The sequence below is a fragment of the Molossus molossus genome, unplaced genomic scaffold (assembly GCF_014108415.1).
Source record: "Molossus molossus isolate mMolMol1 unplaced genomic scaffold, mMolMol1.p scaffold_m16_p_9, whole genome shotgun sequence".
Classification (NCBI taxonomy): Eukaryota; Metazoa; Chordata; class Mammalia; order Chiroptera; family Molossidae; genus Molossus; species Molossus molossus.
Genome location: NW_023425403.1, coordinates 87,537,827 through 87,682,005, shown reverse-complemented (window position 1 = coordinate 87,682,005; position 144,179 = coordinate 87,537,827). Strand labels below are relative to the sequence as shown.

Below are 144,179 nucleotides of genomic sequence, written 5' to 3'. Positions count from 1 at the left end.
TCATTTCACCATATATATCAAATCATCACATTGTACACCTTAAATGTCTACAATTTTTATTACAAATGAATTACAAAATAAATTTTAAATATTCTCAGAGCTCTGCCTCTGTCTCCACCTGGTGGACAGGTGCTGTCCAAAAGGCTGGAAGACGTCTGCCAGGTTAGAACCCCAGTGGGACAAAAGCATTGTCTGATGGGGTAGCAGAAATGTCCTGGGAAGACTCTGCTTGGGTCACCTACTCATTCCTAACTCCTGGGCCACGTGGCCTCCTCTGTGGCCGCAAGGACCCGGCTCAGGTTGTGAAATATATTCTCCAGAAGAGAGAAGCGTTCAGTTCCTTAGAAGGATGGAAACAGGGCTGAACAGGCAAAAACACCAAATGCCTCCTACACGTCCCTGAGCCAGCTTGGAGCCAAAACTGCAGAAAATTGCTGCAAACTGAGATGTCCAATGCACCCGGGGCTCAGTCTTCTAAATCTTACACAGTTCTAAGCAAAGGTCAAGAGAGCTCTGAGGCCATGTGCTAGAAACACAGATCATCACAATGTGGCACTCGAGTTTTGTTTTGTTTTCCTGTAGCTGGATGAGGCACTTCCAGCTTGGTGAAGTTAAATACAAGTAGCCGTAGACTTTGCTGCAATCATCAAAATATTTCTATGACTCACAAGATAAATGAGAAAAATACACAGAAGAGTCAGAGTTACAATGAAGTTAGATTGTAATCACATCCTTGAGTTCTGACAACCACTGACAAAGTTTCCTGCTGAGAGCACATTACTGACTTATTTTCTCCACAGAGGGTACTTGATTAGCCTAAAGCAGATTATCTCCTCTCTGGATTATCTGAGATCAGCTTTTCACACGGGTTGGTACCCCGTCAGCGATCAGAGCAGCTCCTGTCTCTACCACTGAGTCCGTCACTGAAGATAAACACTGACCTACTGGCCTAGGAACCCAAATTTGAGACCATCCAATCATCTGATGAGCCGCAAATCAGCTTATGGGCTATTACTCTTTTTTAAGCACTGACATTGAAGGCTGTTAAGTGGATGAGTCTGCTTTTGTTCAATAGGAGGATCAGTGCGGTCTAGTAATAAGGATACTTGAACACCCTGCTGGGTCCGCCAGGAAGAAGGGATTTCTAAGGTAGGCTTTGTAGTCAGAGACGAAAGGCCTCAGACAACCAGTGTTGTATGTAAAGCCCACTCAACAGGCAGGACTTCCCCTGACTCCGTGTAACTTGACTGTTCTTACCCTCAAGCCTCCCCGTCCCCCACAGGCCCAAGTCTCAGGAGCACCTGCCCTGTGCCAAGCTGGGGAGCTCACACACACACTGGAAGAGGCACTTGTAGGCCAGATGCCTCTGTGAGTTCAAGCTCTGCGCTCTCCAACTCTTCTCCTGGGAAACATTCCCTGTACATGTTTAAAATAAAATCACACGAAAATATCAGATCAATATTGCCATGGAAGAGAAATGGCCACTAGTAAACAAGCCAAAGCCATGGGCTTCTTGGTCTCCAGGCCAAGAGGGCAGAGATAGCCACAGTTTGATTTCTCTGGAGTAATGGGAAATAGAACCTGCCAAGCATGGCAAGAACCTGCACCAGGATCACTGCCTGAAGCCTCGGGTGGTGCTGATCGCCTTCATTTATAACAAGAGGCAGGAAAGCTGTAGCCATTGGCATGTTTACAGAAGCCAGGAACTTGTACTGCTGGGAGGAAGCAGGCTCAGCCTGGGAGCCCCATTCTGAATGAAGCTGCCCCCCATTTGGTGGCTGCTTGTGTGTATCCCCAGTACATGGTGGGAGGAACCCAGCCAGAAATATTCAACCTAGTTCTAGAGCAGAGTTCCTGGGAGCCAGGTGAATGCAATGTCTAAACCACTAAATAGGAAAGAGAATAACCCACAGCTATGGGGAGTGGCAAGCCACTCAACACGAGCGTGCAAACCTAACATTTATTCATGTTTTCATTGAATTTATGGCGGTGATATTGGTTAATAAAATTATATAGGTTTCAGGTGTACAGTTTTACAATATATCATCTGTCTATTGTATTGTGTTTACCGCCCCAAGTCAAGTCTCCTTCCATCACTGTTTATCCCCCCTTTACCTTCTTCTACCTCTTCCCACCCTCTCCTTTGGCAATAACCATACTGTTGTCTATGTCCATGAGTCTTATTTTTTTCTTTGCTTTAATCCCTTCACCCTTCTTTTAGATTCCACATATAAGTGAAATCATATGGTACTTGTCTTTCTCTGGCTGGCTTATTTCACTTAGCACAATACTCTAGGTCCACCCATACTGTTGCAAAAGGTAAGATTTCCTTCTTTTTGATGGCTGAATAGTATTTCATTGTGTGAATGTACCACAACTTTTTTTATCCACTCATCTGCTGGTGGGCACTCAGGCTGCCTCCAAATCTTGGCTATTGTAAATGACATTATCTGGGCAAGATATTCAACTAAACAAACTAAAAAACTAAAAAATTTTTGCACAGCAAAGGAAACCATCAAACTAAAAAATTTTTGCACAGCAAAGGAAACCATCAACAAACTAAAAAATTTTTGCACAGCAAAGGAAACCATCAACAAAATGAAAAGACAACCCATTGAATGGGAGAACATATTCTCCAATACATCTGATAAGGGTTTACTATCCAAAATTTATATGGAACTTATAAAAATCAGCAATAAAACATACAAACAATTCAATTAAGAAATGGGCAAAGACACTTCTCCAAACAGGACATACAGATAGACAATAGACATATGAAAAGATGCTCAATGTCACTAACCATCAGAGAAATGCAAATTAAAACCACAATGAGATATCATCTCATACCTGCCAGAATAGCTTCGTACCATCAATAAATCAACAAACAACAAGTATTGGTGAGGATGTAGAGAAAAGAGAACCCTAGTGCATGGTTGGTGGGAATGCAGACTGGTGCAGCCACTGTGATAAACAATATGAAGTTTCCAAAAAAAAAAATGGAACTGCCATTTGACCCAGCAATTCCACTTCTGGGAATATATTCAAAGAAACCTGAAATGCTAATTTGAAAGAATATATGCAAACCTAATTTTGAAATGAAATCTGACATAAGAAAGTCATACAACAATCTCAAAAACCAGAAAAATGTATTCCCTCAAAAATGTCAATACCTGAGCAGTCTCAAAAATCTTTTAAGATAAGTATGCTTAAAACCCTCAAAGAGATGAAGTAATTACATGCATGAGAAACAAAGATAAATAAATCAAAGAAGCAGGTATGAATGAAGAGTACATGGTTCTGAAAAATAACCTAGTACGAATCTTGGAAATTAAAAATACCAATACTGAAATTAAAAGCTCATAAGCTGGGTAAACACTGAACATAATTAATGGGAGAATTAGAAATCGGAAAACAGTATGAGGAACTCACTTAGAATCAGACCAGGAGAAAAGAAGAAAGACATGAGAAGGAAGATGAGAGACATGGAGGACAGATTATAAGCTGCAACAAAAGACTTGCAGCAACTAATTCCAAAATGAAACAGTAGAGAGATTGGTGGAGAAAAAAATATAAAGGAACTGATGTGTCCAGTGTTGAAGAAAAACAAAATTACAGAGTTATAGTGAGCACAGATTATTAAATTTTAGATAGATAGATAGATAGATAGATAGATAGATAGATAGATAGATACAAACAACTAGGCACACTGTGCTGAAATTGGAAAACAGAAAAAATCTTAAATCAACCAGAGAGAAAAGATAATTAAGACACAAAGGGATAGCAATCAGACCAACAGCAGACTTCCCTTCATAAATATCAAAAACTGGAAGATGAATGATGTTCAAAGTCTGAGGGAAAGTAACTGTCCATTATAAATTACTTACGTCATTGAACTACCATTCAGAGGCAGTAACATAAATGACCTAAGTGTCCAACAATAGATGAACAGTAAAGGGGGGACATCTGTAATACTTTCAACAAGAAAAATATAGATGAACAGATAAAGAAAATGTGGTTTATACATATATAAACAATGAAACACAATCATCCCTCTGAATCCAAGCAGGATTGGTTTCAGGACCAAATGCAGATACCAAAATTCACAGAAGCTCAAGACTTATATAAAATATCATAGAACAATGCATAGAGTCAGCCCTCCATATCCAAGGATTCCCAACCTTGGATCAAAAATACTGTTTGTAAAACCCACAGATATGAAGGGGTGACTGTATTATTCAGCCATAAAAAAGAAATGAAATCTTGCCATTGTCAACAACATGGATGGACTTTGAGGGCATTATACTAAGTGAAATAAGTCAGAGAGAGAAAGACAAATACCATATGATCTTACTTATATATGGGACCTAAAAATAAAACAAATTCAAAGAACAGATTAGTGGCTTCCAGAGTTAGGGGGAAGTGCTTTCAAAGATATAAACCTCCACTTATAAATAACTCCTGGGGGGTGTAATGTACAGCATGGTGCCTATAGTTAATGAATGATACTGTACTGCATATTTGAAAGTTGCTAAGAGAATAGATCTTAAAAGTCCTCAACACAAGAAAAAAAATGTTTTTATAACTATATAAGGTGTTGGATGTTAACTAGACTTATTGTGGTAAACATTTCACAATATATACAAATATCAAAGTATTATGTTGTACACCTGAAACTAATATAATATTATATTTCAATTATACCTAATTTTAAAAAATCTTAATAAAATTTTTAAAAGTAAAAAAAGAGGTGACAGGTAAACTCTAAGAACTTTTTGCATCTATTGATACTAAAAAAGAGAAATGCTACCTAGTTCCACAAGAAATAAAAGACGCACAGAGAAGTAGAAAGCTTTACAAGATGGTGAGCAAAGAAGCTGATACATTTGATGTTGTTAATTTCACTATTCACTCTTGAAAAAAAAACATTGTATTTGAAATTCTAGATGACAAAAATACGGAAGCTAGAAGAAGGAGCATACAGTAGGATTAAAGCATGCCAAGGTCCTTGCGTTATCTAGGAGGAGGACAGAGATGTTAGATGATTTTAGATGTTGTTAGAATGTACATGTATATTAAAAGTTTATGGATGACTTACCAAAAAATTAAATAAATAGTTTTCAAAACAATGCAGAGAAAGGGGAAGTTGGGAAGAATTAAAAATATATATTTTTAGATGTTAATGATAAGTCCAAGTATGACAATAATCACAATAGATATCAAATTATTAAAATCATGTGTTAAGAGACAATCAGGTTGAAATTTTTTAAGCTCTTGTACTTTAGAAAATGCATTTTCTGGACAAAAAGTGTGGAGAGCGTAAAAGCCATGGCAGGGCATCGGGCAGAGAGCCATCGCTCCTTCAGAGAGCTGGTGAGGCTAAGCGAAGACAGCCCTGGAAGGGGCTGCAGCGAGGAGCGAGCACCAAGGCATGCACAACGGAGACCTGATGGGCACGCTGATCCCTTACAGCGCTTCAAAACTTGTGGGTCGTGACCCCTGGGGGGGGTCGAATGACCCTTTCACAGGGGTCGCCTAAGACCATCGGTAATATTTGTTTTTTTCCCCATGGTCCTAGGAACCCAGACACCGCTCCTCTATCCGTCCCAGGCGGGTCCGCCCACATGCAGATACGCCCACAGACAACACGAGGAACTGTATTCAAGGGTCCCGCACTAGGAAGGTTGAGAACCACTGCCCTAGAGCAAGCTGAGTTAGAAGGACCTCCTGAGGAAGATGAGCAGAGTTTATGCTGGGCATCATCTACAAATTGCTGCTGATTAGAAGGGAAGATGCTGGTCAAATTGCCTAAAGGAATGGGAGTAGGTAAACATCGAATCCTTCGCAACACCAACTCTTGAAGGGCCCACAGAGGAAGAGCATCCGACAAAGGAGCCCAAGACAGAGAAGATCAATTTTGTCACATACCCATTAAAAAAAGACTTTGGAAGGAGGTGGTCATCAACATCAGATATTTCCCGAGGCCAAGTAAAGCAAGAACCAAGAAGCACACGTTGAATTTGATGCAATGGCAGTCACTGGGGAGCTTTGGCCTCATTAACTTGCTGGGTATTGGTTGAAATACCAGACTGAATACAAACACAGATCCCTCCCTGCAGATCCACCCACAGGGTCTCGCAGGTGACCTGGGTGCTGACCTGTTTAATGCCCATAATAAAATGCCACCATTTCCATCCAGTAGCTGGAATTTTCCTTGGCTTCTCTCAAGGCTTCTTCAAAATCCAGGAGTTTCTCAATACCCAACTTTCATCAACTTCAAAACAGCTGGTTCAGAGGAGAGAGCTTCGAATTCCATCCTCTGACTTCTCTGCCCTTTTTCAGGATTTTCTCACTTCTCTTTGCAGGAAGAGATGATTCCTCCTTTGTTTTGGAGGTTGGAAGGAATCAGCCAATCCTGCTTTTACATTCAGAGTAACAAATATTAACATACAGTTTCTATGAGCCAGGCACTGAGATCGGGCAACTCACACATTTAATTTACTCCTTACCCGCTACTGGGGAGGAAGTGCTGTCATCCTACTTTGCAGAAGAAATTCTGCAGTGGAAGTTTACAAATGCTGACTCTTCTCAGCTGAGGGTGCACGGGAACACTCATTCCTGGGTTAAAGAAGTCCTACTGCAGGACTTTAAACCTAAATAGCATCCTGTGGATCCGATATGATACGGCAAATTAGAATTATGATTACTTTTTTAAAGTTTGGGGTATAGCATGTGGAGTGGACCTGCTCAAGGACGTGGACTTGGGAAAGGAAGCACCTCAGTCAGCTCAGGTTGCTGGAACAAAGTGCCATAGAGCAGGAGCTTTAAAAAGAACATTTATTTTCACAGTTCTGGAGACTGGACATTTACAATTAGGGTGCCAGCCGAGTGAGGTTAGTGAGGACCCACTGCCTGCCTTGTGAACACCTTCTCTTTGTGCCCTCACATGGCCAAGAGCGAGCTCTGGTCTCTTCGTCCCTTTGGACACCAAATGCCATCACGGGGGCTCCACCGCATGACCTCATGCAAATCAAATTACTCTCAAAGACCAGCCCCCTCCATCCCCCCTCCAAATACCAACAGCTGGGGATTTGGGCCTCAACAAAGGAATTTTGGAGGAAACACAAACATTCGGCCCTGATATAGCAGGAGGGGGAAAGTAAGAAGGAAAGAAAGAGGGGGGAGAAAGAGCAAGAAATTGTGGGAGCAGCAGGGAAGACTCCACCACTCAGGACTTGGGCCAGAAATGCACAACTGCCACAGGGAGGTCACCCCCAGACCCAAGCTGCCTCCCGGTCGGGAGGAGACAGCTCGCACGCGGCTGCAGTAGAGCCTTTGCTACAGCCCTGCCTCGGCCCTCCAACGGCCCTGAAATACTGGGACTTAAAACCCAAACGGCAACTTGCCTGGCACTCTGCCATTTGAACTAGAATCTCTGTATCTGGGGGGAAGCAATGCATTCACTGATGCTGTTCTCGTTAAAATGCTGTTTGAGAAAATAACGGTCTGCTCTTTAAGATGCCCCAACTGAAATGTCCTTTTCCAAAGAAGAGAATGAAGTAGAAAGGCCCGTCCATCATTCCTCTCTCCTTGGCCACCTAACACATTAATTTTCAGTAGGCTCTCGAGCTGCATGAACTGAATTTTCCCTCCCACCCGCCTACGTTCTGCTGACACAGGTACTCGGGGACCAGGGCTTTGAGGGTGTTTCTGCACCCTCCCTCCCAGCAGCTCCTTCCTCAACACCATTTGAATAGTCTCCATTTCCTCGTCTGTAGTTGGGCAAAAGTCATTTTCAGTCTGGTCATTTATGGTTTTCTTAACTTTGTGATTAAGTTATCAGCAATAGCATTTAAATATTCTCTATTTTATTGTCTATTTTATTTTTATGAACTTGAGCAAAAGCCATTTTCATATTGGTCACTTATGGTTTCCTTAACTTTGTGATTAAGGCAGAAAAATTCTGTTTGAAACTGCATCTAATTTAAGGCTTCGAGATCCAACTACGTATTACCACTTGCCTGTGGTCCCAAATGATTTCAGAGTTTCTACTTGCCTTGAGGCTCCCAGAATCAGCACATGTGACCTCCAGCCGCCCCACTCAGCAGCAGCTGGAGGAAGCTGGTGAAGGGCTTTTTCCACCTAAGGCCACAATTTCTGAAACCACTTCCTCTCCTCACTTTCCTTGACCTTTCTTCAACATTAGGCTTTATTAACCACATCGATCGTGAAACCCTCTGTGTGTGTGTGTGTGTGTGTGTGTGTGTGTGTGTGTGTTGAGAGCAAAGATGTTGGCATCAACAAACCTGAATATGAATCACAGTCTGACACTTTTTAACTGCGAGACACTGAGGAAGTTGCTTAAAAACTCTGAGCCTGTTTCCACATCTATAAAAGAGAAATTATAATCCCTATTTCATAAAACGTGCCATGAAGACTAAATTGGCTGCATGTAAAGTGTCCACAGTCTCCATGAGTTGACAATAGACTGATCCTCCTCACTTCTCCTTCTGTCTCCTTTGCTGGCTCCTGAAAATGAATGTGGCCCAAGCTGCTTGTCTTTAGCTGCCTGCTCATCTCTCTCTACTTTTGCATGTCTCCCCCCAACCCCATGCATACACACACACACACACACACACACACACACACACACCCCTCACCTGGGAGTCAGCAGACTAGCCCAGCAGGTTTACCCTCATGAAACGACCCTCGGAGAAATGGCTTCACCTCTAGGTCTCAGTTTCCAAATTTGTAAAATGAGATGCTGAGTTGGTGAATAAGGCAAGATTCCCCTATCAACCCTTCCTAATTGAGTAAAGTAATTGTCCCTGTCTCTTTCCCATTTCTTCCCTTGTTCTCAACAGAACTTGAATAACTTACCAGATGACAATAGTCTGGATTAGAAAATGCTTGTATAAGAGTCTGTCTCGGGTCTATCACCTAAAACAGCTATGGCTTTGGAGATGTAGGGCAACTTTGATACTTCAGATAGGAATGGTTTTGAGAAATTTCTTCAGAAATGTATTGCAGCTTAGTAAATGGCATAAAATTCATGAGGATCTTGAGATGTTTCCTCCCTTATTAAGCTGAGGTACCCATGTGAAGTCATTTCCATGAGACAGTAAGTTTGTGAAGCCATTCTGGAGAGCAGTTTGGCACTACTTAACAAACTGACTATTTAATTACACTCTACTGTCTAACAGTTCCATCTGGACACAGGGGTATGAAGGGACCTGTTATGAGAATGGTGACCACATAGATAAAAGGAGTGATGTACAACCCTGGAATACTATGTAATAAGTAAAAGCTAAGAGTTACATGTACATGAATAGATCTTAAAAACAGTACTGAATTTCTGAAAAAGAATAAACAGAATGCTATATTCAGTACAATACCATTTATATAAGCAACAATACATACCCACATAATTGGCCACCATTAGAAAATGCAAGGGAATCAAATCATTGGTTTTGAAGAGTGGTAAATAAAAAGAAAGAATCAAGCATTTATTTTGACTTTCCTTAATGAATTATGTTATGGGTAAGTAATACACCAGGGGAAGTTTCATGATACAGAAGTGTTCCAGACAATAAACAAGGAAGGGATGCTAGAATTAGAATACTACCATTTTGTAGCACCTAATTGTGGTTGACTCTAAGAAAGCCTCCAGTTGACCCTAGTGTCTATGCCCTGGGTGATCTCCTCCCCTTGAGTGTGTGTGGGACATGTGACTTGCGTCTAACCAATGGAATCCAGTAGAGGCGATGGGCCTTCTCCATGATTACATTACATAAGATTGGACTTCCATCTTGCCAGCAGATTCTCTGTTGACTGTCTCTGTCTTGCTGACATTGATGAAGTAAGCTGCTATATGGAGTGGTCCAGAAGACAAGGAACTAAGTGTAGCCTCCTCCAACAGCCAGAGACCCCCCTGTTAGACAGCCCAAGGGGCCTGAATCCTGCCAACAGCCACATAAGCTTGGAAGCAGATTCTTCCCCAGTCAAGCCTCAAATGGCACCCTTGCCCTGGCCAATGCCTTGTCTGTAGATTTCTGAAAGAACCTGAAGCTGAAGCTAATTGGTGCCTGGATTTCTGACTGTGAAATAATGTTTCTGCTTCAAGCCACTAAGTTAGTGGCAATCGTGTTGCACACCAACAGATAACTAATACAGACATGCCTTGTTTCATTGCACTTCACCTTATTGCCCTTCACTGATGTTACATTTTCTACAAATGGAAGGCAAGACACTCCACCAGTAAAAGACACTCCACCAGTAAAAAGATTACAACTCACTTTACTGCAACACTCGCTTTATTGTGGTGGTCTGGAACCAAACTGGCAATATCTCCAATATATACCTGGACACTAATAAATTGACCATATCTTAGGCTTTGGTCATCAATGGCTGCTAACATCACACACACACACACACACACACACACACACGGCAAATACTATGTGCACCCTGTTGGGAGAATACAAGACAAACCATAAAACAGTCTTGTCAAAAAAAACTAAACATGAATCTGAACAAGTCCTTAGATTCAGCTAACAACTCAGGAACTACAGAAGCCGGAGTAATTTGTTAAACCGTACCACAAAGAGGCAATCAGCAAAATCACGCAGTGGTAAATGCTATGGGACAAACAACCTGTGTTCCTCAACAAATTACTGGCGAGGGGAAAAAACAACAGATTCAGTGGGAAAACTATTGATTACAAAAGACTTTTAAAAAATCAGCCACTCATGTATGGGCCTTACTTAAATCCTGATTCATATAAACAAACTGTGAAAAGAAATAACATTTATGAGAACTAGAAATTTGAGCACTAACTATTCAATGATATTGAGGAAATATTGTTGTTTTAAAGCTATTGATAAGGATATTATGGTTATATTATCTTATAGAGATACACATGGAAATATCTATGGATGAAATAATCCAATGTCTAAAAGGAAGGAAGGGGTGGGCTGTGCCTGGCGTAGAACTGGCCATGGCTGGTGGTAGTTGAGGCTGGATAGTGGGTACAGGAAGTTCATTTTACTCTTCCATCTCTTTTTGGGTATGTTCAAAATTCCCCATAATGAAAAGTTTTTTTTTTAATTAGTTACAGATAAGAAAACAACAAGCATTTTGTAAGAATGCTTACAAACAAAAAAATACAAATATCAGAGTGGTTGTATATGGAGAAGGAAACAAGATTGGAGACTAGGGATAAAAAGAAATGAGTAAAGCAATCTCTTGGGTGAATATCCAAGGAAATTAGGATTTTGAAAAGATATCTGTACCCCCCATGTTCATTACAGCATTATTCACAAAAGCCAAGACATGGAAACAGCCTAAGTTTTAACTGATAGAAGAATGGATAAAGAAGATTTGGCATACACAATAGAATATTATTCAGCCATTAAAGAAGAAGGAATTCCTATAATTTGTGACAATATGGATGAAACATGAGGGCATTTTGCTAAGTGAAATAAGTCAGACAGAGAAAGACAAGTACTGTACATTTTTGTATATATGGAGAATCTAAGAAAGCCAGACTTATTGAAACAGAGCATATTGGTGATTACCAGGGGCTGGGGCTGGGGAAATGAGGCGCTATTGTCAAAGAGTACAAACTTTCAGTTATAAAATGAGTGAGCCCTAGGGATCTAATGTATCACACGGTGACTATGGTTAACAATGTTGTCTGGCAAGCTTGAAAGTTAGTAAGAGAGTAAATCTTAAATCTTCTCACCACATACACAAAAAAGTAACTATGAGAGGTGACGGATGTGTTAACTAACCTAATTGTGGTAATCACTGCACAACATATACATATATCAAATCATCACGCTTTATACCTTAAATATATACCATGTCATGTGTCAGTTACAGCTCAATGAAAATGGGGCGGGGCGGAGTGAGTGAGCAGTGAGCAGGTGCAACCAGTGAGGGCCTTTCGAGAACCAATGATGAGGCGATTATAAACGGGAGGGTACGACTGACGCACTTCTCTACTTATTGAGGTCCAAAAGGGAAACAGTTTCCCCTGTGCTTTTCCTGTCGGAAGTCTCCGACCCTGCTGCTTTGGGGACTGACTGGAGGACCCATATTTCTGGGATCTGTCCGGGCTCCCGCACGCCTTCCCGCGCAGGCCAGGCCCGCAGGCGCCAGTGGGTCCGCCCTGGTCTCCCGCCCCGTCCTCCCCGTCTCCCCGCAGTCTCCTGGGCCCCGGCCCCGCCTGCACGGCCCTCACCAAACACACCGCACCTCTGCTCTGCTCAAAATCTGACGATGGCTAGTGACCTACCAGATCCTGGGAAAGTTCTCTACCCGATATTCAAGGCCTTCAACAGTCAGCAGCAACTCCTTTCCCTACTTCACCCCCACCCCTTGTTGGGACCTCCATCCCACCTCCCCGTCCCGTCCGGGTCTCCTTTCTCAGCTGGGCCATCCGAGCCAAGCCCTCTCTCCCTCCGGCTTCGCCTCTGAGCCTCTCTTCAGCAGGGACGAAAGTCGCCCTTAGCTGTGCCCCAAAGGCGGGGCCTCCGGTCTGCCCGGATCACCTCAATGTCTGTCCTGGGTAGTGGTCTCTGGCCCTGCGGGTTCCGGGAACTGTGGCCAGGCTTGGAAACCAGCTGCAGAACCTGGAGGGGCCGCCCTGGGACTGCGGCATCGATTCCTCCTCTGGGCCTTGCTCATTCTCCTGAGTCAGAAAGGGTGACCTGAGCTGGGACTGCCCCGCTCTGGACTAGCGCAGCCATCTCACCCTGGTTCCTCTCTCCGAGGTGGGAAGACGGCAGCTTTGCAAAGACTCTGAGCCCCAGCAGCTGGCTGCCCGGCGACCAGCGAATCCCCACAAGGAACAGCGTGGTTTCAGATGACAGGGATTTAGGGGAAACCCTAAATCAGCACTACAGCGAAAATCGTGAATCGTTCATTTCCCCTGAAAATTCTTTAAACTGTCCCTAGAACGCTGCCTAGAAGGAAAGGCTATGCGGATACAATCCTGTGTCCATTCTGCCCGTTCTCTGTCGGTTGGTGCTTGTCTGTGGCCTTCGAGTAATTCTCCACTGGCTTCCTCCAGGGTACCGAGCCCTCTGCCGCCAGCCTCAGCCAGGCCTCCCGAGCGAAGTGCTCCCTTCTCAGTCGTGGCTGGACCACCATCTAAAATCCTTTACAAAACTGATGGAAGGAGAAGCTGGGGTGGGGTGAGGGGGTCAGACACAAAGGGAGCCTCTGGGTTCTCATGAGGTTCTACTTCTTGACCTGGGCGATGGTTGCAGTGGTGTGTTAATTCTGTCATTATTCATCTTGCTGAATAATTGTGATGGGTACACTTTTCTATATGCATAGTGTACTTCAAGTTTTGTGTTTGTTATTGTTTTAGTTTATTTTTAAAATACACATTCTTTCCTTTACTTTTCAGCAAGTCTTGCCTGTTTCAGCTTGATGCCCGTGACCTAGGTCACGTTCAGCAGGTCACACTGAGCTCCCCTCCCGCCTTCTTTTTCGGTTTGTTCTTGTTGTTGTTGTTTTTTTTTTTTACCCAGTAGTTGGATTCTAGACAATTAATCGATGAAAAAGTGTGTCTATTATAAAGTAATTATATCACTGACTTGCTATGACTTCTGGCAAAATATGTTTAACACATCCCTCCGCATCTGGGCTTTTTTTGTTTTTGTTTTCTCGGTGAAGGGTGGGTAATAATAGTTCTTAACCACATACTACTCACAGGGCTGAGAGAAGACGATAAAATGGCTGGTATGTGACCTGCTTACAAGAGTGCCTGACACATAGTCAGCACTCAATGTATCTTAAGTTTCGGGGGGGAGGGGGTGTGTGTGTTTTATTTAATTTGTCATTTCCCTAAGCATGATTTTCCCAGGAACCGCATCAGCAGGAAGATTCCACACAAGATTCATGACTCTGGATCCCTTGAACCAAGACCATCAGATAGGACTTTGCAAACTCTTCTAACACTCTTCTCCCAGCCAAACCCTTGGAGTCCTCCAGGCCCTGCTCCCATCCACTCCTTTAGGGAGGTTTCCCTGAACACTCCAGCCCCTGGGCTCTGTCCTTCCTCTGAATGCTCACTGAACCGCTGGGAGCCAAAGCTCGGTGACTCACACCAGCTGTTCGGTCTTCATGAAGCCCTGGGGCAGCAGCGGCTTCACGTGCAACCGCATGAACCAAGGATCTGTGTCCGCAGGACCCAGGTCTGCAGTGAAAGATGGAAATCAGCAGTTTGCCTCTGGTCCCAGGCTTCTTTCTTGAACCTTTTCCCTTCCTCCTCAGCCTCCTACTTCTCCTTTCTGGATGGAGGAGGTCTTCACCAAGGGGCATGTTCCTGCCTTCACCATCTCCCTCAGCCAGACCAGCAAGATTCTGTAACCAGCCATCCATACTCGCTGATCGTCTGTTTATACCTTTAAGAGTTTATTCACACCTTCAGGGTACCATAGCTGGGTATTTAAATTAGAAGCTATTGCTATTTGTATTTAAATTTATATTTGAGGAGGTCATTTAACTCTACTTGTAGAATGGTAGGTTTCTTCCCTCTAAGAAATTTCCCACATCAATAGACAGATGATGAATTATTTAGAATAATATCCTAAAAGTGGTCTATTCCATTGGTGGACATTCTGATCTAAACAGAATTATTGTGTTGAGCATTTACTATGTGATATTCCTGTGACACTTCATATGCATTAACTAATTTAATCTTCAATCAATGAGATGATTGTTATTCCAATTTTACAGATGAGAAAATTGAGGAATTACTTGCAATGACCAAGACAGTTACAGACGGTATGTGACTCAATAGAAGAAAACTCAGAGCTATCTGGTCCCTAAACTACCCTGTTTTGAAGTGACTTGTGAGTAGGACAAAGTAAGACTTCTCTTTTCCAACACAAGATATCTTGTCTCCCACCTTTCCCTCGGAAGCTTCCTGGGGTGCTGGACCTGGAGAACTCTGTGTCCCTTGACTTTTCCTACAGCCTGGGAAGCACTAGCACAAGGTCCAAACTTCTCAAATCCACCTCTGACCATTCTCCAAATGTGTTGTGCCCTTTCATTCATTGATTTATTTAATAACCATTTATTGAAAACCTATTATATGTCAGATGTCAGTTCTAAGGACTTAGTGGTTAGCAAGGTAGATGCAACCCTTGACCTCATGCGGCCCATAGTCTGGTTTTTTCATGACTCCACGCTATTATCTCTCTATTCATAATTCCTTGCCCTTTCTCCCCACCCCTTCCCCAGCCAGACCAACTCCTATTGATCCACAAGACCCAGCCCACACGCTTACCTCCTCTTCCACCTCCCCCAACTCCCTGGGGATGACATCCAAAAAAATTAGCAACCAGTTTAGCAATCACAATGGAAGTCATCTGTGAACCACCAGTCTACCATATGTCCACACTGAATCTCTGCACTGCCACAATCCTGATCAGAGTTAGTCCCCCTGCCCCTGACGGTTCCCAGAACCTGGCCCCATAAGTATTAATGCACCTTTATCTCTTCCTGCAAGGGGTCTCCTGCCATGTCGGCCACCAACCCTCCCCACTGCACTCACTCCCTCAAATACACACAAATGTGCCTGTGAGCTTCCAAAAGGCAATAGTGTTTTTTTGTGTTTTTTTTTTTTATCCAGTAGATTAACACAACCCAGGTACATTCGGGAGCTCAATAAATATATATCTACATAATGCCTTGAAAACCATTCCTTTGCTTCTTTATTTCTACCTCTAGTTATTTAGTTATAACAAAAAGAGTACTATTTCAGGCTGAATTGTGTCCCCTCCCAAATTCATATGTTGAAGTCCTAACCCTCAGTACATCAGGATGTGTCTGTATTGGAGATGTAGTCTATAAAGAAGTCATTACATTAAAATAAGGTCATTTGGGTGGGACAGAGAGAACCATCGGAAGACGCAGGTCACAGAGGAAGACCTCAAAAGAAATCAACTTTGCTAACACTTTGATCTTGGACTTCTGACCTCCAGAACTGTGAGAAAATACCTTTCTGTTGTTAAAGCCACTCAGTCTGCGGTGCTTGTTACAGCAGCCCCAGCAGACTAATATAAGTACCAACCTTCCTTGCAAGTGAACACCACAACTTTTCACTGCATCTGTACTATTTCTGAGTACATTGGAAACTTCTTGATGTTAGTAAATATGACTTTTATTTCTTAGAATTGCTCATAAAGCATAACACTATTTTTATACGTGATAGATGCTCAATAAACATTTAGAAACCGTTTCCTATTTCCATTCAGTACTACAGACTGCATGAGACCCCTTCCTTGTTCTTATGTATTCCAGGGCTTCTCAATCTGTCAAATTGACCTATAGGAAGAATAGTCTCCACAACAGAACAGGGCCAAAAAGAGGCTAAAAATGTCAGACAGTGGTTTCTGCTGAGTCAGAAGCCCAGGCCTCTGTGCCCAAGATTTCACCTCCTGGTCACTGGTCACTAGCTAGGATCAACATAGGCAAGGAGTTATTTCTATATCCAGTAGGATTGACTATTTTAAATGAATTTGCGGTTCCAGGCCATTTCTTAGTGGACAAATCCCCACATCACAAAAACCACCAGGGAAATTACCACTAATTAGCATGCTTGTTAACGACCCTAGGAAAGAAGGCAGCAGCTGAAGGGCCCCAGAACTGTGGTCTCGGCTCCGAAGCTGGCCTGGCACACTGGGGCCAAGGCCGGGAGTGAGCAGACAGCAAGGTCTCTTCCGAAACCACCCCCTTCTTGGAGAACCATCTCAGGGGCTCAGAACTGTCCTCTGCACCAGTCAGCTAGAGCCGAAACCTCTCATGGGTGTAAAAATAAAATTACAGTGGGAAAGGTCATGGGGTCAGTCTTATTTACTAAGATCCGAAGGAATTGTGAGCCATGCTTGGTAGGCAAAAGCTGTAATCCAGTCTGCTGGTTTCATCTGAGATCATATCACATGGACAGGGAGGGCAGAGGCTGAAAATAAGGCACCTGGAAGCAGGCTGAAGGGCCTCTCATGCCAAAAACAAGGAATTTAGATGATTTCTGAACTTAACAAACTTCCCATATTAAAAAAGTATCTTCTCTAATATTTCTGAGAAAGCACGGATGGTATTTAAGCCCTGGCCGGTTTGGGTCAGCGGTTAGAACGTCGGCCTGTGGTCCAGAGAGACCCAGGTTTGGTTCCCACCGGGGGCATGTACCTCGGTTGCAGTTTGTCCCCGGCCCTGGTTGGATTGTGTGGGTGGCAGCCACTCGATGTGTCCCTTTCACGCCGATGTCTTCTCTCTCTCTCTCTCTCTCTCTCTCTCTCTCTCTCTCTTCCTCTCTCTCCCTCCCATTCTATCTGAACAAAAAATGAAAAAATGTCCTCGGGTGAGGATAGGAAAAAAAAAAAAAAAAAAGACACCATGACTTAAAGCAACACATTTATTTAACTAACTAGAACTTGAGACAATAAAGCGCTGCGCAGAGAGAAGGTGAGGATGAAGTTCTGTGCCAGCCTCGCCAGAAGCCCTTCTTTGATGCAAAGCCCAGTGGCAGACAGAGCAACACTTTTTATTTCCACATTCTGAGTGACTCACTGTGGTATTTACCATCCCAGAGGCACCGAGAGCACCAGTGAGCCAGAAACGTACCCGCACTCGGACATAAAAGGAAGTCTGCGTCGTCTTCTCACTGTGGTCTGTCACACCTGTTCCCATCCCCTCAGCTCTACCCGTGGTGACACAGGCAAAACTCCTTCCACTCTGACTAAATGGCATCCACACATTGAGTGAACAGACACAGGCCACAGACTAAATTTGTCGGCGGGGGTTTCATAAGGGTCACCACAGCTTCCCTGTTTCCTTTCAAAGACGCAGCATGATGCACAGGTTCTGCTTGTGAGCTGCAGCTCAGGGACCTGGCCCATCAGGGGAGGGGTCGTGTACTTAGAGAAGGGTAGGTGGGCCGCCATCAGTGCGCAGCGCACTCCCCTTGCTCACACTGGCACAGCTCGCACTGTCCTCTGTGCCAGCTTCCGTGGCACCTAAAATGTTCCATGCAAATCTCATTCTTCCCATATTTCCCTGTTGTCCTACTTATTTTAAAAAACAAGTCAATAATGATCATTTTACTTAGCGCTTACAATCACTTTACTCTTTTTGTAATATATTTTTACTGATTTTTTAGAGAGGGGGGAGGGAGAGAGAGAGAAACATTGATCGGCTGCCTCCTGCACGCCCCCTTCTGGGGATCGAGCCCGCAACCCAGCCATGTGTCCTGACTGGGAATAGAACCAGGACCTCTCAGTCCATGGGAGGACGCTCAATCCACTGAGCCACACCAGCCCAGCTGCTTTATTACTTTTATACTAGGTTATAATAGCCATCGCATGGTCATTTTAATTTCATTTAACAAACAAGAGAAAAAATAAAATGAAAACTGGTACAGATGCTGGGGACACACAATAAGCTAAAGGCACCTGTAATGTGAAGTTGAGCTTTCTTCATCGCCTTGGGAAAGCATTACAGAAGTCATTCCCCGTTCCTCCTTTTCACGTGGACTATGTCCACAAGCCCTTCGTCCAGTGGGAAACAGTGAGTGTGGAAACGTCAGAACCGGCGGCCGAACTAGGCACAGCCCAGCCCGCGGCTCAGCCCCGCCACGGTGCCTGCAGCAGACCCGAAGCGCACGCCCCTCGCACCCAGGGCAGGGGTGTGGGCAGGGCTGATTTACTCCCCAAGGTCCTCCAGGAACCCAGGCTCTTCTCTTCGTCTCTCTATTGTTTTTTCCTAAGGTCTAATTTTCACAGCGTCAACTTCACTTTTTTGGCTTCCGCCTTGTGGCCGCACGACTCCCCCGATGTTGTTCGCGTCCGCTGCGTCCCCTCCCCACCCCACCCCACGGGAGGGCGGGAAGAGAACACCTGGCAACCAGCTTCTTTTCAAAGGGCAGCTCACATCCCACGGACAAGAATTCAATCCCATACCTACCTTCAAGGGGCCGAGGGAAGGGGGTCGGTGTGTCCAGTTAGATTGTGGAGGATTCTATTCCTGAAAGGATAAAGCGGGGAATGAATCCAGTTGGGAATTATACCACAACATCAAACTCTAAGAAACTTAAGAACTGGGTTACTTTCCAATATCTTTTTAAAAATGAGAATATAGTACTAGAATACAATCTGCAAATGATCAACAAAGTAAAGGTTTCATGCAACAGCGTCCGCCTCTGGCACCCTTGTTTGATGTTTTTTGTCCATCCTTTAACTTCCATTTTTTCCCAAAGATCTGAATCAATCAAAAGCATAAAATGTTGTCAAACACAAGAGACTCTTGCCACATAGTGTCTTTGTTATTTTCCTTTAGTAAAATCTGAAATTTACTTTCAGTGACCCTGACCATCATAAAAGGGAGAAATCTGTGGCGCAAGGATTTCCACCCAAAGCCGCTCTGTCACGCGTGGCAACGGTGTACAGCTCAGAGTTACCTGGCGACCACAAGAAAAATATCCTGTGCTGTTTTCTGAATCATATATTTCCTATGCTGTAGGCTACGACTCTGATCTGATCTTATTTTCCCATGACAACCATGAAAAGGCAAGAATAATGAAGTTCTGTAGGACACCTATGTTCCGCTGGGTAGTAGTTGCCTTTGCTGAAAGCATGACTAATTGGCACAGAAAAGCTCTGATTGAGTGAAAGAAAATAAAAGATGCCATCAGTGTGTTAATGGAGAGCTTTTTATGGTGCACTTACAAAAAATATATATACAATGATGTTAATTTCCAATTATCAAAACAGCAGGTGATGCAAGGTTATACCTGTTATTTTAAAAATGTCAACGCCTAAAAGCAGCTTTGCTATATATCGTCATGATGTGTTGACAGTAGATGGCTTAGCAGAAGTGGATGTCCTTCCAGCCTCAACAGTAATAATAACAGCAAGGATAATATCAGTAATAACAGCAAGTATAATTTCTTTCTATCTGCTATTTATGGGCCTCTATGCTACTTACTTTTTGTATAATCTTTCTTATAATTTCTGCAACAATGTTGCAAGGTAAATATAATGGGCATTCTCACTTTAGACTCAGAATAACTGCCTCAACTCACCTGGCGGTTGTGGTGGTAGAACGGACCAACACGGAGATCTCCTCTGAGGCAGACCATGTGCTCAGCACAGTGAAGCTGGATTCAAGCCCGCGGCATCCTTGCATAGTGCCTCATGAAAGGAGACCTCTGCTCACAAGGACAGAAGCCAGATTTGTCACAAGCCACAGGCTTCATCATGCTGTTTGCAGCCACTCAGCTTGCCTCAGAAAGCTAGTGGGGATGTGGTATTCTAAAATAAATCTGAACTAGCCTTGGCCAGTTTGGCTCAGCAGTTAGAGTGTCAGCCCTCGAACCAAAGGGTCACAGGTTCAATTCCTGGTCAAGGGTACATACCTGGGTTGCAGGTTTCATCCCCAGCCTTGTTGGGGTGGTACGGGAGGCAACCAACCAATGTGTCTCTCTTGCATTGATGTTTCTCTCTCTCTCCCCAACCCTCCCTTCCAAAATACTAATAATAATAATAATAATAATAATAATAAATCTGAACTATGAAGTACCGTACCTTCTCCACATGGTCGCAATGGATGATGACTATAGCTGCACGGATACTGGAATGAAATTTGTGGTAGCAACAGTTGTGCTTTAATTCAAGTCCCCCAAATTTGTCTGAGGTAGATAAATCTAATGTTGATCAGAATAATATGCTCCACATGCTCAAATACTTGAAAGCGAAAAAAACATTTAAAGGAAGCAAATATAAACCAAGTGCCATGATCCATGTCATTTTTTCATCTTTTCCAGTTCTTAGCATGATACCTTTCTACTGTTAGTGCTCGAGAATGCTCAATAAGCCCTGGCCAGGTGGCTCAGTTGGTTGAAGTGTCATCCCAAAAGGTTGCAGGTTTGATTCCCTGTCAGGGCACATACATGGATTTTGGGTTCAATCCCCAGTCAGAGTGCATCTGGCTACGGGAAGGCAGCCGACTGATGTTTCTCACATCGATGTTTCTCTCGCCCTTCCTCTCTCTCTAAAAATCAGTAGAAACATATCCTCATGTGAGGATTAAAAAAAAAAAAAAAGAATGTTCAGTAAATAGTTGTGATTGGTTTTTAAGGGGGAAAACTGAATTGGCTAAGCAGGTTACTTAAGGGTCTTTCTCTGCTTCCTGGATTTTAAACAATTGGATTTATGACTAGTATATTTGATGAAGAGATTTGGTGGGCTGATTAAAGAACTGAGATGGTAGTACCTAGAAAGGTTAAATGGCAGACTTTTCTCTTGGGATTTTCTTCCATTAAGTAGACAGAAATAATAACCCTCTTGCACACAACTGGGGGGTTTGGGGGTATTAAATTTAATGGGGTGACCTTGGTTAATAAAAGTATATAGGTTTCAAGTGAACACTTTTATATCTGTATATCAGTTAAGGGTAAAGGGGGTCAAACACATGGTGATGGAAGATTTGACTTTGGTTGGTAGGCAGTTGTTTTTATTCAAGAGCCTGCGCTCACTTATTTAAAATGTAAACTGTCTGTAAACCATGTTTTAATACGTTTTAGAAAGTCATGACACATGACTAGGGGAAGATGTAAAGATAGTCACAGATTATGCTTACTGTTAATTACTTTGGCTGTGAGTAAATTTAAAATGAACTTGCAAAGTTTCATCACAGTCATTATTGCTATCAGCAGTAGTTGTTGTATTTACTTGTTGTACATACTGTTGTACAACAGTAGTTGTTGTATTCTACCACTCTCTGACTTGTTCTAAAAACAAAAAAATGTTTTTAACCCAGGGAAGTCTTTAGTTGTTGAGATGGCTGTTACAATTTTGTCTCCCTCCTACAGATGCTCACAATAACAAGAGTTAATCAAATGATAGTGCTCTCTGAGTATCTTACCCCAAATGTTTATGCTTCAGCTCACACTGATCAGACTGTGTCTCCCAGCCCCACAGGAGGTTCTGGAGGGTAGGTCTGATGTTGTAAGACTTTGTTCTGAGCCCACCCTACACGGCCCCAGTGAATTCCCACAGAGCTTTCTAAAAAAAACAATCACCTTAATTTGTAACTTTCTTGAAGGGAAGGATTTTTTGTAACTTTTTTCTGCAGTGACTGTTAAACTTCCTCAGGTTGAATGTTTGAGCAATAACTTTGATAAAAAGAAACAAAAACCAACATGAACATGTCATTGATGAGCAAACTGGGGATGACTTGCAGCGATGAATACCAACAAGACAATAGATGTCTTCATTTTCAGTGACACAGTCTTCCAAGAACACAGCTACTGAACTGTTGAGCTGCGCCTGTTCGCTCAGGGCCCGTCGTCGCTACCAAGGCAACGGCCACAGAAACACAGCCTGTAAAGCAGTCCGCGTTGACTCTGTTCCTGCTTACCAAACAATCAGCCCTGCACTCACTTAGGCACTGGGAAAAATACAAAAAAGCAGCGATCCCTGGCCAGGTGGTTCAGTTGATTGGAGCATCATCCTGTGCACCGAAAATGTACAGGTTCAATTCCCGGTCAGGGCACATGCCCAGGTTGTGGGCCCGATCCCCAGTGGGGGGCATACAGGAGGCGGCCAATCAATGTTCTCTCTCATAGATGTTTCTAGCTCTCTCTCCCTCTCCCTTCTTCTCCCTCTAAAATCAATAAAAATAATAATAATAAATCCCTTGCAAATTAATTTAAATAACATGTTCATATGAAAAGTAACTATATTTCTCAAACAAAACAATCAGTGAGAAAAGTGACATTGTTTCATTTTTTTGCCTATTTATTTTAATCCTCAGTTTTTATTGATTTTTAGACAAAGAAGTGGGAGAGAGAAAGAACATTGATGTCAGAGAGAAACGTCAATAGTTGCCTCTCATACATGCCCCAGCTGGGGATCAAACTTGCAACCTAGGTATGTTCCCAGACTAGGAATCAAATCCACAAACTTTTGGTGTACAGGGCAATGCTCCAACCAACTGAGCCACCTGGGCAGGGCTCTGCCTATCTTCTTAAAAGTGAAGAGTTACATAATCAAATCCACTTTTCTATTCAATCTTTACAATGTGTGCTATTGGTTGAAGTAAATGAAGAAAAATTGGTCTCACACAGATATGTAACTGAAAAAGGAGTTTGTTTTTTTAATCCTCACCTGAGGATATTTTTCCATTTATCTTCAGGTAGATTTGGAGGGAGGAAGAGAGAGAGAGAAACATCGATGTGAGAGAGACACATCAATTGGTTGCCTCCCACACAACCCTGACCAGGGCTGGGACCAAACTGCAACCAAGGCTCTTTCCCCTGACCAGAATCAAAACCACGACTCATTGGTCCATGGGCCAACGCTCTAACCACTGAGCCAAACCAGCCAGGGTGAAAGGAGAAATATTTTAATATTCATTTTAGAACGTAGTGGCTACCCCTCTCCCCAACAGAAGACAGTTTCTTTCTTTCTTTTTCTTTTTTTATTTATTTTTTCCTTTATAAAGAGAAGAAATAAGAGGGAGAGAGAGATAGAAACATTAATGAGAGAGAACATCAATTGGCTGCCTCCTGCGTGCCCCCCACTGAGGATCAGGCCCACAACCTGGGCATGTGTCCTGACCAGGAATCAAACCAGTGACCTCTTGGTGTATGGGTCAACACTCAACCACTGAGCCACACCAGCTGGACTACATTGTGGCTATTCTTTAATATGACATCAAACATCAACAAATGATACTTTCTTAATGGTTAGCTTCCATAAAGAATCTAAAACCATTACATTAAAATCCATTAGTCTTGCCCTGGCCAGTTTGGCTCAGCGGTTAGAGTGTCAGCCCTTGGACCAATGAGTCGCAGGTTCAGTTCCGTTCAGGGGCATGTACCTCAGTTGCAGTTTGTCCCCAGCCCTGGTCGGGGTCGTGTGGAAGGCAACCAGTCGATGTGTCCCTCTCATATAAATGTTTCTGTCCCTCTCCCTTTCTCTATCTCTTTCTCCCTCCCACTCAATCTGAAGATAAATAGAAAAATATCCTCAGGTGAGGATTAAATAAATAAATAAAATAAAATCCATTAGTCTTTCTCACAATTCAAATTTTGTAACATTATGCATTGGTCTTTTGGAAAATACAAGTAGATCTTTGAAATGTTGGCACTTCTTTTATATCAAAATATTGCATTTGTTTATATCATTAATGATCTTATTCTAAAAGTCTTTGAGTATTGCACAGCTGTCAAATTCATAGTGCAGATGCAAATTTTACAAAATTCTAATTTTCACTTAAAAGCTCGAATTTTATCATTGGCCATAAATACTATGTGCTGTTTTCCTTGAAGTGTCAGACTCAAGTTTCTCATGTTGAGAAAAATGTCTGCCTAATACACAAGCTGTTGATCATTCTTTCAGATAAACATGGTATTCCGTGGAAAATGCAGCTAGTTGGTTAAGCTTTGTCCAGAGCACGGAGAGGTTGCTGGTTCAATTCCCTGTCAGAGCACATGCCTGGGTTTCTGGTTTGAAGACCAGCAGGGTGCGTGCAGGAGGCAGCCAACTGATGTTTCTCTCTCTCTCTAAAATCAATAATAATATTTTTTTAATAAAAAGCAACTAGTTGACCTTGCAACCCAGACAATTGTAGAAGTGGTTTTCCTCAAGAGGCAGCATTTATTCATCTAAAGTGTATCAGGACTCACCATAAAAACTGCTGAGTTAGGAGGACCTACCACACCCCGCCTAGTTTCAGGATTTAGGGTGTTAGTGTTTCTCGACTTAATTTGCTGCATCGCTGACTATTAGTTCAAGTATAATGTGACATATTTAATAATTCCTGATTATGTAGACATGGTTTTGTATCATTAAAATCACAGAAATGTCTTTTGCAACTGGCCACAGCACCTATTGTTAGGTGCCAAAAAGATAAAAATCCCACGAGCAATTTTCTTTTGTCCTTAAAGGCAAAAGCATTTTGTGACCTTCTGTCTCTAAGCTACTCCTGATGGGCGGCTAGCAAGATGAGTTAGCCTTTCCGGAGGTCCTGCGGAGGCAATCAAAAGGGAGGAACAGGGTTAAATGTCACCAACCTCATTTAATAAGATCCAAAAGGTCCAGAGCCCAGTAGTTCAGAGCTTCTTTTCAGAACCTTTTATCAAGAGTGCTTGTGAGCTTGCCACAGTCTAATTTAAAATCCAGCGTGTTAGGAAGTGAATCGGAGATTTATAGCAAGGAGTGCGAGAAGGAGATTCTGACTAGGTTTTTAGCCTGTTACCTTTTCCCTTATATTGCAAAATGCACCCAATTTAATAAGTGTTTTTGGACATTTTATATAGAAAAGAAAGTACATTCTATTGTCAAATATTTTATTGCATAGGAACAAAAGAGCTTAATCGTTCTAATTATAAAGACAAAAATGTGACAGGAAAAATATACACGAAGAGGCTTCTAAGACAGGTTGTGAGGGGCCCAGAGCGCGCAGGAGAGGGACCCGCGTGTCCCTGTCTGCGTCTTCATGCGCCTCGGTTCATATCCAGAAGAGCAGCATTTGGTCAGAAGCCAGCGATTCACAGGAAAAGATTTTATTTTTAGGACATTTTTGGGTTTACAGAAAAATGGAGCAGATAATACAGAGTTCCCTATACTCCCCCCGCCCCACGCGCAGCGTCCCCGTCACAGACATCTTGCCTGAGTGTGGCGCGTTTGCTCCCCTCTGGCGCGCACCCAGAGCCAGCCCGCTGGGCCGGGGGGAGCGCAGGGGTGCTGGGCCAAGCAAGGCCAAAGTGGGACCAGCACCTCCGCTGTGTACTCACCCCCTCCGACCAAAGATGGCCTTCGGAGCACGATAGCTGCTGATTCATTGCCAATTCCTAAATCTCGGGCAAATTTCTCTTGTGGTCACTCTTAACCTAGGGCAACAAGGAAGAGAATTTGGGGAAATACAATTCCTGATTAGCTACCTTGACACAATACAAAACATCATCATTTGCTTCTAAAAATAAAAAAAATAAATTTCCTTCTCGATACATAGGATTTATATGGGGAAAATGATAAAATATAGAACATGGCAAGAAAGAGTATGAGTAGTAAATATGAGAGATATTCATGGATAAAAAGAATCAATGTTATGTAGATATCAGACTCCTAAATTAATCTGTAAATTTGGTTCAATCCAAATCAAAATTACAGTCAATCAAGAATGTTTCTAGAAGATTGCTGGCAAAAAAAAAAAAAAAACATGAAAAATATCCAATGTGAAAAATAATAAAAATTGGAGATGGGGTTAGCAATTAGAAGCTTATTCCATCAGACGTGTAAAAATACATAACAATAGTCACTTTTGCAGGAATGAGGCAATAGAATAACTACATAGAAGCGATAAACAATTTCATAGTAAGTTTAAACATGTATAAAAAATAAAAATCACTTTTAAAATCAATAGGAACTTATGATATATCTAAGAAAATTATTGAAAAACTAGATAAATATTGGGAGTGAAGAAAGAAATATATCAAGAATCCTACCTCTTCCCTCATGGGAAAATAAATTCCAGACGTCTCAAAGATTTGAAAAATAAAATTATACAAATTATCATAAAATGATTTGGTGGAATATTTCTATAGCTGTGGGAATAAAAGTAAAAATATCTCACACATACACACACACACAGAAATAAAAAATTTGATAATTTAAATATATACATATGCATGTATGCATAACCAATGGGCATAGACAATAATGCTGGGGTGGGGAGAAGGGAGTGGGGAGGAGAGTGTCTAGGGGGAAAAAGGAGAAACATCTGTAACAAAAACAAATTAATAAAAATTGGAAAAATATATATATATATATACATTTGAAACTTCTATTTTAAACACATACTGTAAAAAGGGGTTGAAAAAATATTACCTTAGATAAATATATTTACATTACATACAAAAAACAATAAGAAATTTATAGCCTTCATTAGGTTGTGGAGAACAGACACTCGTATATCACTGATGGAACTATAAATTTATATAAGTATCAAAACATAAACTTATATGATATGTATTAAAACATAAAATGACCCAATAAACTAACTTCTAAGAAATTCACCTAAAGTAATTATCACCCAGGTGGAAAGGTATATATACCGAAAGATGCCTATTATAGCATTGTTTATTACAGTTTAATGCAATACTGTATAACCATTAACAATAATGACAAAGACCTTTATCTTTTGACAGAAGTTGGTCTAAGATATACTGTTGAGTATTCCTACTTGCACACCCCAAAATGGTGATTCCTGTTGGCCATGAATCGGTGCCAAGACCATGGGTTAACAGTAAGAGCTAACGATGGTCTCCAAGCTACTGAAAAAGAAGTGGTCCTGGAGGGGGACTATTGTGGGGCCTAAAGAAATCCCTTGTTTGAAAACCATCCCAAATTTAAAAAATTATTTTAGATTATACATAATTAATGAAAATGTAATTAATTCAGAAAGGGAGAAAAGAAACTGACATTCAAATCTTGACAAATTGATAAACATCTTCCCAGATACCTTTCTATGCATTTGTATATAACTTTATATAAATGAGATTATACAATTTGCACATAGAGAAAGTAGCCATAAACACTTTATTATTAGCCAGAAAGGAACTGTGACGTATTTATGGCGACTTCCTCCATGGCTTAATAAAGGATTTATTTTCTTTTCAAACTCCTCCTGTGTTCCTCTTATGTGTTAATGTGTGGGGTTCCCCATATCTCAAAAGGGTCTTTTAATCTGTTCTTTCACCTCTTATTCTAGGAAGTTAACCTCTGTGATTTCTTTGTTTATAGTTTCTCTTTTTGGGACTCTTGCCAGATGAATGGTGGCATGTCTATCTTCTGTGTCTTTCACTTTGGCTCTTCTTTTAAATGTTCTGTCCCTGATCCTTTCCTGCATCCTTCCAGAAGAGACCCTCAGTCTGATACTCTAACACACAAGTTTAGCCTCAGCTCTATTCTTCCCAGTGTGTATCCCTTCTCTGTGGTATTTATCTCAACTATGAAACTTTTCAGACATGTTTCTGCTTTGTTCTTCTTTACTTCTCAATCTTATCAGGCAGTACTAATAGTGTCCCTTATCTCTCTGGGTACATTTAATCACGGGTGACATTTTGGGATGGCTAATGTCGTCTGACTGCTGTCTTTAAGGCATTTATTGTGACTCAGGAGTTCATTTCCCTGAGGGTGTTTCACCTTTTTGGGGGGAACTGTATTTTGGGGAAGAGCCAAAAGCACTGGTTTGTGTCACTGTGGATGATTATAGGGGGGGATGATTTTCAAATGAGCAGTCCCAGGCACACAGCAGCATTGCTAATTGGTCCCGTTCCATTTCCTCACCAGACAACTACTCCAGCTAGAATTTTTATTTAAATCCTAAGGAGGCACAAAACTGGAAAGACAGAGTCTCCTCTGCCCAGTGCCTGGAAGGAAAGAGGGGCTGGAAGCCAGCAGGTCAGTCTGCACTTGTTTCCCGACTCCGTAGTCCAGCAGAGCTATTGTACTACCCTGAGGTCACCCAGAACATGGTACCAGGCATACTATTTTAAAGTTTCCTGTCGCTGCGATAACAAAATTGCCACAAACTTCAACAACAGAAACCATTATCTTATAGTGCTAGAAGTCAGAAATCCAAAATCAGTTTCACCAGGCTAAGGCCAACGTTTCAGCAGGGCTGGTTCCTTCTGGGGGTTTCATAGGAGAAACCATTTTCTGCTTCCAGTGACCACCTGTATTCCTTGGCTAGTGGTCCCTTCCTCCGTCTTCAGCATCACTCTGTCCTCACTGCCATGGTCACATCACCTTCTCCTCTGGCTCCTCCTGGGTCCCTCTTATAAGGGCTCCTGTGATTATATCAGGCTCCCAGATAATCTGGGATAATCTCCTCACATCAGCAAAGGTCCTTTTGCCATACAAGGTAGTATTTACAGGTTCCCAGGATTAGGGCATGGACATAATTAGGAGCCATTATGCTGCCACCACAACCACCCGGGCTTATGTAGGCTGAGGAAAATAAAATAATATCACCCAAGCATTTTTTAAACACCTACCATGGATAAAAACATGGCAGCAAGCAGGACCAGAGTGAGGGTGAGTGTGTGAGAGTGTGAGAGAGAGTGTGAGTGAATGTGAGTGTGAACGACCAACCTTGAGCAGTGCAGAAACACGAGGCAGAAGGTTCCTGTGCTGTGGACAGACAGCAGCCAGCTACTGCAGTAAGCAGCACATCAGCTAACTTTCCCCTGCATGGCCGGGAGGCCTCGCCATTTTGGAAGATCCCAGGTCTTCCCTGGGAGGAGGAAACAGAAAGCAGCTAGGGCCAAGCGACCTGAGTCCACCATAGCGCCTTGTACCATCGGTCCAGTGGACTCAGCTGTGTCAACACAATCAGCGCACAGTAGCAATGCTAACGAGGTGCCTGCTACAGTAGTTGAAATCAGCCAGAAGCTGGAACCCCACCCCCAAGAGCAGGGCTAGGGCCACTGAGACCTGCCCCTGACAACTGCAGCAGCAGAGTTGGAGTGAAGCCCCTTCCCCCAGCAGCACCAAAGTCCCAGGTGTAGAACATCCTCAGCCCCCAACAGCAATAAAGGAGTGGGACCTGAGAGCACCCCCTGGCAACAGCAGCAGCAGTAGCAGTGCAAACCAGGAGCTGACACTCACCCTCAGCAGCAACTGATCAGGAGCTGAGCCCCACCAGGCAGCAGGGTACCCCAACAGCACACCAGTGGGACACATGCACCCCATCAGAGTACCAGAGGGACCCACAAACCCCAGCAGCGTACCAGAGAAACCCACAAAACCCATCAGGTGCCAATGGAACCCATGCACCCCAACAGCATACTAGCAGAACCCCATGAACCCCAGAAACATACCAGCAGGACCCACACATCCCAGCAGTGCACCAGCCAGACCCACGCACCCCAGGCAGCAGTACATATTGGCAGCTGAGACCCATCCCCAGCAGCATCACCATAAGCTGATCAGGAGCAGTGCCTCAGCCCAAGCAGCAGCAAGTCTCAGGGAGCTGAGACCTGCAACACAGACCAATACCAGCCACTAGGTGTCAATCATTCAGGACCCACAGCAGGCAAGAGGTGCCATACACCAAAACAGGCTGGGAGGTACAGCAGCTTAGTTGATACACACCGACCTGCCTACACACTCCAACATCCCTCACCAGGCTTAGAACTACCAGATTGCTAAAATGGTGAGACAAAGAAACCATCTCATCTCTCAAAGAGAGAGAGAAAGAGAGAGAGAGAGAAACACCCAAATGGAAAAAAAAAGAGAGGAATCACCAGAAAAGGAACTACAGGAACTAAAAGAAAGCAACTTGTCAGATAAAGAATTCAAAATAATTTTGTGAGAACTACAAGCAACTTAATAAGAATTATGAAAAGCTCACTGGGAACTACTTCAGCTTTTAAAAAAAGGTAGAAGCTATCCATAAAAATCAAGAGGAAATAAAGAATGACATAGCTGTTGTTAAAAAGACCTTAGAAGGGTTTAATGGTCGATTAGAAGAAGCTGAAGAGCGAATTAGTGACTTAGAAGACAAGGTAGAAAAAAACACCTAAATAGAGCAGCAAATAGGGAAAAAAATTAAAAAGCAGGAGGAGAGTTTAAGGGAGCTGTGGGACAATATAAAACATAACAACATTCACATCATAGGTGTACCAGATGGAGAAGAATCACAGAAAGGAATAGAGAACATGTTTGAAGAAATAATGACAGAAAACTTCCCTAAACTGGTGAAGGGAAAAGTCACACAAGTCCAGGAAATACAGAGAGTCCCAAGCAAGATGAACCCCAAGAGATACACAGATAGACACATCATCATAAAAATGGCAAACATTAAAGACAAAGAAAGAATCTTAAAGGAAGCAAGAGAGAGACAGAAAGTTACCTACAAGGGAGCTCCCATCAGACTGACAGCTGATTTCTCAATAGAAGCACTACAGGCCAGAAGGGAGTGACATGAAGTGTACAAAGTAATGCAAGGCAAGGGTCCGAATCCAAGACTACTCTATCCAGCAAGGCTATATTTCAAAATTGAAGGAGAAATAAAGATTTTCACAGATTTAAAAAAAAAAAAAAAAAAAGGCTAAAGGAATTTACCACCACCAAACCAGCACTGCAAGAAATGCTGAAGGGACTGTTGGAAGAAGAAGAAGAAACAGAGGGGGGGGGAGGGGAACACAGGCATAAAATAAAAATAGTAACTAATAACTATATGTTGATAATAACCTTAAATATAAATGGCTGAAATGCTCCAATCAAAAGACAGAGAGTAGCTGATTGCATAAGAAAATACAACCCATATATATGCTGTCTATAATAGACCCACCTCACAACAAAAGACTCACACAGGATGAAAGTGAAGGGATGGAAAAAAAATTTCCAAGCAAATGGAAATGAAAAAAAAAACTGGTGTAGCAATACTCATATCTGACAAGATAGACTTCAAAATGAGGGCCATAATAAGAGACAAAGAAGGTCACTACATAATATTAAAAGGATCAATCCAACAAAAGGACATAACCCTGGTAAACATATATGCACCAAGTATGGGAGCACCAATGTGTATTTAAAACTTCTGGAAGACTTCAAAGGAGAGATCAATAGCAGTATGATCATAGTGGGTGACTTTAACACCCCACTGACACCACTGGATAGATCTTCCAGGCAAAAACATAACAAGGACATAGAGTCCTTAAATGGTGACCTAGATCAGTTGGACTTAATTGATATTTACAGAACATTTCACCCCAAAGCTGCAGAACATACATTCTTCTCAAGTGCACATGGATCATTCTCAGAGATAGACCATATGTTAGGACACAAAATAAGTCTCTACAAATTCAAAAAGATTGAAATCATATTAAGCATCTTCGCAGATCACAGTGGCATGAAACTAGAACTCAATTACAACAAAAACATTCAAACACTTGTAGGATAAATAGCATGTTATTAAACAATGAATGGGTTACCAGTGAGATCAAGGAAGAAATTAAAAACTTCCTAGGAACCAATGAAAATGTACAAAAAATCTACGGGACACAGCAAAAGCAGTCCTGAGAGGGAAGTTCATAGCACTACAGTCCTAACTCAAAAAAACATGAAAAATTCCTAATTGACTATGTAACCTCACAACTTGAAGAACTAGAAAGCAGACAAAAAGAAAAACCCAGAACAAGTAGAAGAGAATAAATAGCATAGGTCAGAGCAAATATAATAAAATAGAGACTAAAAAACAAACAAAAAATCAAAAGATCAATGAAACAAAAAGCTGGTTCTTTGAAAAGATAAACAAGATCGATGGACCTTTAGCCAGACTCACCAAGAAACAAAAAGAGAGGACACAAATAAACAAAATCAGAAACAAATGAGGAGAAGTAACAACTGACATCACAGAAATACAAAAGATCATCGAAACATACTATGAACAATTATATGCCAACAAATTAGAACAATCTAGGAGAAATAGACAAATTTCTAGAAACACACCATCTCCCAAGACTGAACCAGGAAGAGACAGAAAACTTGAACAGACTAATAACAACAAAGGAAATTGAAGATGTAATTAAGAAACTCTCAGCAAACAAAAGCCAGGCCCAGATGGCTTCACAGGAGAGTTTTACCAAACATTCCAAGAAGATCTAATACCCATTCTCCTCAAACTTTTCCAGAAAATCCAAGAAGACAGGAGACTTCCAAACTCATTTTTATGAGTCCAGCATAATCCTAATTCCAAAACCAGATAAAGACAGTACAAAGAAAGAAAACTGCAGGCCAACATCTCTGATGAACATAGATGCCAAAATCCTTAACAAATTATTAGCAAATTGGATCCAGCAATACATCAAAAAAATTATTCACCATGACCAAGTGGGATTCATCCTAGGGATGCAAGGATGGTATAATAATTGCAAATCAATAAATGTGATAAACCACATAAACAAAATGAAAGATTAAAACCATATGATCATATCAATAGATGCTGAAAAAGCATTTGAAAATATCCAGCACCCATTTCTGATAAAAACGCTCAGCAATGTGGGAATAGAGGGATCATATCTCAACATAATAAAGACCATATATGAAAAACCTACAACTAACATCATACTCAATGGGCAAAAAATAAAAGCATTTCCCTTAAGAAGGGAACAAGACAGGGATGTCCACTTTCACCACTCTTATTTAACATAGTACTGGAAGTCTTAGCCATAGCAATTAAGACATGAAGAAAAAATAAAAAGGATCCAAATGGGAAAGGAGGAAGTGAAACTGTCATTATTTGCAGATGACATTACACTGTACATAGAAAACCCTAAAGACTCCGTCAAAAACCTACTAGACTTAATAAATGAATTTGGCAAAGTTGCAGTATACAAAATTAACGTCAAAAAATCAACAGCATTCTTATGCACCAACAATGAACTCACAGAAAGAGAAACTAATAAAATAATCCCATTTACCACTTCACAGAAAACTACAGGTCATTGAAAAACGAAATAATAGAAGATATAAAAAAAAAATGGAAGCATATACCATGTTCATGGATTGGAAGAATTAACATCATTAAAATGTTCATCTTACCCTAAGCTATCTATAGATTCAATGCAATTCCCATCAAAATACTAACAATATACTTCAAAGAACTAGAACAAATATTCCAGAAGTTTATATAGAACCAAAAAAGGCCCCAAATAGCCACAGAAATCTTGAAAAAGAAGATCAAAGTAGGAGGGATCACTCTGTATAGAGTGTTGTTGGGTGTAGGAGGGAGAGCACAAGCAGAGTTAGTAAATATAAATGAGCTCTGTGGTATGGCTCAGTGGATTCCCATGGACTGAGAGGTCCTGGTTTGATTCCTGGTCAGGGCATAAACCCAGGCTGCAGGCTGGATCCCCAGTAGAGGGTGTGCAGATACCAGGTTATACTACAAAGCCACTGTAATCAAAACAGCCTGGTACTGGCACAAGAACAGGCACATAGATCAATGGAACAGAACAGAGAACCCAGAAATTGATCCAAGACAATATGCTCAATTGATATCTGACAAGGGTGGCAAGAGCATACAATGGAGTCAAGACAGCCTCTTCAATAAATGGTGTTGGGAAAATTGAACAGCTATATGCAAAAAAAGAAAACTAGACTATCAACTTACACCATACACAAGAATAAACTCAAAATGGATAAAAGACTTAAATGTGACTCATGAATCCATAAAAATCCTAGAAGAAAATGCAGGCAACAAAATTTTAGACATCATGCACAACAGAATTTTCACTGATACAATGCCTAAGGCAAGAGAAACAAAGGGAAAAAAATGAGCACGTGATTACATCAAACTCAAAAGCTTCTGTACAGCAAAAGAAAAAAACATCAAAATGGAAAGGGAACCCACTCTATGAGAAAGCATAATTGCTAATGATACATCAGATAAGAGGCTAATTTCCAAAATATATAGAAGTACTCATACAACTCAACAAAAGGAAGACAAAGAACCCGATTAAAAAATGGGCAGAGGCAGGCCCAGATGGCTTCATGGGGGAGTTTTAGCGAACATTCAAAAAAGAACTAACATCCATTCTCCTCAAACTATTTCAAAAAATTCAAGAAGAAGGAAGACTTCCAAACACGTTTAATGAAGCCAACATAATTCTAATTCCAAAACCAGAAAAAGACACTATGAAGAAAGAAAACTACAGGCCAATATCCCTGATGAACATAGACGCCAAAATCCTGAACAAAATATTAGCAAATCGGATCCAGAAATACATCAAAAAAAGTATTCACCGTGACCAAGTGGGATTCATTCCAGGGATGCAAAGCTGCTACAATATTCGCAAATCAATAAACGTGATACATCACATAAACAAAATGAAGAATAAAAACCACATGATCATATCAATAGATGCTGAAAAAGCATTCGACAAAATCCAGCATCCATTTCTGATAAAAACGCTCAGCAGTGTAGGAATAGAGGGATCATATCTCGACATAATAAAGGCCATATATGAAAGACCTACAGTCAACATCTTACTCAATGGACAGAAACTAAAAACATTTCCATTAAGAACAGGAACAAGACAGCGATGTGCACTTTCGCCACTCTTATTTAACATTGTACTGGAAGTCTTAGCCACAGCAATCAGACATGAAGAAAAAATAAAAGGGATCCAAATTGGAAAGGAGGAAGTGGAACTGTCATTATTTGCAGGTGACATGATACTATACATAGAAAACCCTAAAGACTCCATCAAAAATCTACTAGACTTAATAAATGAATTTGGCACAGTAGCAGGATACAAAATTAACGTCAAGAAATCGACGGCATTCTTGTACACCAATGATGAACTCACAGAAAGAGAAACTGAAAAACAATCCCATTTACCATCGCGCCAAAAAAATTACGATACCTAGGAATAAACTTAACCAAAGAAGTAAAGGACCTATTTGCAGAAAACTACAGGTCATTGAAAAAAGAAATAGAGGAAGATATAAAAAAAGTGGAAGCACATACCCTGTTCATGGATTGGAAGAATTAACATCATTAAAATGTCCATACTATCCAAAGCAATCTATAGATTCAATGCAATCCCCATCAAAATACCAACGACATATTTCATCGAACTAGAACAAATACTTCAAAAGTTCATATGGAACCAAAAAAGACCCCGAATAGCCACAGCAATCTTGAAAAAGAAGATCAAAGTAGGTGGGATCACAATACCAGATATCAGGTTATACTACAAAGCGACTGTAACCAAAACAGCCTGGTACTGGCACAAGAACAGGCATCTAGACCAGTGGAACAGAACTGAAAACCCAGAAATGGACCCAAGGCAATACGCTCAATTAATATTTGACAAAGGTGGCAAGAGCAGTGAGTAAAGACAGCCTCTTTAATAAATGGTGTTGGGAAAATTGGACAGCTACATGCAAAAAAAATGAAACTAGACCATCAACTTACACCATACACAAAAATAAACTCAAAATGGATAAAAGACTTAAATGTGACCCGTGAATCCATAAAAACTCTAGAAGAAAATGTAGGCAACAAAATTTCGGATATCATACGGAGCAGAATTTTCACTGATACATCACCTAAGGCAACAGAAATAAAGGAGAAAATGAACACATGGGACTACATTAAACTAAAAAGCTTCTGCACAGCAAAGGAAACAATCATCAAAATGGAAAGGCAACCCACTGTATGGGAGAACATCATTGCCAATGATGTATCAGATAAGGGGTTAATTTCCAATATATATAGAGTGCTCATACAACTCAACAAAAGGAAGACAAAGAACCCAATTAAAAAATGGGCAGAGGAGCTGAATAGACACCTCTCCAAACAGGACATACAAATGGCCAAGAGACATATGAAGAAATGCTCAACATCACTAATCATCAGAGAGATGCAAATTAAAACAACAATGAGGGATCAGCTCACACCTGTCAAAATGGCCGCCATCAACAACTCATCAAACAACAAGTGTTGGCGAGGGTGTGGAGAAAAGGGGACTCTAATACACTGCTGGTGGGAATGCAGACTGGTGAAGCCGCTATGGAAAACAATATGGTGCTACCTCAAAAAATTAAAAATTGAACTTCCATTTGACCCAGTGATCCCAATGCTGGGAATATACCCTAAGAAGCCTGAAACACCAATCAGGAAGAATATATGTACCCCCATGTTCATAGCAGCACTATTTACAATAGCTAAGATCTGGAAACAGCCCAAGTGTCCACCAGTAGACGAATGGATAAAAAAGTGTGGTACATATACACAATGGAGTACTATGCAGCTGTAAGAAAGAAAGATCTCTCATCCTTTGAGACGACATGGAGGGACCTGGAAAGTATTATCCTAAGTGAAAGAAGCCAAGCAGAAAAAGACAAATACCACATGACCTCACTTATATACGGAATATAATGAACATAACAGTCTGAGGAATACAGTAGACCCAGAAACATGGAAGTAGGGCACAGACTGACATCCCTCAGAAGAGGAGGTGGGGGGGGGGTGGGAAGAGATAAACCACAGAACTTATATGCATGTATGCATGACCAATGGACATGGACAACTAAGCCGGGGACGGGGCGGAGGTGGGGTGGGGTGGGGTGGGGGGTGTCAATGGGGTAAAAAGGTAAAATATCTGTAACAAAATATAAATAAAAAAATTCATTAAAAAAAAAAAATGGGCAGAGGACCTAAAGAGACACCTCTCCAAACAGGACATGCAAATGGCCCAGAGACATATGACGAAATGCTCAAGGTCACTAATCATCAGAGAGATGCAAATTAAAAGAACAATGAGATATCACCTCACACCTGTCAGAATGGCTGTTATCAACAAATTATCAAACAACAAGAGTTGGCAAAGGTGTGGAGAAAAGGGGACTCTAGTACACTGCTGGTGGGAATGCAGACTGGTGCAGCCACTATGGAAAACAATATGGTGTTACCTCAAAAATTTAAAAATTGAACTTCCATTTGACCCAGTGATCCCACTTCTAGGACTATACCCTAAGAACCCTGAAACACCAATCAGAAAGAATATATGTACACCTATGTTTGTAGCAGCACTATTTACAATAGCTAAGATCTGGGAACAGCCCAACTGTCTATCAGTAGACGAGTGGATAAAAAAGCTGTACACAATGGAATACTATGCAACTCTAAGAAAGAAAAATCTCTTATCCTTTGAGATGACATGGAGGGACCTGGAAAGTGTTATCTTAAGTGAAACAAGCCAAGCAGAGAAAGACAAATATCACATGATCTCACTTGTTTCTGGAATATAATAAATGAAACAAACTGATCAACAAAATAGACCCAGAGTCATGGAAGTAGGATACAGGCTGACAATCCTCAGAAGAGGGGATGGGGGAGAGGAAAGAGATAAACCACAGAACTTATATGCATGTATGCATAACCAGTGGACATAGACAACAAAGCTGGGGATGGGGTGTGGGGGGAGGGATGGGGAGAAGGGTGTCAATGGGGGAAAAGGAGAAGCATCTGTAACAAAAATAAATTAATAAAAAATAAATAAATGAACACCTGCCATGTATAGAGTCTTGTTGGGGATAGGAGGGAGAGCACAAGCAGAGTTAGTAAATATAAATGAGCCCTGTGGTATGGCTCAGGGGATTGAGCTTCGTCCCATGGACTGAGAGGTCCTGGTTTGATTCCTGGTCAGGGCATAAGCCCAGGTTGCAGGCTAGATCCCCAGTAGGGGTTGTGCAGGAGGCAGCCCGTAGATGTATCTAGCTCACATTGATGTTTGTATCTCTCTCTCCCTTCCTCTCTAAAAAATTAATTAAAAAAAAAAAAACCATTAAAAATAAATAAATAAATATAAATGAGATTATATCTCAAATGTACACTGCAGATGGAGTGTGGAAGACAGATGTGTAGGCTAATAGCATGTGGGTTGTATATGAAATGCACCAGCTTCAAGTTTAAAATGGTCATATTTCAACTCTGCCCTGGTGGCATGGCTGAGCCAGAGGGACCCGCGGGTTCTGAACACTGGCATTCCCCTCGACCCGAGGAGGGACCGGCACTCTACACTGTCCGCCTTCCCTGCGGGCATGTTCTGCCCAGCCCTCGGGGTTCAGAATGGGGACGTGGTGTGAAGATGCATGAAGCCCAGCTGCTGTCCGTAGAAGGAGTCCAGTCTAGTGGGAGAGCCAGGCGCCCAGCCAGTGGTGGAGAACAGCGAGGTGCTGGGGCAGGGGCTCCCGAGAGCAGACCCTGCTGGGGCAGGGGCTCCCAGGGAGAGCGCCACGCTTCCCGCGGAGGAAGGAGGTGGCGCGGCCCGGCTGGGAGAGTCGCAGCCGCACGGAGGCGCGAAGGAGACCACAGCCCTGGAGCCCTGGAGCCCTGGGCCGCGCGGTGCGCGCGCTGCAGCTGCAGCATCAGAGCCCGCCCCGGGCTCCCCTCCCACCTTTCTTCTCCTCTCCTTTCTTCTCCCCCACTCCCCAGGGGCGGGGAAGGAGGAAGGCGATGCCACAGGTATCACAGTGCTGTCCCCTCCACTCAGGTCCTTCCATTACAGCCAACAGCCGAGGGCCCGGCAGGAGGAAGGGGGAAGCCAGCGGCATTGCGGTCGCAGCCCTCAAAGGGCCTCCTGGCCATTGTTCATGTCCGGAAGCCTTTATCTCGAAGCCCTGCAGCACCTGCCTTCAAAGGCCTAGAGCCTGGCAGACGCTGCCCCGCCCCTGGCAGTCGCCTGAGCGTTCTCGGGTCCCGGGGGGGTGGGGGGTGGGGGGGCTCAGGTCCCCGCGCAGGTCTGGGCGGCTACAGAGTGTGCTGTCCTGGAAACACACCCGACTCCGCCCGGGTCCTGGAGGGTGACAGAGGGCTCCTGAGCCACAGCTTTGCTGAAACAGGACAGAATCTGAAACAAGGACTCTCCCAGCTGACTTCGGCAGAGGCCTTTTTTGCACCCGCACTGTTTTAAGGAGGGACTGAAAAAGCACCACCTCCTTTCACCTTCCTCCACAGTATTTATTTCCACTGTCACAGAAGACAACACATTGAAACCGCCAGCGCGTGGAAAATGAACAATGACAATAGTATGATACAAATGAGACCAGATCTCTTAGACCACATGTGTGTACTTCATAAACACTGAATCAGGAAATCCACAGAGACCAAACTGACGTCACGGTTCCTTTCTGGCTAATAATGACTCCTTAACTACACAGGAGTAAACAGCATCCAGTGTCTGGTGCTAAGCCCCTGTGCGCACACCCTGGCCCAGAGGGCACTGGGAGAATGACCACGTGGACTGGTAGATGGGTGGTTGACCTTTTGCAGGAGGTGGAGGGCGGAGCAAGCATCTGCTGTACTGCTCCCCCGACCCCACCCCACATTATGGGCAGTATTCACTGCACCGTACGTGCTGATGCTGAACGGCTGCCCCTGACCTGTGCAAGCATCGGGACGTGAGCTGACCAGGGCCGGGGTTCACCCGGATTGCCATAACGCGGTCAGGTCAGGGAGAGACAGCACGCTGGCCACGATTCAAGCACAGTCCAGAAGCACAGCCCCAGATGGGGGCTCTGGCGGATTTCCCACTGCCAACCGACGGCAGGCGCTCAGAAAACCACCATCACGGAGTTGTCATCGTCACTTCACTCACGATTCCCATGGCTTGTGTGAATGGGTTATATTGGCTCCATGAGTAACACAGAATGCACTGCCATGGTTTTTATCCCAGATGTGGAATTAAATCGTCCTACTCTTTCAATTATCTATTTCCTATGGTTAAAAACAAGATGTTGGTTGTATCTCATAGAAGTCTGGGGCATTCAAGGAGTCTAATTCTTAAGCATTCTATCCATATGCATTTGTCACAGCCGAGGAAATACCTGGACCAGGTGTGAAAATTTATAAGAACACTGATGCTCTTTTGAAGCATATTTTGCAAATTATAAGAGAAAAAAATTCAATGATTTTTAGTCTGTGGCCTTATAGTAAGTTGAAAAAGAACTAAAATAAATTCTTCAATTACCTTGAATGTCTTAATGTACTTAACACAATACATACAAAGTAAATATTGCTACCATTTATTCATCCATTCATTTATTCAAAAATAGTTTTGAGCACTTAATATGAGCCAGGTATTGTTCTAGTCACTCAAGTTACTCAAGAAAGACCCAAAAATATCTTGCCTTGTAAGTCTTATATTTTAATACTTTCCAAGTCATCACCAGCAGGAGAGAGATGAAGGACAATAAAAACACTGGGATCACAGACCCTGTGTCTTCTTTGGCAAAACAACTCTCCCTAGTAAATGGTGGTGGAAGGAGGGCAGTGGACTGACACTTCGCAGGGAGGCATTGATTTCCTGGGGCCTGGATTTATGACAGTCATTTGCAAGGCTGTTGTAAAATAGGTTATTGCTTCTATTGCCTTATCTTTCAAGAATCTCTGAATAATTTTTCTCCACACAGTATAAATATAAATTTTTAAAAATCTTATTTCCAATAATGCACAGTGGCTTTTCTAGTTGTATGAATAAAACTCAGTTGTCAAGTGAAAGATCGCTAACTCACAATACTTAGGAGAAAGGGGGAATTTATTGCTCACGGGATTGGGGTGACGTAGAGGCCTGCTACCCTAGCGCGTCAGGTCCCAGAAGATGCCACACTGTCTTTAGGGACACTAGCCCTTTTTCTCAGTCTCTCAGTTCCGCCCTCCTCCCTTATTGGCTTTATTTCTGCAAGCCCATTCCACATGGTGGCAAAGGTGGCCTCCTACAACCCCAGGTCTTTGTGATCCTTTACCCTTGTGATCTCAGGGATCAAAATGGTCTTAGGGACACCAGGGACCCCAAAATGTGATCTACTAATTTTCTCTCTGTACCTGCCCCTACAAATCTCAGCTCTGTTTCTCTCTGTTGGTCAACTTTATTCTCCCTGCTCTCATGCTCTCCCCGAGGCAAAGGAAGAGGGGAGTGTGGGGTCACAGATAGTTCCACTTGTGCATAATTCCAGCTCAGCAGCTCTGGAGAAAAAGAGTTTGCCATCTCCATGTTCCCTTAAAATCACTGGAGAGGCCCCTACTTGCTTTGGCTGGGGTACCAGCCCATCAGGCCAGTTATCATGGCCTTGGTTGGGGATCATGACCGGCCAGGCCTGGATCATGCGCACATTACTGCAGCTGGGGGAGTTAGCTACAGGTGGCAGCCCCATCAAATTCAATGCATTCAAATGAATTCTTCTCCCTCACCCCCATGGATGTGCACTGCTTTTAGGAAAATGACCCCGACCTCTTAGTTCCATCTCGGTTGCACTGGCCCAGGTGCACTGAGGCCACCTATCTCTCTGACCACCACACTGGAGGCACCACGCTGGGTCCCTGGCCTGGCCTTCCTTTTACTCTGAGGAGCTCAAAACATTTGCTTAAATAAGAAGGCCTTGTCTCAGTTTACTATTGCTGCTGTAACCAGTTACCAATGAACTTAGTGCCTCAAAACAACGGACTTGTTGTCCTACAGTTCTGGAGGCCCAGAGTCCAGAATGGCTTCACTGGGCAGAAAGCAAGGTATAGCAGGGCCACTGTCCCTCAGGAAGCTCTAAAGGAGAATCTGTTCCTTTGCCTTTTCCAGTTTCCACGGCTGCACGGCTTGTGCGTGGCTCCTTCCTCCATCTGCAAAGCCAGATGGTGGCATTTCGAAATCTCTCTCTGCTTCTGTTACCACGTTGCCTGCTGCCTTCTATGTCAAATCTCCTCTGCCTCACTCTGGTTATTACATCTAAGACTCGTCCAGATAATCCAGGATAATCTCCCCATTTCAGAATCCTTAATCATATCTGCAAAACCCTGATACCATATAAGGTAACATCCACAAGTTTTGGGGATTTGGACCTGTATTATCTCGGGGAGCCATTATTCAGCCAACCACAGAGGGGGTAGAGAGAGATGAGCATTCCAAACCAGGGTAACAGCCTACGTTAGCACCCAGCTGTGGAAAGAGGAAGGCCAAGTTCTAAGAACTGCAAGACCAGTGAGGACAAAGTGAAGAAAGAGAGGAACAAAGAAGGAGGTAAGGTTAGAGCAGTGGGCGAGCCCATTGGAGACTGTGCCTTGAGAAGAATCTCGGTCCCTTTCCTAAGGGCAATGCAAATCTATTGGGCGTAAGTGAGATACATTTATGTTTTTTGTTTGTTTGTTTTGTTGTATCCTCACCTAAGAACATTTTTTTTGCATTTGTCTTCAGATAGGGAGGGAGGGAGAGAGGAAGAAAGAGAGAGAGAGAGAAACATCAATGTGAGTGAGACACATCGACTGGCTGCCACCCACAAAACCCAAACCGGGGCCAGGGACAAACTGCAACCGAGGTACGTGCCCCTAGCAGGAACCGAACCCAGGTTCTCTGATCCATGGGCTGACGCTCTAACTGCTGAGCCAAACTGGTCAGGGCATTTATGTTTTTTATTTTTTTAATGATCACTCTGTCTCTATTGTGGAAAAGGGACTGGAAGAGTAGGAAAAAGTTAGGATGCACACACAGCAGTCTTGGTGACAGATGGTGGTGGCTTGGACTGTGGATGGGCAGTGGAAATGGAGAGAATGAGACATACATGAGAACTAATTAGTGGAAACACTGATGGGAATTGATAACGAACTCCATCCAGAAGCGTAAAGAAAAGGGCTGTCCAGAGGATGAGTCCTGGTCCCTGGCTTACATAAATGATTGCATTCAAAAGAACTGAAAGAGTCCTGTCTGGCTGGCTCAGTTGATTGGAACACGGTCCTATACACCAAAAGGCTGTGGGTTTGATTCCTGGTCAGGGCACATACTAAGTTGCAGGATTGATCTCGGTCAGTGCAAGTATGGGAGGCAACCCATCGATGTTTCTCTCTCTCTCTCTCTCTCATCAATAAAAACATATCCTCAGGTGAAGATTTAAAAAAAAAAAAAAAACTGGAAGAAAACCAGGAGGGGCATTAGGAGGAAGAAGCACAGCATGAGTTTAGTGTGGCTCTGGAGGTGTCTAGTAGTCATACTGGCTTGAAGCTCAAGGACATGAACTTAGAAACATCAGTGTCGATGAAGTACCAATGAAGCCCTTGTCTTGGATGCACTGGACGAAAGTGGGAATGAAAAGAGGCGAGGGTCTAGAACCAAGCCCTAAGAAATACCAACACATAATGGCTGGGTAGAAACGGAAAAATCTTCGAAAGAAACTGAAAAGGAATAGCCACAAAGAGAGGGCTGTGTGACAAAGCCAAGGGAAGAGTGTATTTCAGGGAGGAAGTGGTCAACATGGTCAAACAGTGGTGAGAGATTAAATCGAATGAGGACTGAAAACTACCCATTGGATGTGAACATAGCATCCGTGATATTTTTATAACCTCTCAGCATCACCAATAACATACATACACACAGCACCTTGCACATAGTATGCATTCACTAAAGACCGGTGTGTCAACAAAATTCACGCATAGTAGGAGGCATAATACAGTAGAAAGAGACTTGAATCCCAGATCACCCACTTGTTAACTGTAGCATTTTGAACAACGCATCCCCGAGTCTTGACTTCCTCACCAGTAAAATGGAAATGGAAATGGTGGCTTTAATATGGGGTCAAGAAATGATGATTATTAATATTAATAGCTTCTTATTCTTCAAGGTGTTTTCTTCTGCATCACCTTATTTGAGCCTTAGCACAACTCAGTGATTTTGGCAAACTATAGGTTAGGCAAGATGTCCAGGGGCCTAGAGCTGGTCAGTTTGCAAACCAGCATCTCTTGACTGCCAGACTAGTGTTCTGATAAGAAAAAACATTTTCAAGATCTGCGAGTTATTGCTTTTTACCCCTACAGATGGATGGCTTTTCAACAGTCATTCCTGGGTAGCTGATGTGATAAATTCTGAGTGTGGGACCGGAGATATAAAGATTAGTGAGATGCAGTTCCTGCCCTCCAGGGGCTCATGGTTCCATACAGGAGACAGATAAATATAAGTAGATAAATATAATATCACATGATAAACTCTCCAGTGGGGAGCCTTTCAGGGCAAGGCACTGGGAGAACAAGTGGGAGGACGAAGGACTCTGGAACAGGGGGAGGAAGAAGAGAGCGCTGGTGAACCTTGGTAAGTGAGAACAAGGCTCAGAATCACATACTGACATCAGCTATGATTTCCTTTTTCTTTCATTAAAATCATTGAATTTCTGCACTAGAAAAAACCTTTTAAAAGTATCACTTCTTATACCAAAGACAGTGGAACTGAAGACCAGAAAGGTTAGGTAACAGTCCAAGATCAGGAGTTGGAAAAAAATCCAGGAGTCCCAATGCCCAGTCCAAAGTTCTTTCAGCTCAGCTTTGTCTCAGTCAGGAATGTGGTCATCTAGCACTGGGCTCTGCTGGGTGCCCAGATAGGCTGGCCAACCCATTCAGGCAAGAATGGACCGCGCTAATCTGAAAGGCTTCGATACCCATGTAGGAGACTTGAGTCACAAGGGTCAAAGCCTAGAGGCATTGCTGGGCATTTGCTAGAAGGTTGTAAGAAATATATTATCAGGTCTGTGAGAAACAAACAGTGGTTTCCTTCCTTGAGTGGCTAACATAGCGGGTAATAAAGGGTAAAGTGGGTCAAATCTATGATGATGGAATAAGATTTGACTTTGGGTGGTAAACACACAATGCAATATACATATAATGTATCAGAAACGTATACTTGAAAACTATTAATGTAATAATATTAATATATAATTTTATTAACCAATATAACCCCAATTCATTGAATCGATACATTTTTTTAAAAGCTGAAATCATAGACACAGAAAGTAGAACGGCAATTGCCAGGGACTCGGTGGTTGGGGTAAATATCATGTTTGTCAAGGAGTACAAACTTCCAATTAGCAGGTGAATCAGTTCATTATAATGAATAATATTGTGATTCTAACTAACAATGCTGTATTATACATACAAAAGTCACTGAGAATACATTTTAAATGTTTTATCATAAAAAAAAAAAAAAAAACAAGGAAAACCAGCAGGGTAGGAGAGGCCTAACAGAACTTTCCTTAACATGAGATAAACAGACTGGGAATAAGGAGAAATGGCTACTCATTCTGTAGAGATCAAAGTAGGAAAAATTTCAACAAAATCTCCCTGCTAAAAAAAAAAATTTCAGGCCAGCCGGTGAGGCTCAGTGGATTGAGAGTCGTCCCATGGACTGAGAGGTCACACAGTTCAATTCCTGGTCAGGGCACGTGCCTGGGTTTTGGGTTTGATCCCGAGTGGGGGGTGTGCAGGAGGCAGCCGATCAATGTTTCTCTCTCACATTGATGTTTCTCTCTCTCTTCCTTCCTCTCTCTAAAAAATCAGTAAAAATATATTACAAAAAGAGTGTTTTCCTCTCACATCGATGTTTCTCTCTCTCTCTAAAAAACAATTTAAAAAACAAAAAAAGTAATTGAAACATCGATGAGAGAGATTCCAAAATGGCGGCAGAGTGAACAGAAGCTACGCAGACCGTCTCCCAGAACCAAACTGGAATTACAACTATAACACAAACTGACGGGAAAAACCAACAGAAAAGCAGCTTGGAGGACCATACAACGAGGGACACTGACTCCATCCCGGTAGGCTTGCGAAGGCACGAGACGGGGGCTGGGAGCCAACGGTCGGCAGCTCGGCAGCGGCCTCAGCTGGGAGCAGTGCCCTCGGGTTACACTCCCAGGCGGCTCCACAGCGCAGCCCGGACAGAGGCTGAAATAGCCACAGCCACTCACCTTGGGCTCTGGCAGAGGGAGGGAGGACGGGACTGGAACTGTGTGGGGACACTCGGGATTTGTAGGGCACTCAGAGTTTTGCTGAGTTGCAGCCACACAGGACGGTGGCCATATTGCTCCTTCCCGGGCTCTGGGGAGAGGCAGCACCCCTCCCTCGGAGATCCAACCCCACCCTGTGGGCCATTGAAGTGCTAATTGAGGCGCATTAACAACCAGCATCTGCCCCACCCTCGGGAAATCCCCTTATGCTCAGCACTTGAGGGAGTTTTTCAATCAACTGACAACTTAAAACTCTTCAAGTAACCTGGACTGCCAGACTCCAGGCAAAAAGCTAGAGGATAACAATACCTTTCCTGGGCTAGCAACTTTAACCAGGAAAATAAGACTTGACAGTGGTGTTTAATGTGGGTCCTCCTTCGCTCATCTAAACCCAGGAGAGGGAGCCACAAACAGCAGAACACCAACACCCACAGGGAAAACTTGACAGGCTCCAAAGGCGACTGTGATAGCCAATATGGTGAAACACAGAAACAGAAGCCAAATGAAAGAACAAGAGACCTCCACCAAAGATGAGATCAATGTGGAGCAGTTAGGCAAGTTAACAAAGCCAGAATTCAGGGCCATGATCCTGAGGAAGCTCAACAGCATGGGTAAGTACATAGAGATGCTGAAAATAAACCAACTGGAAATTAAAAACCACCAAGAAGAGATAAAAAATGACATATCTGAAATGAAAAACACATTGGAAGGTCTAAACAGCAGAGTAGAGGAAGCTGAGGACTGGATCAGGGAATTAGAAGACAGGGTAGAAAAAAATCAACCAATCACAAAAAAAAAAAAAAAGGAAAAAGCAATTAAAAAACAGGAAGACAGATTAAGAGAACTGTGGGACAACTGGAAACGTAATAATATTCAAATCATAAGAGTCCCCGAAGAAGAAGAAAATGAGCAAGGGTTAGAGAATATACTCAAAGAAATAGTGAGAGAAAACTTCCCTAATTTGGTGAAAAAAGAAGGCATTCAAGTTCAAGAGGAACAGAGAGCCCCAAGTAGGAAGAACCCAAACAGGCCCACACCAAGACACATAGTAATCAAAGTGCCAAAAATTAAAGACAAAGAGAGAATCCTAAAAGCAGCAAGAGAGAAGCAACAGGTTACCTACAAAGGAACCCCCATAAGGCTACCAGCTGACTTCTCACAAGAAACCCTACAGGCCAGAAGGGAATGGCATGAAGTAATCAAGGTCATGAAAAACAAGAATCTGAATCCAAGACTACTCTACCCAGCAAGGCTATCATTCAAAAGAGAACGTTAAATAAAGAGCTTCCCAGACAAAAAAAAAAAAAAGTCTAAGGGAATACATTAGCACCAAACGAGTACTGCAAGAAATGTTAAAAGGACTACTGTAATTAGTAGAAGAAATAGGAAGAAAAATATAACCACACTAAACAAAAATGGCAATAAACAAGTGCATATCAATTACCACCTTAAATTTAAGTGGACTGAATGCTCCGATAAAAAGACACAGAGTAGCAGATTGGATAAGAGAGCATGATTCATCTATATGTTGTTTACAAGAGCCCCACCTCACAACAAGGGACTCACATAGGTTGAAGGTGAAGGGATGGAAAAAATTTTCCAAGCAAATGGAAAGCAAAAAAAAGCTGGGGTAGCACTACTCATATCTGATAAAATAGGTTTCAAAATGAAGGCCATAACTAGAGACAATGAAGGCCACTACATAATATTGAAAGAACCTATCCAACAGGAAGATATAACCTTGATAAACATATATGCACCCAATATAGGAGCACCAAAAGATATTAAAAATTTTCTGGAGGACTTCCAAGGACAAATCAACAGCAATAAAATCATAGCAAGGGACTTCAACACCCGTGGACAGCACTGAATAGATTCTCCAGACAAAAAATTAGCAAGGAAACAGAGACTCTAAATGAAGCACTAGACCAAATGGACTTAATAGATATATACACAGAATTATACCCCAAAACTACAGAATACACATTCTTCTCAAGAGCACATGGGACATTCTCAAAGATAGACCACATGATAGGACACAAACTAAATCTCTACAAGTTCAAGAAGATTGGAATCATATCAAGCATCTTCTAAGATCACAATGGCATGAAACTAGAAATCAATTGCAACAAGAACATGCAAAGACATTTGAAAACATGGAGGCTAAATAGCATGTTATTAAACAATGAATGTGTTACGATGAAGATCAAGGAAGAAATTTAAAAATCCTGGAAACCAATGAAAATGAACATACAACAACACAAAATTTATGAGATGCAGCAAAAGCAGTTCTGAGAGGGACGTTCATAGCACTACAGGCCTATCTCAAGAAACAAGAAAAATTTCTAATTGACTGTCTAAACTCACAACTTAAACAATTAGAAAGCAAAAACAAACAAACAAACAAAAAAATCAAGAGCAAGTAGAAGGAAGGAAATAGTAAAGATTAGAGCAGAAATAAATGACATAGAGGCAAAAAAAACAAAAAAAAAAAACAAAAAACAATTCAAAGGATTAATGAAACAAAGAGCTGGTTTTTCAAAAAGATAAACAAGATTGATGGACCCTTAGCTAGACTCACCATGAAACAAAGAGAGAGAACCGAAATACACAAAATCAGAAATGAAAGAGGAGAAGTAACAACCGACACCACAGAAATACAAAAGATCGTTAACAGCTACTATGAACAACTATATGGCAACAAATTCGACAATCTCAGCGAAATGGACCAATTTCTAGAAACACACAGTCTCCCAAAACTGGACCTGGAAGAGATAGAAAACTTGAACAGACCAATAACAGCTAAGAAAATTGAAGAGGTAATCAAGACTGTTCCAGCAAACAAAAGCCCAGGCTGAGATGGCTCCACAGGGGAGTTTTACCGAACATTCAAAAAAGAACTAACACCCATTCTCCTCAAACTATTTCAAAAAATTCAAGAAGAAGAAAGACTTCCAAACTTATTTCATAAGGCCAGCATAATTCTAGTTCCAAAACCAGAGAAAGACACTACAAAGAAAGAAAACTACAGGCCAGTATCTCTGATGAACATAGACGCCAAAGTCCTGAACAAAATACTAGCAAATCGGATCCAGCAATACATCAAGAAAATTATTAACCATGACCAAGTGGGATTCATCCCAGGGATGCAAGGCTGGTACAATATTCACAAATCAATAAATGTGATACACCACATGAACAAAATGAAGAATAAAAACCACATGATCATATCAATAGACGCTGAAAAAGCTTTCGACAAAATCCAGCATCCATTTCTGATAAAAACACTCAGCAATGTGGGAATAGAGGGATCATATCTCGACATAATAAAGGCCATATATGAAAGACCTACAGCCAACATCATACTCAATGGACAGAAACTAAAAACATTTCCATTAAGAACAGGAACAAGACAGGGATGTGCACTTTCGCCACTCTTATTTAACATTGTACTGGAAGTCTTAGCCACAGCAATCAGACATGAAGAAAAAATAAAAGGGATCCAAATTGGAAAGGAGGAAGTAAAACTGTCATTATTTGCAGGTGACATAATACTATACATAGAAAACCCTAAAGACTCCATCAAAAATCTATTAGACTTAATAAATGAATTTGGCAAAGTAGCAGGATACAAAATTAACGTCAAGAAATCGACGGCATTCTTGTACATCAATGATGAACTCACAGAAAGAGAAACTGAAAAAACAATCCCATTTACCATCGCTCCAAAAAACTTACGATACCTAGGAATAAACTTAACCAAAGAACTAAAGGACCTATTTGCAGAAAACTATAGGTCATTGAAAAAAGAAATAGAGGAAGATATAAAAAAGTGGAAGCACATACCCTGTTCATGGATTGGAAGAATTAACATAATTAAAATGTCCATACTACCCAAAGCAATCTATAGATTCAATGCAATCCCCATCAAAATACCAACGACATATTTCATCGAACTAGAACAAATACTTCAAAAGTTCATATGGAACCAAAAAAGACCCCGAATAGCCACAGCAATCTTGAAAAAGAAGAACAAAGTAGGTGGGATCACAATACCAGATATCAGGTTATACTACAAAGCGACTGTAACCAAAACAGCCTGGTACTGGCACAAGAACAGGCATCTAGACCAGTGGAACAGAACTGAAAACCCAGAAATGGACCCAAGGCAATACGCTCAATTAATATTTGACAAAGGTGGCAAAAGCATACAGTGGAGTAAAGACAGCCTCTTTAATAAATGGTGTTGGGAAAATTGGACAGCTACATGCAAAAAAATGAAACTAGACCATCAACTTACACCATACACAAAAACAAACTCAAAATGGATAAAAGACTTAAATGTGACCCGTGAATCCATAAAAATTCTAGAAGAAAATGTAGGCAACAAAATTGCGGACATCATACGGAGCAGAATTTTCACTGATACATCACCTAAGGCAACAGAAATAAAGGAGAAAATGAACACATGGGACTACATCAAACTAAAAAGCTTCTGCACAGCAAAAGAAACAATCATCAAAATGGAAAGGCAACCCACTGTATGGGAGAACATCATTGCCAATGATGTATCAGACAAGGGGTTAATTTCTAATATATATAGAGTGCTCATACAACTCCACAAAAGGAAGACAAAGAACCCAATTAAAAAATGGGCAGAGGAGCTGAATAGACACCTCTCCAAACAGGACATACAAATCGCCAAGAGACATATGAAGAAATGCTCAACATCACTAATCATCAGAGAGATGCAAATTAAAACAACAATGAGGTATCACCTCACACCTGTCAGAATGGCCGCCATCAACAAATCATCAAACAACAAGTGTTGGCGAGGGTATGGAGAAAAGGGGACTCTAATACACTGCTGGTGGGAATGCAGACTGGTGAAGCCGCTATGGAAAACAATATGGTGCTACCTCAAAAAATTAAAAATTGAACTTCCATTTGACCCAGTGATCCCACTGCTGGGAGTATACCCTAAGAAGCCTGAAACACCAATCAGGAAGAATATATGTACTCCCATGTTCATAGCAGCACTATTTACAATAGCTAAGATCTGCAAACAGCCCAAGTGTCCACCAGTAGACGAATGGATAAAAAAGCTGTGGTACATATACACAATGGAGTACTATGCAGCGGTAAGAAAGAAAGATCTCTTATCCTTTGAGACGACATGGAGGGACCTGGAAAGTATTATCCTAAGTGAAAGAAGCCAAGCAGAGAAAGACAAATACCACATGATCTCACTTATATACGGAATATAATGAACATAACAGTCTGAGGAATACAGTAGACCCAGACACATGGAAGTAGGGCACAGACTGACATCCCTCAGAAGAGGGGATAGGGGGTGGGGGGGTGGGAAGAGATAAACCACAGAACTTATATGCATGTATGCATGACCAATGGACATGGACAACTAAGCCGGGGAAAGGGTGGAGGGGGGGTGGGGTGGGGGTGCCAATGGGGTAAAAAGGTAAAATATCTGTAACAAAAAAATAATAAAAATTAAAAAAAATTAAAAAAAATTTTAAAAAAATTAAAAAAAGAAAGGAACAAGGTCTAGATGTCCACTTTCGCCACTCTTATTTAACATAGTACTGGAAGTCTTAGCCACAGCAATCAGACAGGAAGAAAAAATAAAAGGGATCCAAATTGGAAAGGAGGAAGTGAAACAGTCATTATTTGCAGATGACATGATATTATACATAAAAAACTCTAAAGACTCCACCAAAAGTTTACTAGACTTAATAAATGAATTTGGCAAAGTAGCAGGAAACAAAATTAACGTCAAGAAATCGACAGTATTTGTGTACACCAATGATGAACTCACAGAAAGAGAAACTGAAAAAACAATCCCATTTACCATCGCTCCAAAAAACTTACGATACCTAGGAATAAACTTAACCAAAGACGTAAAGGACCTATTTGCAGAAAACTACAGGACATTGAAAAAAGAAATAGAGGAAGATATAAAAAAGTGGAAGCACATACCTTGTTCATGGATTGGAAGAATTAACATCATTAAAATGTCCTTACTACCCAAAGCAATCTATAGATTCAATGCAATCCCCATCAAAATACCAATGATATATTTCACAGAACAAGAACAAATACTTCAAAAGTTCATATGGAACCAAAAAAGACCCCGAATAGCCACAGCAATTTTGAAAAAGAAGGACAAAGTAGGTGGATTCACAGTACCAGATATCAGGTTATACTACAAAGCCACTGTAATCAAAACAGCCTGGTACTGGCACAAGAACAGGCATCTAGACCAGTGGAACAGAACTGAAAACCCAGAAATGGACCCAAGGCAATACGCTCAATTAATATTTGACAAAGGTGGCAAGAGCATACAGTGGAGTAAAGACAGCCTCTCTAATAAATAGGGTTGGGAAAATTGGACAGTTACATGCAAAAAAATGAAACTACACCATCAACTTACACCATACACAAAAATAAACTCAAAATGGAAAAAAAGACTTAAATGTGACCTGTGAATCCATAAAAATTCTAGAAGAAAATGTGGACATCAAAATTTCGGACATCATACGCAGCAGAATTTTCACTGATACATCACCCAAGGCAACAGAAATAAAGGAGAAAATGAACACATGGGACTACATCAAACTAAAAAGCTTCTGCACAGCAAAAGAAACAATCATCAAAATGGAAAGGTAACCCACTGTATGGGAGAACATCATTGCCAATGATGTATCAGACAAGGGGTTAATTTCCAATATATAGAGAGTGCTCATACAACTCAACAAAAGGAAGACAAAGAACCCAATTAAAAATGGGCAGAGGAGCTGAATAGACACCTCTCCATACCGGACATACAAATGGCCAAAAGGCATATGAAGAAATGCTCAACATCACTAATCATCAGAGAGATGCAAATTAAAACAAGAATGAGGGATCACCTCACACCTGTCAGAATGGCCGCCATCAGCAAATCATCAAACAACAATTGTTGGCGAGGGTGTGGAGAAAAGGGGACTCTAGTGCACTGCTGGTGGGAATGCAGACTGGTGCAGCCACTATGGAAAACACTATGGTGTTACTTCAAAAATTTAAAAATTAAACTTCCATTTGACCCAGTGATCCCGCTTCTAAGAATGTACCCTAAGAAGCCTGAAATGCCAATCAGGAAGAATATATGTACCCCCATGTCCATAGCAGCACTATTTACAATAGCTAAGATCTGGAAACAGCCCCAGTGTCTATCAGTAAACGAATGGATAAAAAAGCAGTGGTACATATACACAATGGAGTACTATGCAGCGGTAAGAAAGAAAGATCTCTTATCTTTTGAGACGACATGGAAGGACCTGGAAAGTAGTATCCTAAATGAAATAAGCCAAGCAGAAAAAGACAAATACCACATGACCTCACTTATATACGGAATATAATGAACATAACAGTCTGAGGAATATGGTAGACCCAGAAACATGGAAGTAGGGCACAGACTGACATCCCTCAGAAGAGGGGGTGGGGGGTGAGAAGAGATAAACCACAGAACTTGTATGCATGTATGCATAACCAATGGACATGGACAACAAAGCCGGGGATGGGGGGGTGATGGGGAGGAGGGTCTCATTGGGGTAAAACGGAGAAACATCTGTAACAAAAAAATAAAATAAAAATTAAAAAAATAAAATAAAATAAAAATAAAAATAATTTTAAAAAGCAACTCATACCAATATTGAATCATTAAAAAAAAAAAAGATTTAATTCAAGACCCAAAATTTCAGAAATATTCAATAACATAAATTCCTAAAATGAGGTATTGAAATGAAGTATTAACCTTCCAGATCCATTTAAGAAATGTCAGAGGGTTAGGAATAATATCTGACTCTGAAAAAACAAAAATCCATTTCAAGTAAAATAAAAAAATGTTGCCAAGTAAAGCCCTTGGAAGTTAAATAAAAAGTTAGGTGGATCATTAAGGTCAAACACCACACACCATTTGTTTGTGAACGGACACTTGTAACAAAACTTGATGATACTTAAGAAGTTAGTTTCCCTGAAGTTAAACATAAGTCATTTGCTTAGTAAACCCTAACTTTATAGATGATAAAAAAGCATTATGTCTATCTGCCCTTTTCTAAACTGCAAATTCCAAGCAGGATTCAAATAAATTAATTTGGAAAGTCCCTTGAATTCTTTGGAATGGAGTTAGACCTATAGGTCATTTTTCTGAGTCTTGCCATGGCCACTACCAATATTTTATAGTGACACTTCCTTAAACAACTTGAACAAGGAGCAAGTAGTATAATCATAGTTAACCAACTCATAAACAGAGCTCTCTCTGAAGATAACATTTAAAAAAGTTAACAGTATACATTTGAGAAGACTAAACATAGTAAGGCCATTTCTCCAGCATTGTTGAGCAGTGAGTTTGTCTATTAAAGTGCACTTTTCAGATAGCAGCTGATTTCCCCTTTAAATGCCAACACTTCAAAAATTACCTTGATGAAGATGATGTCAACATGTACTACACACTGCTTCACCAGCTCATCTATTATGACTTTACCAAGCCTTTTTCCTTCACTGAGTCAAAATGCCCAAAGATTAACGTTTGCTGGATAGCGGTGGGACAGTTTGTGCGCAGAGCTGACTGGTGTTGCTGGGGTTTCAGCAGACCCAGAGGCTATGCCTCCATCTGTCCTTGTCTCCTTCTCCACTGGCCCCCTTTCCTACCTCTGTCCGCATGCCTTCCCCAGCAGTCTTTTTCCCTCTTTTAATTTGATACTATAAAAAATAAGTCGTCTTACTTCTCGTTTTCCATGATGAAACAGCATGTGCCCTTTCCAAAGAACTTGAAAAATATATATTTTTAAAATTTAAACGAATGGAATATTTTAAAATATGTACCTAATCGGACACAAATGTTTTTTCCTTGTCCTCTTTTTAAACTCATAGTTTTGTTTTAAAATCTATTAAGACAGCAACAGATTCACTAGTAATAAATAAAAATGTGTAATCTTTTTTGAGCTGGATGTAGATGAATTTGTTCAAAAGAAACATTTTAAGGGTAATAATATTTCATCAGAACGATTTTCTTCACTAAAAAAATTCTCCTTGTATCTCACATGGGCAACCTCTAGTCTTTCTAGACCACTTGAAGCTGAATACAGCACTTCACATCACCCCCCAAAGTAAATCCCCTCCCAATGCATGCGTGGAAAATGTAGACTGCACTGTAGTGTATGGAAAGACAGGGAAGAGTTCACTTTATGTGCTCATAGCCATCAAAATGAAAATGTATTAAAGTGATCATTGGAATATTGTTTGTAACACAAAGACTGGAGATAATATTACTATTCCATTTATAAGGGTTTATATATATATGAAATAAAATATTATGTTATCATTTAAAAGAACTCTGTAGGTCTGTGTTGCAGATATAAAATGATCATTAAGATATGTTACAATGTGAAAATATAAAGTGCCAATGATACCTCCATGTCTTTAAGTTTCTATGCATACATGCACACACACACACATTTCAAACTCAGAGGAGGGAGGCACACACACACACACACACATATATGCTCTAGAATCTCAAACTGATTCTGGAAGGATACTCGAGAAAGTAACTGTGCCGGCCTCAGGCTGGGAGGCCCTGGAAGGCGCAGGTGGGGGTGTCATGTACTCTTCACCCTCCTGTACTAATCCAAGGCTGTGGTTGTGGCTGTTGCTTCACCATATGTATGTAGTCCTCTTTTTGTTTTTTCAACACCAATATGAATAATTCATTTCATTTTTAAAGGCATAATAAGAGCAAAAACCTACTGTCTACTCTGTACCAGGACGGAAAGTTTTTACATGTATAATTTTATTTAATCCTCACAATAACCCTGAAATGTACATACCGTCATTATCTTCATTCTAAGATGAAGAAACAGGAGAGCTAATAATTTGCTCATCATCACCCCTGTGGGAAGCAGCAGAGCTGAGGTGGACTGGCCTCCAGGCCTGCATTCTCAAACCCCAAAACAGACAGACAACAAGCACAAGCAAAAATAAAAGGCATAAAGCCACTGATAAAGTCAAACAGACAAACAAATAAAATAAATGATTGGACTTTGGAAGAGTTTCCACATAGGAACAAGGATCCTGGTGCATATTTTCCCTGGTGCATGTCTTCTAAAAGCACAAAGCTGGACGTAACAGTGTAGCGGTGACAGCTGTCTTCCTCCTGTAGAGAATGAGGCTGAATGTTTTTAATTATATATAAAGTACTTTTTAGTATTGTTACAACTGGAGTAACTGGAAAAACACTCTTCTACTATGGAAGCCCTCAAGAGTATCACTCCTACGTCCCTTCTCATTGCTTTTTCCCCTCTCCACAGTGCCAGACTAGTTATATGAGGGTCCCTGAGGACAAGCCCCAAGGTGTCCCACCCTGTGCTCTGCTGTGCCTGAAGCACTCTTTCCACTGGATATTCCTGCCAGGCACAGTCCTAGACATCCTTCAAGGCCATGACCAAACTCCATCTCTCACAGGAAAACTCCGGTCATCCACACCAAACCCCACCGCGCCCTCCATTCCTAGACCTGCAAACACAGGTACCTAAGGCAAAGGAAGGGTAGATTATGAAAATGTGTACCCACCAGCCTCCTCTCCCTTGCAACACAGGTCTCAGGAGGGCAAGAAAACAAATCTCTCCATTATTTTTACCACCTCCCTCTCACTCTCTGACACAATATTTGAATAACTGTGCAATGAAGGTTTGCAAAAATGGAGTACAGGCAATGTCAGTCATCAAGAAAACCTGGGGCAGATGGAAACACAGGAAGTCCGAGCAGTCACCACTGGGCTGTGGAATGTTAGTCATCTTTGCTCTGCTCCAAAGTGAGAGGTGATGGTGTCCCTTAGATGAGAAGCATAAAGATGCTACCAAAGAAAGCACAGGTTTTAAAAGAGACGGAGATGGTGGGCACATGCATCATGCCCAAGGGGGACCCATGTAATGCTGGCTCCAACACGAGGTGGGCCTGGGAACCCTCAAGGCTACTGGAGAATTGCTAATGGCATAAAAAGCTTCTGTTCACCCTCACCCTCCCAACCTCACCCCTGGTTTGCGCTGTGTGTGTTCAGGGTGGAAAGCATACCAACTTGGATATTAGCAAGCGGACTTTGTTGTTGTTGTTGTGTTGTCTTAGGGGTGCCTGGCTCTGAAGAACATTAGGGCTCCAGAGCTAGCAGGGCTTGCCCACGCCCGGACAGAGGAGAAGCTATCCTCGCTGCAAGAGGAAGCAAAATCCTGAAGGACAGGGATGGAAGGGGAAAGTGGGCGAAAGGCCAAGAGGAAAGGGGACTTCTCAGAGCCTGTGCAAGGTCGGCTGCCCTTGTCCAAAGGAAACCTGAGAGGGAGGCCCCCCCAAATGCCCAGACCACCTTCTGCCTCTGGGTGTGCCCGTAATTGGCCATGAAGAAGAAGGGACCCTTCTGATGGTGGACCAAGGCAACCCTTGGCAACTATTGCAGGGGTGGACTCAAGGTCTCAGCATTTTAATACATAAAAAACCAGGCTTCGCTGAAGACTAGAATTCACCTTATCAGCTGAGCAGCATTCTAGATGCTCTCTGGGAGTTTGGGAAGAAGAAATGGGTAAGGGGTTACCGCAGAATGCAACTGAGACCTCCTGGAGGAAGGGAATGAAGGGAGGTGACAGCAAGGTCAGTGCTCAGTGGCTGGAAGCCCAGAGGAACATCCTTGGGGAACAGACAGGAAAGTACCTCCTCGGTGGGGGGCAGGCCTGGAGAGGAACTGGCAAGGGGAAGTGCAGCGCAGCCTGAGGCGGAGGCAGGGTCCAGGAGGAACAGTCCTGGAGGCAGAGCCTGGGCCAGAATCCTGGGTCACCATCTCAACAGCAACACCCGAGCTCCGCCTAGCGCTTCGTTCACATGCACAAAGGGACAAGAAGAGCTTTCTTCCCCACTGGAGTCTGCATTCACTCTAGCCCTCTTGCATTCAGTGGCTTGGTTTATTTATTGAGCTTCTCCAGTCAAATTATCATTGTACACCTTTAGGACGTTTATGAGTTTGAAGGAGAAAAAATATCTTCCACATCAGTTTCCTCAACTATAAAATGCATGTAGTTACTGTGAAAATTAAACTATGGGAAGGGATTTTTATCAACTAGACAGCATGCAACAAGATTAAGCTACTCTATTGCTGTTGTTAACATTACTTTTATCATCATTATTACAGACCTTGGGTGGAAACTCAAAACGGTGACTCTGGCATAAACAATCACATGCATTTTTGAAATTGCTGTCCAGGGTTGGAGTTTTGGGAGTTGTTGGCAAACACTTGCATTAGATTATTTCAGATGTGGTTCTTTTCCCTCTTTACTTAGGAATGAAATGACAAATTCCTCCCAGGTGGTCAAAAGAGAATTAAAAGTACACCCCGTGTACACTCTTGCCTCAAATGGGAGAAAGAAAAACAGCAACCAGCAATTCCATTTCAAATGAATCTCTTCCATAAACTCAAGCCCAGCAACAGATGGGAAGAATCCCTGTGAGACAAAACACAATCCACCCAGTCCCCAATAAAAATAATCAATAACAATGAAAGCACAAAACCACAGTGCTTCCTGAATGCAATCAAGTGTGCCGAGGACGTACCCGGAGGGCAGCCTGTGCCTGCCAGGGGCCGGAGGACAGCCTCTGCCGGCACTGTGGCCTGCCGGGGGACAGACAGCCTCTGCCGGCACTGTGGCCTGCCGGGGGACAGACAGCCTCTGCCGGCACTGTGACCTGCCAGGGGCTGAGTACCTGAGGCCTTTCTCACAAGCTCTGCAGCACTGAGGGAGGAGAGGCTGTGTTGAGCAGAGGGAGGATGGGGACAACAGATGTGACACGAGGTGGAGTAGGAAGAACTATCAAAACGGGTAAAGTGAGGGTATACAGAGTAATAACTGACAAGTGATTCCTAGCCACAAGACCAGACACTCAGCGGTTTAAAATGCAGCCACGTGGACTTCCGGTCAAGATGGCGGGCAGGTAAACGCGGTATCGCGTCCTCCCACAACCACATCAAAGTTACAACTAAACTACAGAACAACCATCATTCAAAACCGCCTGAAATCAAGCTGGATGGAAGTCCTACAACTACGGAATTAAAGCAGCAGCCACATCCAGACTGGTAGGAGGGGCGGAGGCGCAAGGGGCGGTGACAGTGCAACAGGCTGGTCCCACACCCACGTGTGGCGGATAAAAATCAGGAGGCTCCCGCGGCTGGGAAGGTCCTTCCTGAGGACTGAGGGGTCCCCGTCCCACACCAGGTGCCCCGCTCAGGGTTCCAGTGCCAGGAAGAGAATCCCCATAACTTCTGGCTGAAAAACCAGCGGGAACTGAGGCTCAGGGAGGCTGAAGCGGCTGGAGCCCCAGGCAGCTCCTTAAAGGGCCGGCACATGGACCTATCGGACTCTCTCCCTCTGAGCTTGGAGGGGAGGCAGCTCGAGGGGCACCAGAGTCATACAGGGAAGAACTGAGCTGTTTGGCACTGGGGCGAGGGCTGGAGAGGGGGCTTTCTCCGGGACAAATGTGCTGTCAGAGGCCTTTGTTCCTTTGGTGAGCCCTTCCCGGGGGCGACAGACAGAAGCCATATCTGGGACTCCAGCAACCTGGCTCACACTGGTAGCCCCGCCCTGGTGACACCCTGAGGCCCCGCCCCACCCAACTTTCAAGCCCACCCAAGCTGTTGCCACTTGCTTAACCATAGGATTGGCCTGTCTTGGATCCTGCTTCAGGTTTTTCCTAAATTTTTTCAAACGAGCAGCATCTGGTCTCAGTGAGCCCCATAACTCTCATTAAGTAATACACAGAAACAAAGACAGGGAGGCAGCCAAAATGAGGAGACAAAGAAACAGGTCCCAAATGAAAGAACAGAACAAAACCCCAATAAAAGAACTAAGCGAAATGGAGATAAGCAACTTAACAGATACTGAGCTCAAAATACTGCTTATAAGGATGCTCAATGAACTTAGTGAGAACCTCAGTGAACTTAGGGAGGGCCTCAAGAGCATAAAATATGACCAGTTAGAAATCATGGAGGCATTAACTGAAATAAAGAATAATTTACACAGCTTCAATAATAGAGTACGTAAATCCAAGGAGCAAACCATCGATTTGGAATATAAGGAAGCAAAAAATGCCCAATCAGAACAGCAAAAAGAAAAAAGAATCCAAAAAAATGTGGATAGTGTAAGGAGCCTCTGGGACAACTTCAAGCGTGCCAACATTCGCATCTTGGGGGTGCCAGAAGGAGAAGAGAGAGAACAAGAATTCGAAAACCTGTTTGAAACAATCATGGCAGAAAACTTCCCTAACTTGGTGAAGGAAACAGACATACAAGTCCAGGAAGCACAGAGAGTACCAAACAAGATGAACCCCAAGAGGCCCACACCAAGACACATCATCATCAAAATGCAAAAGGTTCAAGACAAAGAGAGAATATTAAAAGCAGCAAGAGAAAGGCAGCTAGTTACCTACAAGGGAGTTCCCATAAGGCTGTCAGCTGATTTCTCAAAAGAAACTTTGCAGGCCAGAAGGGAGTGGCAAGAAATATTCAGAGGGATGAAAAGCAAGAACCTACAACCAAGATTACTCTATCCTGCAAAGCTGTCATTTAGAATCAATGGACATATAAAAACTTTCCCAGACAAGAAAAAGTTAAAGGAGTTCATCACCACCAAATTGTTATATGAATTGATGAAGGGTCTTTTGAAAGAAAAAGATAAACTATATGAACAAGCAAAATGGCAATGAATACATATCTGTCAACAATGGAATCTACAAACAAAATGAACAGGTAGAACAGAAACATTCTCATAGATACAGAGAACATTTTGTTGGTTGCCAGTTGGGAGGGGCGTTGGGGGAATGGGTGAAAAAGGTGAAGGGATTAAGAAGCACAAATTCATTGCTAGACTGACAAACCTCAAAGGAAAAGGGGTTGGGGGGGGGTGGGAAGAAATAAACCAAAGAACTTATATGCATAACCAATGGACACAGACAATAGTGTGGGAAAAGGTGGGAGGTGGGTGGGAGTGGGGAGGAGGGTGTCAATCGGGGGAAAATGTGGAACATCTGTAATACATTTTACATCCAACAATAAAGATTTTAAAAATAAATAAATAAATAAATAAAAAGCAGCCACGTGAAAGGGTGCAGGTGATTTGTTGTTCTTGCTAATTAGAAACACTACATTCTCACAAGGTAAACAGATGCTCAGCCAAAGCAGAGGCACCAAGCAAATGTGGAGACCCAGGGAGAGCCCAGAAACACAGGAGCCAGGTCCCTTCAAGCCGGTGGCTCTTCGTGGTGGCTGCCCCGTCATCCTGCCTGGGGAGCATTCAACAAGGAGCTGAGATGGGCATGGCCATCCCCCCGTGGATTCCATGTGTTCACACAGCAGCAAAGGGCCCTCTGTCTAACCCGGTTATAACAGGTAGTGGTGCCCGGCCACTGTGGCTCAGGGCACTTAGCGTTGTCCGATGGACTTCGAGATCCCAGTCCAATTCCTGGTCAGGGCACATGCCCGGGTTGCGGGTTCAATCTGATCGATGTTGATCTCTCATCAATGTTTCTATCTCTCATTCCGTCTCTGTTTCTAAGATCAATAAAAACATATCTTTTTTTTTTTTTCTTTTTTAAACAGGTAGATGGCCCAGCCGGTGTGGCCCAGTGGTTGAGCATCGACCCATGCACCAAGAGGTCGCTGGTTCAATTCCGGATCAAGGCACATGCCCAGGTTTTGGACCCAATATCCAGTGGGGGGAGCAGGGGGTAACCAATCAATGTTCTCTCTCATCGACACTTCCATCTCTCTCTCCCTCTCCCTTCCTCTCTCCATAAAAAAAATGGGAGGGGATTCCAAAATAGTGGCAGAGTGAATGGAAGCTACACAGACCGTTTCCCAGGACCAAACTGGAATTACAACTATAACACAAACAAATCGACGGGTAAAAGCAACAGAAAAGCAGCTTGCAAGGATCATATAATCAGGGACATTGACTTGATCCTGGTAGGATTGCGGAGGCCCAAGAGGGGTCTGGAAACCCATAGACAGCAGTGGCCTTAGCTATGAGTAGCGCCCTCGGGTTGAACTCCCAAGCGGCTCCACAGTGCAGAGCCGGGACAGATGCTAAAATAGCCACAGCCAGTCACCTTGGGCTCTAGCAAAGGGAGGGTGGACTAGACTGGAACTGAGTGGGGACACTCGGGATTTGAAGGGTGCTCAGATCTTTTGCTGAGTTCCAGCCACGAAGGACTGTGGTCATCTTACTCCTTCCCAGAGCTCTGGGGAAAGGCAGCGGCCCCTCCCTCAAAGATTCAACCCCACCTGATGGCCATTGAAATGCAAATTGAGGCCCATTAACAACCAGCATCTGCCCCACCCTCGGGAAATCCCCTTATGCTGAGCACCTGTGGGAGTTTTTCATTCAACTGAGAAGCCAAAGCTCCTCAGGTAACCACTACTGATAGACTCCAGGCAAAAAGGTAGAGGATATCTGTATTATCCCAGGGCTAGCAACTCTAACCAGGAAAGTAAGACTTGACAGTAGTGTTTAACGAGGGTCCTCCCTCGCTCATCCAAACCCAGAAGAAGGAGCCACAAACAGCAGAACACCAAAACCCACAGGGAAAACTTGACAGGCTCCAAAGCCCACTATGATAGCCAAAATGGTGAAACACAGAAACAGAAGCCAAATGAAAGAACAAGAGACCTCTACCAAAGACGAGATAAATATGGTGCAGTTAGGCAAGTTAACAGAGCTAGAATTCAGAGCCATGATCTTGAGGAAGCACAAAAGCATCAGTAAGGACATAGAAATGCTAAAAATAAACCAACTGGAAATTAAAAACCACCAAGAAGAGATAAAAAATGACATATCTGAAATGAAAAACACATTGGAAGGTCTAAACAGCAGAGTAGAGGAAGCTGAGGACTGGATCAGGGAATTAGAAGACAGGGTAGAAAAAAATCAACCAATCACAAAAAAAAAAAAAAAAAAAAAAAAGGAAAAAGCAATTAAAAAACAGGAAGACAGATTAAGAGAACTGTGGGACAACTGGAAACGTAATAATATTCAAATCATAGACGTCCCCGAAGAAGAAGAAAATGAGCAAGGGTTAGAGAATATATTCAAAGAAATAGTGAGAGAAAACTTCCCTAATTTGGTGAAAAAAGAAGGCATTCAAGTTCAAGAGGCACAGAGAGCCCCAAGTAGGAAGAACCCAAACAGGCCCACACCAAGACACATAGTAATCAAAGTGCCAAAAATTAAAGACAAGGAGAGAATTCTAAAAGCAGCAAGAGAGAAGCAACAGGTTACCTACAAAGGAACCCCCATAAGGCTACCAGCTGAATTCTCACAAGAAACCCTACATGCCAGAAGAGAATGGCATGAAGTAATCAAGGTCATGAAAAACAAGAATCTGAATCCAAGACTACTCTACCCAGCAAGGCTACCATTAAAATAGAACATCAAATAAAGAGCTTCCCAGACAAAAAAAAAAAAAAAGTCTAAGGGAATACATTAGCACCAAACCAGTACTGCAAGAAATGTTAAAAGGACTACTGTAATTAGTAGAAGAAATAGGAAGAAAAATATAACCACACTAAACAAAAATGGCAATAAACAAGTGCATATCAATTATCACCTTAAATGTAAGTGGATTGAATGCTCTGATAAAATGACACAGAGTAGCTGATTAGATAAGAACGCATGACTCATCTATATGTTGTTTACAAGAGAGCCACCTCACAACAAAAGACTCACATAGGTTGAAAGTAAGGGATGGAAAAAAATCTTCCAAGCAAACGAAAAGGAAAAAAAAAAAAAGCTGGGGTAGCAATACTCATATCTGATGAAATAGATTTCAAAATGAAGGCCATAACTAGAGACAAAGAAGGCCACTACATAATATTGAAAGGATCTATCCAACAGGAAGATATAACCTTGATAAACATATATGCACCCAATATAGGAACACCAAAATATATTAAAAATCTTCTGGAGGACTTCAAAAAAGAAATCAACAGCAATACATTCATAGCAGAGGACTTCAACACCGCATTGACACCACTGGAGAGATCCTCTAGACAAAAATTAGCAAGGAAACAGAGACTCTAAATGAAGCACTAGACCAAATGGATTTAATAGATATCTACAGAGAATTATACCACAAAATTACAGACTTCACATTCTTCTCAAGTGCACATAGGACATTCTCAAAGATAGACCACATGATAGGACACAAACTAAATCTCTACAAGTTCAAGAAGATTGAAATCATATCAAGCATCTTCTCAGATCACAATGGCATGAAACTAGAAATCAATTGCAACAAAAACATACAAACACATTTGAACACATGGAGGCTAAATAGCATGTTATTAAACAATGAATGGGTTACCGAGGAGATCAAGGAAGAAATTAAAAACCTCCTGGAAACCAATGAAAAAGAACATACAACAACACAAAATCTATGAGATGAAGCAAAAGCATTTCTGAGAGGGAAGTTCATAGCACTACAGGCCTACCTCAAGAAGCAAGAAAAATTTCTAATTGACAGTCTAACCTCACAACTTAAAGAATTAGAAAGCAAACAAAAAGAAAACCCCAGAGCAAGTAGAAAAAAGGAAATAGTAAAGATCACAGCAGAAATAAATGACATAGAGACCAAAAAAACAATTCAAAGGATCAATGAAATAAAGAGCTGATTTTTCAAAAAGATAAAAAAGATTGAGGGACCCTTAGCTAGACTCACCATGAAACAAAGAGAGAGAACCCAAATACACAAAATCAGAAATGAAAGAGAAGTAACAACTGACACCACACAAATACCAAAGATCATTAACAGCTACTATGAACAATTATATGGCAACAAATTCACAATCTAAGCGAAATGGACCAATTTCTAGAAACACACAGTCTCCCAAAACTGGACCGGAAACATAGAAACTTCAACGGACCAATAACAACTACGGAAATTGAAGAGGTAATCAAGACTCTCCCACCAAACAAAAGCTCAGGCCCAGATGGCTTCACAGGGGAGTTTTACTGAACATTCAAAGAAGAACTAACACTTATTCTCCTCAAATTATTTCAAAAAATTCAAAAAGAAGGAAGACTTCTAAACTCGTTTTATGAGGCCAGCATAATTATAGTTCCAAAACCAGAGAAGGACAATACAAAGAAAGAAAACTACAGGCCAATATTCCTAATGAACATAGATGCCAAAATCCTAAACAAAATACTAGCAAATTGGATCCAGCAATACATCAAAAAAATTATTAACCATGACCAAGTGGGATTCATCCCAGGGATGCAAGGCTGGTACAATATTCACAAATCAATAAATGTGATACACCACATAAACAAAATGAAGAATAAAAACCACATGATCATATTAATAGATGCTGAAAAAGCATTCGATAAAATCCTGCATCCCTTTCTGATAAAAATGCTCAGCAATGTGGGAATAAAGGGATAATATCTTGACATAATAAAGGCCATATATGAAAGACCTGCAACCAACATCATGCTCAATGGGCAGAAACTAAAAACATTTCCCTTAAGAACAGGAACAAGACAGGGATGCCCACTTTCACCACTCTTATTTAATATAGTACTGGAAGTTTTAGGCACAGCAATCAGACATGAAGAAAAAATAAAAGGGATCCAAATTGGAAAGGAGAAGTGAAACTGTCATTATTTGCAGATGACATGATATTATACATAGAAAACTCTAAAGACTCCATCAAAAATCTACTAGACTTAATAAATGAATTTGGCAAAGTAGCAGGAAACAAAATTAACGTCAAGAAATCAACGGCATTCTTATACACCAATGATGAACTCACAGTAAGAGAAACTGAAAAAACAATCCCATTTACCATCGCAGCAAAAAAATTAAGATACCTAGGAATAAACTTAACCAAAGAAGTAAAGGGCCTATTTGCAGAAAACTACAGGACATTGAAAAAAGAAATAGAGGAAGATATAAAAAAGTGAAAGCACATACCTTGTTCATGGGTTGGAAGAATTAACATCATTAAAATGTCCATATTACCCAAAGCAATCTATAGATTCAATGCAATCCCCATTGAAATACAAACGTCATACTTCACAGAACTAGAATAAATACTTCAAAAGTTTATATAGAACCAAAATGACCCCAAATAACTACAGCAATCTTGAAAAAGAAAAACAAAGTAGGAAGGATCACAATACCAGATATCAGGTTATACTACAAAGCCACTGCAATCAAAACAGCCTGGTACTGGCACAAGAACAGGCATATAGACCAGTGGGAAAGAACAGAAAACCTGGAAATGGGCCGGAGACATTATGCTCAATTAATATTTGACAAAGGAGTCAAGAGCATACAATGGAGTAAGGATAGCCTCTTTAATAAATGGTGTTAGGAAAATTGGACAGCTACATGCAAAAAAATGAAACTACACCATCAACTTACACCATACACAAAAATAAACTCAAAATGGATAAAAGACTTAAATGTGACCTGTGAATCCATAAAAATTCTAGAAGAAAATGTGGGCAACACTATTTTGGACATCATACACAGCAGAATTTTCACTGATACATCACCTAAGGCAACAGAAACAAAGGAAAAAATGAACACATGGGACTATATCAAACTCAAAATCTTCTGCACAGCAAAAGAAACAACCATCAAAATGAAAAGGCAACCCACTGTATGGGAGAACATCATTGCCAATGATACATCAGATTAGGGGTTAATTTCCAAAATATATAGAGTACTCATACAACTCAACAAAAGGAAGACAAAGAACCCAAATAAATAATGGGCAGAGGAGCTGAATAGACACCTCTCCAAACAGGACATACGAATGGCCAAGAGACATACGAAGAAATGCTCAACATCACTAATCATCAGAGAGATGCAAATTGAAACAACAATGAGGGATCAGCTCACACCTGCCAGAATGGCCGCCATCAACAAATTATCAAACAAGTGTTGGCGGGGGTGTGGAGAAAAGGGGACTCTAGTACACTGCTGGTGGGAATGCAGACTGGTGCAGCCCCTATGGAAAACAATATGGTGTTACTTCAAAAAGTTAAAAATTGAACTTCCATTTGACCCAGTGATCCCACTTCTAGGACTATACCCTAAGAATCCTGAAACACCAATCAGAAAGAATATATGTACCCCCATGTTTGTAGCAGCACTATTTACAATAGCTAAGATCTCAAAACAGCTCAAGTGTTCATCAGTAGACGAATGGATAAAAAGCTGTGATACCTATACAGAATGGAGTACTACGCAGCTGTAAGAAAGAAAGATCTCTTTTCCTTTGAGACGACATGGAGGGACCTAGAAAGTATTATCCTAAGTGAAACAAGCCAAGCAGAAAAAGACAAATACCACATGATGTCACTTATTTATGGAATATAATGAACATAACAGTCTGAGGAATAGGGTAGACCAAGAAACATGGAAGTAGGGTACAAATTGACAATCCCCAAAAGAGGGGGTGGTGGGAGGAGGGAAGAGATAAACCACAGAACTTATATGCATGTATGCATAACCAGTGGACATGGACAACAATGCTGTGGATGGGGTGGGAGGGATCAGGAGGAGGGTGTCAATGGGATAATAAATGAGAAACATCTGTAACAAAAAAAAAAAAAAAAGAACAAAAAAATTTTTTAAAGGTAGATGGCAATTACCAAGGAAGATGGAGAAATGTTTACCCACATGAAGTCTGTGTGGGCACAGCGCCCTGTGGGAATAGTCACTTCCTTCCTGATTCTGCAGCACATGCTCCCTCATCCCTGGCCTCAGCCCCCTCCCTGCCAGCCCTCAGGTTGGCTGTTCATGGTCCTTTCTGACCCTCTCTCAGGGCAGTCGCCGAGAGTCCCGGGGAAGCGGCTGGTACGGTTCGAGGTTCCCTTTGATAGAGACCAGGCTAACTCAGAACCAGGGCTGCCCTCATCTAGCCATGCACCAGGGCCCAGAAGCCCTGAGCCTCCGGGGAAAACACTTCATTGCTGATTCTCCTCAGATGACTTCGTCTCTTGACTGGATTTGAATAACTGCCTCTCTCTACATGCCTTGGATATAGGTACTTCGGAATACATGAAGGGAGATTTTGAGGATACAAATTATTCTGTGAATTTTTTAACTACCTCGTCCCACATCCACAAATGAACAAGCCAACTGGAAATTCCTGGGTTTGATGGCTGAAAATAATAAATCTTGAATTTTAGATTTAAAATGTGGATTCCTAGAGCATCTTTTAGTGGCAGAAAGTCCCAGAAGTATATTCAAAAAAATGAAGCAATGGGGATACATATAGGGGATACGGGAGCCAATGGGAAGAGTTCCCCATAGACAAAGCCAGAGTAATTTGATTAACAAAGTAGTTTGGGATTATAACCCAATATCCATGAGTCCATGCTGATATGAATAAATGATTAAATAGATAAATAAATATATAAAGCTCTCATGGAGAAGAATTCCAAATAATGTATGAAACTCCCCCCCTAAAAGAGGTGGACTGTAACCACCCACTCTTGAAGTGTGGGCTACCCACATGAATTTTTGCAAAGAGCGCAGTATGAAAAGGTGGGAGAAAAGGAATAACTTAACAGTGGAGAAACCTGTCAAAACCATCTCAGCTAGGCAATCAAGGTTAACATCAACAGTGAGTCAGGCTGATAGAGGGACCCCTGATGTGATGTGACGAGAAGAGCACTGTGCCTCTGTGGCCTTCCTTCCAAACCCCATTAACCCCAGAGATGAGAAAAACGTCACACAAATCCCAACTGACAGGTATTCTACAAAATCCTCCATGGCACTCCTCCAAACTCTCAAAGGTCAACAACAAGGAAAATCCAAGAAACTGTCACAGCCCAGAGAAGCCTGAGGAGACATTTACATAACAATTAAATGCCACGTGCTATCCTGGATAGGATCCTGTAATAGAAAAAGGACGTGACTGAAGTATGGATTTCAGTTAATAATAACATTATCTGTATTGGTTCATTGATTGTAACAAATGTACCATACTAATATATTAATAAGGAAAACTGGGTGTGGCATAAATGGGAATTCTGTAGTACCTTTTCTGCAAATCTAAAACTATTCTAAAATTTAAAATGTATATGAAGAAATTGGGATTCCCAGGTGCCACGTCCCCAGCGGCTGTGATTCACTAGGTCTGGGGTGAGACTCATCAACCCGCAGGTGGCGTAAGCTCAGCAGGTGATTCTGCTACAGGTGCTCATGCAGTCTTTTAAAAACTACAATCAAGACATATCTGTTTAAGCAGAAAAACAAATGGCCAACAAAATGCCTGTCTCCCTCTGCACTTGAGTGCCAGGGGCTCTGAGGACCAAAATGACTTTCTAAGCTTGCCTGGCCCGTGAGCAGCATGCCCAGTGTGGGGCGACTCTGAAAATGTTGTCACATCATTCCATAGCCATTGACCAAAGGCCATGTTTCTTCAAGTTTGACAACCCCCAAGTACAATCACATTCACAAAGATAAGCCTTAAACAGGGAGGATGATAACAGACTGTCCTCTGGCCTCCAGCTCTGCAAACTCGAACAATAAAGAAAATAAAAGGAGAGGGACTTCCGGTCAAGATGGCGGCGTAGGGAAACGCAGTCTCGCGTCCTCCCACAACCACATCCAAGTTACAACAAAACTACAGAACAACCATCATCCAAAACCGCCTGAAATCAAGCTGAATGGAAGTCCTACAACTACGGAATTAAAAAAAAAAAAAAAAAACAGCAGCTACATCCAGACCGGTAGGAAGGGCGGCAGCGCCAGGGGTGGTGGCTGCGGCGCGGTGGCGCAACGGGCTGGTCCCACACCCACGTGTGGCAGATAAAAATCAGGAGGCTCCCGCGGCTGGGAAGGTCCTTCCTGAGGACTGAGGGGTCCCCGTCCCACACCAGGTGCCCCGCTCAGGGTTCCAGTGCCAGGAAGAGAATCCCCATCACTTCTGGCTGGAAAAACCAGTGGGAACTGAGGCTCAGGGAAGCTGACCTGGCTGGAGCCCCAGGCAGCTCCCTAAAGGGCCCGCGCACGGACTTATCGGACTCTCCCTCTAAGCTCGGAGGGGAGGCAGCTCGAGGGGCACCAGAGACATACAGGGAAGAACTAAGCTGTTTGGCACTGGAACGAGGGCTGGAGAGGGGGCTTCCTCGGGACAAACGTGCTGTCAGAGGCCTTTGTTCCTTTGGTGAGCCCTTCCCGGGAGCGGCAGACAGAAGCCATATCTGGGACTCCAGCAACCTGGCTCACACTGGTAGCCCTGCCCTGCTGACTCCCAGAGGCCCCGCCCGCCCTGCCCCACCCAACTTTCAGGCCCACCCAAGCTGTTGCCACTTGCTTAACCATAGGATTGGCCTGTCTTGGATCCTGCTTCAGGTTTTTCCTAAATTCTTTCAAACGAGCAGCATCCGGTCTCAGCGAGCCCCATACCTCTCGTTAAGTAATACACAGAAACAAACACAGGGAGGCAGCCAAAATGAGGAGACAAAGAAACAGGTCCCAAATGAAAGAACAGAACAAAACCCCAATAAAAGAACTAAGCGAAATGGAGATAAGCAACCTAACAGATACTGAGTTCAAAATACTGCTTATAAGGATGCTCAATGAACTCAGTGAGGGCCTCAAGAGCATAAAAAAGGACCAGTCAGAAATGATCGCTGCACAGTTAGAAACGAAGGAGGCTTTAACTGAAATAAAGAATAATTTACATAGCTTCAATTATAGAGTACGTAAATCCAAGGAGCAAACCATCGATTTGGAATATAAGGAAGCAAAAAACGCCCAATCAGAACAGCAAAAAGAAAAAAGAATCCAAAAAAATGAGGAAAGTGTAAGGAGCCTCTGGGACAACTTCAAGCGTGCCAACATTCGCATCTTGGGGGTGCCGGAAGGAGAAGAGAGAGAACAAGAAATCGAAAACCTGTTTGAAACAATCATGGCAGAAAACTTCCCTAACTTGGTGAAGGAAACAGACATACAAGTCCAGGAAGCACAGAGAGTCCCAAACAAGATGAACCCCAAGAGGCCCACACCAAGACACATCATCATCAAAATGCAAAGGGTTCAAGACAAAGAGAGAATCTTAAAAGCAGCAAGAGAAAGGCAGCTAGTTACCTACAAGGGAGTTCCCATAAGGCTGTCAGCTGATTTCTCAAAAGAAACTTTGCAGGCCAGAAGGGAGTGGCAAGAAATATTCAGAGTGATGAAAACCAAGAACCTACAACCAAAATTACTCTATCCTGCAAAGCTGTCATTTAGAATCGATGGACATATAAAAACTTTCCCAGACAAGAAAAAGTTAAAGGAGTTCATCACTACCAAACCGTTATTATATGAAATGATGAAGGGTCTTTTTGAAGAAAAAGATAAAATGTATGAACAAACAAAATGGCAATGAATACATATCTGTCAACAATGGAATCTACAAACAAAATGAACAGGAAGAACAGGAACATTCTCATAGATACAGAGAACATTTTGTTGGTTGCCAGTTGGGAAGGGGGTTGGGGGAATGGGTGAAAAAGGTGAAGGGATTAAGAAGCACAAATTCATTGCTAGACTGACAAACCTCAAAGGGAAAGGGGTTGGGGAGGTGGGAAGAAATAAACCAAAGAACTTATATGCATAACCAATGGACATGGACAATAGTTTGGGAAAAGGTGGGAGGGGGGCGGGAGTGGGGAGGAGGGGGTCAATGGGGGAAAAATGTGGAACATCTGTAATACATTTTACATCCAACAATAAAGATGTGGGAAAAAAAAAAAAAGAAAGAAAATAAAAGGCATTGTTTCCAGCAGCCCCCAAATGGAACATAGTGCTACACAGACAAAAGCTATTCATTCATGGGGAGGGAGCCGGGGAGGGCATGTAGATGCCCAACTTTGAAACTTGATCCAACCGCACTTGGTTGTCCGTGGCCTAATGGTACTCTCCAAAACCCTAGGATATTTACTCCATACTTCATCAATTGAAAGAAACATAATTTTAACTAGTGAGTGGTTTTCAATTTTTAAATAGGAGCCTCGGGCTATTAAAATAGTTTAGTAAGGGAATAAACGTATATGGCTATTATAAATCCTACCTACATCATTAGAATGTGTTGCTACAGACTATTATAAAACAGTTGGGTTGGGTTTCTATTATTTTCTCCATGGGTAGTTAATGCCTTGATCTCTTCATTTATCTAGCCTGATTTTTAGTGGGCATGTTATTTGTTTCCTGGGAATATGATATTTTTATAATGACAGGATAGCCAGGTACTCCCAGGCTACATTATTTGTCTTAACTTACAGGCTTTCTTGAAGCATCAGGAAAAACTGTGCGTGTGTGTGTGCGTGTGTGTGTGCGCGCGCGCGCACGCGCACGCGCACGCATGCACGTATTTAACCAAACTAGCCATACTGTCTGCTACAGACAGTGCTCCAGCAAGAGCAATGATGGTGAACACGTGCTGTCTTCAGTTACCAGGCCACCAGCACTTCCTCACTGGTCACCTATGCCGTGGCCCGGCACAGGGTCAGGCTAGTGCGCTCGGCCTGTGTACTGGGCAGCCGTTTCCACTGACAGCGTTTTCATTACTAATCTGCTTTCTTGCTCCTGGAAAAAAATTGCAACACTCTCTGTTTCTGACTAAAATGCAATGCATTCTGCGCCTAACCAGCCCCCGAGGAGGGCTGACTGGAGTATCTGACAGGCTAGCAGTCTTTCAGAGAGCCCGTGAATAGATTTGTTTTTGGAAAACAGCCTGGAGTTGGAGATATTTGGTCTGAAGTAGAGAACCATGGAAAAAAATTCATTGAAGAAATTTAGCCCAAATCCACGTTCCAACCTCAAATGATTAGTTTCCATATAGAAAACAAAAATAAAGACAAGGACAAGATAAAGTGTATTCCCAGACTGCTCGACTGCATGAATCATCCCAACCAAGTAACCAGGATGTTTCCGTCCACAATCCCTCAAAACAGACTCAAATGGCATTGCAATCAATTGTATTGCCCCATTTTTAATGGCACAAAGTTCATTTGAGTTAAGGAAATTACATCACACGGTGGGGGGGGGGCAACCTTTCACTGCATATATCCATGATGGATGCTTTCAATATGGTATTTTGAGCCTATAATAGCTATTGAACTACAATAGATTTTGCAAATGTCAATGTCCAGGTTGTAGCAAAGCAACTGACCAGAATCCAAAATCCTGTGCCACGGTCATTTGTTTCTGAGACAAATTATTCCTGATATTTAAAAAATACTTCTGCCCTGGCCGGTTTAGCTCAGCGGTTAGAGCGTCGGCCTGTGGTCCAGAGAGACCTGGGTTCAGTTCCCACTGAAGGCATGTACCTCTGTTGCAGTTTGTCCCCGGCCCTGGTTGGGTCGTGCAGGCGGCAACCACTCGATGTGTCCCTTTCACATCGATGTTTCTCTCTCTCTCTCCCTCCCTCCTACTCTATCTGAACAAAAAACGAAAAGAAAAGAAAAAAATGTCCTCGGGTGAGGATAAAAAATACTTCTAATTTTAGTCACTAATTAATCCTCACAGTGCTTTGTACTGACAGACACACATTGAAGGGAACTCCAGGGAAGCTAAATTGATCATGGAGCAACCAAAATTTCAAGTGAAGAGTTTATCTCCTGATTTCTAAACTCAAGGCATTTTCTCTGTGTTACTGAGAAATCACCACAGAGACAAGAAATAGGCCAAATAGAAATCATCCCATAAAACACTTTTTGGTATTTGGGCTCAGACACCTGAGGCTGCCTGTGGTTTATAATTCTTTTTGACATTTTTATTTTGGGGGAATGCTGACTAGCCCTGTCCAGGAAGGGGTAAGGTAGGGCAACAAATAGTAGCCAAAAGGCAAAAGAGCCAGTTTTTGTTGTTGTTAATTTTTTTTCCTTTATTGATTTTAGAGAGAGAAGAAGGGAGAGGGAGAGAGAGATGGAGAGAGAACATCGATTGGCCGCTTCCTGCACACCCCGCACTGAGGATCGGGCCCACAACCTGGGCATGTGTCCTGACCCGGAATCGAACCAGTGACTTCTTGGTGCACAGGCCGATGCTCAACCAGTGAGCCACACCAGCTGGGCAAAAGAGTCAGTTTTTTCATCCTGTTTTCAGTTAAAGTACTGTTTTCAGGTTCTTCAAAGCAACTGTTCAAGACAAATTTACCATCTTGCTGTGCCTTGTCAAAGCATCTTCTAGGGTCAGCAACATCTAATGCACGCTCTGCAGGTAATCACTAACCATGTGACAGCCACTCTGCTAGATGCCAAGGGTGTAGTGACCCACATGCCACCTTCTCACACAGTCCAGTACAAAAAGACCCAAAATAAAAAGCCTGGTCTTTTCTCTTGGACCAGAATGTCACAGCTCATGTGGGCCACAAATGCACCTTTGTGAGTAGTTTAAATTTCCTAATAGTCACTTTTTTAAGTTAAAAAATGGTGAAATAATGTGAATAATATATTTTATTTAAATAAATATATCCAAAATAGTATCATTTCCACATGTAATGGATAGGAGTAAATCATTAATGCGCTTTAGTCCATACTAAACTGCTCAAATCCGTGTGAGTTCTACATTCAGAGCACATCTCAGTTTGGACTGGCCACACTTCAAGTGCTCGGTCACCGCATGCGGCTAGCGGCTACACACTGGACAGCTCAGCTCTCGACGCCTAGCCTGGCCTCTCTTCTTTACTCTGGGGAACGCAAACCGTTTGTCCAAACGGAAGGTAATGTATTAGTTTCCTATTGCCGCTGTAACAAATTACCACAAAGTTAGTAGCTTGATACAACCCAAATTGTATGATCTTACAGTTCTGTAAGTCTTACTGGGTCTCCCTGGACTACAATCAAAGTGACATCAGGAATGCACTTCTTTGGGAGCCTCGGAGGGAGACTCCATGTCCTGGCCTCTTCCCACTCCTAGAGGCTCCGGACCCTGTCTTCCTCCATCATCAAAACCAGCAACATTTCCTCTCTTTGACTCTCGCTCTCCAATCACATCTTCCTTTGACTGCAGCTGGGAGGAGTTCTCCCAGTTTAAGAAGATTTAATTGGGCCCAGCTGGATTATCCAAACTAACCTCCCCATCACAAGGTCCTTAACTTGATCACATCTGCAAAGTCACTTCTGCCATGTAATGTATTCACAGGTTCTGGGGATAAGGGCCTGGACATATCCAGGGGAGTGCAGTGGGGGCATTATTCTGCCTGTCACATGTATCAAGGGTGAGTTTTTATTATTATAAGGAGAGAAGAGTAAACATTTAAAATTGGGGACTTGGAGAACCATCAAGTGACACTGGAATGGCACTGCCTTTTGTCCTCAAGCTCCTTTAGATTTGCTCTCTTGGATAAGAAAGACAGAAACAGATTCATGAAGTTCTACCAATACCTAAGGATATAAGTTTTTTCTTTCACATGTCACTGACCATTCATTCAAAATATATTTTAAGGTTTTCTAGATATGAGACATATATCAATCCTACAAAACAACCACAACTAAATAGCAAGAGGAAAGTCACAGCATAAGGTGGTAGTTCTTTTTCAATTTAAGGGTTGTTATTTCGATTTAATTGTTGTTATTTTATGTTGAAACCTACTTACCATGTTGAAGGCACACTAAGGGCATGACTTTTTCCTCAAAATAATGTTACTAATTTTCCCAAATACATCTACTATAGAATATCCTCAACTTTTTAAATACTTATAACTTACTAATGAGAAGAAATAACCTAAGAAAATCCCAAATGAAGAGCCATAATTTTTTTAATCTTTGTCAGAAAAACCAGACTCATTAATACATGGAGATGGGGGTCAAAATGAAAATAGAAGCAAAGACTAGTACATACAAGATTTTCTTAGGAAAATTATTTTTTAAAGATTATTTAAAGCAGCAATTGTCCACATATGTAAATGCATCTCTTGATGCTAGGTTGTCACTTATGACAGTTTCCTCCAAGAATGCATACTGTCTGTCATGCGGCTTATGGCCTCCGGCCCTTTTGGAAGCATAATCCCAAAAACTATGAGAGCAGAAAGTGACTTCAGGTCATGAAGTCTAGCCCACTCATTTTACAGATTAGAAAACAGACCACACTGAGAGACCAAGTGAGTCGCTCAAAGTCCCTAAGCAACCAGTGGCTGAACTGGAGCCGGATCCCTAAACTCCAAATTCCCACTATGTACACTGCTTTTTCCTCTAGCCTGCTAGGAAGGGATAAAACTCTCTATTCATCCACCCATCCATCCTCCCATTCATCCTTCCATCCACCCATCCTCCCATCCACCCATCCTTCCATCCACCCATCCTCCCATCCATCCTCCCATCCATCCATCCTCCCATCCACCCATCCTCCCATCCATTCTCCCACCCACCCATCTTCCCATCCACCCATTCTCCCATCCACCCATCTTCCCATCCATCCTCCCATCCACCCATCTTCCCATTCACCCATCCACCCATCCACCCATCCTCCCATCCACCCATCCTCCCATCCATCCTCCCACCCATCCTCCCATCCATCCATCCATCCTCTCATCCATCCATTCTCCCATCCATCCTCCCATCCACCCATCCTCCCATTCATCCATTCTCCCATACACCCATCCTCCCATCCATTTATCCTCCCATCCATCCATCCATTTTCCCATCCATCCATTCTCCCATCCACCCATCTTCCCATTCACCCATCCTCCCATCCACCCATCCTCCCATCCACCCATCCTCCCATCCATCCTCCCACCCATCCTCCCATCCATCCATCCATCCTCTCATCCATCCATTCTCCCATCCATCCTCCCATCCACCCATCCTCCCATTCATCCATTCTCCCATACACCCATCCTCCCATCCATTTATCCTCCCATCCATCCATCCATTTTCCCATCCATTCTCCCACCTACCCATCTTCCCATCCACCCATTCTCCCATCCACCCATCCTCCCATCCACCCATCCTCCCATCCACCCATTCTCCCATCCATCCATTCTCCCATCCACCCATCTTCCCATCCACCCATCCTCCCATCCATCCATTCTCCCATCCACCCATCTTCCCATCCATCCATCCTCCCATCCATCCATCCTCCCATCCACCCATCCTCCCATCCATTCTCCCATCCACCCATCTTCCCATCCACCCATTCTCCCATCCAGCCATCCTCCCATCCACCCATCCTCCCATCCACCCATCCTCCCATCCACCCATCCTCCCATCCACCCATTCTCCCATCCATCCATTCTCCCATCCACCCATCTTCCCATCCACCCATCCTCCCATCCATCCATTCTCCCATCCACCCATCTTCCCATCCATCCATCCTCCCATCCATCCATCCTCCCATCCACCCATCCTCCCATCCATTCTCCCATCCACCCATCTTCCCATCCACCCATTCTCCCATCCAGCCATCCTCCCATCCACCCATCCTCCCATCCACCCATTCTCCCATCCATCCATTCTCCCATCCACCCATCTTCCCATCCATCCTCCCATCCACCCATCTTCCCATTCACCCATCCTCCCATCCACCCATCCTCCCATCCACCCATCCTCCCATCCATCCTCCCACCCATCCTCCCATCCATCCATCCATCCTCTCATCCATCCATTCTCCCATCCATCCTCCCATCCACCCATCCTCCCATTCATCCATTCTCCCATACACCCATCCTCCCATCCATCCATCCATTTTCCCATCCATTCTCCCACCTACCCATCTTCCCATCCACCCATTCTCCCATCCACCCATCCTCCCATCCACCCATCCTCCCATCCACCCATTCTCCCATCCATCCATTCTCCCATCCACCCATCTTCCCATCCACCCATCCTCCCATCCATCCATTCTCCCATCCACCCATCTTCCCATCCATCCATCCTCCCATCCATCCATCCTCCCATCCACCCATCCTCCCATCCATTCTCCCATCCACCCATCTTCCCATCCACCCATTCTCCCATCCAGCCATCCTCCCATCCACCCATCCTCCCATCCACCCATCCTCCCATCCACCCATCCTCCCATCCATCCTCCCACCCATCCTCCCATCCATCCATCCATCCATTCTCCCATCCACCCATCCTCCCATCCATCCTCCCATCCATCCATTCTCCCATCCATCCTCCCATCCACCCATCCTCCCATTAATCTATTCTCCCATCCACACATCCTCCCATCCATCCATTCTTCCATCCACCTATCCTCCCATCCATCCTTCCATCCATCCATTCTCCCATCTATGCATTCTCCCATCCACCCATCCTCCCATCCACCCATTCTCCCACCCATCCTCACTTCCATGCATCCTCCCATCCAACCATCCTTCCATTCATCCATCCTTTTTCTCATTTATCTACCTACCCATCCTTCCATCCATCCATTTACCCATCCATCCTCCTGCCCATCTACCCATTCATCCATCCATCCATCCATGTGTCCATCCATCTATCCATCCACCCACCCATCCATCCATCCTCCCATCCATCCACCCATCCATTCATTCAAATATTTGCAAAGTGCCCACTATATGCCAGACACTGTTATAAAGCTAAGAACATAGAAAAGAAAAAAAAAAAAACTGGCAGTCCAAGCTCTCAGGGAGTTTACACTCTAGGGTATGAAGAGTACTTAGCTCGGGTGGAAGGGGGCTAGGAAGGAAAATAAAGCAGTGTGAGGGGATAAAGGGTGCTGGAAGGTACTTACTGTTTCACATGCATGGTAAGGAAAGACTATATTGGTAAGTTGACATTTTGAGCAGAGTCTAAAATTAGGAGTAAAATTTAGAGTATACTTAGAATAAAAGCTAATTATAAGTGGCATGGACATGATGAAATGCTAATAGAAAAATCCCAAAAAAGCTCCTGAGGAGTGACTAAAGATGTGTTTGTGGAAGCAGGTGGGAATGAGTGAAATAAAAAGGGAGGGGTGGTGTGAACACGGGAGGGGGAAGGCTGTGGTGACAGTCTGCTGACTGCTCACCTGCATGGGATGTGACTGTCCCAGGAGCCCCTTGGATTCACTCGCCTGTGTGCCTGGCACTGTCCGCACGGTGTTCGTGAGGACAGACAGGTCCCATGAGCACAGGGCAGCAGTTCTAATTTGAAACGGAGGCATGAACCTGAGCAGAAGTAAACAAAGAATTGAGAAAATGATCCAGATTCTGACTGGGGATGCAGGAGTGGACCTTAAAAGTCAGGCTTGGTGAGGAGCCAGCCTATCTGAAACGAGGAATGGCTGCAGGGGACTGCAGGATGGTTGGCGCAGTCGGGCTCATTCTGCCTGAAGAAGCCTCTTGCAGCTGAGCAGGTCTTTCTCAAAGCCGTGGACTGTGCTGCTGTACCACCTTGAGGCTCAAAGGAACACTGCAGCTTTAAGAGCAGAGCGGATCATCCACGTTTCTGGACCGGAGTCTGGGGCTTCTGTGCTGCCTTCCCAAACACTCCCTCTTGTAATAAAACGCTGCATGGGGTGGTCGGAGCACTGCCCTGCTGTGAACCTGTGGGAGAGGCTGAGGAGTGTCTGTGGGCGGCTCTCTGACCAGTCCACCTGGCTGGGGGCGCATGGATCACTGTGCAGAGCAAGCTGCCTAGATGACCACCTCAGCCCTCCACAGCTCAGGCATCTCAGTTCCTGTTTCTTCACGCTGAATCATGAGGCAGCTTCCCAGGAGATCAGCATTTGCCCACTCCTGGCTGAGGGCCCACGGGCCATGCGACAGCTTTGTCCCTCTTCCACGGTGTCCTTGTGTCTCCTGGCATTTACACCTGCTTAAAGCCTACTCCTCCTCCATCTACTTCCCTCCTGGGCTCCACCTCCCTTCACCCTCTTCCTCTGACCCAGTCTCTGCAAGGCACAGACACATCTGGCTACAACCTCCTGTGACAGTGGATCACCCAGCTTCTGTCAGAAACTGGGTGGGAGTCCAGGTACTGGAATCAGGACCAGGGGACTCAAGACAAGACGTGGTGATAAGACGGGCCCTGACCCTACCTTCCCTTTACTTCCATGGACAGCCGTTTCCTCCCTCACCCCCCTTGTCCCAACATAAAGGCAGACGATCGGGAAACCCAGGCGATGTTTGCTTTTTCCAGGGAGCAATTCAGGAAACAGAAGTTTTCTGACTGGTTTTTTTCCTTAATCTTCTTGTGCTTAAACATCATTTTCTTCAAAGTTGTTTTAGCAAACGTTTCAAAAACACTTAATACATCCCCATACCCTCTTTCAACAAATTTTGTAAACCCCCCCCCCTTATCTGCACGGGATCCTGACCCCCAGCGGATGCCCAGACAGTACTGTATATACTGTTTTTTCCTATTTGCACATACCTATAATAAAGTTTAATTTATGAATTAGGCGCAGGAAGAGATGAACAATAACTAAAAAAATAAAATAGAACAATTTTAGAACACTGTAATACAAGTTATGTGAATATGGTCTCTCAAAACATCATACCACACTCACCCTTCTTCTTGGACTGATGTGAAATAAAATGCCTTATTGTCGAAAATTGTTCACCTTTTCCCTTAAATAAAGCACTTTGGCATATCCGATTGCCACCATCACCGCTCTTGCACCTCGGGACCACTGTTAAGTATCTAAGGGTTACTTGCATACAAGCACCGTGATAGCGACCGTCGATCGGATGACCGATGTGGCTACTGAGTAAGGATCGGGGGTGCACGTGGGTGGACACGCTAAATCAGGGCATGAACAGGCGCTGGTCAGAAAGGACAGGACATCGTGAGATTCCTTCACGCTACGGAGAATGACACCCAATTTAAAACTTACGAATTATTTCTGGAATTTTCCATTTAATATCTTCAGACCATGGTTGACCACAGGTAACTGAAACCTTGGATAAGGGGGGGACTACTGTATCTGTTTTAAATGATTTTTTTCACTGTTAGGTATAGCATACATTTAAAGTATTAGATGAATAATGTGTGTAACTTGAAGAAAAATAACAAATTGGACATTCAGGGACCCACCACTCATAGAAAGAATACTACTGGCACCTTGGAAGCCTGGTTGCTTCCTCTTCCCTTCTCCCATCTCCACAGGTAATTTAATATCCTGAATTTTATATTAATCATTCCCTTATATTTTTAATAATCACATACATGTTCATATATATATGTATAGACTGTAAAGGGATGTGTGTGTATATATATACATAAATGTGTATGTGTGTGTATATATATAAATGTAGCATGGTATATAGTTTTGCCTGTTTTTGTACTTTATCTAAATGGATTTACTTGTGTGTGTGTGTTCCGTGATGTGCCTATTTTGCTTTTATAGTTTTGCAATGCATCCATGTTGATGCATGGAGCTTTTGTCCCTTTTCACTGTTGTACAAAATTTCATCGAATGAATATATCACAATTTATCTATGCAGTCTGCTGTTGATAAACATTGTACCTCCTGGTGTACCTAAGCAAGATTTCCCCCTAGTTTATATACAGTAGTAAAATTGTTGTCATAGGGCACACACAAATCCAACTTAACTAGGTAATAACCACTTTTCAAAGTGATTGTACCAATTTTACAGATCAGGTTGCCCTGGAAACAGACTCCAATATTCCTGTGCAGAAAGTTTATTGGGGGAATGCTGTCAGGAACACCTGAGTGATGACAGAAGCAGAATTTAAATCTACCATCTTATTTGTTTTTTCTATTCTTTTTGCCTGTCTGTTTCATTTTTTATACTTCCTTGACTTCTACATATAGAAATATATAGTATAGAAATATGTAGAATGAGTATAGTATGTGTGTGTGTGTATATATATACACACACACATATATACATATATATATACACACACTCTTACTGATTGCCCCAGAAATTTATTTTCACTCACTTAATACTCTAGAAAAGTAGACAAATATATGTATAGCTTTTTCTAGAAAATTTAATATGTATTGTTTTTACTTGAGAGTTGTTAGGTTTTGAATCCATGGAAGGTCTTCCATCATTTCTAGAAAATTCCAGCAATTATCTTTTTAAATATTAATTCTGCTCATTCTCTCTTCTCCTTCTATAATTATTAGACATGTACCAGCTCTCCTTCCGGAATGTCACTTGGCTTTTCTCCCTTATATCGCATCTCTCTTTCCACACTGCACTCTGGATAACTTTTCCAATTCTGTGATTTGCTCTCAGCTGCATCTAATCTGCTGTTAAACTCAACCACTATTTTATTTTTTTTCCATTTTTAGAAGTTTCCATTTGTTTAAAATATTTTATGCTCTGCTCATATTAAGATTTATTGAGACATAATTTCCAAAGCACAAAATTCATCCTTTTAAAATGTACAATTCAGTGGGTTTTATTATATTCAGAGAGTTGTACAACCACTACCCCTATATAATTCCAGAAATTTTTCATCACCCCGAAAGAAACCCCATATCCATTAACAGTTACTCTCCATTCCTGTCTTCCCCAGCCCCTGGAAACCACTAACTACTGTCACTAAGGATTTGCTTATTCTGGACATTATACATGAAGTGCATCATACAATATGAGGCCTTTTGTGTCTGCCTTCATACACTTAGTGTGTTTTCCAGATTCCTTCATGTTGTAGTATGTATCACTACTTCATTCCTTTTTATGGTTAAACAATATTTCATTGCATGGATAAACCACATTTTGTTTATTCACCAGCTGATTGACATGTGGATTGTTTTCACTTGGGACTGTGATGAATAATGCTCTGAACATCCATGTAGAAGGTTTTGTGGAGACCTGTTTACATTTCTCCTGAGTATATCCTTAGGAGTGGAATTGTTGGGTCATATGGTAATTGTCTTACTTTTTGAGAACTGCCAAACTGTTTTCAAAGTCACTGCATCAACTTAAACTCCCGCCAGCAATAAGGACCCCCTTTTCTTCACATTCTTTTCAACACTTGCTATTATCCAGTTTATTATTTTAGCCATCCTAGAGGATGTGAAGCGGTTCTCTGTTCCTATTTAAGTCTTACAAAAATTTCTAATACTTTATACTCTGCTCTGACAATTCCAACATGTCGTTGGTTCTGAAGTCTTTAAGCTGGTTTCCACTCTGCTGGTTCGTAGTTCTGTACATTTTTTAAATCAAAGTTTCTCATTTTTCTTGGAACTTTATCTTTGGGAATAATCGAAGCCTCAGATGAACATGGAATTTGGTTGACTCCCACCGATTCTTAGAAGTATTAACAGAAAAATGTTAAATTCTTCCCTTGAGGTTTTCAGACCACCCAGATGGGGTGCATTTAGACTGGAGCCTCCATGCGAGTTTGTCAATACTCAGAGTTTTCCCCTCAATTCACTGCCAAAGTTTTGGACAGAAAAGTTTTCTTCTGATGCCCAGAACGGGAGAGTTGGGGTTCCCCACCTTAACTTCACTTTTAATCTGGCCTACATATATCCTTGCCTTCATTCTACCCATGCGTTTAGGAAAAATTTTGATATTTTATCCAGAAAGTTTATTTTCAATGGAAGGGTTAGTCATCTGACATGCTAGAAAAATAAAAGTCAGTGAACAAGCTGACTTACGGTGCTTTTCTTTTTTTTAATCCTCACCAAGGATATGTTTTTATTGATTTTTAGAGAGAGAGAGAGAGAGAGAGAGAGAGAGAGAGAGAAACATTAATGCAAGAGAGAAACCCTGATCGTTGCCTCCCATATGTGCCCTGACGAGATTGAACCAGCAACCTGGGTATGTGCCCTGACCGGGAATCGAACCTTTGGTGCAGGAACAATGCTCTGACCAATTGTGCTACACTGGCCAGGGCTATGGCTCTTTTCTTGAATATTTAATTATGAAATGTGGCTCATCTCTGGGGTGACTCCTATCATCTGGTATGACTGAGCCATCTACCTTTTGCAAGACTCAGTATATTCTATCCAATTAAATCACGATAGTAAATGATTATAACTACACACATCTGATTCAGAATCACTGAGGAGCAAGGTAGAGCTTTACTGAATGTCCCGATGGCTGTGGAGTGTGGATTTACATCGAACCACATGACAAACTTCCCGAAACATCTGTAACATTTCACTTTCCCCATTCCCCTGAGTGGAGGACTCTCTGCTCCCCCTGCCACCTGCACCACTCCTTCCTCCTGGGCAGGGGAGTCAGGGCGGAGAGGAAGAGATCACAGACAACTGATGACTCCGAGCTGTTCATTTCTGAAACGAGAACGTCGTGCTGGGGTGCACCGGAGGTGGCGTGTGGTTGCTCTATTTCATGCATGAAAGAGCCTCTTTGCTGTTGGCTGATGGGCAGAATAAGATTGAAGACAAGGAAAGAGAAAATCAGAGTCAAGCTGCGATAACAATTACTTCTGCCTGGTTTCTACAAACCAACCAGAGACCCTTTTACATACTATCCTTCTCAAAGACCTACACTGTCAAGACCGTCAGCTGTACCAACTTTGGCACAAAGCAATATCACCGAATAGGAACGCAAAAATCAAGTCCAGATCAGTCAGACCAGAGAGCTCTGGCCACGTTACTCCCCATCAGGAGAGTGGCAAGATTTATTGATAACCAAACCTGAAAAGCCCAAAGTTGAGGGGTTTTTTTTTGCATGTTTGTTTTTATGTACTTTCAATTTTTATGATTACAGTTAGTTTCAGAGTATGGATATATGAATTACAACAGATGTTATCAATTTGTAAGTTCTGCTTACCAGCTGTGGTATTCATCAAGTATCGGCTATGTCCTGTGATTCAAGGTAGGATACAGAGGTGATGTCCAGTGTCCGTCCTCAAGAGGGCTCACCATGAAGAGAGGGAGCACAAATAATAGGGTGTGAATAGCCAGAGGAAGGAAGAGCCGCAGTACGAGAAGTTTCTAGAATCTGAGGATGGAAAATCAACCTTAGAGCTCCATGTAATACTGGTGGTACAGAGCCCAAAGGTTTAAAAAATGTTTTTGACAAATATTTATGAAATAAAAGAAATCCTGATTATGTAAATATATATGGGGAAAACTTAAAGGAAATATGCCAACATGTAAACAGTTTGTTACGGTTGTCGTCTTTGTGTTGTGGTTTGTCAATGCGGTGACACGGTGTAATGAGCAGAACGTGGGCTTTGGAGCCTGCGACCTGGCACTGCCCCGTGCCTGTCATGTCAGGAACCTAACTTCTCTGAGCCTGAGTCTTTTTCACATGAAAACCAGGAATAATGACAAGGCTGACACGCAGACTCAGTGATGCAAAGCACTTGTCATAACAGTAAACAGGAATTATATAACATGTATTGCATTTGGGTGCTCGCCTCTTCTCTTTCCTTTTCTATCTTAAGCCATTGTTGGTTATCATTTCCTAGTATAAAAAAACATTCCTGTAAAACTAAAAAAATTATTCCCTAATTCCTAGGACTGAAAATACTTAAGAGTCAAATCTCGTTAGTAACAAGTGAACAGCACCAACTCTTAGGTGTCTGAGGCTACATGGCAGAGGTATGACCTGTATGCTCCAGGGAAGGAGTGCTCAAGCCATGCCAGGAGTTTCCCAACACACTCATAATGAAGGCAACCAGAAGATGCCACTTTGTACTAACACCCAAAACAGACTAGACAAACAGCCTTTCAGGTCACTGTGTCAGCATCCAGAGGCACCTGAATAAGTAGTTAGAATCCAGTGTCCAGTTAAAAATATTCCCACCCTGGCCAGTTGGCTCAGTTGGCGGAACATTGTCCCACACACCAAAAGGTTTCGGGTTCAATTCCTGGTCAGAGCACATACCTAGGTTTCAGGTTCAATCCCCACTCAGGGCACATATGAGAGGCAATCAATGTTTCTCTCACATTGATGTTTCTCTCTTTCTCTCTAAATCAATAAACATATCCTCAGGCGAGGACTTAAAAAAAATATATATATGTATATATATACACACACACACACACACACACACACACACATATATGTATATATTCCTAACTTCTCTTGTTCTCAAAAACCATGTTAGAAGCACTAAGACTGCTTGAGTGTCTCAGCAGTTGCATTGCATGCCTTTGTTTTAGTTCAAGTACAGAGTAGTTCACAAGATATAAAATGAAAACGGAAGCCAGCATTTCTTAAGTTTATTGGAGAATTCTTAGTTGGAAGGGGAAAGATCACAGACTTAACCAACTGATAGAAGATAAAAGAACAACTGCAAATTATTACAAAATTGATTTCTGAAATGTTTATTCTGAACCACTGCTAAAACAAAACTTTAGTGCATCCTGAAGTTCATGTTTTGGTAAATGAACATTAAATTATTCAAAAGCAGAAGTTACTGTTATACACTACAAGATCTTAATATAGTAAGTCAGCACAGTCAAATAAACAGCTACAATTATTTAAAGCTGCTTTTGCTATATATCTGGCATAATAAACAAGAATGTGAATTACCTTTAACACTGCACAAGTATTTGAAGGTAGCAAATCCAGCAATATTAAACCTGATATTAAATAGTATTCAAACATTACAACAGAAACAAAACAATGAACTTCTACAACTACAAGTCTACCCTTGTGAAAGGAATGTACATGGATGGTAAAAAAAATAAATAAATAAAGTGACAAGAGTGACTAACACTGTATCTGCATCTTCAGAGCAGAAATACAGGTGAGTAAATGCATACAGGATCTTTTACTAAAAATGAGAAAAAAGTCATTTCACTTTAGAACAATTTTATAATTCCCACTGAAGCTCTAATTCTTTTGCACTGGTGACAGGTGAACAGGGTTTTAAATGAAAGTATTTTCCCTACAGCTTGAGTATGGATGCGGTATTTTTAAAAAAATTCAGTGGTAAGTTTCCTTTGAAAAATATAAAATTTAAAGCAATATACTAATGGGAAACTGATATTAATTGTGGAAGAGTAATATTATTACTTAGTAAATAACTAAGAAAACATCTGGGTCTGGACTCTGATGAGTCAAGGTTCAACTCACATCTGGGGAATGTGCACTGATGTCAAAGTCATTGGGTAAACCACCCTCCACTTCATATAGGGTGCATTTAATAAGCAGTAACATTCTCCTACCAGCAACATACAACCCTTATTGAAATATAATAAAAGTACGATAAATTGAATGAATTCACATCGAATATCTGAAAGGGTAAGTGAAATATTTTTCCAAGTATCAAGATGTCACCACATATATTCACTGAGTGAAATACTCTCAAAGGTTTTATTCCATTAAACTATATCAAACCATCCAACAGACATTGTAATTTTCTCCTGTGATTTGTAAATGAATCATTTCTTCTATAAATCAGGAGATACTTCAAAATCAACATTAATAATATCTAAAAATTTAAACTTAGCTTGAGAAAAAAAGACTATGAAAGACTTGCCACATTTCAGTCTAAAATAATATCCTCAAAACACCTTATTAGATAGAGGCCTCCTTTCCTTTCTACAGATCCTTCAATGGTTCTAAAAGTGACCAAAGAAAATTCAGCTCAATGCATACAACTTTAACAGTTCTGAATAAGATATTTCATAAGGGCCAAAATCTACAGAATGGCAATATTATAATATAAATAGGTAAAGTAGATTTGTATTAAAATAAGACAGAGCTGTCCTCAAGAAACAGCTGTTCTGAAGACTGAGTAACCAAAGGAATCTAGAACGTCTTTGGAAAAATCACAAAGTGCCCTTAAAGCAAGTAAATTTAGACTCAAAAGATACTATTTTAAACACAAATGTTCTCTCTCTATGTAAGGAAACTTAGCTCACTCTTCTTTTCACATTTGCCAATACTTGACATTTTTCTCTCCACCCCTGCACTGACTTGATACAAGTGTGGACTTCCACTAGGACTATTACTAGGCACGTTAATACCTATTGACTGGTCTGACGTGTGGAGGCTAACTAAGGGAACTCTGAATATAGCACAGCTCCATAAAAATTCAAAGGAAGCCCTGGCCAGTTTGGCTCAGCAGCTGGAGCATCAGCCCGTGGACCAAAGGGTGGTGGATTCGAATCCTGGTCAAGGGCACATAGCCAGGTTGCAGGTTCAATCCCCATACCAGGTCGGGGTCGTGCAGGAGGCACCAATCCATGTGTTTCTCTCACATCGATGTTTCTCTCTCTTTCTCCCCCTCCCTCCCTTCCACTCTATCTAAAAAAATCAATGGAAAAATATCCTCAGGTGAGGATTCACTAAAAAAAAAATGCAAAGGGATATGAGGAAAATCTTACCTCAAAATGATTATTACCATAAGAGGAATAAATATAAACATTTTCAAGCACAAAATTTTACAAAAGTAATATATCATCAATATATTGTCACTTTAGGTTAAAAGAAATTCAGAACTCAGTTTTGCTGTTAATCAAACCCGTACATACACTGAAGTCACTAAACACAACTTGGCAGTTACACATTTGTAAAAACGCGATCCAAACTCCACAGTCAGTTAACCCGCATCACAACGAACAACACAGCTGCTCACATTAAAAACCCAGTCAGTCCAGTGCTGTTGTGTCTCAAGTTCTGAGAAGCTCAAGACAGAAACGACTCTGGTTATATACATTTCCTGCATTTCTTCACCCTAAAAATACTTGAAGAAACTTAAGGAAACTTTATTTTTAAGGCCTTCTCTATTTCTTTATCTTGAGAAAAACCAAAGCTTGCAATATAACCACAAAATATTTAAACAGTTCTTGGCATTTCCTTAAAAAGCAAATCTGACTCTTGCATTAGAAAATACATTTCTCTACCATCATTATTCATTCAAACTAATGTAAGTTCCCCTACTCCTTGCCCAGTGGCAGGTGCTATGCCTTCTACACTTTGTGCAGCTTCCAAAAAAGTCCGTGCTCAGGATAAAAGAAAATGTACTGAGCCAAACCAAAGGCCTCAACAAAAAGTGATTTACTCTGGATTACAAATCCACTACCAGAAGAACCAGAAAAGTCACACACACATATCCTCGCATACGAAACCAAGCCACAGCTAGGTGCTCTATTCAAGTCAACTTGCAGTTTCTAAAGCCAAAGCAGCAGGAAATGTAGAGCCCAGAAGGATCATGTCAGAGGTCTTTACAAAATAGTGCAGATAGACTTTATCAGGGGAGGTTCCTTTTTTTTCCCCTAGAAAAAGCTTATCCTTGCTAAATTGGAGAAGACTTCAAAAATCTAAGAGTGAAAATCATTATTGGACCTATCAATGCATTTCCTTTTTAACATTAATTTTTAAAATTTCAACATGTTTTGCGATTTTATTTTCATTAATAGGATGTTAGGGACCCCAAATAGTCAAAAAGAAATAAAAATTTTTACTGCACAATTTTTATAGACATTTTATTTTAAAGCACCTTTTTAATGTTAATAGTGAATTTCTAACCAAGAAAACATTCAACTAAAAGAGGGCACAAACTACTAGCAAGGTTAAAGTACTCCTTTGCGTGTGCACACACGCACAAGCACACGCACACGCACACACACTTTCCTGCCAGAACAATTGGCAACATTAGCAAATAATGTACTTGGATGAAAGGCTGAGGAAACTATCATTTACAATATTAACAGAAACCTAAACTACTAATGTTTCTAAGGAATTAAATAGTTTGAGGGATTAGAAAAGCTACGAACAGCTGAGCTATGAAAATAAAATTGACTTTTAAAAATGAGTCCAAAACTACCAGAAAAAAAAAATCAGCCTCACTGCTATTTTTTGATGTCAAATTAGTTATTAACAAAATACCATTTGTTTGTAAAGGAGCAAAATTCCAATTCTTTATCCCTGGAACTATCCTTAGCCACCTCAGTGTGGTTTCTAGCAGCACAATTTGGATGTAAAAAGAATGACATCAATCAATGTCCCTGAAAACCTCACGGTTAGACCTTCCTTCAAATACATGTTCTTAGGGTCTTAGCATATTACGCGTGGACAGAAGAGTAAATGAAGATAATATCTGACAGATTACAAAAGTATGAACTATATACAGTATGTGATGGCACAAGGAGCTTAAAAACTATATTTAGTTTCCCCACAATTCACTTGAAATGTTAATATTCACTAGCCAAATGTTATCCGATGCAACTTTGTCTGTTTCTTCCTCTCCTAAAACAAATAATAGACACAGACTGGTTTGAGCTGGTTCATGCATTTTCCAGGAGCCAGTGGAACAGCGACCTGCACTCCTCACTGGGAGTCTTTTCCGTCACTTCGCAGTAGACGAGCACAGCCTGCAGGAGGGTTCCCACTTTCCATCCTTTTTCCTGTAACCGTTTTGAAAGCTAATTAAGACAGAAAGATATGTCAAATATTAACCAATAACAATAAAATTTTCATTTTTATTTTTAACAACAGCTAAAACTAAGAATCCTGCTGTTTGTAATAAAAGATTGTTTCCCAGTGATTACAAAGTCATCTCCCTAAACCACTACTTTATACGAATTAACATTTTCCTTTCCTGCCCTTTATAAATACATCTCCTCCACAGAATGACACTTCGGGATTGCTGGAGACAGAACTCCATAAACCTCACCAAGCGGATACTGTACGGGAGTACAGATGCTACATTTCTACAGGACATTCTTAACCTCACTAAATATATCTGCCACACCCTCAATTAGAAACATAAAATGATAAAGACAATGTCAAACTTAATAAAAGGATGTGGATTTTCCTTCCACAACATATAGTGTGGGTGTTTTGGGGGGGATACACACTCTAGCCTCAACAGAAACATGGTTTTGTAAGTTAAAAAAACCTTTATGTTTCAAAAAAAACAAAAACAAGAAAGTAAAATACTGTGGTCATTTCACAATACAGTATACAAATATTGAATCACTGTGTTGTACACCTGAAACTAATATATTATGTATCAATTATCTCTCAATAAAAAGTCTTGGCCAGTGGCTCAGCTGGTTGGAGCATCACCCCATACACCTAAAGGTTTTGGATTCAATTCCCAGTCAGGGCACAAACCAGGGTTGTGGGTGGGTTCAATACCCTGCTGGGGTGCATATGGGATGCAACCAATCGATGTTTCTCTCTCTCCCCCTCTCTCTAAAATCCATTAACATATCCTTGAGTGGTAAAAAAAAAAAGGAAAAGTGAATAGCCCTGGCTGGTTTGGTTCAGCGGTTAGAGCTTAGGCCCACAGACCAAAGAGTAGTGGGACAGATTCCGGTCAAGGGCACGTACCTCAGTTGCTGTTCAGTCCCCAGCCCTGGTCGGGACCCTGTGGAAGGCAACCAGTCAAGTGTCTCTGTCTGTCTGTCTCTCTCTCTCTCCCCCTGCCTCCTTCCCTCCCTCTCTGACTGAAGATAAATTGAAAAATATCCTCAAGTGAGGATTAAAAAAAAAACAAGTAAATAAATACTGTTTTAAATAAACTCTATCATGACCAATCAGAATGTCTTCGCTCATTTTTTTCTATTTAGTTCTATAAAAACTATTTTAATTTTTGTAATATATATATGCTTTGCCTTTTAAAAATAGCTTTTGAATTATACCTCAATAAGAATATAATTCATATATCATACAATCCACCCATTTAAAGTATACCCATCAATGGTTTTAATATTATTCACTGGTTGAATACAAGCATTACCACAACCAGTATCAGAACATTTTTATCACACAAGGAAAGCCCTACACATTAGCAGTCACTTCCCATTTCTCCTAACCCCCCAACTGCAGGGAATCCCTAATCTACTTTCTGTCTCTATAGATTTGTCTATTTTGGCCATTTCATATAAACAAAGTCATTTATATAAAATGATCTATTTCTATCACACAATCTATTATGATCAGTTTCTTTCATTTAACACAATAATTTCAAGCTTCCTCCACAGTATAGCATGTATCTACTTCATTCCTTCTTATTGACAGATTCCATTCCACTGCATGGATAGACCATATTTTACTTATCCATTCATCAGTTAATAGACACTTAGGATGCTTCCACTGTTGTCTATTATAAATAATGTTGCCATGGACATATGTTTTCACATACTTAGGAGTGGAATTGCTGGCTCATATTATAATGCTATGTGTAACTTTCTGAGGAACTGGCAGCATGTTTTCTGAGGTTACACAGGGACAAGGTCCCCTTACTCAGGTGCTACCATGCTCAGCTCTGCCTATGGCTTTCCTTAGTCCTCAGTTAAGACTAAATGACTTGAAAATGTTTGCCTCCCTAAGGTCATTTCTAACACTTTTCCTATCCATTCTTTCTTTTTGACAGTTTATTTCCTGAGCCTCACTTTGTCTTATTTCTCCCTTTGCTCAAGAACTGAAACCTAAACTGAAAAAATCCACAATATCTAAGTAAAAACAAGTAACAAAATACTAAAAAAAAATCTATTTTTACATAATACCTTTTTCACATACTTCTTTCAACAATATTTTTGTAAGTTCTGAACCAGGAATCAAGAGTAACTGAAATGTCCCTTTTTTTTGCTATTATTGATCAATTTACATTTGTTACTCATTAGACTATTCTATACCCTACAATAAGATTAAACCAAAGTTTTGATAAGAAAAATTGAGACAAAAACTTTAGGATTCTAAACTGAAAATCTTGACTAACAAGATGCTTGGCAAATAAGTTCTCAACAAAAATATCCTATTAGTGCATCAAACCTGAATGTTTTATTAGAACCTTATTAAATACTCAGGTGGTCCATTGTCCCTTATTAGAGTTTAAACTTCTACTGCCTTTGATTTTGCTAGCTTCTCATACTAATGAAACTGGATTAACAGAGAAAAATATGTACGAAGTACTAGGCACAATTACAAATCAATTAAATACAAAAAAAGTCATTATTTTCATAGAAACACATGAAATGATTATTAATGACACCTAAATTTGAGAATTTAGAAATTGTCAGGCACTAGATTAAGCATTTTTTATAGTGTTATATTTAATCCTCACACACCTTTGTAAAGTAAATTCTATATTCACTTCCATTGTGCAGATGAGGAAACTGGTGAACTTGCCCAAGATTACACCGCTCGAGTGGCTGAGCTAGTGTATGAACCCAACTATCAGACTACTGCCTAAGCATTTACCCACTCTACTATCAGTGGGTATCCTACTAGATCAACCACTTGACACAGAACATTATGAACTAAATGTATCCTCACAACCACCCTGTAAGGCAGATACTTACTTGTATAAACTCCTTCTTTGCAGAGTCACAGAAAGAAAGTTCTGACACTTCAGCCTCGGAGGCAACGAGCCACTGAAGAATAATTCTTAGCTGGGGGTCTACTGTGTATGGCTCCATGTCAATATTCATTATTAGCAGAGTCTTTCCATCTTGCCCCAAACCTAATATTTAAATTTAAACAATATGAAGTGAAACTCATTAATTCAACTGTTAATACTCTGGTTTCCAAGAATATGTAAATATTTTCCTTTTCTTAAGATTCCAAGGAATGCTCTCAGGTCCTCACTTCCAAGATGACCAAGAAAAAAAGGAACAACGGTCGTGCCAAAAAAGGCCGTGGCCATGTGCAGCCTATTCGTTGCACCAACTGCGCCCGATGCGTGCCCAAGGACAAGGCCATTAAGTAGTTCGTCATCAGAAACATAGAGGCTGCAGCCGTTAGGAACATTTCCGAATCAAGTGTCTTCGACGCCTGTGTGCTTCCCAAGCTGTATGAGAAACTACATTACTGTGTGAGCTGTGCCGTTCACCGCCAGGTAGGCAGGAATCGCTCTCGTGAAGCCCGGAAGGGCCACACACCCCACCCTGGTTTAGACCTGCGGGTGCTGCCCGACGACCTCCACCAAAGCCCATGTAAGAAGCTAAGTTCTTAATGACTGAAGAAAAGTTCTCTGGAAAAAAATAATTGGAAATTGTACTTTGAAAAAAAAAAAAAGATTCCAATGAATGCTTGAAAATAATCCATCCTTTCTTAACCACACCAAAATATTAATTAAAACATTTCTTTGAAAGGGCTAAACAATGTAAACAAAGGGATAACTGTGATCATCTACTGAGAACACAAATGCAAAACTCTACTTTGAGGCACTGAATTAAATGAAGTACCATAAATGCCATCATTTGTGTCACAATATGACCCACAGGTGAAGGGAGAAAAAATAAAACTATAAAGCCAAGATTACAATCAAAATACAAATGAAACATACAAATAAAAACCTCAAATAAATATACTGAATGGACTTGAAGAAAACTTTCTAAATAAGAGAAATTGCAGCAGCAAATACTTGTATAGCACTTATTAAAGTAAGTATTGTTCTAAGCTGTTGAGATATACAAAGTCCTATAATCCAAAACCACCCTATGATGTAGAAACTATCAGCATCTCCATTTTACGGGTGAGGCATCTGAGGGAGAGAGAGATCCTGAATCTCAGAGTGAGGAAGCGGCTGAGTAAGAACACAGTCTGGCTCCATGCTCTTAATCACTTCATTCTTTGGGCAAAATAGGAAAAATGTTATATGCAACCACTTAAATCCCAAAAGCAAGACCAGGGAACTTTCTGGTGGTATATCACTATTACAAATAAGATATTACTCTCACATTTATTTTCTTTTTTAATGAAAATTGTTTTCACTCCAGCCGAGTGGTTCAGTTGGTTGGAGTGTCTTCCTGTGCACCAAAAAGGTTGTGGGTTCAATTCTAAGACAGGGCACATATCTAGGTTGTTGGTCAATACATAGTTGGGGTGCATACAGGAGGCAATGGAATGATGATTCTCTCTCACATAAATGTTTCTCTCTCCATTCCTCACTCTCTAAAATCAATGAAAAGTCCTGGCTGGTGTGGTTCAGTGGTTAAGTGTCATCCCGTGCACTGAGAGGCTGTGGGTTCGATTCCTGGTCAGGGCACATGCCCGGGGTTGTGGGTTCAATCCCCAGTCAGGGCATGTGCGTGAGGAAACCAACTGATGTCTCTCTCACATCAATGTTTCACACTCTCTCTCTCTCCTTTCCTCTCTCTAAAATCAATAAGAAAAAAGAAAATTATGTTTTCAACTAAAAGTAGGATGAATTTCTGTTGAATGTGAAAGTGACTTAACACTCCTGCTTAATGATGGCTGAATCAGCAGTGCTAAGACATGGGCCATCCCACACAAGAGGTGAGCAGCAGGGTGCGCTAGCAGACATTGTGCCAAATTGTACCAGCACTGGAAATTTGTTGGTGAATGTCCCTGATTCATTTTTACAGTTTGCAGAGCATTCTAGACCACTACTAATTATTTTTGGAATATATGTAGGCCCCCAATTTTTCATTTACAAAGCTGGTCCACATTATTCTCTTTAAATATATGTATGTTTTTTCAGTCCTCCCCATTGACTCTCAATCAAAAAGAGGTTTGGGTCCTGGCTAGTATTGTTCAGTGGTTAGAGTGTCGGCCCATGCACTGAAGGGTCACAGTTTCAATTCCTGGTCAAGGGCATGTACCTGGGTTGCAAGTTACATCCCCAGCCCTGGTAGGGGCATGTGCGGGAGGCAACCAATCAATGTGTCTCCCTCACATTAATCTCTATCTCTCCCCCCACCTTCCTATCTTCCCCTTCCCTCCCTCCCTTCCACTCTCTCTAAAATCAATTGGGTGGGGGAGAAGCAGAGAAAGTGGTCTAGTGTACTAGGATACATTTTGTAATTCCTACAGTGGTCACGGGGTCAGGAGCTGTCACCCCAAGATTTCTCTGAACTATTTACGGGCGTTCTTAGTTCGGGACTCCTGGTTGCTTGGCCTATGAGTGACTTCTCTTTCTAAAGGGGTTACTAAACACTAGTGAAAAGAGAAGGGACTGACATCCTAAAACTACAAACAAAAACCAGGGTTGTTTCCTTAGAATTTCTATAATTTTGAATCTTTCTATAAATCTACAGCAATTATAGCTCCTAATTTACCAATTTCTAATTAAAAATTTTTTAAAGTTAGCTACACTTTTCTGTATAATGAAAGATAATTAAAATCTCACAAACTGGGTAATGACATGTATTTACAAATTATTAATCTCCTAACTTCTACCTACTCACAAAAAAACCCTTAATAGCCGGGCTAATGCCAAAAGTAAACATTTTTAAATGAATTTTATATTGATATTAACTTGTATCTTCTCTCTTAATCATTCCTCAGTCAAGTTAGTATTCATTACAGAAAATATTCACCACATGCATTTATACCATGTATATAGCCACTGAAACAACTTGTTTATATGTATTACTTCTTACTTTTCTACTTAAAAAAAAAATCAACACTTTTGTCCTGGCTGGTTTGGCTCAGCAGTTAGAGCGTCAGCCCATGGATCAATGAGTAGCAGGTTCGGTTCTGGTCAAGGGCACATACCTCAGTTGCAGTTCGTCCCCAGCCCTGGTCAGGGTCGTGCAGGAGGCAACTGGTCGATGAGTCTCTCTCACATTGCTGTTTCTTCCTCTCTCCCTCTTTTTCTCCCTCCCTCCCTCCTACTCTATCTGAAGATAAAATGGAAAAAAAAAAAAAAATCCTCGGTGAGGATAAAAACAAAAAGAAAATCAACACTTGTACAGTTAACAAAAATAAAGCAAGTATTACCCAGCCTATCCATAACTCAGGAAGTATAGCTCTACTTCTACTTTGTGTCTAATGAGAAAAACTTACTTCTACAAACCCTATATGAAGAGAATGTCTACATGGCAAAGGCATTAGAACTCAAATATAATAGTAATGCTAGGTCTGATGATTTTAGCTCAAAAACTGATACATGATTTTCCTAAACAAGAAAAATATAGTTGGTAATAAAACTGATTGGAAACTTGGGTGTTATAAAGTACATTTCAAGAATTTCATTTTGGCAATTTTTTTTTAGTTTACCCACCTCTAAAGAAATAATAGCAAAAAAAAAAAAAAAAAAAAATCACTGCTTCAAAAACAAGTATTTCAAATGGCATAAATATTTGTGTGTGCCACTCTACAGAACACATAATTGGTATTTTCATAATTAAGGAAAAATATTTTGGGAGGTAAAAAATTGAACAACCATCTAAATACAATATAAACTCAGCTTCAATGTGAATAGTTTTTAGATTCACTCAGTCTAATATATTTGAATTAGGGATTACAAATCATGGTCCAGAACTCTGTGACCTACAGTATCTAGTATTTACATATTCAGAACTATGTTCATCAAAGGAAGAATTGAGTATTTTCTTCAACTATATGTATGTGAGTGTAGGACTGCAATTCCAGAAGAAAAGTGAAGACAGACTATGATTTATGTAAGATTATCATTAAACACCAATTCTAGAAGTTACTTGTTTGGAAGGAAAAAACTTTAATATATGCCACAGTTATAATAAATAATATCTTACGAGTAAGGATTAAGAATACCCTGATTTATAATGTAAATGCCCTTATTTGTAATAACCCAGAGCCTAACTGATGAAATGCAGAAACACAAAAATTAAAGACTCTTCTAGGGAATCTTATACAAAAAAACAGGCAAACACATTGAAACACAAACTGTCAGTTACCTTCTACGTCATCCTCATGTTCTTCCTCTTTATCATCTGGCCCATCACTTTTCACATAAAAGAACACAAGAAGTTAAAAAAAAAAAAAACTTTAATAATGGTATTAAAACCAATTCTTAAAATGTGGTAAAGAATGAATGTTACAATATGATGTGTGACATTTAAAAAGGGGAGAAATGACAATAAAAGGAAGCTTTGCTTCTCACACCATTTCATGTTAAAATCTGAATTGCAAATGATGCCTAGATAAGTTATCAATAACCAAGAAGTTCCACCTGACCAAAATATATAGAGTACCAAGTAATTTCGTAATAAAATTTATTTTTAAAAAATTTGAAGCAAAAATATTCTAATTTGGTTTTAGGTTTTAAATATCATAGAATGCCACAAATAATTAGGTATTAAATTGATGCTTCTGCTGATGCCATTTATATATTTTTAAGATGGTAAAAACACATTTTACTTATATATAAAATAAAACTATACAAAAAACAACAACAACAAAAAAAAGACAAAACAAAACAGAAATCCTGTAGGAAGCAAGCTCTTTTTAATGAAATAATAATTGGTGGTAGAATGAAAAATAGCAAGCAGAGCAACACATGCATAGAAATAACACATTTTGCTATTAGATGTCAATCATATCTTAGCATAGAATTTTTTTCATTAGATATAATCAAGCAGAATCATGTCAAAATATAGGAGAAAAGCAGCTTGACACAATACATACTGGCATTGTAACCCACATTGTTTTAAGAATATGACATCATGCATTAGTGGTGAAAGACTCATCAGCTTTTAAGGGTCTGGACTGGACCAACCTGTCTGATGTTGGAAAGGATAAATTGTCCTCATACAAATCTCCTTCTAAACCAAGACTGCTCCAGCTACTGCTGTTACCATTACTGCCAGAGGAAGAAAAGAACAGAGCTGAACTAGAAAATGAAGAGTAAAAACGACTTTGGTTTTCCTTGAACAGCTTCTGTCCATGATTAACTGTGGATGTTCTGAGGCTGCCACAACAGAGCGCCACACCACCACTGCTACCTAAGAGGGACCTGACAGCTTCAGAGACTTGGGCATTTTCTTACTTGTCCTCAAGAGATCATAAAAATTATTCTAATTGGATACTTATTTTACAGGTTAAGATAACAAAATGTCTTTTAAGACAGCAAATGAATGCATGAAAAAGTTTTATAATGAAATTAATGTCTATGTCAAATTTTAGGATATACTTTGTAAAAAAACCAATACTCTTCAGTTTGGAATAAGTTTAAAAAGAAAAAAACCACAGGTTGCCCTGGCTGGTTTGGACCAGGGAGTACTGGGTTCGATTCCTGCTGGGGGCACATACCAAAAAACAAAACCCACAGGTTAACATTCTCTCAGGTGTTTAGATAGTGCAAATAATGATGGACTTGGGGGTGGGGGAGGTGGGCACTGAAACACAGTCCCAAAGAGACCTTTCCTAACTTGGAAAAAAAAAGTTTTCTAAGTTTAAAATACTCTTATTGTGTCAATTACCTTCATTTCATATATTATATATAATTCAGTAGGTGGCAAATAACATACATTATCTTTAGAATATTGACTAACCAAAGTTTTCTCAAGGCTTACACTTGTCTGGTTGGCCAGTCACTAATGCCACACAGATAACTTCTTATACTAGACAATAAAAAGAAGAAAGCAACTATATTCTAAAACTGCAGCAAAGCAATAAAAAACTAAAAGCAACTGTTTCAGAAATAAAACTAAATTCAATCTTTCAGATTAAAACCTGAACATGCAATTTTTGAAAATTCTACTCATTAAAATAATTAGTAAGCACATTAGTTTGCAGTGAAAGCAGCTATATTTCTCTGTATTATGCTAAGGCAACTATAAAAATTAATAAGTACACAAACCAAAATTTTGGTTCTAAAAAATGAATTAACATAAAATCATTTTATAGGCATCAGTAAATGTTGACAAACTTACTTTAAAAAGGATTATTTAAAAGTTCTAAGTAGTTTCCAAGCAATCTTGAGTAAATTACATATCCATGTTTACCACAATCAAATTGTGACAAACTATAATGTATTAGAGAATAAAAGTTAAAACTGAGCAGTAACTTTTCACATATATTCAAACAAATATAACTCTATCATAAAACTCTCAAAACCAGAATCTTACCCATGTTGTCTGTTGTCAGACAAACCAAAATTGTATTCACTTCTATTAACAGAACAATTATATAAACAAAAAAAAAATTACAAAATCCTTACCCATACACTAATGATTCCCCCATTTAGTAATAAAAACCAATCATCTAAGTGTTGGATGAACATGAACAAAACAGCTAAAAAATGGTCACACTCCCCCTATCTAACCTCATTCCCCCTCCATGTCATTCCTTGAAATGGCTGAGATTTGAAGTCAGTTATTTATAAAATGCCACTGCTAACCAGGACGGCCACATATTTTTCACCTAATCAGGGCACTTCTGAAAATTAAAGTAGTGATTACACCAAACAGAAGTAAATCAGGACTCTCCTAAGCAAATTGAGAGGTGTGATCATCCTATATTAATCCAATCTAAAACAACTTCACTTCTTCAATTAAAAGTCTTTCTATTTCATTCTTGAACACTGTGTCCTGCGTCCATCATTTTCTTTTACATCTTTTCTTGTTTCCTATGTCAAAGACAGGCCTATCACACACCACTGGTAGTCAGCGTCTAAAGTTCTTTACTGTGGCTTTCAGCCGTATGAAGAGTACTGTCAATTCTGACGCATCTCAAAAATTCGGCAAGTCCAGCCCCATCTCTACCTAAATGTACTACATAACTTTTAAGAAATTGACAAGCTGCTGAAATATTTCAGATTCATTTACATAAACCAGTTCTCTTTCTGATCAAATCATTAACATTCCTCCTAAACATTTGTGAAATGTTGAGATTCTTGTTTCTTTTTTAACTGGTGGCCTCTATGGAACTTCCTAGAGGGAAAATACAAGTGTCCAAACCTCTGAAGTCTTTAATCTCCTACCTTGATCTCTGTACCAGAAAATAACAGTTCCCCCAGCAGATGTCATCAAAAGATGAAACATACAGCCTGTGTCTTAGGTGTGTTCTCTGAACCTCCTGCATTAAAATCACCTGAGGTGTTTATCAAGCATGTAGACTCTTAGGACCCTCTACTGACATAGGGTATCAATCTCTGGGACATGAGGCCCTGAAAACTGTATGTTCAGCAAGCATTCCAATCCTGGAAGAGTCCCACTAACTTTGTCTTTGTGCCTGAACCTTAAAACCACAAAGCATAATAGTTCTTAAGACTGTGGTAGATTAAAACCACAGAAGTTTTTTCTGGCAAAATGGTATCAAGCCAAGTTTTCCTCAACCTGAATTCAAATCAATTATCTGAACCTAAATGCATTTATCCATATTAACCATAATTATTTTAGCTACAGCCAGAATTGGCCATTTTGAGCCTTGGTCCTGATAAAGGGATTATCTTTTCACCTTCATTTAAAAAAAAGTTGCTGCATTTATTGGAGTGACAGTGGTTAATAATATTATATAGGTTTCAAGTGTACAGTTCCATAATACATCATCCGTGTTGTGAGTTCATCCATCCCTTTACCGTCTTCTACCTCCCCCTACCTTACCTTTCCCTCCCGTAATCACAGTACTGTTGTCTGTGCCAGTCAGGTTTCTTTTCTTTAATCCCTTCACCTTTTTCACCCAGTCCCCCCACCCCCCTCTCCTCTAACAGTTGTCAGTCTGTTCTCTGTAGCTGTGAGTCTGTTTCTAGTTTGTTAGTTTATTTTGTTCATTAGATTGTACATATAAGTGAAATCATATGGTATTTCTTTGTCTGACTGGCTTATTTCACTTAGCATAATACTCTCCAGGTCCCTTCATACTACTAGAAAAGGAAAGATTTCCTTCTTTTTTACAGCCAAGTAGTATTCCACTGTGTAAATGTATCACCACATTTTTATCCATTCATCTACTGATGAACACTTGGGCCCCTTCTAAATCTTGGCTATTGTAAATAATGCTGCTATGAACACAAGGAGTAAATATTTTCTTTCAAATTCATATTTCAGGTTTCTTTAGATATACTGACAGAAGTGGAATTGCTGGGTCATAAGGCAGCTCCATTTTTTATTTTTGGAGGTAATCTACACTGCTTTCCAAAGTGGCTGCACCCATCTGCATTCCCACCAACAGTGCACAGGGTTCCTTTCCTCCACATCCTCGTCAACACTTGATTTATGGTTTTCATCTTCGTTTTGAGTCATTCACAAATGAGTATTTCTTTCCACTAATAAATAATGCTATATAGGACAGAGCCTAGCAGATGTCTCCCTCTTTTCCTCAAACTAAGTAACATTCCACATAGTGCTGGCTACAGTCCTCTTAATGCCACTAGCCTCCAACCCTAGGTTTTCCCTTTTTAACACAAAGATGTCCTAAACAATGTCAACCCTCACTGAAATTCTAGAAGCTCGTGTTTCTCAAAGATGAGAGAAGACTAAGTGTTCATATTCTAGCCTAGGAAAGTTACGGAAAAGAGCCAAATGATGGTCTGTGATTACTACCCCCACTTCCTACTACCAGTTTTAAGGACTGCCATTTTTGGAACTAGATTTTAAAAGCATTGATGATTTACAACTACATTTTAAGAAACTATGACAAAATAGATACTTTATAAAAACATTAAGACTTACTGGTTAATCCAAGCATCAAACAAAATACTCTGAGATGATATGTTCTAACAGGTAGGAGAAAAGCCATTTCTTTCTGCTCCCTCAGACCCTTCTCTCAGTCTTCTTGCCTCCCTACCTCTTCCTCCTCCTGATAAGTCAAGTCCAAGGTTCTGTCCACCTAAAGCCTCACAGAGTCCTTTCCACATATGCCCAAAATTAAAAGTATCTATGCTGGGAACCCTTCCCTCTCCCTGGACTCAGTTATAGATGGTATTTATTATGTCCAATTATCAGTTAATGTGAATAAACATTTTATGGAATTTTCTTGGTTAAAAAATGCCTGTACAGACTTAAGAATATAAGAAACAACTATATCACAATTAATAAAATATTCCATAACTTTATTCTGAATAAAGTTAAATAAGAAAAGTTACATATGAGGTAAGTGCCTTCTGCTATACCAAACCAGTTTTACAATGAATTTATGTATTTTCAGTCATTCAAATATAAATGCTCTGGATCTTTTTTATTCCTGAGTAGCAGGACAAGTAAGGAACCCCTTCCAAAAAAAGATACTACCTTAACTAATATCAGAAAAATTACGGCCATTTTGATGCTTCAACCAGTGTGCCATAAGAATTTTTTTTTAATGCCTATTTAGTCAGGGGCACTGACTTCTTTTCTCTTAGATTGTCAAATTGAAAAATGATAACAGCTAACACAACAATAGTTGTCTGGTGTGAATAAATCAAAATTATAGCTACTTATTTTGTCAGATCGGCAAAAAATATATATTTTGGTGTGCCACATAATTTTAGTAATTAGTGTATGTGTGCCATGAGATGGAAAAGGTTGAAAATCACTACTTTACAGTAAGGAACAAAAAGTTTTGCCTTAAAAATTCATGAAAGGTCCAGGTAAAGCCTTTTAAAGGGTATAAAATCAAATGTATGCAACATTTTTTAAATCAGCTATTGGCACATCCAGAGAAAATTAGCTAGGCTAATTACTATATTTAATAAGTGTAAAAAACCATTAGAAATATGTCATGAATAATTACATTTTGAAAATGATGATAGATTTTCAAATTCAGAATTTTAAATAATACTCAGTATAAATTAATAGCTCACTTCCAGGTCTGAGGACCTAAACTATGCAGTTACATGTAAAATCTAGTTACCTTTCACTTAGATGATGAAAACTGCTGCTTTCATCCTGGTGTTCATCTTCAAAACTTAAATTGGACCAGCTACCAGTGCTGTCTTCACCAATACTGAGATTCATGTGCTGGCTACCAAAAGATTCAGTTGACTGAAAGTCTTCTTTTTCTTTTGGACTAAAGAAAAAATAAATTCAATCCAAAAGCATCAGGTTCTGAATTATAAACCTATAATTCTTATAGATGATAAAGGTAACAAAAATGAGAAATTATATTCAGAGTCAGACCAGTGGTCCACCAAACCCCTTTTCTTTGTGTCTGCCAACAAAGAGACTTTGCAGGACAGCTTATTCATTCCAGAGTTAACTGAGGTACCCACCAACACTCATCCATCCCAAGTACATCATTTATCTAAATTCTCTTTAAAGCAGTTTATATTTTCAACTAGGACCACTATGAAGGAAGACAAGTTTCTAAGTTTTCCATCTGCTTTGTAAGATAATACTTTTATTTGCACAACAAAACAAAACCCTTTCTCTTGCTTTAAAAATAAAATAAGTAAGTAGTTCAAGGAATTCTAGTACTATCAATCAAGCCAAATTTGTTCAAGATTTTGAGCGTGAATCATAACCCTTACCCTTCTCATTCTTTTTTTCAATGAAGAAACATTTATATTTTTATTCTATCTTCAGAAGAAAGGTCACTGTTCAATCATAACTGCCAACCAACATTTTATTCTCAACATAGCAGCTTAGAGTGATATTTTTAAACATGAAAAGGGAAAATGTTAGTCTGGTGATCAAAACTCTCCCATGGCTTCTCACCAATCATAAGCAGCCAAATCCTTATTACATACTATCGGGTAGTGACAATCTCTCATAACCTCCACCTTATCTCCCACTACTCCCCTTGGCTCACTCACTTTGGCCACTCTGACATCTTTGCTATTTCCTCAACATGCACAGTCCCACCCCTCTGCCTGGAACCCTCTTCCCAGATTTTCATGTGACTTATTCATTCTTCACCTTTGGCTCTTTGCTCAAATGTTACTTTGTCAGAGTTGTTTCACCTGCTACCTGTTCAAAACTGCAAACCAGCCCTACCTATTGCCACTCACCACCACCACCAGCACTAACTCCTCTCCTTGCTTTGGTTTTCCTCCAAAACATCTATCACCATGTGACATACAGTACTCATATTTTACTTTTTTTTTTTTTTACCCTCACCTGAGGACATTTTTCCATTTTTTTTGTTCAGATAGAGTGGGAGGGAGAGAGGGAAAGAGAAAGAGAAAAACATCGACGTGAAAAGGACACATTGAGTGGCTGCCACCCGCACAACCCAACCAGGGCCAGGGGCAAACTACAACTGAGGTACATGCCCTTAGCGGGAACCGAACCCAGGTCTCTCCGAACTGCAGACCAACGCTCTAACCGCTGAGCCAAACTGGCCAGGGTATATTTTACTTTTTTACTGTCTTATTATACTATAACATTAGGTCCAAGTGGATTGTATTTTTGCCTGTTTTACTTTCTTCTATATCCCTAGGGCCTAGAATAGGTTTTGAACTACCCCCACTCTGGGGCTACTCTCATTTTGTATTTAATATATATACTAACCAGAATTACAGTGGACATTCCAGCAGTCACACTATAGTTTTGAACAACAGTTTCATCTTCTATCTGGATAAATGGTTAATACCTTCCCTCAAAGAGCTCTTGTGGAATAATGAACAATGTATATGAAAGTAATGTGTAGAACATGAAACACGACACAAATGTAATAGAGACAACTTGTTAATTTGAGGTTAAAAATATTCCTACCTTTCTGAACAGAACCTAAGATATATATGATTGAGTTTAACTTTTTTTTTAATCCTCACTCGAGGATATGTTTTTTATATTGATTTTGGCGGGGGGGGACATCCTATATGTGCCCTGACGGGGGATCAAACCCACAACCTGGGTATGTACCCTGACCAGGAATCAAAACTGCAACCTGTTGGTGTATGGGATGATGCCCCAACCAAGCCACCCGGCCAAGGCTGATCGAGTTTAACTTTTCATTTTCTCATAAGACCCAAAAGAAACTTAAAACTTACCTGCTAACAGCATGTTCAACATTCATGATTGCTGACGTCATTATTTCTGTGGTAAGGCTTTCAGCAAAGCTAACACCATCTTGTCCAATTCCACTATCAGCTGCCAAACTGGTACTGCTCAGCTCTCTCTCTGCTCTTTCAATAGCTTCAGCAACGATCTTCTCAGCAAGCACTGTCTTCTTATCAAAATCAACATAAATTTGAGGTACATCAAGGTGAAAAATTCTAGATTTCTGATATATGTTGCTAAATTTTGAATTACAATCTGGCTTACTATGAGCAAGTGAATCCTGTCTGAAAGAGTGCTGATGTGAATTTCCATGGCAGTCATGGAGTTCTTTATGGTCACAATATCTGCAAGCTTGACTTACAAGAGGTGACAACTTTTCTGCATAAGTGATCCTATCTGCTGCTTTTGTGGTCTCAGACACTTGGAAAACTGTGGATCCTAAACTGAGTTCTAACGTGTCATCCACTACTTTTTTAGCATACTGTTCTATAGCTTGAACAACCTTCTCTCCATAACCATACCCATTTAAGTTGTCTGTACTGTGGTAGAATCTGTGATTTTGCAGGGAAGGCTGAAGAGGCTTAGGAAATTCTGGTTCAGTGTGAGACTCGGCATCTTCATCACATTCAGATTTTTCATAAAGGCAAGAATCTGTTGAGGATTTTGACAAGCCAACCGCAGACACTGTCAGCTCTTTTTTAACATCTCTGGTTATGCTGTGAGCAAGAGAGGCTGAAAAACTATACAGTTCAGAGCATTGATTTCTATATGTATCCCATGTCCATTCACAAGTTTGATTTTTACAGAGATAACCTCCATTTCTTTCACTTTGTCTTTTTTTATCTACTTCTTGGTGATGTTCTTTATTTAACATGATGAGTTCATTGTTGTTTTTCACCTGTGAGCTTTGCCCGAGGAGCATTTCTGAGTTGCACTTCATTTTGGCTGTCTTAGCTGCTTCTTGCAATCCAGACTTGACAGATCGATAAGCAAGTCTATTGGCATACTGATCCATTATTAACTCACTATTACCACCTTCCTGTTTCAGTACTTGGATAATGTGACCTGCATATTCATCTGTCACACTTTCACAGCTGGGATACTTATATGTCAGCCCTGACATACAGGAACTTGGTGGTAATGAAAGAATAAATGGATCAACTTCTCTTGGATGTGCTACAGTCTCTACGTTCAACTTCTCTTCTGATCTATAATCTTGGTCGCCATCACCATAACAACTGTTTATCTTTTGTCTGAAAAGCATACAACTTGTAACTTTTGCTATTTTCTCAGCTTCTGTAATGACTTCTGCTGCCATATCACCTGCAAAATGGCATAATGTTTGTAAATTTTCATCTGAGTGATTTAACAAAGTAGGTGATACACTTCTTTGACTCCACACATTGAAGCAAGGGCTTTTAATCTTGGGTTCTTGAATTATTTTATTATCTAAATGGGAAGCTGCCACTTCAGTTGCGAGAGAAATGATATGTGTAGCTAATGCTTCAGCAAACTGAACTTTGTTCTCTGAGTGCTCTGTCTTCACGTCCACTTCTGTGTGCTCTTCACTTTCACTACCTTCAACTTCTTCTGAAAGAGATCGCATGAGTTTCAACATGAACTCTTCTTTTTCAATAGTATTTTGTTCATTTTCGGTCAAACCAACAGATGAGTAGTGAGGTGTAGAAGGTGGTGTGGCAGGTGCAAATTCTTTCGCTAATTCCCCCTTGAGCTTTTTGGTTAACTTCTTGATATCCCATTCAGAACTGGCCTGGGATGGTACTAGAGGAGTTGATGGAGGAGTATCAGGTATTACATTTCCATCTCTGATTTTCTGTTTATCTTCCACATGCAAACCATCTACACACGTAAGCACTGCAGAAGAGAAAGTATGGGAATTGGGAAAAGGGCTTTCTTGCCCAAAACACAAGGGCACAGGAGCTGCATTATTCAAATTATACTTTTTCACTGATTTGTCCTTCGCAGCTTCCGTCAAATCAGGTTTCTGACCTGCCATAGTTGAACAACGTGGTAGTGTCTCCAAAGAAAATCCATGAGTTATAGAATCTTTACATTCCGGAATGCAATCCTTTTCCACTAAAAGCGAACAGTGAGATAAGTGCTCTTGAGCATCAAGAAATCTGGGGAACTTTTCCAAAGTCAACTGTGACTCTTCTCTAGGAATAGACAAGCCTTCCCTGTGTACATTTTTATCCACATTTGGGATCACTGATTTGCTTTTATCTATGGAATGTTTAATAATAGATTTAGATAATCGATCAACAAACATGTGCTTATTGCTAGCTTCACTCTGTTGCAGTGTCACTTGATCACAGTGGAAAGGAGGGGTTCTTTCCTTTACTGTTTTAGTTAAACAATCTGTGTGTTCATCAACTATTTTTGTAACTTTGAATGATGTCACTGACTCTAAAGTTTCATTTACTATCGAATGCACCATTGCTGCAGAAAAGTTGCTAATAATCACAGGATCACTTGTTAATCTTGAAGAACTTTGCATTTCAACATCTTCATTAGTTGGTTTAGAATCATTCTGGTTACCCAGATTGTGTTCTGAAGGTAAACAAATATTTCTGAGACAAGCTACTTCGTCTTCATTTTTTGTGGAAACACCTGCTTCAGTAGAATCACCATTCGAATTACTAGCACCAGATGACAGATGAGACTTTGCCTGACATATATTAGATGAAAAGTGATATGGGAGAAGGGCACTTCCTGCCAGGGGCACTGGGATAGAAGTAACAATTCCAGAAGTGCAAAACAAGGCCTGTTGTACAGTGTATTCTTTTTTATATTCCTGCATTGGTTTTGTCACCATAATTGCTTGATTGTTCAAAGTAGGGGGATATGTATTTTCTGCACTCACATACTTTATGTTATCTGTAGAAACACTAACTGCTGCCTTTGTTGTAAAGGTCACATCAACTTGTGATAGCTCAATAAATGCTTCCTGTATTACAGATTCAGACAAATCTTCTGCATATGATTTCACTACTTTGTCTTCATAGTCAAATGACCAACACTGTGGAGATGAAGGTGTTGGAGGATATGAAAATTGGCAAACTTCCATGATTCCTTCAAAAACAAGCTCTTCAGCAAGATCTGCAGCAAACCCAGCAACTATGTTTGTAAATATCTGCTTCTTTACATACTGTAAATCTTTTAAAGCATTTGATATAGCTTCGCTCACCAAGAAATTAGCCAGACCACTAATGGCACGCTCTTTCAGTAAAAAAGCATGCTGCCTTCTCAATTCATTAAATGCCATCTGAAAAACGGATGATGTCAATTTGACGGCTAAATGGCACAATGCATTGGTACATGAAGAGACTCCTTTCTGTAAATCTTTAAATGCACTGCCAAAACTTTTTTCCACAAGATCTGCTGCAAATTTTTGAATGCTATCTCTAATCATTAAGGATTTATTTTTGCTTTTTTGATCAAGGCTTCCACTCTTAAGAGCTATGGTTTTATTTTCTCCTTTGTTAACACTATTAATGTTTGATGTTTCATTAGTATGCTGGGTATGGAGAACCGAGCCCAGTACTTCACATGAAATGCTATTCGCATAATCTTCATAGGTGTAATAAATAGAATCATAATTTTCAGGCATCCTATCTCCACCAGTATCTGTTTGGCAAAAACATTCAGCAGGTGTACAGCCTCCAAGAGGACTAAAAGCAGAGGATCGGATGGGGCTAAACAAGCCACTATCTTCCCCAGATGCCTTCACTGGGCGAGGAGAATCTGGAGCATCACCCAGGTTGCTGTAAGGGGATTCTGGTTTACGAGGTGTTGGCTTTCTAACATTAGCTGGGAGAGCTGGACGATCAAACTTGAATTTTTGAGGATTCATAGTAGTGGTTACAGAACTAGATTTGTCATATCTGCGCCCTTTCTTTTGCGATGGTTTCCCTATGACAGGATCTTTTAGAAATGGACAGGAAGTCTCTAAAGTTTGTTCTAGTTCATCAAATTGATCAAAACTATCAAAAAATTCACTTACTTCCGAGTCTGAATCCTCTATATCATCTTTCATTACAGGAATTTTGGGTAGCTCAAGTTTTGCTTTTAGACTTTTTTGATATCCTTCTTCATCTAAGAAAATAACAGGACTTGGACTTGAACATTCTGATTCAGATGAATAGGCAGGAGAAGAAGAAAAAATCATTTTCTGTGCATCACTAACTTTATCTGAAGCAGTAGATGACCTATAGAAACTCCTTTGGATCCAAGGCTCAGAAATTGATGTTGTAACTGAACTTTTCACAGGTTGTTGTTTATGTCCCAGTAAGTTTATTAAGGAACTTGAAGGTTTAGCCAATGGCTTCTGCTGCCCAGTGCTAATCAGAACTCTTAAGTCATGGGTTTCTAACTGGTGACCAGAAGTAGTTTGTGAAGCAGCATCACACTGACTCTTTAGTGCACTGATGTTTACTCCTACAAGAACAGAATAACAATGATCAAATTATTCTTGAACAGAATTTTTTAAAATTTAAATCCATGGGGATAATAGACTTTAAGCATAATATATTTATTTATAGCATCTCACTTCTAAATTGTTGTTTAACATATTCATCCCAAGTTACTCTCAAAAGCAAATATACCTTTTACTAAAATAATTTCATTTTACCCTATACTTAGGAATACCTGGTCCATGGAAGGTTTAGCATGCTATCACACTAATATGGTGACTCTGCCAGCTAATTCCTCTCAAGTTTGAACCTAGGCCTGTTCCAAACACTTAGATAATAAGTTAAACAGTACTACCAAAATAAGAACAGTAGTAGTAAAACTAAAAACCAAATAGCAATGAATTTAAAAATTACAAGAAAATTAATTCCTTGGACAATCAGAAAAAAAAGGTCAAAACAAATAAACTTCAATTGAGTAAGTCAGCGTTAAAACTTTTAAGACTGAACTTTAAACTTTAATCCTCTATATCAAGAAGTCTAGTAAAGAACAAACCATCATTATATGGCTTTGAGGTCTCTTCTTCCTCTAAGTGCTCAAATGCAGTGACAAAGTCATCCTCTATAGATGACACTGACTGGTTAGTATCGTCATCATCTTCATTAGTGGTCTCAAGTTGGTGCTTCTGATGCAAGTATGTATCCAGGCTGTATCTTATACCAGTAGCATATTTACTTAGAAGACTAAAGATAAAATCAATTCTGAGTCTTGGTAATGTAGGTGGTGATACTCTCATGACACAAAGCATTCCAGAATGATGACTCTTGGGAAAGATGATAAAAGTATTTTAATTTCAAAACATACTATACATACAAAATACATTATCTGAAAGTGAAGCCTAGAAATAACACAATCTTGGGGTGGGGAATAAAAAAGAAATACAAACATCCTAAAAGGCTCCCTGATTTTGTCATGTTTCATTATTTTCTTCCTTCTTTCTCCACATTTCTTACTCCCCAATTTCTTCTTCTCCAACCTCTCTTTTATCCAGGTATTGAAATTCTACCTACAATATCTCCTTAAATGTAAGAACTTACTATCCATTCATTTGGCAATAATGTTTTCCTACATTACTGTACAGCCCTGTGATTTTTCTTATTTAATCATTCACCTCATTCACCAACTACCCTGTAAACTGCTTGAAGGCGGGAACATGTACTATTCTATTTTTGTATCCCATTTTCCTGTAGCATTCAGTAGAGTATCAGCTTCTGTCCTATCATAAGAGAATAATCCCCTCCTTTTACCTAAATTTCCCTAGTATTACAATACAATGTTTACAGCTTTGATTCAGAATACAAGTCATCAGATTTTTTCCATACACACTATCTTTAAAAATGCAAATATTATGAATGATTTATTCAAGTTAAAACTAGAACCTAAATATAATAGTTCCTCACCTCTTATGGTCTAACAAATAAAACGCAGTAAATATAAATGAAGAATATAATTAAAGAAATGAGGTGAGCAGTTCTACTTTTATGTGTAGAGCTCATAAAACCATAGTAGTCTTTTGTAAGTAATCCAAATTTTAAATATACTAAACTTCAAATTTTAAGAGGTAAAACATTTTTCTTTGATGAATTATCAACAAAGCAATACTTAGTAAAGAACTAAAAGGTGAATGTTATAAAATTAATCACCTGTCTGAAATAGTAACATTCATTTTTGTTTATAAAAATAAAGAAGACATCTTCAGATGTCTAGTTTACACAGGATTTTTTAAATCTGAAAATGAAGTAAAGTATGTTCTCTAAACCATATAGCACAACATTTATATAAATTTGGAATTGGCCATAAAGGGGGAAAAAATTCCTATTGCTTTTACAAAGCTAGAAGAAGTTTCAGAAATCCAGAAATAATAAATTTTCAGAAAAAAATTAATATGTACTTGCATAGCATTTATAGAACTTTGCACATGGAAAATCTAATTTAAGGCTATGACCAAAATTATTCTATACCTCAATAATTTCAAAGCTTCATGAGTTACATTTCTCATGAATATTTCCTTGAATATAGTTTATTTTTAAAAATAAAAAACAAAACTCCATCCAAGCATTTAAAGTTTAATACTCTCAATCAAATGTCATTGTAAAATTTTCCATGAAAAACTCATTAGAAATGATATACAAAAGTTACCTGATTTACAGGACCACTGTTTATATCTGGTGATTTATTTATATCCTTCATACAAATAATTTCATTTTCACTTAGACTACAGAAGTGTAGTGAATTCAGAAGATCTGGAAGTTCCAAAGACACTGCAGCTAAATCCTAATTAAAACAATAACATTTTGTTAAGATTGCTATAATGTGGGTACTATCCACGAATCATAAGGTCTGCTGGTTAATAAACCACAACCAATATTTTGAAAACTCAAAAATAAAGTGTACTGAAATATTTTAATACCTGCTATTTCTGCAGCCATTCTAACATATTAAGAATATCAAGCTACAAAAAATTTTTAGCCCTGGCCAGTATGGCTCAGCAGTTAGAGCGTCAGCCTGCAGACCAGCGAGACCCGGGTTCGGTTCCTGCTAAGGGCACGTACCTCAGTTGCAGTTTCTCCGCCCTGGTTGGGGTTGTGTGGATGGCAACCACTCAATGTGTCTCTCTTGCATCGATATTTCTCTCTCTCCCCCTCTCTCTCCCTCCCACTCTATCTGAAGATAAATGCAAAAATGTCTTAAGGAATAAAAACAATTTTTACATGGTACCTCACACATGTATGAAAATGAGGCTTCATAGTTTTTAGCTATAAATGTCAACCTACAGTCCTCAAGGTAACTGAACTTTTTCATATAGGATTCTTTTTTTCTAAATTATATCTTTATTGTTGAATGTATAACAGATATTCCTCATTTTTCTCCCATTGATGCCCTCCTCCCCACTCCCGCCCAGCTCCTGCCTTTCCCCACACTGTTGTCTGTGTCCACTGGTTATGCAACTATGCACATAAATTCTTTGGTTTATTTCTTCCCACCCCCCAACCCCTTTCCCTTTGAGGTTTGTCAATCTAGCAATGAATTTGTACTTCTTAATCCCTTCACCTTTTTCACTCATTCCCCCATCCCAACTCCCATTTGGCAACCAACAAAATGTTCTCTATATCTATGAGAATGTTTCTGTTCTGCTTGTTCATTTTGTTTGTAGATTCGATTGTTGACAAATATGTATTCATTGTCATTTTTTTGTTCATATTTTCTATCTTTTTCTTCAAGAAGACCATTCAACATTTCATATAATAATGGTTTGGTAGTGATGAACTCCTTTAGTTTTACCATGTCTGGGAAACACTTTATATGGCCATCGATTCTAAATGACAGCTTTGCAGGATAGAGTAATCTTGACTGTAGATTCTTGCTTTTCATCACCTTGAATATCTCTTGCCACTGCTTTCTGGCCTGCAGTTTCTTTTGAGAAATCAGCTGACAGCCTTATGGGAGCTCCTCTGTAGATAACAGTCTGCTTTTCTCTCGCTGCTTTTAAGATTTTCTCTTTGTATTTAACCTTTGGCATTTGATGATGTGTCTTGGTGTGGACCTCTTTGGGTTCAACTTGTTTGGGAATCTCTGTGCTTCCTGGACTTGTATGTGTGTTTCCTTCACCAAGTTAGGGAAGTTTTCTGTCCTTATTTTTTCAAATAGGTTTTCAATTTCTTGCTCTCTCTCTTCTCCTTCGGGCACTTCTATGATGCGAATGTTGGCACGCTTGAAGTTGTCCCAGAGGCTCCTTACACTATCCTCATTTTTTTTGATTCATTTTTCTTTTTGCTGTTCTAGTTGGGTGTTTTTTGCTTCCTCATATTCCAAATCAATGGTTTGCTTCTTGGCTTTACCTACTCTACTATTAAATCTGTGTAAATTATTTTTTATCCTCATCCGAGGACATTTTTCCACTTTTTGTTCTGACAGGGTGGGAGGGAGAGAGAGGAAGAGAGAGAAAACATCAACGTGAAAGGGACACATCGAGTGGCTAACTCCCACACAATCCAACCAGGGCCGGGGACAAACTGCAACTGAGGTACATGCCCTTAGCAGGAACCGAACCCGGGCCTCCCTGGATCTCAAGCTGATGCTCTAACCACTGAGCAAAACCGGCCAGGGCTAAATTATTCTTTCAGTTAGTGCAGCCTTAATTTCTGACTGGCCCTCTTTTATGTTGTTGATGTTCTCACTAAGTTCCTCTGAGGTCTCCTTAAGTTCTTTGAAGGTTTTACTAAGTCCCTTGGATGTCTCACCAAGTTCCCTGAGAAACCTTATAACCTCTGTTCTTAACTCTGTATCTGTTAGATTGCTTATCTCCATTTTGTTTAGTTCTTTTCCTGGAGTTTTGTTCTTTTCTTTCAGTCAGGACATGTTTCTTTGTCTCCTTATTTTGGCTGTTTCCTTGTGATTGTTTCTATGTATTAGGCAGAGCTGCTATGCCTCCTAGGCTTTGTAGGGTGGCCAGCTGTTGTAGGTGGTCTGTAGGATCCAGTGGCACAGTCTCCCTGATCACTCCAGCTGGGCCCTTGTGGTGTACCCCTAGTGTGGACTGTACACCCTTCTCCTGTAACTGAGTCTCGACTGCTGTTGGCACATCAATGGGAGGGGTTTACTCAGGCTGGTCAGCTGCAAGAACTGGCTATGCCCACTAGCCACTACCTTGGAGGATCAGCTGTGTAGGGACCCACCACACAGAGCAAGACTTACTTCAGCAGGGCTCTGGTACCCACTGAGTCCACTGAGTGTCACTTGTGGAGATAGGTGGGTGGTGGAGTTTCGATGTGGTGTAAAGCTGTCCACCAGGTGTGCTGGCTCCGAGGCAAGGTCAGCCACTGCCTGTGCTCTATCCAGGGCCACCAAGCATAAGCTACAAAGTGAACTGCAGATGGCTGCTTCTTGTGCTGGGCTTGGAGGTGTCTAGGAAACGCCAAGTTGTGAACCACGTCTAGCTGCTTCTAGTGCCAGGCCTGGGTCCACTTAACTAAGAGGTATGGGCTTGCTGAGACTGGCCCCTCTCGAGCCCCAGCTCCACACCACTCTTGTGGGCCACTGAGTCACACAGGGCCCTATGGAGCCCCTGGTCCTGCCACTGGTAGCTGGGGAGTGCTGCTGCCCAGTGGGCTCAGCTCCTGTTCAGCCTTTGCTGTAGTCTTTTTTGGGAGGAGGATAGTTCTCTGCTGCTGGTCTGTACTTCTGTTGCCTGGGGATGGATGTCTGCTCCCCAGCCTCCGTCGCTGGGGATATATCTCAACTGTGATGGGGCTGCTACTGCAGGGGATGGTGCTGGGCTCCCGGCCATTTGCGGTTTCCACAACCAGCACCTTGACAGCTCCGCTACTGTGCACTGGTCTGTGTTGACACAGGGTGTCCACTGACCCGATGGTGCCAGGTGCACTGGTGGGCTCAGGTACCAGATACTGCTTGTTTGAGAGATTTTAGGAAACTCTGAAGCAAGAACTAAGACAGGCTAATCCTATGGTAAAGCCTTTGGAAACAGCTTGGGTGGTCCAAAAATTGGGTGGGGCAAGGACTCAGGGAATCACCAGGGCGGGGCCGACAGTGTGAGCCAGGTTGCTAGAGTCCCAGATATGGCGGCTGTCTGCCTGCCCTGTGGGGAAGGGCTCACCAAAGGAAAAACGGCCTCCACCAGCACGTCTGTCCAGGAGAAAGCTACCCCTCCAGCCCTAGTCTGGAGGCCAAATAGCTCAGTTCTTCCCTGTTCTCCGGTGCCCCTCAAGCTGCCTCCCCTCAGAGCTCAGAGGGAGCGGGTCTGAGTAAGTCTGTGTGCGGGCCCTTTAAGAGGAACTGCTGGGGCAGCCGCAGCCGCAGCCGCAGCCGCAGCCTCCCTTAGTCTCAGTTCCAGCTGGTTTTACAGCCAAAAGTTATGGGGGCTTTTCTTCCTGGCACTGGAACCCTGAGCTAGGCGCCTGGTGTGGGACAGGGACCCCCTCACTCCTCAGAGAGGGCCTTCCCAGCCAAGGTGGCCCACCTGATTTTTATCCAACATACGTGGGTGTGGGACCAGCCTGGCCACACCTCCGCCCCTCCTAACAGTCTCGATATGGCGGCTTCTTTAATTTCGTAGTTGTAGGACTTCCATTCAGCTGGATTTCAGGCAGTTCCGAATGGTGGTTGTGTTGTAATTTTGATGTGGTTGTGGGAGGATGCGATACTGTGTTTACCTACGCCGCCATCTTTTTGTCTCTCCTCATTTGTCCTTTTTATGTGAATATTTTACCCAGTTAAAGAATTATTAACATACTTGACCCCTCACAGAATACTTTCCTTTATAATTATGGTTTTATCTGTAACTTTTAAAGAAGTAGAACAAAAGAGAAATACTTTGGAACACTTCTCCTTTCAGCCTTACATTCTCAAGAGCATGTCCTTTCCTGTGCCTTCTGTCTAAACTATGTCCTTCAGGCAAGGGTACAATCAAGACACACAACAGAGTTTTTCATTCGTTATCACCTGCTATGCACTGTTAAATAATGTTATTTCTTCTTCTGTTGGGAGACTTTTACTACCACAAAAGGAAACATATGGCAGTCACAAATCCTAAAAAACTGCATGAAGTAAAACAAGGTATATCTACCACATCTACCAAGCTGCAACCACTCTTCATGTGACTGTGAAGCCTGCCTTTGCTGATCCTAATCTCAACTATCAGTCCCTCTGTAAATTCCCGCATGAAACAGGCTAAATTTTTGCACTGATTAATATTACCTTTTACAAATTTTACCTTTTAAATTTAATTCTATCTCATTTATTTTACCATTTAATTCTATCTCATTTGAAAATATAAGAATCTGATTATTGAGGTCAGATTATGAAAACCATCCAAATTAAAGAACAAGTCTTACATATAACTTTAGGCACAGAATGAAGAAAAAATTAGCCTGTTTGCAGCTTTCACAGATAAATTACTTTTGTGGTCTCCTAACCTAAAACTGCTTTCCACAAGAATGCTCAGTGAAAATGCTGTAACTGAAAATATCCAAAATATATATATACATATAAATCCAAAGCACACTCCAAATGTCATCTTTTAACTTTAAACAGAAATGATAACAGAAGAGTTTAATGTAAGTTTTTGGTTAATAAGGCAAATATTTCGTGTCTCAAAATTTGTTCCAAATAATCTCACAGTCCTCTCTAATTCAATACATCAACCATACCTGTATATGAGCAGCATCTGTTTCTTCATTAAAACCTAAAAATGTGACCTGAATAAAAAAAAATAAAGTTCGATTAATTTGAGTTCTAACATTTTATCTCAATTAGATTACTGAAAGCTAAGAAACAGAAAAAAAGCACATAAAGCATTAAAATACTGTCACACACAAATATCAAATTATGTTGTATACCTGAAACTCATATAATGTATTATGTCAATTAGACTTCAATTAAAGTAAATAAATAAAAATGCTGACTGTCTTAGACAGAATGATTAATGTTTTCTTTTTTTTTAATCTCACCTGAGAACATTTTTTCATTTTTTGTTCAGATAGAGTGGGAGGGAGAAAAACATCGACGTGAAAGGCACACATCGAGTGGCTGCCACCCGCACGACCCAACCAGGGCCGGGGACAAACTGCAACTGAGATATGTGCCCTTAGCGGGAACCGAAACCAGGTCTCTCTGGACCACAGGCCAACGCTCTAACTGCTGAGCCAAACTGGCCAGGGCATGATTAATGTTTTCAAAGATGATGACAGAGGCTTTTCCACCAAAGATTTGGCCCCATAATGTATTCTTCCACCTCCCCCATATCCACTCCATTAGCAAGCTCAATCAATTCTACTCCCGAAACATACCTCGCGTACATCCACTTCTCTCTATTCCCATTGCCACCACTTCTCATCTGCACTACGACCCTCTTCCACCTGAACCTGGTAATGATCATGTCACCTGCCTGTCAAAAGCCTTGCATGCTTCCCAGTGTAGTCCTAACTTAGGCCCCTAGGCGCTGGGTTAGCTGCCTTCAACTCCCCTCACTGTCACTTATACACATAAGCTCCCTTTCTGGGTCTAGAACATGTCCAGTATGTACTTGCCTAAGGGCTTCACAGTAGCATCCCCTCCACCTAGATCTCTATTCCTTGGATGTTTCCATGCTTTGCTCTACTTCATTCTTTAAGATCCAACTTAAATGATACCTCCTCAGAGAGGCCTTCATTTATTAGGCCCTCAATAAGTGATATCATCACTTAAATCCATCCATGCCCTTATATAGAGATTTCTCTGCAGAAGTTTAAAATAAATTTCTATAAAATATCTAATGATATGAGGAAATGTGACATTATTAAGTAACAAGAACAAGTTACAGAAAAATGATAAAGAGTATGCCCACAGTTTTCAACCTTATTTTTAAAAACATATGCATGGGGCCCTGGCCGGTTTGGCTCAGCAATTAGACCATCGGCCCACAGATCAAACAGTCGCGGGTTCAATTCCAGTCAAGGGCACATGCCTCAGTTGCGGTTCGGTCCCTGGCTCTGGTCCAGGTGGTGTGGGAAGACAACCAATCCATGTCTCTCTCTCATGGATGATTCTCTCCCTCTCTCCCACTCTGTCTGAAGATAAATGGAAAAATATCCTCGGGTGAGATTTTAAGAAACATATGCATGGGAAATAACACTGGAAGGCAATACATCAAACTACAAACAGTGATTAACTCACAACAAAAGAATTATAAGTGATCCTATTTTTTTTCTACTTTTATCACCATGATTTTTTTCCGCAGTCATAAGATTAATGATAGTCATTTTCCTATTTTATGCTTTTGCTATTTCTTATTTTTCTACAAGGAATATGTACTGCTTTTATAATCTGAAAAAACTATTATTTTAAAATTTATATTCCCTTTGTCTTTGACATCACTGGAAGAAATATTTTCCATTTGAAGATAGAATTGCAAACTGTCTATTAAGCAAGCATTGTGACTAAAAATATGAAATACTTAAATAATAGCAATATGGATAATCAATGCCAGGAATTAAGGAAAAATAGATAGTTAAATTATAAAGCAACACAACATACTTTTGATCTCTTTCTGATTATTCAGAAGCAAGAATCTTAAATTACCTCAGGATCTTTATTCTGATTTATTAGGGTTATTACTTCACAGAACTGTTACTGTTAATATCCAGAGGTCTAAGTAAGTTGTTAACCTCTAGCAGCTTGTCTCCTCATCTATAAAACTTAAAGCAATAGAACTTTTCCTCCACGGTTGTGATGGTTAACTAGATAATGTAGAAGAAAGTACCTAGTATATCACAGGCACTCAATTACAAAGAGACATCCAATTAACAAATTTCCTTCCTTTCTTCAAAAAGATACTTTGAGATATGTACACTCTAAAGTGAGACAGAAATTCCTTCTATTCTTTCAAATTTCCTTTTACTGAACAGAAAAGAGAAAATAAGCTGACTTGGGGTTTTGGAGGTGCCAGGAGTCTTACATATCCCACTGATCGGGGAAGGCCTCATCAAGGAATGTGGGCTCAGAAAGGCACTGCACAAGCAGCTGGAGAGACACAGGCTGGAACACGGTTCGAGGGCAGAAGGACACAGGGGACTTGTCACACTTGGCAACAACTGTGGAGTTTAAGAGTGGCTCAGCTTTATGAAAATAAAGTAAAAAGGGAAAATAAGATACTAGTCAGGAGCCACAGAAATTGAGCTGACACAAAAAGAAGAGGCTCCAAGCAGTCAGAGAACACTACAAGCCTGAAAGGTGTGCTCATCATCCCATGGAAATACTTCAAATATAGTTTCTCAAGTAATAGGAGAGAAAATCATTCCCAAACAAGAACAATCAAGACTTTATTAGAACACTAATTTCAGCCCTGGCCGGTCTGGTTCAGCGGTTAGAGCGTCGGTCTGCGGTCCTGAGAGACCCGGGTTCGGTTCCCGCTAAGGGCACGTACCTCGGTTGCAGTTTGTCCCCGGCCCTGGTCGGTTGTGTGGGTGGCAGCCACTCGATGTGTCCCTTTCACATCGATGTTTCTCTCTCTCTCTCTCTGTTCCTCTCTCTCCCTCCCACTCTACCTGAACAAAAAAAAATAAAAAATAAATAAATAAATTTAAAAAAATTAAAAAAAAGAACACTAATTTCAAAAAAAATTTTTTTAATTAACAACCTAATACCTCATTTTTCAGATTCAATGGCCTAATACCCTATTTCTCTTATTTGACATCATAAATGTATTAATGGACTATGGTTATATTGCAGAATAAAATGTTATTCCTTTTTATAGTATAAATTCAAAGATAGGAAATACTGATGTAGAGCAAAACAGGAGAGCAAGTGGTGTATCTTATCTTCAAGTAGTAAATATCTAAATTTCAAAATAAATTTAGCATTACTTTTTCATTTTGAATCAAAGTACTGAATTTAGCCCAGCCGGTGTGGCTCAGTGGTTGAGCATTGACCCCATGCACCAAGAGGCTGCTGGTTCGATTCCCAGTCAGGGCACATGCCCAGGTTGTGAGCCAAATCCCCAGTAGGGAGCATGCTGGAGACAGCCAATCGATGTTTCCTCTCATCGAGGTTTCTCTCTCTCTCTCCCTCTCACTTCTTCTCTTTCTAAAATCAATAAAGAAGAAAAAAAATTGTTAAAAAAACACAAAGTACTGAATTTAAACAATCAAGAAAACTAACAACCTAAAATACGATTTAAAAAATAAGTATGTATTTCATGTTTCATAGTAAAAAATTTCAGTGTTAAAGCACTAATTATTGAATATAGTAGGAATCATCTAATACAGCACTGTCTTGTCTGATGTGTGGTTAATAATGCCTATTCATTGAATTAAATGTGCTCATTATAATATATAATGACAATTATGTTAGTGGGTATTTGAAACAGGTACTTCTATACTTGTATTAATATGTAAACATTTTAGGTATTTTAAACAGGAATGCAGTTCTATAAAAGTGCATGAGCACACACTGTGCTTTAGGGAAGGGTATAGAGAGTAATACTTCAAACCTCAGTCAAACTGGCATGTTCATCCTGCTTTAAACAGTCCTCTGCTGATATACTGCACAATTTCTTCTCACTCTGTAATAAAGACTTTACAGACTGGAACACATCTTCACTGAAGCTCTGAAAATAAAAGATATTCTTAATTGATTTAATTCTAAGACAAAATAAAACGTCTAGGAGATATTCTAGTTTTAAATGGAGAATAACTCTCCAATTAATAGTCATTTGGAATATTATACACCTTTTGATAAATGCAGAACTCAATTCAGGTAAGAGAAAAAAAATGCTTAAATACAGTTCCATATACTCAACATACACACACCACAACCAAGGCATTCAACCTACTGGAAGACCACCTGGCCCTCACACCGCATTCACTTACTCTTACCCAACATTTAAACCTAAGAGACTGCATACTTGATTTCTAAGTCATTGACATAACAGAAGCAACAATTTATATAAGGAGTGAGATGCTGTGGAAGCTATAGTAAGGAATGCTAATAACAGTGATTACCCTCATAGTAAAGACGGTTATGGGGGGAAAAAGACTTAATAAGCACAAATTAGGCTTCTCAGAGACCTTAAGGCAGCTATGTGATGGATGTGAGGGAAGGCATTCCAGATTTGGCAGGAGAGGATGTCACAAATACTAAGTACCAGAGGAAGGAAAAAGTTACATAAAGAAAATAATGAGTATTATAATCAGACATGAATAGACTCTTAATTTCCTGCTACTTTTCAGTCTCTGGGCTTTTCTCCTTCTGCTGACTTGTTGATCTGCTCTTCTATCAAACTATCCTTATTCACCAATCTTCCCCTGTAGAAATCCTACCCATCCCAAGACCTGTGAAGATGTTCCCATCCCTTGGTTATAAACAGTTTCTCTCAAAGTTCCTACTGTATTCATTGCACATTAAGATAATTTCATCTATATCACATTATAATTATTGTTTTCATTATGTTTTTGTCTTTCCTACCCATTAAACCAAATTACTGAGGCCAGAGACTGTAAAATTGTATTTAACTCAATTTGTTTCCCTACATTTCAATACCTCACATACCACAGGGTTTAAACCACAAAAGTAGGTTTACAGTTTTGAGTACACTAAAAACACAGGTTTATTCTTATATCATTATTTATTAATTATTGTATTATTTTCCATATGAACTATAAACCTACCTTTGCCCCACCCTGTATATGAACTCAATAAATGTGTGTTAATTTTAATAAACTGAAAATCTTCAGTCTAAGAGATACAACTATGAAATCAAAGCAATTAAGAAAAAAAATGTAGTTAAATTTGAATGTAACTATCAATATGAGCTCAAGATTCTTTAAGTATACGCACTACATTTTTCCACTGAAAGATTATAGAATCAATGACCTTCAGTAACAATGAGCACACCCAGCACCCAGACTTTGGTTTGTAAATACCATGTACCAATAAAAAGAACTACAGCTCCTTGGGAAAATGGTTAATTCCAGGTCAGAGGTAGAGAAAGTTATGAAGTGTGGCTGAAACATCTTACTGTAACAGAATGCCAAGGAGGTGCCCAGAGACTAACTAGGTCATTTCAAAAGAACACGGAAGCCAATTTAAAGAAATTCCCTCTGGCCTAATTTGGGACAATTTGGACATTAAAAGAATAAAAATAATAACATTATAAAAACTAAATGTTTTTTTAAACCTACAAGAGTACGATAAAAGGGTGGAGTAGGGAAAGAGTGCTTCTTTACTTAAGAATGCTGATTAACAATTATAGACAGAAAAACAAAATTAGAAAATCCCATTTGTAACTCCCAAGTAATAACTGATTTAAGAAAAGAACATCAATGTATCCTAATCCACTTGATTAAAAATTACTGGGGAACAGGATACTCACACTGTCTCACAGAATCACTCTACAGATCACTTATTAATAATTACAAAGGGATTATGTGTCTTTACATTGCAGATTATCACAATCTTAACTACCTAGTCAAGCCTGGCATCTCTTGATCTGACAGAGTGGAAAGACCACATCACCTTTCAGGGTTCCTGCTAAACCTAGTAACAGGGCAAAACAAATGAACTCCAAATATGGAGATGTTCTACAAGACAACCAGACTTCCAAAGAGGTGCTGTCATGAGAAAATAACCTAGAACATTGAAATGGACTAGACTGAAGGAAACCACAAAGACACAATACTCAAATATATAGTGAGAACCTTGACTGGATCTTTGATGAGAGGCAAGGGAAAAGTAACAAAGATATTTGAGACAATAGGGAAATATGTCTATGGACAGCATGTTACATAGATCATGTTACTGAGTTAATGGTTTTCTGAGGGGTGGTTAAGAGATGCATGCTGACATACTCAGAAGAGAAGTAAAATAATGTCTGCAGCCTACTCTCATACGGTTTCAGAAAGTGTGGAGGAGAGACTGTTTCCTGACTGACTGCTACTGGACCCTTGAGCTACATTCAATCCTGGCCATACCAGAAATTGCTTCCCATAAATCCCCTCAGAGACATCTGACTCCCATACACCCCATGTTGTGCTGGTTCCTAAATCGGGCCACTAACCTGCCCAGACAAACATGAAAGGCATTTTCCCTTACTTGGGACCAGTCCAGTATCCTCATCCATCCTGCCCTGTTCTACATAATTCTTTAGTGCCTACCAAGCATCACAGAGATTATCTACTTCCTCTTGCCACAGCCCAAGATGAGCCTATGTTTCCCTTAATAAATTCTGTTAACTGCTGGACTGGAGTGACCTAGTTCTTTCTTCAGTCTTTCCCTGACCTCTTCTTACAGAGGTAGACTTTTCAGTCTCTGAGATTTTCCTGGGTCTCCATGTATGAACAAAAGGGAAGTGGGTATGTATGTATGTATGTGTGCATGTATGTGGGAGTGTGTACAAACACACAGACAACATGATTGTGGCAAAATGTTCAGAGGGAGAATCTAAGTGAAAAGTATATGTGGGGCTCATTGTACTTTTCTTCCCCCAACTTTTCTGTGGGCTTCAAAGTATTCAAAATTTTAAATGATTCTGTTTTCATTAATGAATGGAGGTCTTCAGGTTAAGATACAAACATAATGAACTTAAAAATAAAAATCAGAATGTGAAATACGAACTTGAATTATCAATATAAACTCATGACACTGAAGAAGCAATGAACATTCCTGCTTTTTGTTTTTTTCATCCTTGCCAGAGGACATTTTTGTTTTTATCGTCAGATAGAGTGGGAGGTAGAGAGGGAGGAAGAGAGAGAGACACATCAATGTGAGAGAGAGACACATCGACCAGCTGCCACCCGCACGACCCCAACCGGGGAGGAACATGCCCTTAGTGGGAACCGAATCCTTCTGGATCACAGGCCGAGGCTCTAACCGCTGAGCCAAACTGGCCAGGACTGAACATTCCTATTCTTTTTTTTTTTAATCCTCACCGGAGGACATTTTTCCATTTTTTGTACAGATAGAGTAGGAGGGAGAGAGAGGAAGAGAGAGAGAGAGAGAAACATCGATGTGAAAGGGACACATCGAGTGGCTGCCACCCGCACGACCAACCAGGGCCGGGGACAAACTGCAACCGAGGTACACGCCCTCAGCGGGAACCGAACCCGGGTCTCTCTGGACCACAGGCCAACGCTCTAACCGCTGAGCCAAACTGGCCAGGGCGAACATTCCTATTCTTAGTTCCCACATCATGGTTTCTGGATATTATTTAGAGTTCTTTAGAGAAATAGCCAATTCTAGGTCTGAGGAAGGGAAAGTAGAAGGTGAAACTGGGGTCAATCTGTTGTAATAGAAACAAGGAAGCAACTCAGGAATTATCAGCCTGAGTCCAGCCAGTGTGGCTTGAATATCATCCCATGGACTGAAAGGTCCCAGTTCAATTCCTGGTCAGGGCACATGCCCAGGTTTCAGGCTAGATCCCTGGTAAGGGGTGTACAGAAGGCAGCCAATAGATGTTTCTCTTTCACATAGATGTTTCTCTCTTCCTTTCCTCTCTCTCTAAAATATAAAAACATATTTAAAACAAAAAAAGAATTATCAGTCTGAGACAAAAGGACATAAGTACCAGCTTGCAGGGGCTCCCAGGGACCAAGTTTGGAAAAATTTGAGCAATTTGAAATAAAGAAATGAGTGAATGAATAAATGACTATAAATAAATAAAAGATGAGAAAATGCAGAATTTTTTAAATCCGTTAAGTCCAGAGCAATACAAATAAACAAATGAATAAGTGAGGGGAATAAACTCACAAGCCACCACTGAATTATTATTCCACTAAATAATTACTCTGAAAATTGATAATTAAAGGGCATTTACCCTGCCTTTATATTAGACATCATAGTTCATCTAAGATTTTTTAAGAAGAATGTCAGCCAATAAATGTAAAGAAAAAAAGAGAGAAAATTAGAAAAATCACCATTTTGCAACTTCCAAGAAAAAACAAATTCAGAAAAGGGTCATCAAGAAATGCCAAAAATATTAGATGAAAGGTTATTGGGGGAAAAAACAAGATATCTGCACACAACCAAGGATTATCTGCTAATTAACAAAACAGAAAATGGAGTTACTACCTTATTCAATTGGTCGATTTTTGCATTGCTGAACATAGGAAAATCTGAAATTCTGTCCTTAAATCACCCTATAATGTATTCTTGTCAAACCTGAATCTAAATAATCCTTTATACCTAACTTCTAGTCTATATGAAATACAGAAGAGAAAGAAAAAGTTAAATAGCACTGTAAGAAAATAACTAGACAAATACAGTGTGGAACATTGTTCAAAAAAATGACCTAGTCTATTCAAGAAGTCAGTCTTAAATATATAAGAGAGGGGGAGGGGGGGGAAGAGAGACTGACTTTTTCCATGCCAACAGCACTCTCACAGACACAGTGAACATTGCTAAAACTGCTGGACTTTCTATGAGAAGTGTGACATGCACCACCCCACAAAGTGACACAGTACAAGAAGTACATGACCCCACAATAGAAGACCCCACGTTGACACAGTATCAGAAGGTCAAGGATTCTCTGGACACCCTGGGAAAGCAGCATTATGACAGGAAACAGAGTAGCTATGGTGGGCAAGCTGTCAATTTTACAGAAAAGGCTAAAACTACAAAGAATTTTTACTGATCCTTGAATGTGCTGAGCCCAACTGCAGATTTAAGAGAATGCTAGCTTTAAGAGATTCGAGCATTTTGAACTAGGAGAATATAAGAAAAGAAAGGACCTCAAGATCCAGGTCTAAGCTTTGGCTTTCGTTTTATTATGAAGACAATAAAATCTTGAGGTTATACTTACTTTTTTTCTTAATTTTTTCTCTTTATTGATTTTTAGAGAGAGAGAGAGAGATAGAAATATTGATGAGAGAGAACACTGACTAGCTGCTTCCTGCATGCTCCTCACTGGGGATTGGGCCCACAACCTGGACATGTGCCTCGATCGGGAACCAAACCAGCGACCTCTTGGTGCATGGGTCAACGCTCAACTACTGAGCCATACTAGCTGTGCTATGTTTACTTTTTAAAAAATTAAATAAAATTTAAAATTTTTAATAAATAAAAATAGGAGAAACTTTAAGTAAGTCATAACCATCAAGTGCAACCTAAGGCCTTGGAGCTTAAACTGAATCCAAAATGGGAGTTGGGGAAGGGACTATAAAAGACATTTTCCCAGTAATAAAGGAAATCTGAGTATGGCTGGGTATTAGATACAAGGGAATTATATTTAATTTCTTAGATGTGATAATGCTATTACTGTTATATGGAAGCATGCTGCTATTCCTGAGAGAAGAATGTTCAAGTGTTCAGGAGTAAAGAGACATTAAAACTTTAACTTTCAAGTGGTTCTGCCAAAAAGTAAATATACAAACACACACACACCCCAAATAAGATAAAATATTAACAACTGTTGAATATTGGTATTTGGTATGCAAGTTTATGTGTTGGTGTACTATGCTTCTAACTTCTCAATATGATTAAAATTTTTCATAATAATATGTTTAAAAAATTAACAGAGTAGAAAGTATATAGCTCTGATTTTCATAATACTTGATTCCTAATATTTAATGTACCCCTATCTTTAATGCAAAGTAAAGTGAAATCCAGAGAATTCAAGTATACCTTTCAATTTCCACATTAGCCAGTAGGAAAAGTTTTTGTCATTCAGCCATACTAAGGAAAGACATCAAAAGTGCTATAGTGTATGCATAACACACACATATAAACAGTATATAATATTTGGATTCATATACTTTTTTTTTTATCCTTATTCGAGGACATTTTTCCATTTTTTGTTCAGGTAGAATGGGAGGGAGAGAGAGGAACAGAGAGAGATAGAGACAAACATCAACGTGAAAGGGACACATCGCGTGGCTGCCACCCGCACGACCAACCAGGGCCGGGGACAAACTGCAACCGAGGTACGTGCCCTTATCGGGAACCGAACCCGGGACTCTCTGGACAACAGGCCAACGCTCTAACCACTGAGCCAAACCAGCCAGGGCTGGATTCATATACTTTTATCTGAAAGAGTTTCCAAGTATTCAAGTGAATTCAAACCAAATCTTTATTTTGTACCTAGTATAGATAATGTGCTGAGTTACAAAAGACATTAAAACAATAGTACAGTCCGAGTGGTGTGGCTCAGTGGCTGAGTGTTGACCCATGCACCAAGAGGTTGCCAGATTGATGCCCAGTCACGGCACATGCCCAGGATTTAGGACCAATCCCCAGTGGGGGGCATGCAGGTGGTAGCCAATTGATGTTCTCTCTCCCTCTCCCTTCCTCTCTAAAAATCAATACAGAAAAAAAAATATTTTTAAAACAATAGTACAAACTTTCAGCTGTGGCCTAATTCCTCATATTAGTAACTTGAGTTGAACAGATATGTAGTGTTATGCTTAAAGAACAAGGTCACACCCTGGCCAGTTTGGCTCAGTGGTTAGAGTGTCAGCCTGCGATCCAGAGAGACCCGGGTTCGGTTCCCGCTAAGGGCATGTACCTTGGTTGCAGTTTGTCCCCGGCCCTGGTTGGATCGTGCTGGTGGCAACCACTTGATATGTCCCTATCACGTCGATGTTTCTCTCTCTCTCTTCCCCTCCCACTCAATCTGAACAAAAAATGGAAAAATGTCCTCGGGTGAGGATTAAAAAAAAAAAGAAGAACAAGGTCACTAGTTCATTATTATATTTTGTATGTATATTTCTTAGCTCTAATTATGAATACAAAGCAATCAGTATAATTTAATTATTAATTTAAACCTATGAGTCCTGTTGCTAAAAAAAAAAAGTATAATACACTATAGTTTACAGAAAGTAGAAATTTGCTCACTACTGATTATCTAATACGTAGTGTAGGACCTGACTTACAATACTCAAATTTATATTTACTGAATGAATGAATGTGGAGAAAGCACCAGTGAGAGAGGAAAGTGACCGCAGCATCCTCCGTATCCGTAAAGGCAGGAGGTGGAAGCCCTCCAACACATCTGGACAGCAATACCTCTGGCAAAGTGGACATAAAAAGTGTGCCCCCTGGTGGTACAGGCTCCTTAAAAGGAAAGAGAGGCAAGGAGAGAGAAGTGGTCAACAGGGCAAATTAGCCACCAAAATGCCACAGCCTTCAGTCCTTCAAGCCCAAGGGGGAGGAAGGGGGAGGGGGGGAGGGAGGGAGGGAGGAAGAAAAGTAAAACTTTGGCGTAGAGCTAAAGATCTGTAAGAAAATTTACACCTGATACTTATATTGCAAAGAAGACAGAAAACTATCTGCTGAGAAAAAAATGAGAGGCATGCGATCTTTAGGAAATAAGATTCATTATTTTCATTCACTTTTGTCATACATTTCAATCTTTGCAGTATTTTAATGTTACTAATTTCAATGAGATTAATTTAAAAACAAAAATATCATAACTGCTTAATAAAAAAAATGATCAACATTTTTACCAAACAATCATTGAAAGGAATCTAATATAGAGAACTTACTTTCTTGACAGAGGCTTTAGTCTTCATGCGGCTGTTTCTAAGAGTCTGGAAGGTCGCCATAGCTATATTGCCGTTGCATGTGATGAATGAAGAGTTAATCTATAAAACACCTAAAGAATACATATTAAAAGAAAACAATTTATTAACTTTAGAGACTCGGGCAAGCATTTTGCCCTAAAATAACTTCTAAAATACATTCATTTAAAAAAAAAAAAAATTCTGAGCCACAAAAATTTACTTAGCAATTCCAACATAAATAGTTGAAAAATATGTTACAATTAGTACCTTAACAAGATATCAAATTGTTACAAAAATTTTATTTTTAGGTTCAAAATTATTATGAAGTAGTTTATCAATCTCACTTCCCTTTTTATTGCAATAAGAAAATATTTGAAAGTCTCAATAAAACATATTTGAAAAACCTTTTAAAATCTAATACAGAGCCCTGGCCAGTTTGGCTCAGGGCTTACGATGTCAGTCCGTGAACCAAAGGGTTTCAGGTTCAATTCCCAGTCAAGGGCTGGTACCTAAGTTGCAGGTTGGATCCCAGTCCCAGTCAGGGTCTCTCAGGAGGCAACCAGTCAATATGTCTCTCTCACATCAATGTTTCTCTCCCTGCTCCTCCCTTTCTCCCTCCTCCCTTCCACTCTATCTAAAAATCGATAGAAAAGTATCCTCGGGTGAGGATTAACAACAACAACAAAAAAATTTAATATAGAGAATATCACAAAAAGATTCCAGCCTTCTTGTCTCTCAAAAGTCATTCTATCCCTAAAGCAACTGTGAATGCTCTACACGTTCTTATTTCTTGGGCAGATAGGTTTGATAATATACAAATAAAAATGTGATATCTGAACATATCAAATTAAATTAGATAAACAAAAACAAGTTCTTCATACAGTAATCTTAACAGCATACCAATGACTAGAGTTAAAAAATAAATCTAAAGTCAATGATAAATAGCACTTAAAACACATGTATGCACACATGTACTCACACCCCTTGGGAGACCCTCTAAAACTAAGTCCTAACTTTTTTTTTTACCCTCACCCAAGGACATTTTTCCATTTTTTTGTTCAGACAGAGTGGAAGGGAGAGAGAGGAACAGAGAGAGAGAGAAACATCGATGTGAAAGGGACACATCGAGTGGCTGCCACCTGAACGACCAACCAGGGCCGGGGACAAACTGCAACCGAGGTACATGCCCTTAGCAGGAACCAAACCTGGGTCTCTCTGGACCACAGGCCGACGCTCTAACCGCTGAGCCAAACCAGCCAGGGCTAAGTCCTAACTTTTTATCAATGCTTTAATAAAATACTTTTGAGAGCTTAAATCTACTCAGCATTAACCACTCCATATCAACATCTGACCACAGTAACTTATTCATTCACTCAAAATGTACTTGCATTAGATGATATGGACAAAGGGGAGAACAAAGCAGAAAAATGTTTTATGATAGTAAAGGATGGCAATGGAAATTGAATTCTAAATCACTAAATAAAAATTTGAATAAATAAAGATTTAAGAAATGGTTAATAAGTTTCAATGAAACTGGTCTTATAAAGAATTACCTAATTGCCCTGGCCAGGTGGCTCAGTTCTGGTTGGTGCGTCATCCTATACACCAAAAGGTTACACAGGTTCAATTCCCAATCAGGGCACACACCTAGGTTTCGGGTTCAATGTTCGATCCCCCATCAGGGCATATTTAGGAGGCAACCAATAGATGTTTCTCTCTCACATTAATGTTTTTTCCTCTCTCCCTCTTTTCCTCAAAAAAAAAAAAAAAAAAAAAAAGTCAATGAACACATCCTCAGGTGAGGACTGAAGAAAAAAAAAAAGAATTACCTAGTTGAAATTTTAAAAACATGTGGTTATTAATATAAATATTATAAAGAGACTTATATGGAAAAACCAAACTTCAACCTAATGCCATCAGAACTGCCAAAAGCACACTCACCCTTGAGTGGAGTTCTAATTTTGTATTCTTATACTATAGAGGTAAAACTGAAGTGTGTGTGGGGGACACACCTTCCTTTACAGATTACTAGATTCTAATTTTTAGAAAAAGAATTATGATGATATACTATTCTGAATGAAGATAAATCCTAGTAGTCTCTCTAACAATGAAATCTGACCAATGACTGGGACTGAAGTAGGATTGTAAGAAAGGAAACAGAGGTCCCAAAAGCACAAGATAAAGAGCGATACACCAGGATTCAGAAAAGTAGCATTTGTGTTCCCGTTCTACCTCTCATTAGCTTTGTCTCCTCTGGGCAAACTGCAATATCTCTGGATCTGTTTCCTCGATACATACATAACCCAACTTACCCAGCAAGTTTATTGTGAGCATCAAATGGAAAATTTATAGGAGGTACTTTGGAAACCATAAAACATATGTCAGAGAAAAATTAAAATATTTATATATGAAGAAAAATGAAGAAGAGGGCCAAAATTATCAAAACAAGGTGTAAAGATTTATGTGGCCAAAGAAAATAATCCTTTTATTTGTCCCAGGCCAACTTACTCTCTTTTCTCTCCCAAAGAGTTCTCTTCAACTGCCAGAAACGCTTAGGGGCAAATGGACTTGCCTCAAATGTCACGTAGAGGTCAACACAAGGGTTACAGAAAAGCGAAACTCTCAAACTCAACTCCTGAGTAAACTGACACCACCTTTTTGGAGGGCAATTGTGAAATCCATGTCAAAACCCTGAAAATATTCCTACCCTATGACACACAATTCTACATCTGGGAATCATCAAAGGAAACAATGATTCTGGAGCATCTACGGTTCTAACTAAAGTTTATAAAGCACCAAGTGCTTTGCTGAGATATTACGTTAACATTTCATTTAATCCTTAGGACTGGCCGAGTAGTATTCCAATTACAATGAGAAAAACAGGCAAGGGGAAATTAAGCAATTCGTACCATCCCACACAGCAAGCAGTAGAGCTAAGACTCAAATCCAAATCTTCAAACTCTAACACCCAAGTTTGTAACCTCTCCTCTTAGTGTATAAAGGTCTGAAAAGCTGTTCATATCACACTTTATAATAGAGAAAAATAAGCACTCAAGATGCCAGAAAAAAAGAGAGTGACCGAATGACCTAGAGTGCATTCCTGAGATGTCAATGGCAGGTATTTAAAAACAATGCGGAAGGGCAGACAGGAGAGGCACACAAAGCATCTTTACTTTCTCTGACTCCTGAAAGGGTGGAGTTGAGAAAAGAGATGGGAAAAAGCAATTACCTTTGCAGCTGCTGACTAGAGTCAATATGAGCAAAGATTAAACACTAACTCACTGGAGGCTTCACCAGGAAAGAAACTGACCAATTATTCAGATGAGCTGCTCACCTGAAGGTGTGACACGCCATGTCCCACTGAGGAAGAAGAAAGAGTTGCATTGAGCTTGCGGAGGCCTGGGTGCTGAGATACATCCCAGATCTGACATCTCTAAGCTACCCCAGTTCAGTCTACCCACAATATTCCTGAATAGCAAACCTAGATAGAACACTCTTTTCAAAGCAAAATAGAATCCAATATGGGCCTCTACAGTTTTTTAAATAAATAAAACCAATATAAGACGGAATACACTAAAGAAAGAAAAAAAAATCCAGACAAATATCATGCCACCCAAAACTTAACATTTACTTCCAAGGTAGTAACTGAGAACTTATATTAATAAAAAAAAAAACAACTAAATTTCATTCCACATCTACACTTTGCTTCACTCATTGAAGAAAAACACATTTACTGAACCCTACCCCATTACTTTGTGTTTAACATTAAAAATATGTAAAACAGGCCTGGCCGGTTTGGCTCAGCAGTTACAGCATCAGCCTGCAGACCAAGGGGTAATGGGTTCGATTTCCGGTCAAGGGTAGTATCTGGGTTGCAGGTTTAATCCCCGGCCCAGGTTAATATGACTCTCTCATCAATGTTTCTCTCTCTCTCTCTCTTCCCCTCCCTCCCCTCCACTCTACCTAAAGATTAATGAAAAAATATCCTGGGTGAGGATTAACAAAAAAATAAAAATAAGTAGCCCTGGTCGGTTTGGCTCAGCGGTTGGAGCGTCGGCCTGTGGACCAGAGAGTCCCGGGTTCGGTTCACCCTAAGTGCACTCACCAAAAAATATAAATATAAATAAATAAAGTAAGACATTATCCCACAAAGAAAAAAAAAATCTATCAGAGATTATCTGTGCAACGGCCCATAAAAGTGAATCCAACATGAGATTAAGTGACTTGCACTTCTGGTAAAGAAAAATAAAAAATCACTTTTGGAAATGATGCAAACACAGATGGGGGAAAGAGTAACAGAGTAAGGTTTCTTTACCATTTTATATAATTAGAAAGGATACAGTTTTAATTTTTTTTTTATCCTCACCAGAGGACATTTTTGCATTTATCTTCAGATAGAACGGGAAGGGGGGGAGAGAGAGAGAAACATCGATGTGCAAGAGACACATTGACTGGTTGCCACCCACACAACCCCAATCAGGGCCGGGCACAAACTGCAACCAAGGTACGTGCCCTTAGCGGGAACCGAACCCGGGGCTCTCTGATCTGTAGGCCGACACCACTGGGCCAAACCAGCCAGGGCAAAAGGATGCAGTTTTATTTATTTATTTAATTTTTTTTTATCCTCACCCGAGAACATTTTTCCATTTTTTATTCAAATAGAGGGGGAGGGGGAGGGGGAGAGAGAGGAAGAGTGAGAGAGAAACATCGACGAGAAAGAGACACATCGAGTGGCTGCCACCCGCACGACCAACCAGGGCCAAGGACAAACTGCAACCGAGGTACGTGCCCTTAGCGGGTCTCTGTGAACCACAGGTTGATGCTCTAACCGCTGGGCCAAACCGGCCAGGACAAGGATGCAGTTTTAGACAGATTTCACAAGAGGAGCAAAAATACAGTATTTCCCCTAGGACACCTTTGTGTTATAATAATCAACTTTTCACTTCATGCTTTTTTGCTTTGTGGCCTATTCTGGGTGAAAAAAACAACAGTCCTAAACAGGAAAACACTAAGTGTGTTTCTCTATAGTCGAAGAAATGAAAGTGAACCTAGATCATTTTTTAAAAAGCAGATCAGAGACAAGAAAATACAGATGGACAAGGCAAATAAGTCAAAAGTGAGCTGCCAGAGCTCAGGAAAGACAAAGGATATACAGTGATACCTCGGTTCTCGAACATAATTCGTTCCAGGAGGACGGTCGAGAACCAAATTGTTCGAGAACCGAAGCAATGAAACCCAATAGGAAATAATGGAAACTGGATTAATTCGTTCCAAGCCCCAGAAAATGCCTATTTACTGGCCTAATTTGTATATAATATGTAGAAAAACATAAGTCTCAACAAGAAATAAAAGTGTACAGTATGTCTAAGGGTTAAATTCAGTGTAAAGCGTGACTCTCTCCACAAAGCGTGACTCTCTCTCTGCACTCACACTGATGCCGCAAGCAAGGCGCGCTGGGCCGAATGAACGCCATTCGGCTCAACTCGGCTCATCTCGGAAGTTCGAGTTCCAAATATTTGTTCGGATTCCGAGACAAAAGTTTCTCGAATCTCCTGGTCGAATACCGATTTGGTCGAAATCCGAGGCGTTCGAGAACCGAGGTATCACTGTAAAAACAATACTATGAAATACCTTAGAAACAGCAAAAACGCAGAACAGATATTGCCAGAAACACTGGAACACCAAGGAAGTTTAAGAACTATCATAGAGCCCGGCCAGTGTGGCTCAGTGGTTGAGTGTCAACACATGCACCAAGAGGTCGCTACTTGGATTCTCAGTCAGGGCACATGCCCAGGTTGTGGGCCAAATCCCCAGCAGGGGACATGCAGGAGGCAGCCAATCAATGTTCTCTCATCGATGTTTCTCTCTTCCGCTCCCTTCCTCTCCCTAAAATCAACAAAGGAGGAAAAAAAAAAAAAAGGAACCATCAGAATGCAAAAGAAAACATGAAAGCAATTAAAGAAACAACTATAAAGGATACAGAAAAGAGAGATATAGAACACTTTGAACCAATTATACCTGTTCTTTGATCCTGTGACTTCATGTCTTATCCTACATATATACTCACAAAAATTCACAAAGATATATATGAAAGAATATTTATTAAAACAAGATAAAACCCTAAAAATAATTTAGAAGTCCACCAATTAAAGTAAATTATAATGTATTCATATGACTATTACCCAGCTGTTGGAAAGTTAGATCAATACGTACTGGTACGACAGCATGTCCATAAAACATTAATGGAAAAAACAAGTTACAGAACACTGTAGTGTGCTCTCTACTGTTGATTTAAAAAAAATTACAGACACATCTCTGACGCATCCATGTGTGCATTTGCACATACCTACGAGATATGACAGATACAGACTAAATTCATGATAGTGACCACTCATGACAACTAAGTTTTTGTTTTAATATTATAAAAGGTCATATAATATGGGAAGATGATAGATTATTAAGTAAAATAAGGCAGGTTCCACATGTTCACATTATTCCCATTTTGTGTAAAATCTTTAATACTACATGTGTGTTTTTATGTGCAATATAAAAGAGAACATATACTAGATGGGTATAAACATTGGTTTTATCTGGGCAGATGCAATATTGTGTGTTTTATTTTTCTGTATGTACAAACATTCTTTTATAATAATAAAAAAATTTTTCCCAAGTCTTTCTTCCTCTCCTCTGGCCTAAGAAATGTTCAAGAGAGCATCATCTATTTCTTGGCCTTTTTATAGCAAGATTTAAGCCACGTGGTCTGAAACACCTTCCTAGTCTTCCATCAACAACACTGTCCTATCTTGACTCCCTTCCTATTGCACTGGTTTTCATACTTCAGTACACACAAGGACCAGCTTATTTCTAACATCTTCCCCTACCCACCCACCCCCACCCAAAAGATTCAGATTCAGGTCTACATGGGAACCAGAAATCTTTATTTTTAACAAGTATCCTATTATTCCTGATTGAAAAACAATTATATGTCTCTCTAGTCATTACATTAGTCACCTTTCCTAAATCCTTTCACAATTTGTTACTCAAATACCAGTATTTTCTAACTTCCAATCTTGTCCTCTTTGGTATTCATTCTATTTAGTTTTCCAAGGATATCTTATCTCTACCATTGGTTTTTACTATGCAAGTAATTCCCTAATATGTATGTATATCTTCAGAACACTTCTTGCACTTTAGTTTCAGTTCCTTATGTTCAATTTTCTGTTAGGTACTTCTGACTAAATATGCCAATTACTCCAAAATTAGTATATTCAAAAACCGAATCAAATTTTCTCTCTAAACAATCACCACCTGCATTTTCTGAGTCAGTAAACCAATTGAGCCAGTAAGCCAAGCTAGAAACCAACCTTTCCCTCAATCCCTACAGACTACCACATCTAGTAAACACTAAGTCCTGACGCTCCTCCACCTCACTGTCCCTCAGATCTACCCTTTCTTGCATCAGCTGCACTGCTGTCTCTTCATGCATCAGTTCAAGGGCTCCCTCCCTGAGGAAGGCTTGGCTCATTTCCTTGCCCAAACAGTAGCCACCATCATGCTCCCAAAGTGGTCCATTCTCTACCCCTCTGGTGCCACTGCTTGCATGCTTCCCTCTTAGTTTGAAGTCCTTGAGGACAAGTGTTTTAGTAGATACGCATTCTAACACAGTAACCATTCAAACATCTGCTCAATTAATAGTAAACCATCTTAAAGGGCAAAGTATTCTTTTAAATTTTTAAATGGATACATTTAATGTATTTAAGAAAATACAATTAAGACTTTACAATAATTTCTAATTTTATAATACTTGGAAAATATTTACAATAAATACTCCAGTATACATTCTGAGAAATCCCAAATGGCCAAGTGTTAAAAATTAATATTCTGTTGAATGTAACTACAACAAAACAAGATAAAATATATAGAACATCTGTTTTTCAAACATTAGACAGCAAGCAATGCGGGACTAGATCTGGCTACTTCCAAGTCACAACACAAGGAGAGGAAAGCCAAACAGTCTGGCAGTCTCGCCTAGCGCAGAGACGGAGATCAGAGTTTGGGGAGGCCAAGGTGTCTAGAATTTGTAGGACAGAGCAGTGGAGGGAGAGCTCAGAAAGAGTGAGAGCTTTAGAAATGTGCAGATGAGTACCTCTAGAGTCCTTGGCTCAATACTGACCTGTGCCAAGTAACTGAGGTTGGGAAAATAACTACCAAAGATCAGTAGGCCCAACAATACCTGAAGTCAGACAGGCCTTGGAATAATTTGCACTCTCACCAACCAGAGTGAAAAAACTTTGCAATATATTGGGCAATGGATGAACTTCTCCGGAACAAATTGTGTTACTTGGGGGACTAAGTCAGCAGTACACTAAATGCTGTTTGGGACCTACCCTAACTAACAAAGCTTTACCCTAACTATGGACCCCAACTAGATCCAACACTCAGGAATACAACAAAATCAAGCAAGCAACAGCATGAAACTTACTGCCTGGCATGCAATAAAAAATTACCAGGTATGCAAAGGAGGAGAAAAATCTGATCCATATCCAGGAGAAAAAAGTCAATAGAATAAGTGTATACCAGAAATGACAGAATGATGGAATGAACAGAAAAGACATTAAAACTATACTATACATGTGTTCCATATATTGAATAGAAAGAGAAAAACATGATCATAAGGAGAGAAATACAAGATTTAAGAGACCCCAATTAAAATTCTAGAGATGAGCCCTGGCTGGTTTGGCTCAGCGGTTAGAGCGTCGGCCTGCGGTCCAGAGAGACCCAGGTTCAGTTCCTGCTGGGGATAAGTATCTCGGCTGCAGTGTGTCCCCAGACCTGGTTGGGTGGTGCAGGTGGCAGCCACTCAATGTGTACCTTTCACGTAGATGTTTCTCTTTCTTCCTCTCTCTCCCTCCTACTCTATCTGAACAAAAAATGAAAGAGTGTCCTCGGGTGAGGATAAAAAAAATAAAATAAAATTCTAGAGATGAGAAAATATACTAAATGAAAAACACACTGGATGCAATTAACATAAGACTAAACACAGCAATAGACACTATCCAAAATGAAGCAGAGAGAGAAGAAACAAACACAAACAACAATAACAAAAAAAGTATCAGTGAGTCACTCCAACTGTTAATTGCAGTTCCAAAGGGGGGGAGGAGACAAAATAACACAGAATTTCCCAAATTTGATGAAAACCCATCAAATGACTGATCCTAGGAAGATCAATAAACCCTAAGAAGAATAAACATAAATAAAACCACACCAACACACATCATTATTAAATTGCTGAAAACCAGTGATAAAGAGGAAAATTTTAAAAGCAACCAACGGAAAAAAGTACACATTACATACAGAGAAACAAGGAAGAACAGAAGACTTATCACGAACTATGTAAGCCATAAAATAAGACAAAAGAGCAGTATCAGTAAAGTAATGAAAGGGAAAAAATGTCAACTTGATAAAAATACCCATACACAAAGAAAATATCTTTCAAAATTAAGGCAAAATAAATTTATTCAAACTAAAAAATGTTGTGAGAATTCATCACCAGAACCATCATCAGAATACACAACTGTTCAAAGAAATTCTTCAGACAAAAGAAAATACCAGATGAAAATTTGGAACTAAATGAAGGAATACAGTGCCCAAAATGGTAAATATGACGGTAATATAAAAGATATTTTCTCCTTTTTTAAAATCCCCTTTAAAAATAAATAATTAAGCCCGGTCAGTGTGGCTCAGCGGTTGAGCATCAACCCATGAACCAAGAGGTCGCTGGCTGGATACCTGGTCAGGGCACATGCCCAGGTTGTGGGCCCAATCCCCAGTTGGGAGCATGCAAGAGGCAGCCAATCAATGTTCTCTCTCATCGATGTTTCTATCTCTCTCTCCCTCTCCCTTCCTCCCTCTCTCTAAAAAATCAATAAAAACATACTTTAAAAAATATTCAAATAATAATATAAAATAAATTTTAAAAGTATTTAAATCTTGAGGCTATGCTTTCAATATGAATATGCTGCCTAGAAGTTGAAATCATGTTGTTAATCTTATACAGAACCCCCATCTACAAGCTTATTTTTAACCAAAAACTATGTTCAGAATTTTAAGTGAAGAATACATTTATCTTTATCAGTGGCATCTGTGACTCCATGACTTAAAGATTATACTGCTAAAAAGGCATTTAAGCAGCTCTTGCAAATAGTAATGAGGCTCTACCCTAAGCTGGCAGTAGCAGGAAGAATGCATAGATCTGCTTTGCAGATGGTCCAGTGCTTGGCACATAAGAGGCATCCTATAAGCCCCTGCAGAACCCATTAACTGACAAGATGTAAAAGACATTTAAAAAGAGTGTGAAAGATAATTTTAAGGTTAGGGAGCTAGAAGAAAAGTGGCACCTTTGCCAATTTTAGGGTAAATGGATAGTGTTTGATGTCAATATAACACTCAAAAAGCACCTTAACAATACACATTTTGTTGGAGTGGTCAGAGGCAGAAATGTTACTCTAGGAATCACCTGCATATACGGAGCCTGAAAGCTGATCCTGGAGACTGGGAAAGAACAGAGGATCAAGAGAGAATCCAAGGGGACAAGAAAGAGTTGCTGGGCAGGTAAACAAAGAACCACAAATAAGCAGCAGTCTGAAAAGCAGGTGAGGTCGATTTAGAAGAATTCAGGGTCATTAAAGCCTAGAAATCATTTTAAGTATGAAGTAATCATCACTAGACTTCTCAACTCCTGAGGTCGGAAATGATCTTCTTTTATCTCTGAATACTGTAGAAGTACCTGCCAGAGTATGCACTCAGTAATAATCATGCATCCTTACACTGTGCCAGCCAGGCACTGTTTAAATGCTATTAAAGAGAATTCATATTTCTCAAACAGAAGTCGTTGTTATCATATGCATTTTACATATAAGGAAAGTGAGGCACAGAACAGTTACACAATTTGCCCAAATTCACACAACCTAGAAGAATCTGTGCTGAAAGACAACATAGCTTAAAGCAAATTCAATGAAATACTAGGGGGAAAACCCAAAACTGCAGGACATTAAGTACACCAGTGGTACCCTTCATTTCCCCCCTGCCCACATCCCTTTCTTAGAGAACTTTAAGTATCCAGTCTAAAAAAAATACAAACTGTAATACCCACCTAAGTCTCCTCTCCATCCATTTTCCCGTTCCCATCTTCTCTCAACCTCAGCCAACTGGACTGGAAGTGGGTACCTAACCAATCGAATTCTCTCTTCAGAAATTCAGAATTAAGACACAGAGGTATTTGTTGAGAACCATACTGCAATATCAAAGTGAATCTGGTGTTGGCCCCATGACAAATCAAAGTTTCATGCAGACTAAAGTTATGAGGAAGCAGAAACCAAAAGCTTTAAAGAGAGGGACAATCTGAAAAAAACTGGAACAGACATAACAGAGTAGCAGAGACATAAGACCATGTTTCCCAGAGGAAAACTGGAAGACTAACCCCCTGAAGATTTGCTGGTTCCCAGGACACTGAGCTGAAGTGGACCGCATGCAATAGACTTCAGAGGCAGTCCTCCAATTGTCTGACAAACACCTTTTTTAAGTAAGTTAATTCAAATGGGGTTTTGTTCCTCGAAACCAAATAATCCTCAAGCCATTAAAAGACGTCAGAGAAAAAAACATAAGTAGGCCACTACTATGTGCTTCACAATAACTTTTTGAGGTATGTTAACTCTTTTCAGGACAAGAAAAAAGAGGCTCAGCAATATTAACAGATCTGCCAGATTCCAAAACCCAAACTCTTTATACCTCATTTTTCCTCAAGTAAACATCCTCTCTGTATCGGGCCACTACATCATTTATTTCTTCCCATGAAACATTCTCAGATTAATCCAAAAATGTTAACTTTTCTCCTTTTATCCTGCCAAGTTCTAATCTGTATACAGAGTAGGGCAAAAGTAGGTTTACATTTGTAAGTAGTTTATTCTTGTATTATTATTTATTATTGTAATATTTTCCATGCGAACGACTGTAAACCTACTTTTGCCCCACGATGTATTTCAAATGCTTTAACTTCTAGTAAATATGTTAAAATAAAGTGAACTTTTATATATAAAGATGGCATAATGAGCACATATGTACCTGTTTGGTCTGTTTTTAAACTGATAAAGTATTTTTCTTTCCTTTCCCCATGGCACCAGTTTATACACCCTTAACTCAAGCTGGTATCTTTTCCTAACCTGCCACCACACCTTGTTCCCTCCAAGTGGCTGATTTTATTACTAAAAGGCAGACTTGACAGAAAAAGAACTCAGCTTACTTAAATAATTATCCCACCCAAAGTTACTTCAATTACCTTTCAACAGCAGGACAAAACTAATACTTACCACCTAAAAGCTCAAAACCCTTGCCAAAGACCAGAAAACAAAAAGTTTCTGTTCCTGAATATCAGTTTGCCAATATGGAACGGGAGGGAAATTTTTTAATATAGATGGGTCTCTTTTTCCCATTCTCAAAATGACATTTCTTAAGTTTTTCAAATTTTCTCCAAGTATAGATAGAACTCCACTGACTATAAGTGAAAACTTCGCTAAAAATGAGCAATAATGTATCATCTGACTGGGTTTAATTTCCTTTTCCAGAAGCTAAATTCCTATACAGATAAAACGTACTATCCTTCCAGCCTCTATAGGCAAAGGACTTCTTCAGCTTCTAGACTTATCCAAGGATCTCAGAAGCTAGAGAATTTCTCACTGTGATTCAGGGTCTTTAGACAAGTACCATATCCTCAGCAACTGGGACATATCATTAGTCCTTATCAAGAATGCAATTATGTGGGTACATACACTAATCACTAGTTACCAGTTCAGTTTGGGAACCCATTTGTTCCACTGCCCTGCATTCTTTGATCTCCCATACACTGCTCTGTTACAGCTACAAAGTGAAATGCACGAACAACCCTTGTCTAAGTGTTTCTAGAAGGAACATGATAAGTATGAAAACCAGGGTATTACTTGAAAATGTTAACAATATTTAAAGACTCATTAAATTGCACGATTTTAAATGTCACTAATCATGCAGAGAACTGTGCTTTCATTTACTCTAAAATGGTAAATAAGACGTTAAAACCATCTTTGCATTATCGAGTACCTGTTATTTTCTGAATACTTCCACGCATATCAAAATCAGTATCAATCACTATAACATCCCTAACAAGGTGGGAAGAAACTAAGGAAAGCTTGCATGTTTTGCAAGGGGGCTGAATAATTACAAAGCTGAGAAGAGAACCGGGATTTTTAACTCGCCTTTGCACTAAGGCCATTAGATGTCTCAGCAGTGTTTCTCATCCTGAAATTTCCTTACCATTTTAAGCTAAATCGCCTTCAGTTTAATAAGGCTTTGAGAGGACAGGGAAAGCAGAAGAAAAGGACTGTTACCAAGTCATACCACGGTGGTGGTTTAGATTCTATTCCCATAGTCATTCTGTCAACGTTTTTCATACTTTGGTCATATCTGTTTCTTTATAAAGGAGCTCAGGAGCCTAGAATAATAGACGTATACTCAAGCCATTCGGAATACGGATGGCCAGCATTTACGCCACTAACAGCCTTAGAGAAAATCTGCCAGAAAACAGAAACGCCGGCAGTCTGAGGAGCCGCTTGCCGCCTTCCATCTCGGTCACAGGCTTGGGTTGCGCCTTGTTCCGGGGCTCTAGGGTTCTGACAGTGAAGGATGCTCCTGTTCGGCGACAAAGTGCAATGACCTCCGCCTGCTGCACACTCTCCGGTGCGCGCACCACAAACTAAGCTCACGCCCCATCACGCACCGAGGGAACACGGCCCTGAGCCCACCCTGGGGATGGAAACGGAACTTGTCAGTCGAAGGACTGCAGCTCCGCGCCACTCTGGACCCCAGGAAGGCTCTTCTCCAGCCGCTGGACAACCCCTCCCCCTCGGCCGGTGCCTGGGGCTTCCTTCCTCCGCCCCGCTCCTCCCGCCCTCCTCCCACCGCCCAACGAAAGCGCAGCGCCGAGCAGCCCCGAAGTCAGAGCGAGGACAGCGGGCAGGCGGAGGGCTGGGGCGCCGGAACTGGGCCGCTCCATCCATCGGGCCGCACACCCCGCCGCCACCGGCAGCGCACGCCACGAGCGGACCCGCACTCGGCTCACCTGAGAACCGCAGCCCCCGCAGCTCACAGGCATATCACCAGCCCCAAACGACCGGTCACGAGAGCTGCAGAGCAGGCGGGCACCCCTCCCGCACTGGCCCCCAGCCCTCCCCCCTCCCCGCCCCGTGGCCCGCCCCCGCCCTGCCCACCCGGCTTCCGCAGCCGCAGCTCCAGCCCGCAACACCACCTAACCCCCACGCCTCCCACTCACTCTCGCGAGAGGGTGGCGCGCCTCTCGCGAGAAGAACCCTGTGACCAAGCCCGCGCAAATGTGGGCGGCCTTTTAAAAAAGCAAAAAATAAAAAGGAAAAACCTTCCCACGTGCTCCTCAGCAGCAAGCGGAGCGGGCCTTCGCCTCACGTGACCTGGAGGCGGCCTCTCCATTGGCCAGAATCCGCACAGCCCTGGGAGCTTTAAACTCGAGGCTGACCTACGAACCTGCGGCGAACGTCTTGCGCGCTTCCTGATCCGTTACCTTGGAAACCGTTTAACCCTTTCCTCTGGCAAAATACCGAAGTCTTGGCTTGTTCAGTCGGTTTGGTTTCAGGCCCTGCCTCCTTCCCTTGGACCCCTTGGTCTTACCGCCTGGGGTCAGCTGGACTCCTTCGTCACAAGCTGGCTTTGCTACCTTCTGATTGCGGGGCCCTTTCCAGAGCAGCCGCCCCACCAGCTCTGGCCGCTCAAGCAAGGCTCATCCTTTCGGGGGTGGCTCCGCCCC

The 144,179-nt window shown here is 40.7% G+C and overlaps 1 protein-coding gene and 1 pseudogene across 6 annotated transcripts; one reads left to right on the top strand and one right to left on the bottom strand.

The window, feature by feature from the left end:
• Positions 1-88,517: 88,517 nt before the first annotated feature.
• AKAP11 (A-kinase anchoring protein 11) lies at positions 88,518-143,970 on the bottom strand. Of its 6 annotated transcripts, XM_036249831.1 has the most exons (13): positions 143,937-143,970; positions 129,299-129,408; positions 128,734-128,867; positions 121,315-121,431; positions 117,497-117,544; positions 112,470-112,604; positions 110,826-111,093; positions 105,830-110,297; positions 103,750-103,905; positions 98,696-98,779; positions 97,875-97,921; positions 93,552-93,712; positions 88,518-90,665 (listed from the first exon to the last, which is right to left on the bottom strand). In XM_036249831.1, exons 3-13 carry the CDS (start codon positions 128,803-128,805, stop codon positions 90,528-90,530), a joined length of 5,694 nt encoding a protein of 1,897 aa, XP_036105724.1. In that variant the 5' UTR covers positions 128,806-128,867; positions 129,299-129,408; positions 143,937-143,970; the 3' UTR covers positions 88,518-90,527. The 6 variants fall into 6 exon arrangements, with proteins under 6 accessions (XP_036105724.1, XP_036105726.1, XP_036105722.1 ...); XM_036249833.1 differs by lacking the exon at positions 98,696-98,779; XM_036249829.1 differs by lacking the exons at positions 128,734-128,867; positions 143,937-143,970 and adding an exon at positions 143,463-143,569 and having other exon boundaries at positions 98,696-98,809.
• On the top strand, positions 93,845-94,188 carry LOC118622499 (annotated as a pseudogene).
• Positions 143,971-144,179: the final 209 nt, after the last annotated feature.

Excerpts from the sequence above, each read along its gene's own strand:
- AKAP11 (XM_036249829.1), bottom strand. The coding sequence starts at position 129,358 with ATGGCGACCTTCCAGACTCTTAGAAACAGCCGCATGAAGACTAAAGCC. Across the intron at positions 97,922-98,695 it reads TCCTTTCCAACATCAGACAG|TGATGGGCCAGATGATAAAG; the intron begins GTTGGTCCAGTC and ends TTATGTGAAAAG. Across the intron at positions 90,666-93,551 it reads CAAAGAAGGAGTTTATACAA|CTTTCAAAACGGTTACAGGA; the intron begins GTAAGTATCTGC and ends TGTCTTAATTAG.